Source organism: Sycon ciliatum, chromosome 3 (assembly GCF_964019385.1).
Source record: "Sycon ciliatum chromosome 3, ocSycCili1.1, whole genome shotgun sequence".
Taxonomy (NCBI): domain Eukaryota; kingdom Metazoa; phylum Porifera; class Calcarea; order Leucosolenida; family Sycettidae; genus Sycon; species Sycon ciliatum.
Genome location: NC_088645.1, coordinates 33,503,991 through 33,628,962, shown reverse-complemented (window position 1 = coordinate 33,628,962; position 124,972 = coordinate 33,503,991). Strand labels below are relative to the sequence as shown.

At 46.8% G+C, this 124,972-nt stretch overlaps 5 protein-coding genes and 3 non-coding genes across 8 annotated transcripts in view; 4 read left to right on the top strand and 4 right to left on the bottom strand.

The window, feature by feature from the left end:
- Window positions 1-697, bottom strand: part of LOC135812030 (muscle M-line assembly protein unc-89-like) — a 16,127-nt gene extending 15,430 nt beyond the window's left edge. The window contains exon 1 of the mRNA XM_065325331.1: window positions 463-697. Coding sequence (XP_065181403.1) covers window positions 463-578 — 116 coding nt within the window. The 5' untranslated portion in view covers window positions 579-697. The remainder of the gene's footprint in view (window positions 1-462) is intronic.
- Window positions 698-3,671: 2,974 nt separating this feature from the next.
- Window positions 3,672-31,434, top strand: LOC135812029 (transmembrane and coiled-coil domain-containing protein 4-like). Its single transcript, XM_065325330.1, has 24 exons — window positions 3,672-4,011; window positions 5,001-5,059; window positions 5,558-5,673; window positions 6,457-6,484; window positions 6,865-6,997; window positions 8,024-8,121; window positions 8,606-8,749; window positions 9,099-9,227; window positions 9,726-9,801; window positions 13,698-13,795; window positions 14,256-14,392; window positions 15,152-15,236; window positions 18,284-18,404; window positions 18,745-18,862; window positions 19,491-19,701; window positions 23,642-23,751; window positions 24,499-24,686; window positions 25,122-25,215; window positions 25,508-25,564; window positions 26,383-26,493; window positions 27,057-27,167; window positions 27,642-27,735; window positions 29,610-29,708; window positions 30,238-31,434. Exons 1-24 carry the CDS (start codon window positions 3,821-3,823, stop codon window positions 30,390-30,392), a joined length of 2,763 nt encoding a protein of 920 aa, XP_065181402.1. The 5' UTR covers window positions 3,672-3,820; the 3' UTR covers window positions 30,393-31,434.
- On the top strand, window positions 17,278-17,350 carry Trnaf-gaa (transfer RNA phenylalanine (anticodon GAA)). The gene has a single exon. It is a non-coding gene; the product is annotated as a tRNA-Phe (tRNA).
- Window positions 31,435-32,821: 1,387 nt separating the features above from the next.
- On the bottom strand, window positions 32,822-58,104 carry LOC135812028 (uncharacterized). The gene is made up of 28 exons (XM_065325329.1): window positions 57,498-58,104; window positions 55,844-55,904; window positions 55,082-55,186; window positions 53,787-53,893; window positions 52,232-52,278; window positions 50,532-50,646; window positions 49,541-49,624; window positions 49,099-49,182; window positions 48,028-48,123; window positions 46,763-46,825; window positions 46,064-46,225; window positions 45,671-45,748; window positions 45,295-45,363; window positions 44,482-44,589; window positions 44,049-44,104; window positions 43,328-43,664; window positions 42,696-42,791; window positions 42,054-42,139; window positions 40,310-40,377; window positions 39,618-39,795; window positions 39,030-39,127; window positions 38,058-38,134; window positions 37,327-37,372; window positions 36,117-36,202; window positions 35,479-35,532; window positions 34,820-35,146; window positions 34,204-34,281; window positions 32,822-33,813 (listed from the first exon to the last, which is right to left on the bottom strand). The coding sequence occupies exons 1-28, from the start codon at window positions 57,780-57,782 to the stop codon at window positions 33,724-33,726; spliced, it is 3,141 nt and encodes a 1,046-aa protein (XP_065181401.1). The 5' UTR covers window positions 57,783-58,104; the 3' UTR covers window positions 32,822-33,723.
- Trnav-aac (transfer RNA valine (anticodon AAC)) lies at window positions 48,546-48,618 on the bottom strand. The gene has a single exon. It is a non-coding gene; the product is annotated as a tRNA-Val (tRNA).
- Trnal-aag (transfer RNA leucine (anticodon AAG)) lies at window positions 48,708-48,789 on the bottom strand. Its single transcript has one exon. It is a non-coding gene; the product is annotated as a tRNA-Leu (tRNA).
- Window positions 58,105-65,388: 7,284 nt separating the features above from the next.
- LOC135813017 (uncharacterized) lies at window positions 65,389-69,760 on the top strand. The gene is made up of 3 exons (XM_065326236.1): window positions 65,389-66,904; window positions 67,997-68,194; window positions 68,637-69,760. Exons 1-3 carry the CDS (start codon window positions 65,446-65,448, stop codon window positions 69,758-69,760), a joined length of 2,781 nt encoding a protein of 926 aa, XP_065182308.1. The 5' UTR covers window positions 65,389-65,445.
- A 34,194-nt stretch (window positions 69,761-103,954) lies between these two features.
- Window positions 103,955-104,728, top strand: LOC135813016 (uncharacterized). Its single transcript, XM_065326235.1, has one exon. It carries the CDS (start codon window positions 103,955-103,957, stop codon window positions 104,726-104,728), a length of 774 nt encoding a protein of 257 aa, XP_065182307.1.
- Window positions 104,729-124,972: the final 20,244 nt, after the last annotated feature.

The following is a 124,972-nucleotide window of genomic DNA, read 5'->3' as shown; positions in this document are numbered from 1 at the left end:
GTCCAAGATCACCTGTTTAAGAAGACCACTAAACTAGGACCAGGGGTTGTTATATCCAGTAAAAATGGCCCTGGATACGAAGACCACCTGCCCACGCAGGGGCATAGCACCCGCTACGACTGGTACGACCAAGGCCGTACCACTGATATGGTAAGTCCCACCACCAGTGCACAACAGGAGGTGAAACCGTGTTAGCTGCATTCATGTTACCCTCACTCCCAGTTGTGACAACTCAGTTGATCGTGGGACATGTGGTTGCTCTAAAGTTGTTTTCAACTTTTCATAATAAGTTCATGGAATGTTTGTCTCACTGCACAATTCTCACATTACTTTTGTTGTCTCACCTCTGCACTACACGCTCTCACTTTAACACCGTGCAATGAATATCACAAGAATTACGCCCACAGCCACATAAGCCATTGCATTGGTGAACGAATGTTTCACAATGACTGTGTCACTTGCCTCAAATCGCGCACGGACGTGATTTCCAACTTGGACGCGGCGACTTTCTGCGCTTTGGCCGCGTCCTGCCCACTCAACTTTACCACGCGCTTGGCTGAAAGCTCCTGCTTGCCCATTGCTGTCTGCACTACACGATCGGATAAGATGAGCAGCAACCTCAGCCAGCACCCACACGGCTACAGGATAAACAAGGCCAAACAACTTTGCAGAGACGACGCCTACAAGTAATCATTAATTTCCGTTTTTGAATATTTCTGCCATTTGCATTTCTCCGATTTCGCAGCCACCATGCATGTTGCCATATCAACAAGAATGATAGGTTTTTAGTATGGGAAATCCCCCATCGATGCATCCATTTTTTTGGAAAGATCGGAAGCTGAAAAGAAATGCCACGACAAAAATTCTAGCTGCTAAATACTCAGTATCTAGCTATGTCAGTACAGACTCAGTGCTAGCTGCTTGGCCATTTCCTCTGCAGGTTGCGGTACTGTATCTCACCTGAAGCCGGACTCGGAGCTGAAGAAGAGAAGACTGTTCCCAGCTGAGCACTTGGACAGCCACGGACCACCTGTTGGGCGCAACCATTGATGCTAGTGCTGTTGAACCCATCATCTTTCTCAGACTTGGACAGCGACCAGGCTGGGATCATCACTCGAGTCACGCTGTTGGACCTGGTGGAGTGGTGTTGCTCACGAATCGCTATCCTCCTGCGTCCTGGCAATCAAATTATTTATAGTGAATACTGGTTTAGAGATGGCTGGCGTGCTACGACGACTAGTGGCACTGCGCAATGTGCCAGCGCTCGCAAGTTCAGCGACCAGTCGGCTCGAAACCTGCAGTGCACGTAGTGGCGGGGCATGTACACTGGTATGTGTTCGCACTTCGCACGCACCGTGTCCGCCCCGCAGCGAACACGTACGAAGCCCTGCGGTGGCAGCAGCAAAAGCAGCAACGGTATGCCGCGTGATTGCATCATCCGGCCTGAGATCGCGGTCCGTAACTCTGCAGCAGTGCCGTGGTATGACGTCGTCCATCACAGAGCAGGAAACATCAAACCAGCCCGTGCGGTCGACAGACGACCCGGGACCGACGGCACGGAAGCTGACACCAGAGGAGGGTGTACTCTCGTTGCGGATGGCCGTCGAGACTCTTGAGAGCCCGGATCTGGAGGATGCACTGCCTAACTTCCCCGTGGATATCGGTGAACAAGTGCCGTCGGATCTCCGCCGTTTGTTCAGCCTTGTCAACAGCTGGCAGAAAGCACTGTCACTGGCACAGACCGTCCAGATGGAGGCCATCTCGAGATTTGGTATCCCGGCAACAGCCGGTGGTCTCCTTGACTACGAACAACAGCTAGTCAAATTCATGTCAGTACCAGCGGGTAAGCAATCCGGCGTGGGAGATGAGCTCGGGAAGCTGAAGCGACGTAAGTGGCAGGCGATTCTGCGCCGCTGCTTCAGCCTCGAGTGCGAGTTCGAGCCCCTGCATTTGACCGAGGCAACGGCGATCACGAGGCGGATTGCCGATGCGGTCCAGTGCGACACGTTCCGGGCAGGTCTGCTTGGCAAGCTCGACCGACTGGGCTTGGCAGCGACGCAATCGGACCGCCGCGCCCTGGTCGTCGAGCAGCTCCTCGTGTCGCACGCCGCCGTGCTGGCTACGCAGGGCTATGGCGGCGAAGGTGGGTACGTTCGGTTCCAGGCGGCCATCACGGAGCACGTCGTTGACCCGACCGTGGCAGAAAACATAGCCGCCGCATCCAGCTCCGTTCTCAAACTGGCCGATGTAAAATCGACGCGGTGAAACGCGGCCTGCACGTGCGGCGTTTCAGTTGACACCTTGCCGTTTTCGCCAATTCGTTCCACGCACAATCCGATAAACATGGTCGACAGGATCTAGCGACACCTTGACTTGAAGGGATTGATTTCCACTGATACGTGTACTGCAAAACAAACTGAGAAGAAGAGGTTGTAGCTACCTCGGCTATACAGCACGCACTACTCCACACTGACAATACTGCAGTGAGTATTTTCTTCAAGTTTCACGGAGGCACATTGTCGGCTGTTCTTTATAGTCAGTTGCCGTGACGTACGCCGGTCCCGTTTCCCGTGACGTCTTCTGCATTACCGCGGCGGATAGGTCCTTGCTCTGGCTACCGTCAGGCGGGCAACGGGCGCCGGTTGCCACAGCGACACCGGGGGCAACGCGCCGTGACAGGTGGGCAGCCCAGGCCGGCGGGGGCGTTTGCACTGTGTGCATGAATTTATTGAATTACCATGGCATCACAGGCATCGAACTGTACCTGCGAAACTACAGTACTACTCCGATGAAATCCAGTCGCGTCGTCACTCAGCGGGTTTGCGCCTTGCACCATTTCACAGCCCAGTGTTTGCAGGTGTAGGGCTGCGCACCGCGGCCCGGCGTGGCGTGTACTGGATTTCATTGAGCAGCGCTGTATAAGCGAATGATTATTCCAAGTCAAAAACGACGGTTATCTGAAGATTTCTTCGGCGTGAACCTTGGGAGTCCGACAACATTTTTCCACTTGGACCCTCTCTTCCATATGTAACTATAAGCGGAAATATTCACCGGGGATGTATTTCGTCTTTTCGTCCAAGGAGTATTCGGACTAACCGTAGTCAATGTTGTCCGGCTTTTCTATTATGTTGTTGGACCATGGACTGAATCCAACCAGACGAACTCTTTCTTTGGAGTTCGGCGAAATTATCAAGTTTCCGACTCAGTTTTTGGCAGTTTATGGTAGACTATGTTCCATTTTGTCTCGTCTTTTATTTTATATTTTATTACACCTCAACACGGTTTTTCTGGGCCGAACCGTTATGAATTTATGATAGTAGGCTATACCCGAGCCAACAGGATATCAGACTGGAGGAAGCAGTATTTTCATCTATTTAAATTATTTTGTCTGGTCCAAATCACCCCATGGGCCCACTAGGCACTATTGTACACACACGTACATACTCCAAAGCACTGAACAGTTTTATTTGCATTATCTGATTATGCCATGGGATGCATGATTCTGACCGGGACGTTATAAAACAAAATGCCCGTATTTTGCTACTCACTAGCTAGTACGTGCAGTGACCTCATCACCGAGAAAGTAACGTAATGCGTACAAAAGCACTCATTCAAACCAGCATGGTAGTTTTTCTTTGGCAGTCCACAAATCAGAATGAAAATGACCTTGAACGAACTGCTTTCAAATAATAGTTAGTTCTCCATTCCCAGAGCAACATATCCAAACCGACCTTTGAAATCCTCCCTGATTTGGACTGTGCTAGTATTCTTCTGCTCCGAAAATCAATACTGTCCCTACTGTAATGCGTGTCAGTTTAGAATGGCCGAATCCAGCGAAGCTGTGGTTGCAGAGGCTGCTGCGAAACACGATAACGAGGAGAAACGGGAAGCAGAACTAGAAGCTGGCGAGCCCAAGTTCAAATGGGACGACGTGGGAGAGCAGAATCGCTTTGCTATCGTCTCGCTGTGTGCCTGCGACCTCAGCGAGTTGTATACCGTGGGCCGAAACCAGTAAGCCCGAACATCGTGTCCACCATACGATAAGAACAAATTAAAATATTAAAAATTGAAGGGAGGCTCGCAAGCATTCACTCAATTTGCGAGCCTACCTTCGTTTGGAAATTATGATCCGCCTCCGACCTCTGTTTCATTATTTAAAAAATGATATTTTTCTCACCCCAATACTTCAGGTGCTTACCCTAAATTTCAGCTCTGGAAGTAATTACTAGTACCCCCACCTCAATTCGGCAATAGAATAGGGGGCTGCATTGTAGCCAATTTGTAGGGAGCATGCGGTTTGCCTAGTGACAATCTCAGAAGCAACGCACTGTCCTAACTCTTTCACATTCCGAGTACAGTGTGGATGAGGCGTAAGCATTAGATAACTCGTGAGGTAATAATATTATAATATGACTGCTACTTACTGGCGTGAATGATGATGAGGTGATCCTAAAGAGTGGTAAAAGCCTACCGCACCAATAGGGGTTATGCGATTGCATTATTGCATCAGTTGAGATGCTTTGGTGAAGTCCAGTTGTCACGCACTGTGGTAACTCAGAATGAAGTAGCCGATGATTCATCGAATCGAGGGCGAACAGGGCATAATTGCTGGAACAGGGTGTTTTGTTCTGTGCAGTTCAGAGGCGTGTGTTAGTCACATAGCCAGAACTGTGCTAGTTTCATCACCTCCGATCAGTCATGAGCAAGAACCATTGCCTTTGATCTCTTTTCGTGAGTTGGCGTCCTCAGTGCACACATGTGTGCGTGTGTGTGTGTGTTTTAGGTTTTCTTGTGTTTGTTTTTTCCTATTCGTAGTTGTCTTGTTTCATTCATGCCTTGCGTTGTTTTGATCTAGTTTTTGGAAGTTGGAAAGTGAAAGGTCTGGAGAAACTTTTCCTGTTACCACCAGACCCAAGGACCTTCAGCGATGCTCCAGCACTATGCCGGGAGGCTGTTTTGATTCTTGTTCCTTTTGTTGTTCTTCTGCCTGTGGTGACCAGATCTTGGAGCGATGGCTATTTGGCCAGTCTGGTCAAAACTGTCGGGTTGCCCAAGCGAGGTGAGTTGTGTGTGTGTGTGTTTTTAGAGTTGCCTGGATAGCATTGAGCTGGTGCCTGACTTTACGTATGTCGGCAGTTGTATTTCTTCAGATGGCCAGATGACTGCTGAGATCTCGGCTCGCTTGGCGAAAGCTTCCCAAGCATTAGGCTTTGTTTGCACTTGTGGAAAGAGCTGTAGGGGGTGTAGGCCTTCATATGCATGCGTACTTGTTTGTATTTGACTTGTCAGTTTGAGCACTCTGGCAAGGTACGTTCGGGCCTGGTTTATCTGGCTTTGGAAAATTTATTTTTCATTGCTACCAGGTCCGGCCTCATTTCCTCTGTGCTGCGCTGAGGATTCCGCAAAGGACGAAACGGTTCTGTCCGCAGATTGAGTTTGTTTGTATTTGTGGAAAATTGTGCGTCTGGGTCTGGGTCTGGGTCTGTGCATGTGCATGTGTGCGTGCATGTGTGTCTGTGCATGAATGTCTGTGTGTGCATGCGTATTTCTGATCAAGTGGAGACCAACATTCGTAAGATCATTGCCGGTCACATGGGACTTGACAGGCAGTTCTACATTGAGATGATCAACGAAGACCAACGCTATAGCAAACACCCACAACTCCTCATACACGTATGTATTCTTCACTGGCCCTATTGTTGTGGTTTTAGTGCTGCATGTTTACCATACTACAGTAGTCGCTGAAGCTCCACAGAGGAGCCTGTGCCCACTTTTTTCCATGTAACAGTTTTTTTCCTTGGCTCATCATCTAAGTTGTGTATTCTTGGTGTTTGCTCAGCAGGACTATTTAGGCAAGCCTCCTTTTTTGATTGGCTTTTAACGCTGCACACGTCACTTCTGGCGTAATGTGTTGTCTCCATCTGACGTCTGCGTATTTGGAGCGCCCCTTTTGTCCGCTGTGTGAGCTCGTATTTTTTTCTTCTGAAACTCCCTTACAGTGTTAACAAGAAACTCTTGCACTGTGTGGGGGGGTCGGGGAGAAGTGAAAGAACAGGCATACAAGAGCGATGCGGCAAGTCTCGTTCGCGACGACGATGGGCACCCAACTTGGGGCTCGGTCTGACCACCCTCAGCTTCGCAGTCTCCTGCTCTAATGACTCAGCCCGTTGGCAATGGGCAAGGGAACGTATACGGGACATGTCAGTCTGGAAGTCTGAAGAGCAACATTGGCGCTGGCCAGAAGGAGCGAAGTTTCTGCCACTCCACAACAGTACACATCTACGTAGAAGTTCAGTGATGGGTGTTCTCACGACACCGCGCTATGCGTAGGAGGACCTACGCTGTACCTAGCCAGGGATACGGGTTGCACGGAAAGGTGTTCGTATGAGGGGTGGTCATCGCTCTCTTGTGATTGTGTTCTGTGTTTCCTTGTGTGTGTTGACTGTGTTCTTGCAGGACTTGTTGTTGGCTAGTATGGAGCAAGGTAAGAGGAGGACGCGGTGCTTGGAGAAATCACGGTTGCCCCCCACCCCCATCCTTCCTTCGCTTCCCTTCCCTCTTCCACTGTTCTCAGCCGTTTGGATGCCCTTGACATTGTTACAGGTCTATCCTCGTTAAAAATCTGGGTGCGGCTTATCCGTGTGGTGTATTTCCCGGATAATTATCACTAATAGTACACATTACTCGTTTTAAGCAAACCTGTTGACCCAAGTTGTCTGCTAACCAGAGTAGACCTTTATGTCTTACTCTACTATTCCTACCCCGTTGCACACCGCCGTGTGATTTGCTGACTTGCTTCACCTTTTGTGCCGGTTTTTAAGGAGTACTTAAGGTTTGTAAATCACTCTTTTTTCCCGCCTGCAGGTTCATACGATGCCAGGTGCCGGGCATTTCTCAAGCGTCTTTCCAGCACCTTGGCATTTGACGCCGATACCATGACTGTCATGGAGGAGACTGCACTGTCCTGGCTGCGAGCTCTGCATGAGTGTGAGACTGAGTGCGTGCACATCGGGTGTCTCGATGAGTTGCAATCTACCGTCTTTATCTTGATTTGATTTTCACCCTTGGCATTCTTACATGTACCGTGAAGTCGTGTATAAAAGCCGCGGCTTCTATGACTTTCTTGGGGAAATTTTGCAGGCTTCTATATGAGACAGGCTTACAAGACCGGTATTTCTATGTCTGTCAACACTAAAACCAGGCTTATGTGCCGACAGTGTATCTTGGAAATCAGGCTTCTATTCAAGACAGGCTTCTGTTTGAGATAGGCTTTAATACAAGACACTACGGTATGCAGGTGTTCATGCTCCAGTTCGTGTGGTGTGGTGAGCCCATAAGTGAGATCATTTCCTAATCCACCCAGAGTCTGGGGATTTCAGGGGGCGTTGGCCGTTAAGCGATTCAATAGCCAATCCAGTCATCTTTCCGAGATTCCCTGCCGTCTTCCGGGGAGACCAACATGCCCAGTTTTGGCGGTGAATAAGTACAATTGCGTGAATGTGTGTGTGTGTGTATGTGTGCATTCGTGTGTGCGTGCATGTATGTTAATGTTGACCCCCCCCCCCCCCCAACATATACCGTATTCGGCAATACTGGCCAAGGCGCTTAGCAGTTTGCGAAACCGAAAAATCCCCCCAATTTGAAGCCCTGAAATGAAGTGGTGCTTATTTCAGACAGGCGGTAATATAAGACCGGCCCCTATTCCAGAAAATACGGTATACACAACTGAACTTGGCTGCCGACTTGTGTTCTTACTTTGTATATCTTCTGCGGCATTGATTATGTCATGTTTCTTCATCCTGTCTGTGCACCCCATCATCTGATTCATACTACCTTCATAAGCCCATTGTGCATTGCCAAATATGGAATGTATGAGTAATGCATGTGAGTACACTGCACTGGGATCAGGAATGCACTGTTCAACACCCCAGACGACCATGCCCAGGTGGCTGTGTGGGGTGTTTATGGTACAAATTGCGTCATTGCGCAATGGGCTTATTGGACTTGTGTGTGATGTCACCAGGGAAGTGAAGGCGGCACGTGAAGCTGAGAAGAAGAAGCAGCGGCGCAAGAAGGCTGTGCTGATTGGCGTATCGGCCGTGATTGGTGCCACTGTTATCGGTCAGTTTGGAACGTCATTGCTCTCAGGAGATGTCATGCTGTGCCCTGTCCTGTCCTGTTTTACCCTGCCTGCCCTGTTTTGCCCTGCCCTGTTTTGCCCTGCCCTGCCCTTCCCTGCCCTGTCCTGTTCTATCCTGCTTTACCCTGCTCTCCTCCCTGTCTTGCCTTTTCCTGTCCCGTCTTCTGTCCCGTCACATCCTGCAGTGTTGTCGTCGTTGTCGTCGTCGTCATCGTTGTCGTCGTTGTTGATGCTCTTGTTGCTCTTGTTCTAGTTCTAGTTTTTGAATTCTTTCTTCTCACGGTGGCACCATCGCCAATGAGAGATACGTTTATGAGAAGGTGGGATGCTGTGGGTGGGGCTGTGGGTGGGGCTGTGGGTGGAATGCTGTGGGTGGGGCTGTGGGTGGGGCTGTGGGTGGGGCTGTGGGTTTTGCAGTTTGAAAGTTAGTCTTCTGGTTGTCTCTTGTTCTTGTTGTTGATGCAGGCGTTACTGGAGGTTTGGCGGCACCGTTTGTTGCGGCCGGTGCTGGCTTGTTGATTGGCGGTGGCAGTGCAGCTATCCTGGGCAGTGCGGTCGGCGTTGCCTTGATCACGACTATATTTACCGGTGCTGGTGCTGGATTTGCTGGTAAGGGAATCACTCGTATTTGAGATTTTGACATTTGTGTGCGTGGGGAGGGGGAGGGGGCTGTCAGTTTGTGTTTCTGTCTATTTGTCTGTTTTGTTGAAGACTGGATGGAAGCCATTGCTGAATTTTTTTCTGTTGTTTTTTTCTTCGTATACCTGCGTCTATGTTCCTTTGTCTGCGTGTGTGAGTGTGTATGTACATACGAATAATTATGTGTGTGTGTGTGTGTGTGTGTGTGTGTGTGTCTGTGTGTGTCTGTGTACATGTCTGTGTGTGTGTGTACATGTGTGTGTGTGTGTGTACATGTGTGTGTGTGTGTGTGCGCGCGCGCATGCACTCTCGTGTTTAGGGTACAAGATGAAGAAGCGTCTGGGCGATGTCAAGGAGTTTGAAATCCGCACAGTCGGCGAGAAGCGTCCATCGCTAAGATCTGTGATAGCCGTGACTGGCTGGTTACCCGGAGAAGACCTGGAGAAAGGTAGGAACAGAGCACGTCATGGTGTTCTCCAGAAAGAATGTGAGCCACCGGTAGAAGCTTGTGATAATCATACTTCAGTGCTGGTAACTGAAATCAGACCCCCTGAGCGGTGCGCTCAAATCGCAAAGACCCGGCATGGGATTATAGCACTACAAAATAGAGGGCACTAGAAAGTGAACGCACCGCCCAGGAGGTCGGATTTCAGTTACCACCAGTTTATTTCAGTTCATGCAGTACAATTTGTTCCTTAGGACTTCTGGTGCACTACCACATTACTATGTTTTTATGTTGTGCGTGTGCGTGTGTGTGTGTGTGTGTGTGCGTTTGTGTGTGTGTGTGTGTGTGTGCATGTGTGTGTGTGTGTGTGTGTGTGTGTGTGTGTGTGTGTGTGTGTGTGTGTGTGTGCGAGCACGCGTGTTTGTGTGTGTTTGTTTGCTTGTGTGTGTGTGTGGTACGTGGTTATTTGTGTATGCCATTTTCTTTCTTTACGTTGAAAAGATGTGGCTGATTTTACCGCACAGTGGGCATGCTTGGATGAAGGAGACGAGGTTTACGGAGTACGCTGGGAGAGCGAGTAAGCACTGGTGCTTGTCTTTTCTTTTTTCAAGCGTACCCTTTTCGATGGCCGTGCAAGCATGCGTGTGTTTGTTTGTACTTGGCCATGTATCTTTAGGGTGAGCCGTCACGGGTAGCATAAGTAGCGGAAAGAGTTGTAGGAAAGTCAAAAAAATTGACTGTCGCCACCGGGTCACGAACCAGGGACTTTAAGGCCGATTCATACTTCGTTTCGCGTACGGGAAAGTTTGCGCGACCGTCGCGCGATTACTTTCCCGTGCGCGAAATAGTTCAGCTCAGGTCAACTTTTTCGCGACGCGACGCCTTTCCCCGTATGCGAAATGAATTATGAATCAGGCTCAAGGCTAGCGATCCTCTGCCACAGGGCTCCATATCATTACATTAGGGAGGTTTCTCTCCACGTAATTATGAAAATCCGCATGTTGTACGCGGTTGGGAGCGAGGGCAACTTTCATACGTAAATCTCTTTTCGGATTTCCGTAGGCAAGGGCTTTCCTACGTTCGGTCCTCCGTAGGACTTTTTGAAATATTTTTCGCAGTTTCCGGATTTATCAGTGGCAAAGTTCAAGCCGCGTGAAATACAAAGTGCACAGCACGCGGAAAACTACCGTAAATGGCGAAAGTTGTCTAGGTTCGCGGAGCATGCGGTGGGCGCATGCAGCCGGCGCGTCTTCAACGTAACAAGGCATGCTGCAGATCATGGAGAAATCACGTAGAGCGAAACCCAACAGCGCGGATTTTCGCGTATGAAAATTACGTGCATTTCCTACGTTATTTTCATACACCATTACGTACAGGGAAACTGCCCGAATATTGCCAGATTTGACCTTGCCACACTCGTGACTAGTCCAGTTCTTGAATGTTTGGCTTGTTCTTCAGTTGCAAACAAGCCATATGGAACATTCAAATGCCGTATTTTCCCGAATATAAGTCGGCCTTTTACGACCTAAAAACGAAACTAAAAAAGGGGTAATCGACTTTCAATCGGGTTTTAACTGACATTAAACCGGGAAATTGAGGTCCTAAGTATGGTGTTTCAACTTATAAATGAGAAAATACGGTGCTACAGTATGTGTTGTAATATCGCAGTACCACGTTAGCCTTCATGGACTTGCAGTAGCACCACTGCGTAGGGCCTTCTTGAGCCGCAGTAGATGTTGTACTGGCAGCACCAAGTGGTTCTCCGGCTGATGAAGCTGCTGAAGATGCACCTGCAGGAGGAGTGGAGAAGGTCTTAGTGAGCCGTTTCCCAACACGCTCCGCGAGAACAACACACGCTGGAAGAATCTCCTGGCATCTGCTAGCGCTTCTCGGGTGAATTCCGTATGTGCAGAGAGATACTTGGCTCCACAGCCAGCTGACCTTCATTGCACACACTACACAAGTCACCGTACTGTATTCGTTACTCAGAGCTTGAGACTTGTAGAGCTTGCAATAGAGATTACACAGTAAGCCAGGAATGGAGGGTCTCTGCACCAAACTGCCATACTGGGTGAATAACCTAGTAATGACTGCGTAACGGATCTACCGTCTTACGATTCCATATGAGGTTGAAGTCGGCGGAAACATGGGACACATGCTGCGACCAGTTTTTTTTATCACCGTTACGGGAGTACCGGGTTCAAAATGGTTATCCAGGATGAACAGCTAGTCTGATATAGATTAACTAGCGGAGTACTTTTGGGAATGAAGATTCATGCCTCGCGCCTTATAGCAGACATCCTTGACAGATGGTCAGAGACCGACGAAACTTGGCTGCTCAAAGATGAGATTTGTCGGGAAGTCTGCGTGTGGTCATAAGTTAGTGTTGTTGTTTGCTGTTCAAGCCATTGGTTTGAAACCGGGATCATGGGAGAGCAAAGATGGCTTTAGCAGACATCCTTGACAGCTGGTCAGAAACCGACGAAACTTGGTCACTCAATGATGAGAATTGTCGCAAAGTCTGTGTGTGGTCTTAAGTTAGTGTTGTTGTTTGCTGTTCAAGCCATTGGTTTGAAGTCGGGATCTCGGGAGAGCAAAGATGGCTTTAGCAGACATCCTTGAAAGCTGGTCAGAGACCGACGAAACTTGGTCACTCAATGATGAGATTTGTCGGAAAGTCTGCGTGTGGTCCTAAGTTAGTGTTTTTGTTTGCTGTTCAAGCCATTGGTTTGAAGTCGGGAACAAGGGAGAGCAAAGATGGCTTTAGCAGACATCCTTGACAGCTGGTCAGAGACCGACGAAACTTAGCCGCTCAATGATGTGATTTGTCGGTAACTCTGCGTGTGGTCCTAAGTTAGTGTTTTTGTTTGCTGTTCAAGCCATTGGTTTGAAGTCGGGATCTCGGGAGAGCAAAGATGGCTTTAGCAGACATCCTTGAAAGCTGGTCAGAGACCGACGAAACTTGGTCACTCAATGATGAGATTTGTCGGAAAGTCTGCGTGTGGTCCTAAGTTAGTGTTTTTGTTTGCTGTTCAAGCCATTGGTTTGAAGTCGGGAACAAGGGAGAGCAAAGATGGCTTTAGCAGACATCCTTGACAGCTGGTCAGAGACCGACGAAACTTAGCCGCTCAATGATGTGATTTGTCGGTAACTCTGCGTGTGGTCCTAAGTTAGTGTTGTTGTTTGCTGTTCAAGCCATTGGTTTGAAGTCGGGATCATGGGAGAACAAAGATGGCTTTAGCAGACATCCTTGAAAGCTGGTCAGAGACCGACGAAACTTGGTCGCTCAATGATGTGATTTGTCGGTAACTCTGCGTGTGGTCCTAAGTTAGTGTTGTTGTTTGCTGTTCAAGCCATTGGTTTGAAGTCGGGAACAAGGGAGAGCTAAGATGGCTTTCCGGCTTGACGCAGTTCGCAGTTTTCCATACAGTTTTCCCAGCTAAGCACTTGAATGTTGTTCGATGTCAACACTGGCCTTCTCATCCGACCTACGGCGCTTGCTACCATGCTGTTTAGTAACAGGTGCTGTGAAGTCAATGTGCTGTTTGATATCGAGTGCAGTGAAGTTAATATCCCGTATCCTAGCATACTCCACCTCCTTCATGGATGGAGTAGACCGTTGGCACGGCAATGGAATGCTTCCGGCGTTCTGAATGGTGAATATCTCTCGGGCTTGGAGGATACATACTTGTCGCAGAAATCGGGAGCAAGAGAGTTTTCCTGCTTGACACGATTTTCACCCATATGAGAATACAGGCTGAACAACTATGCTGCAACGTGGCAACAAGACTCTCCACGGCCAGCCATGCAAGTGCAGTGCGCCCAAATCAGGCTTTCGTCTGTTTGTGCATCAATCCAGGGTTGCAAATGGGTGCCGGAAAGTGACTGGGAATGACGGACTTTGGCGATGACAAACTTGTTTTCAGAAGTGTGAGACTTGGACACTGGGAACACACAAACATCGCCGACCCAACCACTGACAAGGTACTAGTATTTGTGCCCCTCCAAGCTCCTGTAGGCCTTGAGCTGCTCCTTGATGTTGGGATTGGGCACATTTATCAAGAAATTGTAAATATCAGGATAGTCCACACGTGGAAATTTGTCTTCCTCTCGAAACAATACTACTGGGCAGGTACAACTCTCTTGAGTCTGCTGCAATGCGCTCCATTTCATGTGTGTGTGTGTGTGTGTGTGTGTGTGTGTGTGTGTGTGTGTGTGTGTGTGTGTGTGTGTGCGTGCGTGTATGTGTGTGCGTGCGTGTGTGTGTGTGTGTGTATGTGTGTGTGCGTGTGTGTACGTGTATGTGCGTGTATGTGTACGTGTATGTGTACGTGTATGTGTACGTGTATGTGTGCGTGTACGTGTGTGTGTACGTGTGTGTGTGTACGTGTGTGTATGTGTGTGTATGTGTGTGTGTATGTGTACGTGTACGTGTGTGTATATGTATATGTGTGTGTATGTGTACCGGTACAGAGAACTGCATGAGCTGGGCTCAGCACTGTCAAAATTCCTAACCGAGACAGCTGTCAGCTACGTTGTTACGGAGACCTTGAAGCAGACAATAATCAAGTGTAAGTGTGGAGCGTTTTACCTGTGCATGTACCGTATTTCAAGGGTCTGTTACATCATATCAAGGGTCCGTTACATCATATCAAGGGTTCGTTACATCATATCAGGGCACTTTTGTGAACATCGAAGCAAGATAGTGAAGCAGATGTTCGGTTGCGTTGTCGGCACAACTTGTAAAATCAGAGCATTTCCGAAAAATCGTAACAAGTATCGGCCCTGATGTTGTTTGTCTGTGAACACAGCACTGCTTTCAACCATTGCTGACAGTGTTTGTTTGTAAGCACAGCACTGCTTTCAGCCATTGCTGATGTTGTTTGTTTGTGAACACAGCGCTGCTTTCAGCCATTGCTGATGTTGTTTGTTTGTGAACACGGCTCTGCTTTCAGCCATTGCTGATGTTGTTTGTTTGTGAACATAGCACTGCTTTCAGCCATTGCTGACGTTGTTTGTTTGTGAACACAGCTCTGCTTTCAGCCATTGCCTGGCCCGTCACCCTGCTGCAGCTGGCCAGTGTCATAGACAACCCGTGGCAGATCTGCTTGAATCGTGCGGAGGACGCCGGGCGCCTGCTGGCGGATGCCCTGCGCACATCCAAAGACGTGAGTATTGTTAAAAGTTTTAATCCTCTTCGCAGTCGTTATGCTCGCGCTGCCCCAGGACCACCGCCACACTGTCTGGTGGCTGTAGGCTACGAACATGACTGGTGTGCCATACCGGTATTTGGTGCAGATATGTACGCGTCAAGCCGGCAGGAAGCGACGTAGTGCGTACAACTGAGCTGCAGTTGCTCAGAAAGAGACCTGTTTGAATCCTGCTTGTACATATTAAATTACTAAAATGATGTAATCCCGTAATTTTGCCGTAACAGCAACCCATCCGAGCTGCACACTCTGCGTTTCATGTACTCTTGCTTATCCTAGCAGTGGGGCACTTTCGGGTACTCTAATTTCAGAAATTTTCGGTGCTCAATAATTTCAGTATGATGGCAAAAGGCCAGGTTAGGTGAACAGAAATTTTCGGTACAGAGAAGCAGTTCCCTATTGGATTATGTGTGTTAGTGTTTGTTCGGTGTATTGAAATTTTAGGTATGAAACAGATGCACCGAAAGTACCGAAAATAAAAGTACACCGAACATTTGGGAAATTACAGCATCTGCGACTGGCCTTTCCCTGCAGTGTCCGATATCTCTTTGTTGCCCAATATTTCTTTGATTCGAATTGAACTGATTCTTGCATTTCAGCTTAGGGCTCAACGTTTTGTGTTGTGGTATCTTTATGCGTGCGCGCACGTGTGTGTGCGTGTGTGCGTGCGTGTGTGTGTGCATGTTTGTGTACATGTGGGATCGTGTGACTTGTCAGGCTCGTCGTCCGGTTACTCTGATTGGGTATAGCATGGGAGCTCGACTCATCTTCTACGCTCTTCAGGAGCTTGCCAAGTACAAAGGTAGTACTGCACGCTGCAATTGGGTCTTCCCTTGGGTTGGGCTCAGTGTTTCCCTGGCGACATGTGGGGAAAACAGGAAATTAGTAGTAGTACCAAGAGTATATACGCCCCCAAGAGTGTGCAACTCCCGATACCCTTTCTATGGGGCACGCCGATGGCGAAAACGGCGAAGCACTCTCTGACAGAAACTCATTGCGTGTATGCAAATCCCCAGCATGATCATGACAGATATTTGGATTGTGCGCACGCTATCCTTCGTTTGCACTTAGTACGAACGTACCTGAGACACGTGATGTGAGTTTTCGCCATCGGAGACCCCATATGCGGAGTTGCACCAGGGTTCGCACCACTCCTTGAATTCCTTGAAAGTCCTTAAATGTCAAAGCCGGATTTGAAAGTGCTTGAATATCCTTGAATTTTCGTGTGGGTGCTTGAATTTTTGAAAAAAAGTGTGTTTTTCCTTGAATTGGGGTTTGAATGCGGTAGATCTACTCACGTTCATGCAGTAGGTCTACGCGCACTGCTGGGTACCCGTAACCGGTACCGTAGTCCGTAGATCTAGTACCAAGAGTGGATCCAGTCTTGGTAGTACTGAGTAGCAGCTAGTACATGTGCAGAGAACGTGTGTCGCAACGGCGAACTAAACCAACTTTTCGCTACAAAAGTGGGAGTCGAGTCGGACTTTGACCGTCGATCATCGCCACTTTCTTCTTCATCATTTCATTCTCGGAGGACTTTGTGGGGCGCATGGTTTTGCCTGTCATAATAGTAAGTAGTGCCGTAGTGAAGCATTTTGCAATCATGCCAGGTGTCAAGTGTGTTTTTCAGGAGCAATGGCTACAGAAGACCGAGTTTCGTACTTCAAAGTAGATGGTTGGCGTCTGTCCCCGGCAACAAGCGACAAGCCAAATGCACTCTGTGCAAAAAGGTGGTCGATATTGCCGCGATGGGCGAGTCAGCCCTTCGAAGCCACGCGAAAGGCGGCAAGCACAAAGACCTGGCGGAGCAGAACGTGGTCTCCGTGAACCAGTTCTTCGTTTCCACCCAGCCGTCTCCGTCAGACTCAGCAACGATAGCAGCATCTGTTCCAGTCGCCACGTCGACATCGTCGGCTAGTAGTACATGACTACTGCGGGACCTGCAATAACATGTAGTGCCACCGAATCTGCTGCTGCGTCGACACTCGGAGTGACCCGGAATGATTGCCTCCAAGCGGAGATTCTTTGGATATTGAAAGTAGTGACATGCCACTACTCGTACCGTTCCAGCGTGGGAGTTTCAAAACTGTTCTGCAGGATGTTTCCGGACAGCGACATAGCGAAAAGCTTTGCCTGCAGCGAGCGCAAGTGCGGAAATAAGGACTAGTTATTTTGGATCCAGATTCCTGTATTTTATGAATATTGTTGATAGATACGTTAACGCTGCTCGATTGGGTAATAATTATGAGTCAAGTTTTTGTCTCCCGGACCTTGGGTGTCCTTGAACTTTGCAACATGAGAGTGGCCAACCAACGGTTAGCCCACCAACTAATGTCCTTGAATGTCCTTGAAAAAATGGGGTTTGGGGCCCTTGAAAACCCTTGAATAATATTTTCATGACTTGGTGCGAACCCTGTGCACACTCTTTGGGGGTTATAATTGGTAATGCGCTCTCTCTCTCTCTCTCTCTCTCTCTCTCTCTCTCTCTCTCTCTCTCTCTCTCTCTCTCTCTCTCTCTCTCTCTCTCTCTCTCTCTCTCTCTCTCTCTCTCTTTTTGTTCGACCTGATAGACCATTCGACGCTTGCAGACACCAGTACAAACAGCCCACCAGTAGCAACTACTTGCTGTCTTTGAGTGTTGCTGGTGAACTGTTCGTGCTGGTGTCTGTGACCGTCGTGTGGTCCTCTCTAGCTCTGGCCAAAAAAGTACCTTCCACTACAGATATGACTGGACGAACGAAAAGAAGATGGCGCCGACAAACTCTGCAAGTGCACTCGCATGCGCAACAGATGCCGGTATATCTTTCAGAAAGTGCAATGGAGAGTCACTCAGCCATGTGCAGGCCGAAATAGCTCAGTTGGGAGAGCGTTAGACTGAAGATCTAAAGGTCCCTGGTTCAATCCCGGGTTTCGGCACTTCTTTTTTTCTTTTTTTCTTTGAGCTGTTCTCTTGTGTCACCCTTTCCGGCAGTGCAGATATTAGACACCCTTAGCAAACAACGGTAACGCTATTTTTTACGGTACTCGTACCTTGATCACCCAAATAGCGTTGAAGCTGCAGCGTAAAAACGTTATGGGGGCTGATTTATCGTTGTGACGAACGGTACGAGTTTTGGCCAAATATTGCATAGTCCGTACGCATTTCACCTTGTATCGTGTCACCCTTTCCGGCAGTGCAGATATTAGACACCCTTAGCAAACAACGGTAACGCTATTTTTTACGGTACTCGTGCCTTGATCACCCAAATAGCGTTGAAGCTGCAGCGTAAAAACGTTATGGGGGCTGATTTATCGTTGTGACGAACGGTACGAGTTTTGGCCAAATATTGCATAGTCCGTACGCATTTCACCTTGTATCGCGTATATGGTGACATAAATAGTTGTACCGCTTGAAATAAAAGCTCTTCTCGTGGCACCAGCATACTATAAATAGCGTGCATCTTGCTAAAGGTCGAACCCAAATCACGGTATTTTCCTCCCTTACAGTAATACCTGTACAACATAACGTTTTTTGCTAAGGGGTCGTGGCAAAAGTTTTCTGTCATCCCTGAAACAAACATAGTTCATTTCGTACTTGGACCCCCTCCCCTCCCTCTGAAACGAACACAGCTTGCCATGCTGGACGACAAAAATCGCATGCATGTACATGTCATTATATACAGTGTCGGTCGACTTGCGATCTTGGCTTGCACCCCATCCCCCCCAAATGAATCATGTTTGTTTCAGGGACGACAAAAAACTTTTGCGACAACCCCTAAGGGTGCCTATTAGTGAGGTTTCGTCCCACGTAATCCATGTGTACTGTACGTGTGCGCGTGCGTGCGTGTGTGTGCGTGGCATAATTTGCAGACTCCGCCGGTATCGTGGAGAATGTGTATCTGCTAGGTGCGCCCATCACCGCCAAGCCAGCACATTTCAAGACACTGCTAGCCGATGTTATTGCTGGAGATTGTGTGGTGGCCTACAGCCGGTGAGAACATCAAGTCTTGTTTTCTTTGGTAATTACACAGCTTTAATCTCAATTCACAAACTCCATCCCAATCAGTTTGAGTAGCGGTGGCTTGGCTCTGGTACAATACTCCCCAGAGTGGCAATAAAAAAGTCGTGAATTTTTTTGGGGGAATTTTAGCATCATAACATTCATAGAGGATTGTGTGTTTCTCCCTACATGGGAGCTCGCGGTTTTCCTGCCGACTTGAATTCTCACTTGACTGACTCACGACTGCCATCCAGAGCACACGAGAAGTCATAGCTGTGTTTAGCATCCGTTGATAAACTCGGTCATGTGTACTTACTTTTCTGTGTTTCAGGTCAGACTGGGTGCTGAAGTTCCTGCATCGCACAGCAACGGCCAGTACGTCCGTAGCTGGTGTATCACCCATCGAACTGGATCATCCCCGACTGATCAACATCGACCTATCCAAGCTGGTGAGTTAGCAACGTGCACACATGCACACACACACACACACACACACACACACACACACACACACACACACACACACACACACGCACGCACGCACACGCACACATGCATGCACGCACTCACACACACACACACACACACACACACACACACACACACACACACACTCACACACAAGCAGCGTCATGTGTTTGTAGTCCTGACCTCATTCCCTTGCTTGTAATTGGAGTCCGTTTTGATGTGCGAATCAAAAACAAAAACAAAAACAAACACTGTGTTCATGAGATTAGGTTTCATGTGAAGAACTGAGATGCAAAACAAGATAACCCCTAAATTTGAGAAAATGTGATTTACAGCTCAGTGTAACCAAAAGGCCGAGAGGCACCAGCAGGCAAAATTTCATATTCAAAATCTGACTGGAACCATTTCAAAACTGGAACCCAAATTCGGATTTAGACACCAATCGCACATAAAATAAAACGTGTTTTGGCCATTTCCGAAAAGTGATGAAATGGATGTAACGGGTTTTGCCTCTCAGCTCTTCATATGCACGCTTGCTCTTTCGTGTGTTGGTAAGATCTCTAGTCTAAGCACTCCTGCTGTACCCGCATGCCCTGCGTATGCTTACAGGTAACGCGACATCACGATTACGTCACCAAGCTGCCGCGCGTACTGAGTGCGGTCGGTGTGCGTGTGGACGCGGACAGCTGGACGATGGCCGATGCAGACGCTGACGACTCTCCCCCGTCGCCTGTTCCGGCGGCGGACGGTGTTATCGACATGGATGACGAGGTCCCACCACCACCGGACAAAACAGCACCATCTGAACAGCGGGTAGAGGGTGAGTTCTTCTTCTCACGATCCAGGTTGACTTCACGTGGATTGTTGAGTTTAGGCAGGGTAATTGTAGCATATTGCGTGGCCCGTGCGTACATCTCCGATGGATACTCAAATCTGTGGACAGCAACTGTTTCGCTCTGTTGGAGCTCCTCAGCACAGCTCAGAGGACCGAAGCGCAGCCAAGGACAAATTTATAGAAAAGAAAGGGACCAAAGAACTACAAGTTATGTTATAATGTCCACTAACACCACCAGTTACTAAACAATCAGCTCATGCGATAACATTGCACGACACTGACCGACGGTAATGTCGGTCAGTGTCGTGCAATGTTATCGCATGACCTGATTGTTTAGTAACTGGTGGTGTTAGTGGACATTATGGCATAACTTGTAGTTCCGTGGTCCTTTTCTTTTCTATAAATGAGCCAGCACAAGCGAAATCCCAGATAATGGACTTGGAGGGCGGTTTTGAGATATCAATACGAGAGCTTTCAGAATTTCATGCAGAAACCAATAAAAAAAAACAGACCCAAAAATCTCAAGAAACACCATAGATACAGTCACTTGTCTGCACCTATGTCCTTGCCAAACATACGGAAAATCCAATAAAGCGCAAACATTCCAGCGGTGTTGAACAAATAATTGATGGCCCAAACAAAGCTGTTCCAATGAAGCAGATGGAGAGTATTATCAAATCAAGTGAAAATACTGTACATATAGGTAACATGATATTGAGTCTTCTATACATCATAGCATCAAGAGACTCTTTAGAGTACATGAGGGCATCTACGCAAATAGGCGTAATCAAGAGCAATGTTGCGCAAGTGTGTAACTGAGCAATGGCACAAGCATGTACACGAAAATAGAAACGAATATGAAATGATCAAAGTGCCATATCAGGCTGGTCGACGTTGTCTCACTCTGCAGATGCAGTAGGTGGCGGGCAAACTTCGTCTTGAAACTCTGATGGAACATGCTCGCGAATGTGAGAAAAGAGGTACTGCTGCCTCTCTGCAGTCAGTCCTGCAGGACTGAGGACTTTCGGTAGACCAGCACGAAGCAAATCTTCTGCAGGCACTTTCAGCAAGGCAAGCCTCTGCTCAGCAGCATGAACATTCTCTTTGCAATACACTACACCAGGCTCAGCACTGGAAAAGCGCATGTAGTGAAGCTTGGAAATGCCGACCAAGGGCTTAAAGAACTGCATAAAGAACTTATCCCACTCACGCCACTCCAGATTGGAGCCAGGAATAAGCTGCGCCTGATTGCATGCAGCACTACCATTCACTACATCAGCTAACGGGGCCATGCTATGGATAATATTGCGCCTATAGCTGCGCTTCAGCAAACCAAAGCAGCCATCGACCAAACATCTGGTGTGGCCTGTGATCATGAAATGCAGCTCAATACACTTATGCAAGCCAGACATACAGCGCCATGCAAGGTAGGAAACAACAATTTTATTCTTTTTCTCGCCACAGCAATTATCGGCAGAGAGGCTACACTGTTCTTCACCATAACCATGGTGTGCCAAGAAATGGTGGAGGAGACTTACAACACTGTTGGGACCATGGCTCTTAGAGCCATTTGTGCCGATGGTGTCCATCTCGTCAATCAAGTAGTTCACTTGGTGCGGAACAGCTTCGTTGTTTACCCCAAACACCTGCACTTTCCTTGGAACTTTAAAGGAGAGAGGACCTACTTGTCGCGATTCCTGAGGTATGCTGACGTTTTGCGCAAAATCGAATGTATAATGCGTTTTGAACGTGGCTTGCGAGCATGGAGCACATGGTGGCGTACACTGGGCACTGGCTTGTAGGTGTTCGGCAGCAGAGATAGTAGCTCCACGATAATAGTCTCTCTCATGTTGTGCTGCTGCAATGTGGTCTTGCAGTGCTGAACAGGCGGCCACCTTATCCTGCTCAGTCAAAGCTGACATGACCCGACGGCGTAGTTTCTCGCACAGATCACACACGTCAGTCCGTGGAGACATAAATTTCAAATGCGGCGTGCATTGGTGCCAGATGCTGCGGAAGGAAGATTCTCCCATGACACGAATGCCAGCCGAGTTCCCTGCAGTAACATACAGTTTGTGCACAGCCTTGTATGTCTGGCTTGCAGGCAAAACACGGGAGGAACGCCATCTCGACCATGTAGCGGTGCAGGGTGTGGGATGCCATACTGTTCGCCGTGAGACTTTATGAAAGTAACCGCGTATTTGACTTCCTCAAACGTGAAAGCGTTTGATGGTCGTCGACCAGCATTGCCGTGTCGCCGCGCCGTTGCACCGTCGCTTTCCACGTGCTTACACAAACTCCACAGTTTATCTTTCTTGATGTTAAAGATGTAGCGGAACGCACCGGCACACACTCGCTTGCTCTGGAAAGCGTACTTGAAAGCTGAGCGTTTACGCTTTTTCTGGTGGACAGGGAGCTTGTCTCCACAATGCATAGCCTCCAGCACACCACTCAGCAGTAAATCAAAATCAGGTCGCTCCAACTCTGCCATGTTCAGCCGATTCTGATCGACATCCTCAATAGAAAATAGTGCCAAACAATTTTTCGAACATCCACATCTTGGCAAAACTGTGGCTGCAGTTGCAGCATGTTGGGGAACGTCCATACCAGCATCTTATTCTAGGTCCTCAAATACATCGTCAGTATCGCTTGTCTCTTCTTCTGCATCACCGTCGTCGGTGCTGCTCAGTTCATCATGCCGATGGGCAGCAATATCGATGTCGAGCTCCTTGTCGAGGAAATGGCTGTCACTACTGTCATCATCGTCGTCAGATTCCTCCAAAACATTTTGGACAGGTGGCCCGTCAAGAGCAACGGAGCGTACAAATTCTTCCTCGTCTTCAAGGAGCAGAGCAGCGAGGGCATCGAATCCATGGTGAACGTAGCTCGTCTGCTCATGCTGTCAAAGAATCATCGACTAACTTCAAAGTCCAAACTATTTTCAAATTTCAGAGCGAAGAGCGCAAGCACAATCCTCCAGAGTAAAATCGACTTCAGTCAAGCGACCGAAACTCAGCCGTCCCTTGACGGATATCCTTCAAATAAAAAGCACAAGAAAGCTGCGGAACTCAGCTGCGCGATGGTCCGCGCCATAGAACACTACGTCACATACTTGTGACGTAGCGAAGCATTGAACTCGCGAAACGCTTCCCTGAATGGGGATTTCCCGTATTCAAACTTCTCAAGCCGTTTCTCAGTTCATGACGTAGCTCCGTTATCCGGTTTTTTCGCTTGCGCTGGCTCGAATAATGATAATAATTTTTGCATGACCGGTTTGATATTTTGGATATCAAGAAAACGTGACCACGTTTTGCATCAGGAAAACGGCAAGGCAACGGTTTGGAATAATTGTAGGATTATTCACAGCATTCACCCCCTAAAGCTACTGTAAAACCGGGGATTTTCGGTGGTGTAATATTTTCCGTGTTTCCCAAAATCAACAGTTCGGTAGCGCAAAAATTTCGGTAAACCAGTGTTCCAGGTCCAAAAGATGCGTTTAGCACAGTGTGTGGCACGGCATGGTCGCATTTTATTTCAGGTAAAAATTACTTGTACCGAAGTTTAATACCGAAAATAAATCTCCACCGAATTTTTCCGGTTTTACAGTACTGCGAAGCTGTGTGTTGTAGGCCTGGCTATGTAGTGACATTCGATTGTCCAGTGTAGGTTTCTAAGACGTCTACCGAAGTATCGCTATCGTCACCTTTGGTGATGGGCGCCAAAAATTAACGTGCTTGTCTGTTTGTGTGTGTGTGTGTGCGTGCGTGCGTGCGTGCGTGCGTGCGTGCGTGCGTGTGTGTGTGTGTGTGTGTGTGTGTGTGTGTGTGTGTGTGTGTGTGTGTGAGTGGATGATGTGTGTGCACGTGTGCGTGCATGCATATGTGCGTGCGCGTGTACATTTGCTATGTGTCTTCCTTCCTACCAGGTGTAGCAGTAGCAGCAGCAGTTGAAGCTCAAGGAGCCAGCATAGCGCCTCTAAGTACTAACAATGAATCATCATCATCTTCATGGCATCCCACGTCATCTGTCAAGCTGGTATGTTCCAACTCTAAGAGGTCGTCCGTATAATAATTAATATCGAACTTTTTTCACAAAATGAAGTCATTAATTTATACAAAAGAGAAAGGACCAAGGAACTACAAGTTACGCTATACTGTCCACTAACACCACCAGTTACTAAACAATCAGCTCATGCGATAACATTGTACGACACTGACCGACTAAATTAATTTTTTGTTATGGGGTGGGACCAATTTCGTTTCAGAAAACTTTGATACAATGTACATGGCCATAGGAGGCTAGGAGCAGTCACACTCTTGCGACTTTTGTTGTATAGGCATGTACTTCAGTTCATGTCAACTTGTTTTCTCGTTCTGACGGGAGGCAGGGAGGAGTTGGGCTGAAGCGAAATTAATTAATTTTGTGGTAAAATTTTCGATATTTACGGCCGGGCCCTGAAGCAGACCTAGTGATCCATCTCAGGGTGAGGTTTAGATTCATTTTATACAAGGAGGTGTGAAGTTCTCATGCAATAGCATGCCTTTGGAGATCTGCCTGCCTCGGGTGCTGACGAACTGGAGCAGTTTGTATGCGGGTATGCACTGTGCGTGCTTGTGTGTGCGTTTGTGTGTGTGTGTGTGTGTGCGTGTGTGTGTGCGTGTGTTTGGGCGTGTGTGCGTGTGTTTGGGCGTGTGTGTGTGTGTGTGTGTGTGTGTGTGTGTGCGCGTGTGTGTCTGTGTGCGTGCGCGTACGTGTGTTGTTGTGCCCATCCTTCTGTCACAGTCTTCCGGTCACAGTTTACCGATGCTGGGCTTTGGCACGTACTCCGCCACACTCACACATCCGCAACTCAAAGATGTCGTTGTGGAGGCACTGCATCAAGGGTACCGACATTTCGACTGCGCTCCGATCTACGGCACTCAGTCTACACTGGGAGAGGTGTTCAACGATCTGCAATCAGCTGTGCCTAGGTAATTTCATGCCAATGCAGTCTGTTCTGGCCAAAGAGATCCGACCCGAAACCAGCAGCAGTACAGGACGAACATTTGATGCATCCGAAATGGGTGTTAGCCCTGGCGGGCCGAAATTTGAATGGGCCGAAAATTTGTAGACTTACTGTACCCATGCAGTCCAGATGTTCATCATGATTGAGTGTATTATGGTGATGGAGAGAGAGAGAGAGAGAGAGAGAGAGAGAGAGAGAGAGAGAGAGAGAGAGAGAGAGAGAGAGAGAGAGAGAGAGAGAGAGAGAGAGAGAGAGAGAGAGAGAGAGAGAGAGAGAGAGAGAGAGAGAGAGAGAGAGAGAGAGAGAGAGAGAGAGAGAGAGAGAGAGAGGGTGACTGGGAAGGGCTACACATCATGTTGACGACATTATTCCGTTTGTTTCTCTCTCGATTTGGCTCCAGTGTTCATCGGCGTGATTTGTTCATCACCAGTAAGTTATGGAATACGCTGCATCATCCGTCTCACGTACGACAGAGCTGCCTGGACTGTATTGATGTGAGTCATGGTGCATCTCTGCCACATGTGTGTGTGTGTGTGTGTGTGTGTGTGTGTGTGTGTGTGTGTGTGTGTGTGTGTGTGTGTGTGTGTGTGTGTGTATGTGTGTGTGTGTGTGTGTGTTTGTGTGTGGGGGGGGGGGGGGGGGGGGGAGTGTATGTGTGTGTGTATGTGTGTGCGTGTGCGTGTGTGTGTGTGTGTGTGTGTGTGTGTATATTAATAAGCTAAATTGATGTTTGCTTCGCTTCTTGCATGCTCATTGTTTTGATTTGTGATATTTTGTGTCTTGCAGGCTCTTCAGTGTGACTATCTGGATTTGTTCCTCATTCATTCACCATGTGCCATGAAGGTATGGCATATTGGCCTCATCTGCCTTGTTATGCTCTCACACACACGCATGCATGTATGCATGTATGCATGTATGCATGCACGTATGGACACATACATGCACACATGCACACACACACACGCACACGCACACCTTGACCTTTGCCGCCCATCGCCGGAGGCGATGATAGCAATGCTACGTCAGAAGCCATGGCAACTTGTGCTGGGATTGCACCATTCAACACACACACACGCACGCACACACATGCACACACACACACACACACACACACACACACACACACACACACACACACACACGTACACACACGCCTGGGGGGGGGGAGTCATTATCATTGTGAAGGAGACAATGGTCAAAACATTAACCTATTAGTATCAATCAGTCTAGTCTTGCTCCTGTTGTGCGGTCTGCCTATCGATTGTTACATTTTCTGACGTCTGAACATACCGCAAACCAAGAAAAAGAAATTAAGAATCCAGACACTGCGTGCCACACGAACCTAGTTTGTGTACTTAATTGCACCCTTAGCCTTTTTGTGTGTACATGTCCTGGTGTACATGTGTGTGTGTTTGTGTGTGTGTGTGTGTGCGCGCGTGTACGTGTGTGTGTGTGTGTGTGTGTGTGTGTGTGTGTGTGTGTGTGTGTGCATGCGTGCGTGTGTGTGTGTGTGCGTGCGTGCGTGCGTGCGTGTGTGTGTGTGTGTGCGCGCGTGCATGTGTGTGTATGCACGCGCGCGAGCGCGTGTGTGTGTGGTGTGTGTGTGAGTGTGTGCGTGTGCCCGTGTATGCGCGCACACTTTCTACATTTTGTTCTTGCAGTTCACAGGTTATGGCGTTGGGATGGAGAACCGCATACCTGTGGATGATGCTGGCAATGCTATCCTGGACACGCAGACGCAACACATCGATACATGGAAGGCTATGGAGCAGGTCAGGCACTCCCCAGTATGCAGGCCATGTCTCCCGTGTGCTGCTGCTGTCGTGGACGTTGAAATCCGATGGGATGACCGTGCCAGCGCCATACAGCGTGTACAGTTAACTTTGCGTATAACGACACTCGGCGGGGCATCAGAAAAGTGCTCTTTTTCGCGAAGTGTCCTTATACCTGAAGTCTCATTATATTATGTATACAGTTAGATGGGACTTTGCTCTTGGCATGGGAATTCTGTCGTTGTTTGCGAATTGTCGTTATATCCGCAGTCGTTATTTGCGAAGTTGACTGTACACACACTCTAGTTCCGCACACGAAGCACAGAAGCCATTATAGTTTCAACTAGGCCTTTCGTACCCTTACTTCTCAAGTCGAATACAATGGTGATTCTAAACAAGTCCTTATACCCAGCACTTTAGCGGTCAGAACCTGAGGATCTTGGACACCTGTGTAGTCGTCAGCTAGTTGACTCAGCGCTAGGTGACTCGATAATGTGACCATTTCCATAACCTTTTTTTTTCTCTGTCCTCTGTTTGTGTCTGTGCCTGCCCTTTGTACGCAGCTTGTTGACGAAGGGTTGGTGAGATCGATCGGCGTGTCGAACTTCAACAGAAGCCACCTGGAGGCTCTCCTTCCCCAGTGTCGTATCCGGCCTGCCGTGAACCAGATTGAAGTATGTCAGCCAGTGGCTGCTTGCTTGTTTGCAATGGTGTATAGAAAACGATCCATATGTGATGGGTGGTCTTTCTGAGCAGGTCGGATTGCATGGCAGCAGCATGTTTGGGGTCCTGAGATGACAGGTGCGTCACAACAGGTGGTTTCTAACACAGGTGATCTATAAAACAGGTGGTCTCTAAAACAGGTGGTCTCTAAAACAGGTTATCTTTAGGGAGTGGTGGTCGCTCAAGGCAGGATTATGACAGCATGACTTGGTATATGAGATGACCGGTCTCTCAAAACAGGTAGTTTCCCAAGCCAGGCAGTCTCTCCAAGAAGACTGTCTCTAATCTCCCAAGACAGGTGGTCTCCTCAATGAGTTGTTTCTAATCACAGTGTTGCTGCAGTGGCTTTGTTGCTTGTGTGTCCCATTTGTTCATACGTTTCTCTATTCGCTGCTCTTTGTTTTGCTTCTCTCCCGCGCTGCTAGGTTCATCCTTACTGTGCACAGCCAACACTGGTTGAGTGGTGTCAGTCTCAGGGCATTCACGTCACTGCCTTCTCACCCCTGGGATCTCAGACAGGTACGCTGTGTGTGTGCAGTGGCGGATCCAGGGGGGGTTCCGGGGGTTCCATGGAACCCCCTAAATTTTGCAAAGTGTGCGGCTGAGAAATATCGAAAAATATCATGTCACGTGTTCACAAAAGGACGTCCGTCCGATCACAGACTCAGTCAGTGGCAGTCACCTGGTCACCGAGTCAAGGAGCACAGACTGTCAGTCAGTGCACTGCATGCGCGTGCGGTAGATCGACACTGTACGGATAGTAGTCTGTACTGGTGTTCACGTCCGTGATTTACAAACGGACACTGCAGACAACATTGGGTGGTTGTTTCCTTTTTGATCTTTCGAAACGATCCAAACTTACCTCCATTGGCGCTGTCATTCACTGCTGCTCAGGATCGGTGTGGTGTGGTCAGTATTCCTTGGACAAGTGTTTTGCAGAAGAGAAAGGACGTTCCGAGTACTGACACTCTTCAACGAACTTCGAACCGTGCACGTAGAGTTCAAGCTCCTCAGAATATAATAATCTTTATTTCAGGATTACCCAAAGGCTGACGCCTATCAAGATGAGGGCTCCGACATCCAAGCAAAGTCAGTAATCTCTACTTGCTGCAGCATGCAGTAGTGACTAGTTGTTCCTCCGCAGGAACGGAGTGCTGCGCCAGATGTGTTTCAGATGACATTGGAAGGATTGTACAATTGTCGACACTGTTCCGCTATTGTTGTTTCTGTCACTGAAGTGAAGACGATGCTCTTGTCCTGTGGCTATAGAGCATTTCGCATTGTAAAAAATGCCAAAAATTTCCGAAAGCACAAATGGACAGGGAAAGTAACTTGGTTGTCATTTCGGCATTCCTGGCTCTCAACGTACCCATATCCCCATGGCTTGCATATTCGATCTTTACAAGAAGTTGAAAGGGTCTTCCGTACTAAATAATATACAATGTAGGGTAAGCAGCAGCATTTGGCCCTGTACAGGTTTTCCATCGTCCACCACACCACAACTGCGCTCCGACTCAGTCTCCAGCGATGGTGCAGTGGTGGTGTGCTGTGGCAACGTGTCGAGGCCGGCTGGAGAGCGCAGTTGTGGTGTGGTCGATGATGGAAAAATATAATATTATTATGTCCGTAGTGTGTTTTAAAAGCATGCGATTCCCACTAACACAATCGGATTGTCGTCAAGTGCCAACCGCACATCTGATTCCATAATATTTTGGCTGTTCAATTTTGGTTCAACCGGAACCCCCCTGTAGAGATCTCTGGATCCGCCCCTGGTGTGTGTGCGCGTGTGTACGTGTGTGTGTGTGTGTGTGTGTGTGTGTGCGTGCGTGTGTGCATGTGTGTGCAATTGTGTGTGTTTTTTTCGTTTTTTTTACAAAATATCCACACACCATCATGGTGCAAGCACCGGCAAAAACGCACAGGGATACACATAGCGAAGGCAGCCGAAGCAGTGGAGGCGGGGCAAGAGCAGCTCAACCGACCAAGGGTCTCGGTTTCAGCACTGCTCATGCGCGCCATGCGTGCAGCCCGTAGTGTTAGACTCGGCATCCGTCCATGCCTTGAGGCCTCCTCGCCAGATGAACAGTACACAGTTGATGATGGTGCAGTTGCATACTCAATACAATTGTGTTTTGGTATTTTTTCATTTGCTGCTCAGTGAGAAGTCAAGTTTGCGCCCGGCACCAGTCCATATCCCAGTATTCGCACATCTATGGGTGCTCAGCGCGTACTTGACTCTCGCGATCGGGTTTCATTGAGCCGTACTGTAGAATGTGTGTTGCTTCTTCCGTGTATATGTGTGTGTGGGTGCCTGTGTGTGTGTGTGTGTGTGTGTGTGTGTGTGTGTGTGTGTGTGTGTTTGTGTGTGCGCGCGTGTGTGTGCTTCTTGCCAGGCATTGTTGACGTCCTGGGTGATACGACAATTGTGGAGATGGCAAGCATGGTGGGTGTGTCACCAGCTCAGCTGTGTCTGCGCTGGGCTGTACAGCGAGGTAGGTATACATGTGGACCAGCACCTGGAACATTACCTGGAACATTACCTGGAACATTGCCTGGAACATTACCTGGAACATTGCAATCAGCAAGTAACTCATGATTGGCTCTCAGCCTTCATTGCAACTGATTCACAGGGCGTCATTTGACGTGCCAGGAGATGTCTAAATCGATAAATGAATTTTAAAAAACTTGAGCGACCGTGCGGTGATGTTTCAGGAGTTGTATCTGCTTGCTACCTTTGGTTGCCCTGAAAGAGGAGAAGGGTGCTGAGATGCAAACATATACATAGACTGTGTGAGCGTGAATGTTTTGCGACCCTTTCGGCATTTCCCCAGATTGGCCGCTTTTTTTAATCTCCCCCCCCCCCCCCCCTCCCCGCGCGCCTTCACATAGAGCCTTTTTTTGTGGTCCTTTTGCACGTGAGAAATCCTGTCAAAAAAGCATATGGTGTTCCTAATTTCATTCGCCTGTGTTCTCTCTCTCTCTCTCTCTCTCTCTCTCTCTCTCTCTCCCTCTCTCTCGCAGGTATCAGTGTTGTTCCACACAGCGCTCAAGTACAATTCCTGACGGAGAACAAGGCCATCTTCAACTTCACGCTCACTAGTGACCAGATGCAAGTTCTCTCTATTCTGGACGAGGAAAAGAGAACATTGGTATTTGACTGGTTGTCATGGGAATAGTTTGAAGTTCGCATCGTTGTCATGGAAATTGTTTAAAAAATCTCCCGGCGATGAACTTAGCAGCAGAGTTCAGCTCAGTTTGCCGTGCTTTCGCGTCGAAGGCTACTGAGTGACTGTATTCAAGATCAGCTGCTCTCTGACTTGCACATGTAGCATGGTTTTGGTTACTTGGCCCTCTGCTTTGCTCCACAAAATGCGAACAAAATATTATGACCACGTGAACATGAGCTGTGGTGTCTTCTTTGCCGTTCACCACTAGGCAAGCAGAACACACACACAAAACGACTATGTCCTGCTATCTGGCCAGAGTACTCGAGTGCATATGCACGGCATTGAAAAACATCGTTTAGTCTCTCTAGTCTTCATTTATCCCCAACATTTTAAAATTATTTTACGTTCTTTTTTACGTTCTCTCTATGTTACTTCAAAGTATGTGGGTGATGGCGATTGCCTGTTGTTCCTTTTGTAATTTTCTACTCAAGCATGCATTGGGACAGGCTATTTTGGCTTGTTCCGCTTCTTGCCCGTGCATTATCTCGACAGTTCTCAGCAGGCTGAATTGAACTGGTACTAGCCGCACACTGCTCTGGAGAAGTGGTGCGGCAATTGTCGCAGAGCGCTGCTTTGGCTACGTCCATACTACTCGAAACACACAGCCGATCATTCTATTTTAACCGTCGTTCACGTTGAGTTTGAGGTCCAGACCGTTTTTGCCTTATTCCCGCTGCCCCTTTTTCTCCTTCTTCTTTCCAGTAGCGATATACTTCGAATGTCTTGTTGAATTTTCCATACAACGTATACTTCTGCTTATCCTGAGTTTTATTTTACCCCCCCCCCCCCCCCCTCCATGCACCCTGAGATTACATGACATTGTACAAGTGTCCTGGTACCCCAGGTGCAGGTAGTGTCCATTCTGTTGTATGTTTCTACATGTTCTCAGTGAGCTATTGCCGAGGCTTGAGCTACTGTTGGTCTTTTGTTTTTTTCTAGGTGAGCAACTTTTGCTTTTTCTATGTAGAAACTATGAGTGTCAGTGCAACAACTCCCGGGTGTGGGGGTGAGAGCTGCAGGGGAAATCTCCCTGCTTTTGTGATTTGAAACCCAGCCAGGGTTGCCGTGAATATCACCAATGATTGCACGAAGGCATCAGACCTGCTGCAACGTAATCCTGGTGTTGTCGAAATCTGCACGGAAAGTGAGAAGTTCTGGAGCCAAGCATGGTGCGAGAACTGTCTCCCTATCACGTGACAACATGACATGTACTTATGGGTGAAAGGTTTGTCACCATGGCAATCCGATCTAGGAAGTGACGACTCCCTGGCTAATACCTCTACATATTGCAAGTGTTGCATCGCCCTTGAAAAGGTGAGACCTTCATGGGAAGCGAGAACATCATCACCAGCTGGGCATGAGCAGCATTTTCAGGTACTGCATGCCCAGCTGGTGATCATTTTCTTTACCGGTATATCTTTCGCACAAGGGTTTCGCACTGTGCGCCTTAAATTTGCACCTTAAACCGGTAAGAAAGTTATCTCCAGGGAGTCGTAAATACCGTGGTATCTTACGACTCCCTGGTAATCACCACACGGTTCGACACGCCAAACAGGAAAAGAACACCCCTGGCGGTTGAACGCGAGCGGCAACCCTGCCGAGTCCTCGAGACGCAAACCGCTCCCACCCATTCACACATGCATGCACACCATGCACACACACACACACACGCCTGCAGCACTTCCCCGCAGCACGTTTTCATGCAGCTAGGATCACCGGCCAGGGGCCGCGTGTACTGTAGTGTGTTCACATACACACAGTCAGGACATGAAAGCCACGATACAAAACAATAGCATGATAGACGGGGTGCGACTGGCCCTCGCCATCGTGGACGACACAGAATCCTTCAATTATCCATAGCAATATCTACCTTTCCAAAAGTGACCAAGTCCAAAATTATTATTTCTATTCTAATTCTATTCAAAAGACAAACAATGAATTTAAAAACTGTTCAGCGAAGACCGCTCAAGTACAATCGAGAAACTAAAGTAAGAAAACCAAAGCAGGAAACAGGTTTCTAAAGCAATGAAGACCAGTGCTGTTGGGAATGGATGACATTATCAGTTTCTAACCGTTACAACATACACATTGAAAAGAACATCCAGAAACGATCCATTACGACTTAATTGTGGTGACGAGTAGAAAGCTAGGACTCGACCCCCGCAATCTTATGAAGATAGAGATTAGAGCGACGTTGCACAGACTCACGAGTCATCACTTTGAAGACGGAGAGCAAACCGTTACTGTACTTTCGAAGAAGATACGGACCTTTTGCTGCAATCCTGTTCTACACGAACATAGCTTGATGGCGAGCAGTAAATCCAATGTTTTTCATCAACACCCAGAGTTCAGTCACTCCATTTTCAACAAGACTAGTCTTAGTGTTTGATATTCAATATTCAACATTATCTGATAAGCATACCGGTATATCAAAAGTTTAAAAACGTGTTGTATTGGAACAAGACGGCAGGAAAGGTACTCTCTATGGTGATGGTGGGTCCCAGGGAATTATGTTTTCGGGACCAGAAGTAGCAGTAAACAGCTAACTGGCCTGTACCATGCACTATGACTACTATTAATGTGAAAAGACGGGATTCCATTATTCTCGATATTGCAAGACGGACAGGTCATAAAACCGCCTTAGAAAGACATGAATGCAGTATTATTCCACGGTGCCATGAGCAGTATTAGCTCCTCAGCGTCTCCAAAACAAGCACTGTGTGTCTTTCAGGTCGGTTGCTGCTGTGCAGGCTAAATACTTCAAGCATACCTACAATTACGTTTGTCCAGTGCAGCTGGAATCCCCGCCAAGTCAAGTTCATTATCTTAGTCAACCGGCTACTACAGTCACGTGTAAACCAGCACGCCATCGTTGCGCTGACAGAAGCAGCAAACCCGAATCTTCAAACCATGCACACGCGAATCGTTGCAGGGAGTCGAGCGCGTATGAACCAACCACAGGATATCCGCTAGCAGCACCTCATACTGTCCCATGCACAATGCAGATGAGTGACGTGTGGCTGTCCGAGCAGACACCAAACCGCGTCAGCATATCATCTCAAGGCAGACAACAGCCATGTTGTGACGGCCACTAGCCCATAGGAACATTCCACGCAGTACATAGTGGCTTAGCCGATTGGGTGGCAGGAGAAACATTCACGCCGTGCAGTACATACTGGTAAAGCTGATGTGGAGAGCCACAGGAGAAAAGCTCACACCATGCAACTCAATACGTACACCTCCACACTCGGCTCCTCCTATGCATGCACGTAGCACTTGATCAAATGGATCGCAGAGTAGAGGTCGGCGCTGGCTTAGCCTTGATGATTGCACCGGGCTTGTGGCCCGTCTTGCGTAGGATTTGATTCTCCTGCACACGCACAACAAGAAGACAACTCGGTGCTTAGTGCAAGTCACCTTGCATGGAGAACCACCGGTGTTTCTCGAGGCAGTAATCACTTTTAGATAATGGCCTTTGCTCTGCCTTTGCATGAATAAGACACATTGGGTGGGCCGAGGTATTGCCATAGACCTGAGATGATAGCTCTCTAGCGTGGACAGGCGGCCTTTATGCTCAGCCGTCTCGTAGCACACGTTTCACTCTGCGGTGAAATCCCATACATTACAATTTCTGGGTCACATGCAGTGTATGCTGTAAATCAGTAACCAACGATTTGTTTCCGGATGACGAGGGATCCGGATAAAAGAGGACCGGATAAGCGAGGTCTGACTGCAACATGGATGCCATAATATCACTCACCCGCTTTCTGGCACGAACCCGCGCATTGTCGAATGCAGCGCGGGCGTTCTCTCTGGGATCCGTGCTCATGTTTGCAAACTGCAGTAATACATGTAAGCAGAGTGAAACACCACAACATCACTCAGCACCAATGTGTATCACATGCTCCGGAGCATGTGCCGCACTGGCGTATAAGCCGCACCCAGACTTTTCAAGAGATACAGGCATCTTCCCTATTTTATCACTGTTAATTACAACATCGTAGTACTATAAGCCGCAGCAGTGGTGGAAGAAGTTTTCCATTGGTCCGGCCATACCATCGTCTTTCATACTCCTTGTGTAGGAAATAGCGGGTGCACATAACTTTCTCCTCCGTATACATGCGTTGATGGCCAACAAGTTTGTGCGGTGATGACCTGACCAACGGGGCTGGTTCCGGTGTTCCTCGGCAGTACTGACTATTTTTTTAGGATGAGTTACTGGTTTTTACCCCCACCGTTAGGCGCTGCATCTGCCGCTAGGGTTTATCGGGTGTTAGCGGCCGTCGTGAGTTCCCTTCGGGAACGGATACGATAATTTAATTTTTTTTTACTGGTTTTTAAAGTGCGGCTTTCACTCTGCAAAATACAGTACTCACCGTCGGAGCTTTGGAGCCGGTCAAGTGTCCCACCATGGTATCCAAGGCTACATTGTCGGCGACGCCAAAGCCCTCCGTCTGGGTCAGATCCTCCACGTCGTCGTCCTCGTCCTCGCGATCTTTATCCTCGTCGGCTTCCAGGATGGTGGCGCAGCTGTTTTCGCCGCTGAGGCTGCACAGGCTGCCCGGGGCCATTGCCCCGGAAGCCTGCGCCTTCGCTGCAGCAAGGAGAAGCTGCGACTCCTCGTTGCATTCAGCGTCTATTGCTTCGAACGCGCTCAGCAGCGTTCTGCGCTTGTCCTGCACCGTCTCCTTGAGCTGGTTCAGCTGCAGTGCATATTGCGCGGGAAACGCAATCACGACACACAGATGGACAATAATGTAGGAAAAATGAATTTGATAAAAAGACTATTCATATTCAGACTACAGCCAAAGTCATGTCTGAACGCATATTCCCATGACGATGCAGTCGTGTTTCAACTGACGAGGGTACAATCGGCTCTCAAACATGTCTGAGTCGTAGCAATGTGGTCACAGTTGACTGTAGTCTTAAAATACCGCATAAGCAACCAAGTCAACAGTCAATTGTGCACAAACAGTCTTAGAAAGTAAGCCATTTGACAGGTTGTCGGCAATTTGCGGACATCCGTTGTACTCACATCGGCCCGTTCCATGGCTAGCTTCCCGAGTTCAGTCTTGTACACTGCTGTGATCTGTATGTTGTAGTGGTAAATGTAACAAAACACGGATGCGCACACAAAGAATTGTGCACGCATACACACACATATATACACACACATAATTATATCCACACGTGCATACGCACCCGCACACAGACACGCAAACACACAGACACACACACACAAACACACACGCAGATGCACGCACACACAAACACACACACACACGCACACACACACACACACACACACACACACACACACACACACACACACGGACTTAATACCGTAAGTGGTGTCCCACACAACATAGGCGTGACCTTTGTTGCAGCAACGTAAGACAAACCATGCAAGACTGTAGGCGAAAGCACCTACGTGCATACCAATACAGCTGTAGTAGAATCAGGTGCGTAGCTCGCACATCTGTGGTGTGATGACTTTGTGCCACCGACAACCTCTTAGCTGCCATTTTTGCCTATTTTGTCTATGTACAGGTGTACCCATGACAGGTATTGGCTGGTGTGGTGACCGCACTGCGCTGACTCTACACGAGCTATGTGCCTGAGACCCTCAGAGGGGGGGGGGGGGGGGGGGCAAGCAAAGGGTCCTGATCTCACCTGTTCCACGCATTGGGCATGTGGAAGAGAGCTGATCATCTTGGACAGACCTTTGATGTGCTGTAGTTGTGGAATGCCTGTTGCAGCTACACAATGCAGGAACAAACAGACGCACAAACGGACAAGAACGTAGACAGGCACAGACACACACACCGATAAACACAGACAGCCACACAGGCAGACGCACGGACAAACGGATAATCCCTTGGTGCCTGTGAAGAAGAGGACAAACCAACAACTGACTCTCGTTCGGCTAGCCGACAACTAACGCTGAAGGGCTGTCATCCAATTTTTATCATACTCAACAGCAATTCTAATGTCATGTATGGACAGGTATAATTATGAGAATGTGATGGGTATTGTAGTGTTTTAGTCCGTGACTCACAACACCCAAAACAAAGCACAACCGTAGTTCACTTGTCCAGTACGCAACTGTTTGAATATTACAGAGTAGAGCACGTGACAAAAGGAAGATAATGGAGGTAGTCCAAACACACGAGATAGCTAGCATGCAGGAATGGATGAATGCCAAGTGCGGTCATTCGACACTTCCAAAAGGTCTAGCATTACCAACAATAGTCTGGCCGTCAGGTGATTCACAATGTCTGTGGTTACAAACACCACAACTATGGTTATATGTATAGGGATATTTAATGATCTACAGTTCCAATATCATCACAGTACCACAACAGTGACAGAGAAAGAGTATAATTCACAAACACAAGTCAATGATGACATACTGTAACTGTCCTGGACATGGAAATCCAGTCCAATGACCGAGGCCGGCGCCCTCAGAGCGTACAGAACGTTACATGCAGTGCACAATTACGCTGATCCGATGCGACCAGCGCGTTGCAATGCTGCGCATAAATGAATATGTGTGCCGACCCATATGCTTAGTCATTGGTCCTTGGCCCTGGCCGCCAGACGAGCAACCGGATTACCATGACCATGGCATCAGCACAACGAATGCTGCATTTGTAGTGGTAGCAGAAGCGCTTGCTAGCAACATGGTTACAGCTACTATGCACTGACAACGCTTCAAGGGTTCTCTGGTCTCCATTTCTAGGCACACCAGTGTATGCTTCGCAGCACAAAAGGCACACAATCCCCTGAACAGTTTCACCTTCAAATCACGTAGAGAGGAGTGGAGATTAGCCATTGGACATGCATCTTAGCAGGGGAAATAACCGACTGGGCGATAGCTTACTTTCAAGCGCCTCTTTTGCTGTTCCCGCTGCGAGAAGTTGCTGAATCTAGGCAATACGGGCACACGGAAAAGACAAAAGTGTATTGTTCTGCTTCCCAGCCAGTCCCAGTAGGTGCAAGTTTGCAGACATTACTACGCAATCAGTCCTACGCAAGATGAGATAGACACCAACATGAGTGTGTGTATCTCCTGTACCAAGCAATCGGGTGGTGACAGTGCTGCAAGAGGTGCCCGCTTGAATCATGAAGCTGAGGGGTTGGTTGTAACGGTAGACCATCAGACGGCAAAATACATAAGCAACGAGATGCTGTATTTAGAGGTTTCCACTCCAGGCAGGCATACTGGTCTTAAGACCATGATTGAGAAACAGAGGGCGCTAGCTTCAAGTCCTGCTTGAAAGCGTAGGTTTGACTTTTCTGATCCGTGCTATACTGTAAATATACAAAATTCCGGCGCTGCAAAATTTCGGCACTTCACAATTTTTGACATTTTGGCGGCGATCTATTTTCGGCGTGGGGTAGATCAGAGGGCATGGTATAGTGCGACAGATGCTGTGAAAAATTTCATCGGCGTTTTAATTTAGGCGTTTTGGGTCGGTGCCGAATATAGCCGAAATTAAATAGCTGCCGAAAACTTGTATATTTACAGTACTAGTGATCCATAGCTAGTGAGGAGCACCTGACCCGACGCAAATAAAATGCAGTGCTTGCTCACTGCCGCCCTGTTCTTACTTCTCCAATGGCGTCCTTGAACTTAGACAAGTCCAGCGCATGGTTCCTGACCAGAATGGCTTGATCATGCTGTTGCTCTGCAGCCGAAAGGACAACAGACAAAGACACGAGCTCCTCTACCACAATCCTCGTTGGCAAAAGGCAAGACAAGTAGTAGAGTTGTCATAGCGGCTAGCGGATGTAGAAGGAAAGCTTTTAAAGCAAATTCAAATTTACAAGCCGCCAGTGGCTGTTATGGCATGGCCTCCACGCTATTGCCGTACGAAACAATTGCACAGCCTACCTGCAACTACCGTACACAACAAACCATGCAGCAAGTGTATGCCTCGGTATGCATGCAGGGACCTGTCACATACGCAGCACCCACCACTGTCCTCACCCCCACTAGCTCATGACCATGTCCAAGTATTTCTTTAAAACCCAGCATCGTAGTTACCCCTTCGGAGTTGTCTACAAACGGAATTAATTTTGGCAAGACATTTTTGTATTTTGGTAATTGGAGGGTTTGGACTGCTGCACCATTTTTTTGGGGCAAATTAGCTTATACTACGGAAAAAGCGGTAGTCTGCAAAAGATCAACACAATGGTTGGCTTGGTGTGTGCATTCATCAGGGTGACGAATGGGGCATAACGTTACATGTATGGAGACATAACAAAATGTTCTTTTCATAAAATCACTACCTCCAGAAAAAATAGAACTCAGATGGTGAGCCAAGGATAAAATTGTAACATGGAAAAATTTGGGCACACGTTATGCGATCGAGTCCACCAACTAAACCAGATTTTGAACAACAGTCAGATGTGCACAATCTGGCACAAAACTGACAAGGAGTACTGAGACATTGCACGGCACGAACGTTTTGTTCACGTCTGATTGTTCAAAATCTGGTTTAGTTGGTGGACTCCATTGCATAACTTGTGCCCACATTTTTCCATGTTACAATTTCCAGACAAATTCTTAGTCTAGCTTACTCTTGGCTAGTATGAACGCTCCGTTTAGTTCCTTTCCCTCGGCATTGTGTTGTTTGTACCACTCAAAATAGTCCTCTTTAGTCGGCTTAGTGTCGGAACTGTGAACACATGCACACACACACACACACACACACACACACACACACACACACACACACACACACACACACACACACACACACACACACACACACACATACACATGTACAAACACACGTACGCAAACACACAGATGCACACAGATGCACACCCATGTATTCACGCACACACATACATACACACACACAATGACGAAAATGAAGGCGCAGAACTAATTCAACTCAAATGCAAGAAAACACAAAATCCCAATTTGTACCCTCAGATGTGCAGAGCAATATCAGATCAATTCAACCCCCCCCCCCCAACTCACACTTCCTCAAGCACCCCCTCCCCCCCCCCCCCCCCCCCCCCGCCAACTCACACTTCCTCAAGCCCCCCCCCCCCCACACACACTCTGACACATGAACGTCTTCATGCAACACGCACAGACAGACAGACAGACACAACACGGCCCAGCAGAGCGCTGACCCAGCAGACGATCACGCTTACTCCTGCATGAAGCGGCCAAGCACGGACGCCATTTTCTTTCCTGCGGCGTCAAGAGAACCACTGGTGTTCGTCTGCGCCAAGCTGCTCTGTGACCCGTCCTGTAGCAGTGCACTGGACATAGCTACGCCACTACCCACATTATCCATGGAATGTGTTGGTGCAATAGTGGCGCCCGGTGCTATGCAAGAAACGCACAGACAACAGAGGAGACAACAAACACAAACACAGGGATGTTTGCACAGCCTTGCGCTGCATAGACTGGTGTTCACATCATTGCCGTGTGACGGGATTCGTGTAGAAATGGGGTCGTGGAATGTGGACGGTGGGACCAGCATAGCTGACATCATAATGACCCATGGATGCAGGAGTTGACTACAGAGTAGTGGTGGAACCAACATGGCTGTCCCGTATGGCTATGTGATCAATGTTAAACTATTCTGTACCAGGACAATCCTCTGCGAATATATTCCCTCATATTCATGCTCCGACTGAGCAGTGGAGAAACATACAACCCGACCAACCAAATGTAGGGGTCTTCTATGAATTTGGCTCCAGCCTATGTACAAGCCTGAACAAGCAACATCTTTTATCGAGAGTGTAACCATAATTATGGTGAGACGAGATGGCAGAAATGCCTCTGCATCTGGTGAAGTAAAATAAAACATAACAACACCGTGACCATGGAGACTTACTATCCATAGCAACGGGTATCTGAGCAAGGTTGCCCGTCTCCGCTGAGCCCGCAGGTCGCTGGCCATCACTGCAAGGTGGGGGCAAACACAAGCATTTGATATACACACATACATGCATGGACAGGCATAAACACACACACTCTCTCTCTCTCTCCATGGTGCATCTGGTTTGCTGTGCGGCCGAGACTCTGGGTCGGCGAAGCTCACCAGACCTCACCACCACGTCAACCATGGTTCATGTATGTGTTAGGTACCTCCTCCCGTACCTTTTCTAGCTGGCCTGCATGCACTTACGTACTCACCTTTTGTCTCCTTTTGTTCCGTTGGCCTGGGTAGCTACTTGCGCGCCCATATTTGCCATAGCTACCCAGGCCCTTTATCTTGCCATTCAGACTTGATCTCTCTCTCTCTCTCTTTTCTCACTCGTCAATAATCACCATGTAGTCGTTTCGTTCGTCTTGGTCTCTTGTCTCGTCGTCTATAATAAATGTCGTTCCCACAAACTTGTTCCCGTTGTCAGTCGTCCTGTTTCGAACTCAACATTGGCGCCCGATTATTGATCGACCCACGACCCTGAGATCATCCCATGCCCAGCCGTCCTCAACCACCATTCGTCTCGTCTATGTCAACCTCGTCTCGTCCATGTCAGTCTCGTCTCTCCTACGCCAACCTCGTCTCGTCTCTATCAACCTCGTCTCTCCTACGCCAACCTCGTCTCGTCTATATCAACCTCGTGTCGTTCAAGCCATGCAGGTCAGCTACCTTTCTCTCTTTCTTTTTTTTGTATGCGTTCCTTCTTCGTCAAATTTATTTTCGTGAATTTTTTTGTAGTGTGTGTGCGCGCGGGTGTCCTTCATTAATATTAGGGGTCCGATCATGGTGAGCCACGCTCTCTTATTTATGTCGTATATTAAAGTGTAACTAGGCTCTATTAGCCGTGCAAAATACTAGTCATCAGAATACAATTCAAGTCCCTCGTTGAACTCCTTTAGTTATTTTTTGGGCCATGTTTTGAAGGGGCGTTTGGGCCCGTTGTTATTGGCAATGTACACACTATAGTATGAGTAGTACAGGAACATTGACGGTTGTAATGATCTGTAGTGCATTTTTTAGTCCACACTTTTGTGAGGCCCGTGCGTTGTGTGTGTGTGTGTGTGTGTGTGTGTTTTCTCCATCAGTCATTTTTTTTAAATCTTTTTCTCTCTTTTTTTTCTCTCCGCGAGGACGCGGGATTTTTTTTCATGGAGGGGTTGTATGTTAGGTACCTCCTCCCGTACCTTTTCTAGCTGGCCTGCATGCACTTACGTACTCACCTTTTGTCTCCTTTTGTTCCGTTGGCCTGGGTAGCTACTTGCGCGCCCATATTTGCCATAGCTACCCAGGCCCTTTATCTTGCCATTCAGACTTGATCTCTCTCTCTCTCTCTTTTCTCACTCGTCAATAATCACCATGTAGTCGTTTCGTTCGTCTTGGTCTCTTGTCTCGTCGTCTATAATAAATGTCGTTCCCACAAACTTGTTCCCGTTGTCAGTCGTCCTGTTTCGAACTCAACATATGTATGGTTTTTATGTATGCTTCTTATGTAGTACTTGATGTTTGCTATCTTCTGTGGTCTTTGTAAAACGATATGCATGTCCTGAAAGTAAGATTCTTTGGTTTCAAACGTGCTTAGGAGATGTGCATCAGCTAACACACATATGTCCGACGATTCACATTTCATTCTGCACAAGATAACTGTCCTTACCCGACAACCTTCTTGCCAGGTTTGCCATCGGCCTGCAACTTGGTGGCGAACGCGAAATCCTGTCCTGCAGCAGGCAAAGACTTTTTCTGCAGTCGCACACAACACACAACACACACCGCACGCCCAGTCAGTTGGCGAAGGACAAGATTACTTTTTGTACATTCTGGCCGTATATGCGCAGGAGATTTCTTGTTTCAGTAACCTGCACATAGTCCTTGTAGTTCCCATGTGCTGTCCCTTGTCACCATAGCCTCCTCATGCAGTAGCACATAGAGTGCACTGCTAGCCCTCATGCCCATACAGGATTACAAGAGTACATTATGCAAGCACACATACCCATATACTCATACCACTCCAAGAACATGACTATCTAGTTTTGTAAATTATTGCAGCTGCATAAGTAACAGCTTGCGACAGCCCTTTGAACGTACGTGTACTCGTGTGTTGCCCATTATCAATGTAAATGCGTCTTGCCACGAGTGTCAATGTTTCTGTGGTGTTCGTCACGGCTAGTTGTCCTTTCCAGCTACACTCAGCAGCAAAGACCATTCCAATTTCTGAAATTCAGTCCAGATAGTCAATAAACCCAGGTGGTTGTCGGGGGAGGGTTCTCTGGGTATCTATGGCAACACGAGTACTCACAGCCCTGATTGCAATGCCATCCCTGGTAGGATTGAGGTCTCCTACTCCAGTTTCCTGCGGCTCTTCCTTTGCCACTACATCCGATGCCTTCTTGCCCTGAACAGACAATCGGACAAATAGACCAGCGGACGTACACAGGTGGACAGATAAAACCAGACGGACAGGTTGACAGATGGACGGTCAAGCGGAGGAAGAAAGACAGGCGAACACACTAGCAGACACACACACACACACACACACACACACACACACCACTGACCATTTTGACACCCATGGCCAGAGGCAATGATAGCGATGGTACTGCAGAAGCCATAGCAGCTTGTGCTGGGATTGCACCATTCAACAGCTTGCAAGGCTTAAGAATTGACTGCCACTATTCAGCCTGGTCTACACCACACAGCTATGAAGTGGCTTTTTCTGGCCTGTGAATCCCTACTTTTGGTCTTTTTTAATTTTTTTCCCGCACACACATCACACCACATACTTTGGCATGCACTGGCTGTTGGTAACCACTCAGCACACACACACACACACACACACACGCACACACACACACACACACACACACACACACACACACACACACACACGCACACACTCACACACAAACCTCCAACGCTCACTATACACACCTTCAAGCTAGTCACGGCTGTCTTGAAACTTTTCTTGCCCATAGGCGCAGCGCCGGCTGCGGCACCGGCGGCACCAGCAGCCGCCACGCCGGCTCCCCGAACAGGCTTGGTATCCAAGGCGACCGTGACCTGCTTGCCGCCTTCCTTCGTCTTGGCCTGACGGTGTGGCGTCTTGTCGATCATTGCCGTGGCAACGCCGCCTCCACCTCCGCCCTCAGTTCCGCTAAGACCGCCAACGCCTGCGCCGTCGGGCCCAGCCAGAGTGGCAGCGGTGTAAGATGCAGCAAAGGCATTCTCAGCGGCTGATAGCTGACTGGAAAACGTCTCAGCTTGCTCCCTGACAGGGTGAGGAAAACAGCAGAATCATCCACCCATAACTCACATTTCAAGTAGAACACGAACGGCCAAGCTTGGCCACATCAAACACTACATTTTACTTGATCAATTTCAACGTAATAATACTGTCCTTCCGTATGCATAAATATGGAATGTTCTTGGTGAATATTCTTTGCTGTTTGTACTAGCACCTTGTCCTACATAATTCACACATGCTCTTGTCCGGGTGGAGTGACCAACCAGCTAGGCCACACAGACCCCACGACATCTCCAACGTCAGATCACTGTCAACATCAGCTTGATCATCCACACACGATCACAACACCCAGTGAGGTCCAGCTACAAGGCTCACACAGCACCCAAGTTTGTGTGTGTGCCTGCCTACCTGTACAGTTGGCGAAACTGCTGGAATATCTCCCTGGTTTGGCGGACACTCTCAATCTGCGATAGGTGACAAAACAGTATGGGACCACACAAATAGAGGCATACTAACTTATTACTAAGCCAGTGGTAAGATCACAAAGCGGGAACGGAAAGTGACTAAAAAACAGCAAAGTTGTACTCACTGACCCTCACAAACTCAGGACGACCGCCACTGGTCAACACACAGATGCAGGTGCGGCAGAGCGGCAGGATCTCTCAAATATTACTCCATCTGCAAGGGAATATCGCTAGCTAGCAAACTGGATAAACCACAGACTATGGGCACCAAGCAACACCCACTGCCAGGTTGAACTGAAAAAGGACTGAAAGTCAAGCACATGTTTCAGATAATTCTAAGCAGAGTAATGTCACATTGCCATGAATGGATATCGTACCTTCAAGCCACTAATGTCACCGGACTCCAGAAAGTCGGTAACCTTCTCGCGAATGCGCTCCACCTCCGGCTGTGAGAACGGCTCATGGTGGATGTCAACGCCTCCAAACTGTAGCAGTAACAGCAGCAGCAGCAGTGCACAGTAAACAACACAGGTGTTATATCTGCTCGACACAGGGTACATGGTTTGTTTGTTTGTTTATTTGGCACATCAAACGGGCACTGGGCCCAATCACCTAAAGGCAAATATCGAAGGAAAGAAGCAAAGGGGGAAAGGAAAGAAAGTGACAGGAACAAAGAAGAAAATCACAAAGCAGAATAGCACATCAATGGAGTGCGAATGAAAGGACACAAGGGGGACTATGATCCGGGTACTCATCATGCAGAGCTAATGTAAACATGAAGTGCTGTGCAGTGAGAACACGCTACGGGTGTATGGCCTGCACCCAAATTCCAGCAGCCCCATCATACCCTGCAGCTGTGCAAGAAAAAAATGTATGGAGCAACCGTGCCACTCGCGGTGCATGTCTCGAGTGAGGGGTCAGATTCCAGTGACTAGTGTTGCTCACCATGTCATATCTATGGGACTTGCAATGGCGTTTCACCGTATTCACAGATGTTGCCAAAGAAATTTGACCCGTGAGTCGAAAGCAGCACCAAGGCTTATGCGCCCCTGCGGCCTCGGATCGATTTTCAGACAGAGCATGATGTGCGATTGAAATGGGAAAGCATGGCGTTGCGTGTGACACGTGGGTCAGATTTCTTTGGCCTGGACTGCAGTAATGCACGAACAGGGCTGATAAAATGCACATACCACAATGGACTGCGCTGCAAGCTCTTCACGAAGCAGCTCGATCTCCAGCTGCTGCTTCCGCACAACTAACTGCAGAACCGACATAGGAACAAAAAGCATGATGACATACACAACATCAGGTGAAATAGCTAATAGGGCAGGGGGGGGGAGGGAAGAGGGAGGGGTGAAGGAGAGAGAAGGGGATGGGGGATGGGAGAGGGGAAGGGGAAAGGAGAAAGGGGAAGGGGGAAGAGGGGGAGGGGAAGGTCGGAAGGGGGAACGGGCTTACTCATTTCCTTACACATACTTGCACACAGCCAAAGCAAAGGTGTCGTCTAGACCCAGCTCACTACTAGTGCTGACCTAGTGACGTGGTGTGTGCACTTGTGCTACTCACGTTGGCTGGTTCCCGTGCTGTGGTCTGCATGGCAATCGGTATAGACACAGCTTTCTCAGAAAACTGAAGACTGGAGAGCTGGCGAGACAAACACACGGCGATACGACAGTACACGGCAAAGCCTTCAGTGGATGGTTTCAATGTGACAAATATCTTTCTCATGACACCGAGTTTCGTGCTTAAAAATCATGTGACAATGAACCCAGGTCGCCCTACCCATGCAGTTTTCTCCATGCACTCCAATTCAAACCGCCCCGGAAATGGACCTTTGTATTTTGTATTTATTCAACATTTCCTGGCTCGTCAAACGACTGCCATTGACGAATGAATGTGAAGTGAAGGGTGATAGCCAACCAACGGACCTGCCCCAAACCCGGGCCGTCCTGCGCTTACAGTTTCCTCCACGTGCTCCACTTCGGTGCGTATGTTGGTGAGGAACGCGGTCTGACAATTCCCTCCGATACAGTGCTTGAGAACGTGCGAGAGCTTGTCCTGGCGAAATGCTGCCAGCGACGGCTTATCCACTGGTGATGATGTGGACAATGCTCTCAGCGTCTATGGCAACACAGAAGCAACTGAGATTTAGATTTTCATGACGAGACGTATTTTAGAATGCTACCTCCTGCCACTGAAGCAGCATATGGAAATAGAATGGTAATAGGAATCATCTTAGAAAAAAAACATGAAGGAACATCGATGATAGCTCAAACCCGGCAGTACATGAAGACTTTTTTCTAAAGTCTTTGTGTTGGAGGAAGAGCTCTTTTTCCTTCAGCCCATGCTCATCTCAAACACTTTTCCGTTGGGCATAGAAGCGCATACATGGACACATACAAAACATACCAACACACACAGGACTGTCGGGTGGCAAAGAACTGGGGGGGGGGGGGGGGGGGGGGTCAGCCTTCTAGTCTAGGCTGTTCTTAATTTCATGCATCACAGTCTGTGCACGGTTGAGTAACCGTGTATACATTGGTGTGCTGTGCTTGGTGAAATCCTAGCCTGGTTGTTCTCCGGTGCCTGACAGTACTGTACACACACTAGTAGGAGCGTTCCATTATCTTTCGTTCCCTCTTCCCATCCGTAGCTCACCTGTTCTAAGAACGACAATGAGCGGTTAATGTGCAGTGCCTCTTGCTGTGTCTTGCCAGTGGGCTAGGGGTTACAAACAACAGCAAAAGAATAGGAACCAAAATCTAACAATTCAAGAAATGCTTGACTGTACAGCATGGTTGAACAAGGACTTTGGCAGCCTGGTTCATGTGTTGCCTTTTCTTAAACTGACATGTGTAGTACTGCTGGATTACTGATCACCATGGCAACCAGACTGCATGCAACATACCATGCTGCGCTGCAAGTTGGCACAACACCCAACTTGTTCCGGGACGGAAGCTGGACAGCTAGAAGAGATGTATTTGGAAAAAAAAATTATCCTTTCTTCAAATGAATGCAGTCAGGCCCGCCAGAACCTGTCCGGTTGATCAGGCCATTGCTGAGGACCACCCCTGGGCCAGAAACGTGTGTAAACTACTGAGGAGGTCATGCATGTATGTACACACGCAAGCCATACCACACACACACAAAGTGTACAATTTCCTGTCCGTCTACATACGGCATACCTGGTAGCTGCTCACAATAGCACCGTATTTCCCCGATTATAAGGTGCACTTGATTGCAAGTCGCACCCCCGTTATCAGGTTTGAGCCAGTTTTGGATACATTCGCGTCAGTACATAGCAAATCATGCTCGATTGTAAGGCGCATCCCCCTTTTTACCCTTGAATTTTAGTGTAAAAAGGTGCGACTTACCGTATTTTTCGGAGTATAGTGCGCACCTTTGTATAACGCGCACCCCCAATCTTCGTTGGGGGTGCGCACTTCAATCTTCATTGAAGTACATGCATTTCATATTCGGAGCATAGTGCGCACCTTCGATTTAGGGCCTAAAATAGCACATCTAAAGTGCGCACTATACTCCGAAAAATACGGTATATTCGGGGAAGTACGGTAAACCACAGTCCCCATGGCAACACTGACTGTATGGCTTTATCGACTGATGGTGTTGCTCAGAACAGGCACCGTCTGGAAGACATGCTACGTTTGTTACTCCGCGTCCCTTTTGATCTGAGAAACAAACTCTTTACTGCATTACCTGGTTGCCGGGCATGGTATGACCCGGTCTGCCTGCAACACAGCAATGAGATCTTTGGGGGTAGTGGTCGTGAGTGTGCATTCCCGTATTTTTTTATTTTTTTACAAAGAACAGAAACCCGGCTCGAGACAAAAAATAATAGCAAGAAAGATAAAAAAAGTTGAGGGTTGACAGAACAAACAACAACTACATGTATTGAGTCTTACTTGCGTTTTGCTAGGTCGCTCCATGCCTGCAAGATCCACAAAGTCAATGCGGCTAAACATGGTCTCCTTACTGTCAGTGTCGACCAGTGAGTTCCGCTACGGGTAAGAACACAATGCACACACATACACACAGACACATACACACACATACACACACATACACACAGACACATACACACAGACAAATAAATAACAAATACAAGGTTTATAGGAAAGAAAAGGACCAAAGAACTACAAGCTACGCTATAATGTCCACTAACACCACCAATTACTAAACAATCAGCTCATGCGATAACATTGCACGACACTGACCGACGGTCCTTGGTCCTTTTTTCTTATCCTTGGCTCTCCATCCGAGTCCATTCTTAAATTATAGGTGTTAAATTTAACTCGGATACTAAAATGAGAACTGACCCCACCCGGCCAATCAAATTCCTGAAACTACACAAAGGAATGAATGACCTTTGTACAAAGTCAGAGAAGTTTGCCACAAAAAGAGACAAAAAAAAAGAAATGACTGTTTCCACCCGGGATCGAACCGGGGACCTTTCGCGTGTTAGGCGAACGTGATAACCGCTACACTATGGAAACCGGCTGATGTCAGTAGGCTCAATACACTGCTTTTGATGACGAGATCAATCTTCAACTACGATAAAAGAAAAAGGAAAAAAAGAAATGTCTGGCAGCGGTGGGATTCGAACCCACGCCTCCGGAGAGACTGGAGCCTTAATCCAGCGCCTTAGACCACTCGGCCACGCTACCTTGCACATTAAAAGTTATTGACATTGCTGGGAATGAGTCGCGTACTATATAGTAAACCACTACAAAAACGCCAAACGCAGAGGAAGTCTGTCCATCAAAGTAACTAACTTTGCTGCAATGTCTTCATTCAATGCTCTGAAGTCTAGTTGCCATCATTCCTACTTCTCCTTCAGCCTACTTCTTGCACTGATATACATGTAATTCTTACCGATACATGTACATAGAAAAACGCTCTCGGACTCCACCTGAAGCAGTAGGATCCCAAAAGAACACACCTGAAGCCAGTTGACGGGTACGCCGTGTACTTACTTGTATGTAGAAAGTCAGGAGGGTGTGTGAACGTGACGAGACCGGATTGAGAACGTGCTGGGATTTGGCACGGTAGACATCGCCCTGTGCGGTACGTGCACATATCACAGAGAACACAAACACACGGCACGCATAGACTCGCACTTGTACTTGTACTTGCTCACTGCAAAAACTGGTCACAGAAGTCTCTCCAGCACAGGGGAGAGGGACACAAAGGAATCTTGGACACACACACACACACATATTATGCAGAACTCATAGAACTCATAAAACATAGACAATGAAGGTCAGTCTAGATGAGACAGAGGTGAAGTATCACTCATGCAATTGAAGGCAAAGAAACGAGAAAATCATTATATTGACGTAAAGGCGCATTTCAACTGTCTGATTATCAAAGGTTGCTTCCACGCAAACCCTTGGTTCTTTCAGCTAGTAAACGAACCTCAAAGAGGCAATTGAGAGCATCGTCCAGTGAGAAAACCTCCTTAATTCTGAGACCACCCACTGCTACAACGCCTTCCTTGGACTGTGGGGAGTGGACAAGAAAGACACAAAAACAGTAACTTGTACAGGTGGACAGATGCAAAGACGGACAGGTGGCAACGGATATGTGAATGGTTGAGTGGGTGGACAGATGAATGGACAGACAAATAACATTAGATCAGTGGATAGACAGACTGCCGAACAGCTAGACAGACCAGCCTCAGGAGAGGACGTTCAGGTTCATTGTAACTCCGAGCTTCTCTCTACTAAGCAATCACAGCACAGTCCTCTCATGTTTGCCTTGTGGCATGAAGCTCAGAGTTACAGCAAACCTGAACATCCTCTTCTGAGTCTGCCTATGTTCTAAGGACCCCCTATGACATTGAGCACTTACCGCAACTGTCGGATCAACAGATTAGTAAACACTTGGTTGGGTTGAAGAAACAATAAAAAGTAAAAAGTAAATTATTGTGTCCGTTCCCGAAGGGTACTCACGACGGCCGTTAATACCCGATAACCCTAGCGGCAGATGCAGCGCCTAATGGTGGGGTGAGTGGATAAGTCTCACAACCACTGGCACAAGTGCCGAGAAACCCCATTAGCCACATTCATGTACCCCTTGTGCCTGGTCACTAGTTCCCAGTTGACTGTGGGTAGCAGCACGGGTTGAAGAATCAATAGACAGCAATAATCACGTACAAACAATAATGGTGCTGCGAGGTAACGAGAGAGAGAGAGAGAGAGAGAGAGAGAGAGAGAGAGGCCATTCTGTCTTCGCAATCATCGTACATGTTGTTACTCACAGGACACTTCTGTCTCTTCTCCATTCCTTTCTTTTTCCTCGTTTTACCATTCAAATATTCCCTCCTCGCATTCGCTGTCAGGTAATTGGGCTTGTAACCCGTTTTTACTTACGAATTCAAATGAAAAGATTACACACGAGTACATACCTCCGTTACGGGCAGCTTTCTCAGTGGCGGCTGTGCAATATCGGCGTAGGTTGTGCTGGGTAGTCCCGACAGCAGGTCGTGAACGTCATCGTTATACAACTCCATGTACGATATACTGTACATGACATAACACAATACACAGCGTAGGACAGTCAACTAAGGGGTGGATCCAGACGGGGGTTCCACACGGGGGTTCCACACGGGGGTTCCACACGGGGGTTCCACACGGGGGTTCCAGTTACTGCGTAAGTACAAAGTTTCGTTTGGAATTAACTTTCGCTATACAATCGTCCCTCTCTAATCCGGCACTTGTTTATCCAGCACCCTTGCAAACCAGCACACTTTCTGGCAAAACGGATTTTTTCAGTTCATTTCGTACGCTTTAATCCGGCACTTGAATTCCGTCTCCAGCAGCGATTTTCTGCAACAAATCGCTCAAACTGTACATAATTCGGTTTTCTAATCCAGCAGTTGTACATCGCGTACCAAACTGGAACACAGCTATGTCAGTTTGGTCAGTGCATGAACTTATCAGGGAGCATTCTACACATGAAACAGACACTTGGGAATATCCTATGCACTGTATAGACATGCATTCCACAAAGTACTTGGATTGACACAGGAAATCCCTGCGTTTTGACGTACGACACAAAGATGTATGTTAGTAGGTGGGCCGGGTTGGAGGACAGGATTTGATAATCCAGCACCCTTGTTTATCCAGCAGAAAATGCCGTTGCAAAAGGTGCCGGATTAGAGAGGGACGACTGTATTCGTTTGGGGCACGAAATAAATCAAGTTTGTACCAAACTTAAGTTTTTTTCTAAACGTTCCGGGTGACAGACCTCGACCGAAAACGAAATTTGGTACGTAACGGACCTGCTGGTGGAGTGATCTAACGAAAGATTTCGTGAACAAAAATTTGTACTTCTACAGTAAAAAACATTTCACGGTTCGCGTCAGACTCGGTTGCTCTATATAGAGGCCGAGTTTTCCGCATCCGTAGGAACGCCACCACCCTTCAAGGATCAAGGCGCAGATGCAGCTCCTAAAGCGGTGGGAGGCGAGTAAATCAGCTCACCAGCATGTGGTCAAAGACCGAAAATCCCATTCACTGGCAGCCATGTTTTCCTCGTGCCAGGCCACGAGTTCCCAATTAACTGTGGGTCGCAGCACGGCTGGAAAAAAATCCTTCCGCTTCCAAGCAGGACTTGAACCTGGTACCCTCTGTTTCTCAATCATGGTCTTAGACCCTTATACAGTAAGCCAAAACTGAATAGCTGATACATGTACACGTGTATGGATATGGTTTGCAGTAGAACATTCGCGAAATTGAGAGGTCCCGCGGAACCACATGAACCCCCCTGGATCCACCCGTGGAACTGACTTCAGTATTGTTGCTACAAGGATTGTCTGCAGTAGAGAATCTACAATATATCCCACGACCAGCAGTGCATATTGATAACCCCTAATGGATTGTCCAAGCCCATAGGGTAGCATGTCATCAAAATTCCCAATCTACATCATCAGGTTTGTATGGCCATGGGCGGACCAACCTTTTGGCCACCAACATGTGTCTACTGCTGAGCAGGCCATGCCTACCCGGTGCATCCTCACAAAGGATGAAAGGCTGGGGTATGGCCGGTCCTATCCAAAACCGCTTCCACCGGTCCTTATACATCAAGGCAAAACGTTGAACTTACTGGAAGCGGAACTCATTCTCCGGTACATCGTGCTGCTCACCAAATGCCTGTATGGAACACAAAAACAGCAGCCGTGGATAGGTGATCTACAGTGATGCGAAGACACCAAACAAAGTCATTTCGGCCACCACCATAGCAAGGGCCCTTCCTTCGGTGATGCTGTTACAGGCAGTTATTACCACCTTTCGGACACAGCTTGTATGAGGAAGACAACCGGACACCGGCTGTTTCTAAATTAATGAATGGCCGAGCGATTCCACAGCATATCAAATACCCGCCGCGATTTGGAATCCGACAACAATACAGATGATCATCAGTAGTCGAAAACAGAACTTCCTGTCGAGGCATTTGCTCAAGTTACATGAGGGTCTAAAACAGCTGGGCTCGGTTCAGAAGCAAATGCTGCAACTTCCGTGCACCAATCTAGTCTGCTCAGTCATGACAGAAAAAGGGCCAAGCAAATATAATCACATTTATGGGTGAAGGAGATGCTAAGCAGAGGTGCTATTCCATGCGTATATCGGTTTTCTTTCACACACTGACGAGCCAGTATCTAAGAGCAATAGGATAACACATTTCACGGCACAACAGTGGTCAATGTGCTATTGCACGGTGCTAATCGGGGATTGTGTTTCCGCACTGTTCTTAGTCCCATAGCACTTGAAAAGTGAAAGAAAGCGACGAGAGGTGCCAAGGTGCTATGAACAGTCGCTGTTAGAATTGAGCTTCACACTACACGAATGTGATTGGTCCTGAATACAAGGCCCTGTATGAATATCCGTCCAGCACTCGCAAACTACAGTCCACACATCCCATAGTTTCGCGCTAAACTTTAGTGTGTTTCACATACAGTGACAGATGTGGTGACAACAAACGTACATGTTCTGCATCGTGTCACCCATGCTACGTGCCACATTGGATGCAGAAAAAGTAAAAGCATAGGGAACTAGAAATTCGCCCAGTTTTTTTACAAAATGAGCAGCCACACCATGGCAAACTAAATGAAGAGGCAGATCCAAATATCATGTTGAATATCTACCTGTAGTGTGTGTGTGTGTGTATTTTGCCTGTAAAAAAAATAACACTGTACCATCCAGACATCAACCCTGTACTATCCAGCCATCATCCCTGTACTATCCAGACATCTACCCTGTACTATCCAGACATCTACCCTGTACTATCCAGACATCAACCCTGTACTATCCAGACATCAACCCTGTACTATCCAGACATCTACCCTGTACTATCCGTCCAGACATCAACCTTGTACTATCCAGGCATCAACACTGTACTATCCAGACATCTACCCTGTACTATCCAGACATCTACCCTGTACTATCCAGACATCAACCCTGTACTATCCAGACATCAACCCTGTACTATCCACACATCAACCCTGTACTATCCAGGCATCAACCCTGTTCTATCCAGACATCAACCCTGTTCTATCCAGACATCAACCCTGTACTATCCAGACATCTACCCTGTACTATCCAGACATCTACCCTGTACTATCCAGACATCAGCACTGAACTGTAGTAGAAATGTAACATACGTGTGATAGTGCTCTGGGTACGAGGCCGCGTTCGTCAAAGTTCTCCACCGAGCCGGTTATGGTGTGCGTCTTGCCACTACCCACCTGGCCATTGCAGATCACGGCACCTATTACAGCGCACAGAACACAGACAGGAGAAAGAATTATGCACTGTCGGTCGCCGAAGAACTGGGGGTCGGCTTCCTAGCCTAGACCGTTCTTACTTCATGTATGCACATTTGAGTCACCGTGTATACATTGGTATGCTGTGCTTGGTAAAATTCTAGCCTGGTCATTATTCGGCGCTCTGTTCTTCAGCGCCCGACAGTAATGGAAGTCCAGTGCGCAATAACGTAATTTGTAGCGTCAACACCCCAAATAGCCACGTGGACATTTTTTGTTGTTTTTTTCTTCTGCAAAATCCACATATCTCCTGACACTGGGGTGAATAATGGAGCGTGGTGGTGGGGCCCATTAAGCTCAGCCGACCAGAGGTATCGGCTTCATAGCTCCATGGACGCACCAAAGGCACATTCGGTAGGAAGGATTAAATTGAAAAAGAAAACAGAAGAAAGAAAATGGAAAGATTGTAATGCTCAGTGAGCAAAAGAATAAGTTGAGTATTGATGTGAACGCTGTTAGACTTTAAAATAGAAGAGGAGACTGTCTGCGAGGAGAGATTATGTCCAAGCAGGGTAGGACACTGTACTCTCTTACTCGCATATGCTATGAGTGACCCAGTGCCAGTTAGTTCTGAGGAGATGGTGATAAGCTGCTGTCTTGAACTTTCGGATGTTCTTTGGGTGAAATGGGGGGGGGGGGATGATAGAGGCAGGCAGCTGTCTGGGGGTGTTTATCAGTGCACTGTCTGGGGGTGTTTATCAGTGCACTGTCTGGGGGTGTTTATCAGCGCACCCTCTGGGGGTGTTTATCAGTGCACTGTCTGGGGGTGTTTATCAGTGCACTGTCTGGGGGTGTTTATCAGTACACTGTCTGGGGGTGTTTATCAGTGCACTGTCTGGGGGTGTTTATCAGTACACTGTTGATCCAAGTGTACTCACATGCATTATTCATGCATGATGCAATCCACATCAAATTTTGGCAAAGCACAACGGGCTTATTCCAAACGAATTTCATGCTCTGTGCATGACTAGATCATTTCGAGATTCTCCTCATCCCTTGAAATGCAACTACGCCTCTACAATCCATCAATACATGGAGCTGGCAAAAACAGTACATCCCATCGCCCACACAGACACGGTCACACGCCAAAAACGTGAACCAGCACAATAGATCGGGCCAGGCAGATCTCTTACCATTGTACCCATCAAGAACGTTTTTCATGATTGGCTCGCACACCGTCTTGTACACCTCTTCCTGGGACGCATTGTGCAATACACCGTCCATTCCATAAGTATGCGCTACACGAAACAAACACAACATGTTGATGCTGACGACATCAGGCAGCATGCACCATTTCTTATAGCATGCCTTGTTATACAGTGCTGATCAGTGAAATGCAGTCGCATCGCTCAAGTTTACGCCTTGCATCATTTCCCAGCCCAGTGTTTGCAAGTGTAGGACTGAGCAACACCCAGTGCGTACTTGTGTGAAGCGACTGGATTTCATTGAGCAACACTGCACTCATATTCCTCATCCTTTATCGAGAGTGTAGCTATTCGGTTAGACGAGAAGGCAGGAATGCCGGTGTGTCTGGTGAAGTAAAAAACAACAAAAACAACAACAGGGCATTGAAGCAAAGGAAGCCTTAAGGTGAAGTGGTATATCAACTGCTTTCGAAGACGTTTGTTTGCGTGTCTGAACCCCGCATCACATCAACACTGTCCCGGATAGGGCCTAAAGCATACCGTATCTTTCGGAGTATAAGCCCCACTCTAAACACCAGTAATTCACCCAAAAAAGCCGGTTCGGCTCATGCCACAATGGTCTAATTACCAGTGATAAACAGGGGATACGTCTGCATTCCGTGGCAAAAAGAACTGGATGCGGCATATACTCCAATGCAGCTTTTACTCCGGAGAATTCCATGTTTTATTTGTGCATTGCTGCTAACTCACCTATGGTATGATCCCTCAGGAAGTGTGCAGCATCCGGGTTGCGTGGCTTCAAGATAGTGATCTGCAACATGTTGTGTTTGCATGTGTGTGTATGCGTATACGATTGTCATTAGTTTGTGGCCAGCACAATCATAACATCCATGCAGATGTACATACACACCACGCACATACGCACAAACACATGCACAAATACATGTGCACGCATATTGCGCACATGTGCAAATACGCGAGTTCACATACACACACACATACCAACAGGCAGACAGAAAAACAGACAAAAACAAACAGACAACAATGGATGCACCAGAGGAGAGATCGAATCATAGCTCCGTGTGTCAATCTTGCAACCTTGTTTTCGTATTATCATGTCTGATGGTAAAACAAGACCAGCGGAAGCAGTGTTTGATCAGCCTGGCCATACCATAGTCTTTCACATGTTGTACAGTCCACTTCGCTTATAACGACACTCGCTGGGGAATCCAAAAAGTGTCCTTATTCGCGAAGTGTCGTTATACCCGAAGTCTCATTATATGTATTACAGTTGGAAGGGACTTTGCTCTGGGCATGGAAATTCTGTCGTTATTCGCGAATTGTCGTTATATCCGCAGTCGTTATTAGCGAAGTTGACTGTACATGACATGGCAGGTATGTATGACCTGGCTAACAGAAAACACGCTCTGGTGGCCAAAGAGGTGATCCCGTCATACCCTGACCAACCGGACCGGTTCCCCCGGGGCTGTGACGTCATTTGGCCAAACATAGCCTGCAGGACCTTTTTCTGACCTACATGTACAGTCAACTTTGCTTATAACGACACTCGACGGGGCATCAGAAAAGTGTCCTTATTCGCGAAGTGTCGTTATATCCGAAGTCTCATTATATGTATCACAGTTGGATGGGACTTTGCTCCGGGCATGAAAATTATGTCGTTATTCGCGAATTGTCGTTATATCCGCAGTCGTTATTAGCGAAGTTGACTGTATGTCTCTTTATGTCTTGGCACGGTGAGCTGTGGACCATTGAAGCATTAACTGATTACAGTACTGCCGAGCGCCAGAGAACTGTGGGGGGGGGGGTCAGGGTTGTAGCCTAGCCCGTTCTTATTCTTAGCAAACACAGCAGTTTCGTTCTCATTCGATGGTACAGTCTTACATGTACATGTATGCAGAGTTATACGTCTGAGTGTACATTATGGTGTATATTGCGGTTTCCGTACTTATCTGCAAACCATCCAGACTACACCGTTCTTAAAAATTGGTGAAATTCTAGCCTGGAAGTTTTTCGCCGGTCCGACAGTACTGCACCGGTAAGCTGTTGTTGTGGACTTTGAGATCCGTTGAGAAGTCAAGCGGCCACGTGGCGCTGGCCTTGTGGCCGTAAACACGGCTCGTCACTTTTCACAGTGGGAACGTGAACTTCGGAACGTGTAAGCGATAAGGGGCCATAAGGGCGCCGGCCTCGATCTTTCTACCCGATTTCCATGTCCATAGCAGTACTTGCGCCCCGTCGCAATGCTAACTTATAGCATCTGAAGAAATTTGCCAACAGCTGCACTCAGCAGCACGCCAAGACGGGGATAGTTTTTTCACGCAGTCAACAACAGTGGATAAAATAATTTAATGTTCTTCACTATTAATTTACATTACACGCTCACCGCTTCTTGTCCCAGCTCTTTCTGGATGAGGATGCGATCGTTGGCAAATCGCTGACTCGGCCTAGTCCGCACGTACGCCTTCGCCGTGCGCATCACGGATGGCGGCGCTGCAGCGGCGGTGGTCGTAGAACGTGCACCGCTCGCCAGATTCTTGCCAGCGCTGGCGTTAGAACGAGCGCTGGACTGCTGCGCTATGGTCGGGCCATCGACGACCACTTCGCATCGACGATTGCGGTCCTCTGCGGAGCCTGGCGGGGCGTAGTGAGACGCTGAAGACGCAGACATGATCACTACCCCACCTCCAAATCACCCCTTATTCCTTTACTGATTTTGATACGAGATGCCGGTGCACCTCTCCGTTCAGAGAAACCTATCCGAGGCAAAATTTTCTCCGCAGCACATGCAAAATACTAGTATTCCTCTCCGTAGCGGAATGACACACGGGTCTGCAGAAATGGTCCAACCGTCTCGGTAGATCGATAGACGTTGAGATGTGCAAGACACAGCCACCTAGTACCTACAGCTAGCGGGACCAGAGACTGAAAGAAGGAGTTGGATGAATGACCGTTGTTGGAATGGGCGTCTGCGTTGATGATAGAGTTTTTCTTCAAACAAGTGAAGTGATACCATTTTCATTAGTCAAGTTTGTTTCATTTTCAAGTCAAAACGTCTGACACAGGATCACCATGGTTTGGTCACCATGGTCACTGCGTTAGATCTGATCATGCGGAAACTGTACTGTCCGTAGTCTTTACTACAAAAATTATTTTACTCAGTGCAATCATGTAGACTGGTAGCACAGTGTACATCTGGTACATGGTGTACGTCTGACATTATGTGACGACATGGTGTGACATTTGTATGTGTCTATGACAAAATAATTGACAATGTCAACGATGACTGAGGACTGATGACTGATGTACGTGATCTGAAAAGTGAATTGCTCATGTTTGTCTTCGCTTTCTCCCTGTTTTTGTTGTGTATTGTTTTACTGTTAGGGAAAACAGCCCCATGCTGTGTGATCAGCCTACATACCTTCGTACCCTCAAACTGAAGGCCTACCATTACCACTGTACCCTTTCCTCAGACGCAAACTTGAAAGACTGCGTTTTCGGCAACTGATCTCTGCTCGGTTCTTGATCTCCTGTCCGTCACTCTTCCACTCTCGCCCTCCGAATTTTAAACCTTCTCGCAACCTGATGGTCAACGGAACGTTCCCTCGTTGTCTCTCCCTGGCTATACAACAGTACTGATAGTTGTCTCTCCCTGGCTATACAACAGTACTGACCCGGACTTGCCTTACCCCGCCCCATGTACTTATCCTGTCATTCGCTTATTATCTCAATTCCTCGGCGTACGTCTGCGGACCGTCAAATCCTAGTTCTCATGATCTTTTTTTCTTTCCCTCTTCTCCTCTTTTCTCATCACTCGGTGCACTGGGCAATATTGGGCATACATGGCGGCAGAGACCTCAGGTTGACTAAGTGTGCTTAGCGGCTCAGCCCCACCACTGTGACACTCCTCTATTCATCATAATTATCACAAGGTGACTGATTGCCTGATTGGAGCATGGAAGTAACAAAAAATATTCATATTATAATATTGAGGCAACCGACTTCATCTTCCAACGCCTCCGAAGACACAACGACGTCTAAGTTCGTACTGCTGTCTCTCACGCGAACGTGCGACCAGTTGTTTGTTGTGACAGAGTTGTGAATGGCTACTGGCTCTTGGCGCCTGTTTAGCACAGCTGCCGTGACTAGATTATGCGGACAACGCCGGCAGAAAAATTGGCAGAATTCGGTACCTTTTCTGGTAAGTTTCACGCATGTTTGGTATGTGGATAAAGAAATGGAGCAGAATTCGAGGAATTACCCGCCATAAGATTTGTATGGTTCTGCCAATTTCACTGCTTTCCGAGCAGAATCGGCCACCTTTTCGAGCATTATCCGCACACCCCTAGCCGTGAATCACTCCGCTACCTAACGATGTACCGACGTGCTCATTGCGCTGGAAGCTTAGCGCTACTCTAAGTGTGTATCCCTGGTCATGTCTGGGCCAGGGAGCCGTATAAACCCGGGTTTATGGCTTAATGAGACTCCCTGGTTTGGGCTGCTTGAGCGCTAAAAGGCAGTGCTCCAGGACCACCAATTTCTTAAGCATGCTCAAGCTGAACTCATGAAGGGTTAATTTTCTCCAAACACTGGGCATTGAGAATAGGGAATGGTGCTTTCTTGCAGGTTTGCCTAACGAGCGGTTCAATGGACATCTTGTGTGCTCCAGATGGCAGTCATGAGTCAGTCAAGGGTCACATCCGGCAGGAAGTGTGTGTGTGTGTGTGTGTGTGTGTGTGTGTGTGTGTGTGTGTGTGTGTGTGTGTGTGTGTGTGTGTGTGTGTGTGTGTGTGTGTGTGTGTGTGTGTGTGTGTGTGTGTGCCACCAAGGAGCAACTAACTGTTACTTCAGGCTCAGCTAAACAACAATCCTGCTCCATTCCGGAGGAGAACAAGCCAACACAGTTTTCAACACGGCTGCGTACGTATCGGTAACTGGTGTCTTTAGCTGCAATATCAGCAATACAGTCGCTATGATAACATACTTTCTTAGCTCATGGTGCCCGACTTTGACTTAGTATAGATTTCAAGAATGCAAAAAGTATTATGTTGCAAGTACATGTAAATCCTACAGAACCTGATAACTACCCTAACTAAACTCTGGTGAAACCTCATCGGAATGGATCAAAACAGCGGAAAAAGGAAAAGAAAAAGAGAAAAAAGTTAGCTAGGATCCGAGATGACTCCAGCAATGATCTAGAAAGCGCCACGTTCGTACACAACGTCGTCTTGATCGGCGGCACCTTCTTCAATCCCCTTCCCTGCATTCCTACGCTTCCTGCTTCTTGTTTCTTCCTCTGTGTGCTTCCTCTTTGCTTTTTTCGTGCGGATGGCGTCCATGGATACAACACCATGCATGGCCTCAGCGATCGCAGAGCGGCCCATCTCCAATGCTTGGTAATAGAACATCAGGCAGCTTCGACGAAACTGGTTTAATTGAATTTGATCACAGACAAGCTAGCAGCTACAATGTACAGTAGCTGACGTGGATCAGCGCAACATTACCCCAATATACCGTATATTGTATACGGTGAACGAAGAATTCGATCGGACGGTCCACGGGTCTACAAGCGTTCGATCGAGCTCTTTGTTTGCCGTATACGGTATACGTTATAATTATTGTGACTTTTTCATTATTTTTTGATGCACGGCTAGACTGCGCAGTACGTTACCGTACCGTACGTGTGTACGCACACGCTTACCGTAGCTACGAGTACATGCAGAGTGTAGGCATTTTATTCAGTCTCGCGAAACTTTACTACTCCCGACCCGTTGCGCGCGATCCGACGGAGCTGAGCGAAGGGCGAGCTAACTGATGTTCGGTGGTTCGTGCTGGAGGCGATTCTCGTAAGGACAAGCACCTGGGAAAACAAGCGACGGTGTGCAAGTGAGAGCCGAAAACTGGCTGGCGGACCAACGTGACTGGAAAGGGGACCAAAGCGTTGCAGAAGCCCTGGAGTGGAGGCTGGACATTCTCCATTCCAGTCTGGAAGGGAGCGGACCACATGCTACCTAGCCAAACTGGACAGGGTCGACGAATTTGATGCACCAGGTTAGTTGTTGTTTGTGTGTTATTTTTTTTACAGTGATCACAGCTTTATACACGCAAGTACGAAAAAATTACCTGGAAAACCTTACACGCACCATCTTCAATCCAAGTGGTCTCTTCGCTGCAAATTACATGTACAATAACTATCTCAATCAAATTTTTGGCCAGGAAGCCAACATCAGGATCTCAGCGTGTAAGGTTTTCCAGGTAATGGAGTGGCTGCAGTGGTGCTTGCGCATATACGAAAAAATGCATAATTATGGGAGCATAGTGATGGTGAGGCTTGTTGTCCTCAGTCGACCTGAGGTCTTGGCATCATGGGACATCAAATGCACCAAAAAGAGGGAAAAAAGGAGAAGTGACAGGTCCATGAAAATAATGAAATGCTATAGAAGGAGAGACAATACATTAAAATGAGGGGGGGGGGGTGGGGTGGGGGGTAGGACAGACAGTGTTAGGAGGTGAAGGAGAGCAAACTGAGAAGAACAGACAGAGATTGTTAGGAGTACGTGGAGCGGGATTTGAAAGTTGGGGAGTGGGGCCGTTGTGATGTCTTTGTTTTATTCTAGCTACACGATTCGGCATTGCTGCCTCCCTGTCCTTGTGATAAACACCTGCCTGGACTGAGTGAGCGCACGTGCTTGTGTGCGATGGCTTCCGCCAGCAAGTTTGCTTGTACTTTACTATGCAGGGTAGTTTATCAGTTCAATTACGTTAGGCCTGAGGCCTAATGACTTACGTAACTGGACTGATAAACTGATGATTCCCAGAGCAGTCTGCACGGGGCGGGGGCACATGACCGTAGTTTAGATAATAGATGTAGGCATGGATGGTGGTTCAGGCAGGGGATCCTGGGACTGGCGGACAACCTTTTCACGCCGCCAGCAGCATGTGAAAAGCCTGCTGCTAGTTTCAGTTTATTTTTAAAACTATGTAGGCCTAACGTAACTGGACTGACGAGAGGGCTTGAAAGCCCTATCTTTACTTTGTTTGCCCCATTTCGAATAACACGCATGATGAACTAGGTACAAATCAAAGCGTGGTGAGGGCTCTGGGCTCTTTGGCCAAGGTTGTTCGGTCAGAGTCCTGCTGCTTGGCTTTAAAGAGCACCACTTGCACCTGGCCAGAAAACAAGTTTGGACTGATTTCGTTGCAAGGTCTCGTTCTTGGTGTATACATCGATTACTATACAGTCAGACCTCGCATAACCGCACACATCCGTTTTCAACAATAATATACGGATAGGCGAGGGAACCGGATAATTGAACACACATACTGTATGTAAGCATGGCATATGCTGTAAATTGGTAACCAACGGTTTTCTTCCGGATGGCGAGGGATCCGGATAAACGAGGACCGGATAAGCGAGGTCTGACTGTAGTGCGTTTCAAAAGTCCAGACCTCTGGTTTCAAAAAACCGTTAGGCCAGCATCTGTACCACATAAAATCTGTGATCACTTTGTGCATAATTTTTTCGAAATTGGGCGTCTGTTATCCAATATCGCTTAGAAATTTTAAATTTATATGAGAAAAATTGCGTGAGCTGCCTGAGCAATATTCCGAAGAAAGTTCTCAAAAAGCTCAAACCAAATTTGAATTATTCCAAAAAATCTAGAGGTCTATACTTTTGAATCGCACTATAGGGCGAGTAATGCACTCTGAAACCCCCCAACGTGATTGCATGTAGGCGTCTTTCTTGCCTGAAGGGACGGCGACCCGAAACGACGCACTCTGCAACGAGCATGTGCTAGTGTTCATCTCATCACTGCTTAGCGTATTCACTTATTTAGGCTTGGCAGACAAATCTGTTCTTCCCCTCTGCTTTTGTAGCGGGCCACAGTCTCTCGGAGGCGAAATACACACGGGTCTCCGTGAAGACACTGTTGTTTACTATTACTGAACTGCAATACAGACTGGAACGAAGGTTGAACTGAACTGAAGTGAACTGAATTGTGACAGTGGCTTCTAAAGGGTGAGACTTTGTACTTTAGCTACTATGGCCAGCGGATATGCTACATTGGGAAATGGATCAGTACTTGCAGCCGAATACATGAAAGGAATGCATGGCAGGCTGAGTGGAGTACAGAAGCAGCCTGCACTTAGGCAGTAGTCAATGCGAGCAAAGACTTAAAAGTGCAGTGGTTGTAACAAGCATGCCAATTACATAGAAAGTGAGTGTAGCTGTGTGAGTCACCAGCTTGCCAGCGCTACACTTGGACCCAGGTTGTTCGGTTGGAGTCAACGTCGTTCGTCCTTATGAGGTAGTATTCTGCCCTGCTGATGCTCTGACATTACCAACACCACCCATGTTGGAAGGGTGTGCTCGGATCCTTGCGCGTCCTTTTGGCGGAAAACGGCGACAAGCGTTCCCTGCAGACTGGATTTGTCTGTTGTTATCAATACTTTTATAACTCCCAGAGCGGTCTGCACAGGGCACATAGAACATAACGTAGTTAAGATACCAGATGTAGGTGTAGCGGGCCGCAGTCTCTCGGAGGCAAGAATACACAAGGGTCTCAGTGAACACACTGTAACTGGCAATTGAAATGTAACTATAACTGGCAATGAAATTAACTGGCTCAAAAGAATCGTGAACAGCAGCTTTAATGCACAGGCAGACTCCGTATGCTAATGTACGGGGATACGCTATCGAACGGGGATATGCTATACGCTACACCTCCCCTCTCAAATACAATCACGTCCTCGTGATTAGTAGCGGCTTGGTGGTCGAAACATTTGGAGGTATGCATGGTCGCGTCCGGACAACCTCGACGAAAGAACATAGAGCGTCAACCGGGATATGTATATAATTATAGTAACATCGTCCCAGATTAATTAGATAGACCATGGTTCACCATGATCAGACGCCTACAAAACTAAACTGAATTCACACGCTCGCGTAAAGGAAGACTGAAGAGAACAGGAAGACTGAAGGAAGACAGGAAAGAAAATGCCATATCTGGAATTAGCTTACACTGGCAATGTACATGGAGCTCCATCCTTTGAGACGCTAGCGCTATCTGTCATGGAGCCCAATCCCTAGAGACATGCTGGCTGCCATCATGACTGGCTAGTTGTGGCGGGCGGCGGGAGCAGCGGAGCTGGGGCAGCGGCGGGTGACGGCGGGTGCTCCTTCAGATACACTAACTTGAGCCCTCAGCGAACGTGGATGAAAACTAAAACTAAAATTGACGGCTGTCACAAATGTGTAGCGACCATTACGTCGGAAAGCATGCAACTAGAACAAAACTTTACCCCTGCCACCAATTTTGTAGCGCCATTGCTACCAATGTAAAACAGGTGGGGTCGAATCTGACAAAGTTGACTTTAACCACCGCTGCCACCAATTTTGTAGCGGGCCGAAGTCTCTCGGAGGCAAGAATATACAAGGGTCTCAGTGAACACACTGTAACTGGCAATTGAAATGTAACTATAACTGGCAATGAAATTAACTGGCTCAAAAGAATCGTGAACAGCAGCTTTAATGCACAGGCAGACTCCGTATGCTAATGTACGGGGATACGCTATCGAACGGGGATATGCTATACGCTACATAGGCATGGCGGTCCAGGCAGGGTATCCATGGATTGACGGAAAACCTTTCCTGGCCCCCAGCCGCATGCGGAAAGGCTGCTGCTATCAGTTCATCAACAGGTTCCTAGGGAACAGTTTATTGAGGTTTCTAGGATACAAAGGAAAAGCAGTACATACACACCGGGTGAAATGTGCATTGTCCATGATTTGTAGCATTGCCGATCGCCTGAATTTTCCATGCAGAAAGTATCCGTGGAATCCGACCGTGCCCGAGAGGCCGGCAGTAGATCGTGCGGTCGTATCTGAAACATATGCAACAAAAGCTATGTCCTTGGCTGCACACGAGCCAGGGTTTCTGGCAAGCAGAAACGTGCAGTTGTGGCTCCAGTGCTGCTATGGCAGTCTTGTCGGCCACAGGCTAGAACAACGTATTGTACTCATGTACATGTACTGTAAAACCGGAAAGTCTAACGATCAAAAAGTTTAACGTTTTTTGTAATTGTGGCATGATTACGTGCAGCAAGTTTAACGATGGTTACCTGGCCACCCATCTGTATGCGCATCTTTACACAGACATCTAGCGATAACGTATTTTTCAAATAACGAAAAAGAATTGGTCGTTAAAACATTAGACTTTCTGGTTTTACAGTAGTTGCCTGTCTACTCTTCTCTGCTTTGTCTCTCGATCGGCCTCCGCTCTGTTGTCCGCTGCCCATGTACAGGGTTGCCTTTGCCGACTGCAGGCCAGCGCAATGCTACCACTGCTCCAGCCACTACTGGTGGCGTTGCTCCTCTGCCTCAGTATGCCGGTGCCCGGGGCCGCTTTCAGCCGTTCACACCCAATACCGACACGATCTAATGACATTCAGGAGCAGAATGATGCAGAGAAGCAGGGCGAGGACGATTCATCGGGAATACTCCTCACCAGCAGCACCAAAGGTACGCTCTCTACCCAGGCGAGCAATTCAAGTCCACTTTTGACGGATAGCATTCAGAAGAGCACTGAGAACGAAAATCAGGACGAGGATGATTCGTCGGGCATAGCCCTGAACAGCAGGTCTGAAGGCACGCTCCCCACCCAGACGAGCAATTCGAGGCTGATAACAACACATAACATTCAGAACGACACGGAAAACCATTACCAGAACCAGGATGCGGATGATTCGTCGGGAATTAGTCCAACAAGCACCAGAGACACACTCCCCACCCAGACGAGCAGTTCGAAACTAAACATGACGCATAGCATTCCGAACGACGCAGAGAAGCAGAGCCAGAACGAGGATGATTCATCCGGTATAGCCACCGGCAGCTTCACAGGCACATTCCCCGCCCAGACGACCCCTGCTCTGCTCCGGATGGCACCTGGAAACGTGACGCCTGGCTCCGCGAGCTCAACACCAACCAACCACGCCGACGCAATGGCTACTGAAGGCCAAGACATGATCAGGACAACGACCCAGTCTCCAGTCGTAGCTGCATCGACTAATGATATTGTACCAACCGCAACCCAACCTACACCCTCAATGACCGATGGTGCTGCTGTGCCAACTGAAGACGGAACACCCTCCCGTGCCAGTGTGACCACTAGTCCGCTCACGAGAACACTTCCGGCACAGCCGACAGTGCCGCAGCTGGGAACAGGAAGTGTTAGCCCGTCTCAATCGGACAATGCCCGCAGAACCGGCGTGCCTGGTGGTGCTGCCAATGATGCCACGGCAACTCCCGCTATCACGCCAACACCAGGTGCCATGACAGTACCAGGTACCATGACAACGCGCATTCCAACAATTGATGCCATGACCACTCCCGTTACCACGCCAACACCAGCTGTCATGACCACAAGCATTCCAACAACTGAGGCTTCCACACCGAATCCCACCAAGGTCAGCTCTCACATGAGCACCATGGCAACTACAGTGTCCAATAGTGGTGCTGCAAGCACGCTGCCTAATGGCCTTCCAAGCACCCTGCCGAATGGCGGTGCAACCACTGAATCAATTGGTGCTGCAACTACATTGCCCAGTGACATTGCAAGCAGTCAGCGTATGTCTGGTACACCGGCAGTGAATGCCCCAACCACGAGGGAGGCGGGACCAACGGCGCCCCCGACTGACCGCAGCCACACGTCGTCCGCGATACGTACTGACGGCCCTCTGACTACAGCAGCAGTGGCAACTCTGCCTTCTTCTCCCAATGGAGCGATCACACAAGGTAGGACAGCAGCTGATCAGCTTTAAATCCTCTCAGGGTCGTCGAAACCCATTTGATAGTGGTGTGGCCATGGAGAGGTGTGTGTGTGTGTGTGTGGGGAGGAAATATTTCGAAAATTGGGCCCAAATAGCCCATATTTTATTGTTTCAAAAATAACTAGTACGAAGTAGTGGTTGCGACTTCGGCGATGATTTGTACGAAAGGTTTGCTCCCCACACTGATGAGGGGTGAATTCCCCGAAACACTGTGTATTGAGCAGGGAGTGGTGCTTTCTTGCAGGTTTGCCGAGTCGAAGGTTCGATGGACTTCTCGTGTGCTCTGGATGGCAGTCGTGAGTCAGTCAAGTGTCAAGTAAAGTCGGCGGAATAGCGCGAGCTCCGGTGTGGGGAGCAAACCTTTCTTAAAAATAACTAGATGAAACTATCTGTGCGGCTTTGGTCACATGTGCCGCACCGGCTCCAATGCCTCTGCTTGTCTGAGTGCTTTTCAAAGAACATTCGGTATCATAAGCAGCACAGAATTTCCACTGATCAAACTGTGACCTGTCGATTAGACTTGATATTTTATTGGCACACAGACGCTGAGGTGCTACAAACTTTCTTAACACGATCACTGTAGTCGCTACCACCACGTTCAATACAGTTCTGTGCACACATACTTGGTCTACCACTTCAATACAGTTCTGTGCACACATACTTGCTCTACCATGAGACGAAGGGAGAGCAGCTCAGTGCTCCGCCACCAGAACTAGAGGCGTGTTTGTGTGTGTGTGTGTGTGTGTGTGTGTGTGTGTGTGTGTGTACGTGTGTGCGTGCGAACACGTACGTACTTGTGCATGTGCACATGTGCATGTTATCAGTTCCAGCCTACCACGTTCCTATTTTCCAGGCTAAACATGTACATTGCCATGTTAAACGTTCTTAGAACCACAACTTGATCCACGACACTTTACTCTTGTCAAACTAACCTTAACTCACCCGGTGATGAAAAGTATTCGTCTATCATCCCGCCACATCTACTTATACCTTTCCAGTGTAATGATTTTTGATCTTGAATGTCATGCCGCTCTTTTCTCTGTCATTTCTTTACCAGATATAATGAGCAGTACAAGTGTCACAGAAATACTCACTTCCTCAGCGACTACGGTTCCCGGTTTAATGGACAGTGGCGGTATCTCAGCAAGTGTAATCATAGGTGCGGTTGCTGGTGCAGTTGCTCTCCTCCTTTTGCCGGCAATCGTCCTGCTGATTCGTGCAAGGCGCTCCCATCAAAGGCGCAAGCTGGTCTTACGTAAGCTTTTCCGCTGTGGTTGTGCTTGCTGCTGCTGCTTGTGGTGGTGGTGCTGTTGCTGCTGCTTGCTGCCACCGATGCTGGTGCTGGTGGTGGCGGTGGTGTATATTACAGTCAGCAGACCGTGAGAACAACGATGGGAGGGAACTCTACGCATTCGAACAATTATCATGGGGACTTGTTTTTTTCTGATAGTGGCTGCACATCTGTCTGCCAATGCAGAAGTGTAAATTGAAAAAAGTGAAATTTTACAGTTAATTGAAACATGGTGAACAGCGGGGCACAAGTTATTATGTTTTAGTCTACCCACTAGAGCAGATTAACATGTGTACAGTCAGACGTGCACAGTTCAACACCAGAGTGACAAGAAGTGGTTCTCCTGTGCGTGTAGAACTAGTCCTTGCACCGTTTTGTTGTTTTCATCGTTGTTTCTGACGTCCAGGTATGGGTGGACATGGCCAATCACAGTCTGGTGGCCACTCGAACCAAGTCCAGCACCGGGATAGACACAACCAGCAGAGTCGCAGCAATAGGGCCAACAGACCCCTGCCGCTGCTCAACCGTTACCAGAGCCTTCACTCTCTGGTTAACGATAGCCGTGGTGGTGGTGATGGTGGTGGTGAGGCGGCTGCGAGTGTAGACGCCACCAATGCGTGCGTGTATTCGTCCGTGGGTGAACCGGTGCAAGAAGCGGAAACCAGTGGAGAGTGGGACAGACAGAGCTTCGAGCCGGCCCGGACAAGAAATGACAGCACGTTGGAGTCGAGGGAGTTCATGGATGTCCAGCTGGGACCGTCGCCAGTCATCGTGCTCAGCCCAAGACTGTACGGTAACAACATGGACGAAGATGATGACGACCATGAATACACGCTCGGCTACGCAATGTCGCCGCGCCGACGGCAAGAAAGAGAGTCGAGTGTCACTGCGGTTGATGCGATTGTTCGGCCCTTGCGGCGGTCTCGCACGCAAACGGCCAATAGCGTGCCGACATTTTGTCTTCCAAGCGGCAACACGGCACAGCATGGCGACGCTGGCATGCGAGGCATGAAGTCGGCTCTCGGAATGGACACGGAATCGGAAGGCAGAACTGCTGTGGGTGTGCGTAATGACACCCCGCCACCGGGACATCTGGTCCCTCCGGCTTTACCCGGCGCCGAAGCGTACTCCACAACCTCCAAGTTTGATGGCAGCGCTTTTCCGTCCGGCACTAGTGAACGATCCGTGGCGCAGGCCAACGAAGCCATGACAATGAAGCACACTCCAACCCCCAAGACGGACCTGGATGTGACGGCCGAAAGCCTTTACCTTCAGCCATTGCCGTTCATCACACAGGACGAGACGGACAGGACCAACTACGAGAGCATGTCTTCTTCTGACCCGGAGGAGCACCTCCGAGCGACGGGCGTCCACGCGGCGCAGGTTAGGAACATGATCGCTCTGGTTCCCGCCGGGACGAAGATGGTGAGTGAAGACCTGTTGCCCGGCTGCGCACACTCTGGCGGCATCTCAGCCGACAGCTCCACGCCCAGCATGATATCCACAGGATCGCACACGCTCGGCGACTGAGAGGCAGTCACATGTCGCCTTGGTTACTATAATGCCGCACGTTCGGCACGGTATCCACTGGATCGCACACGCTCGCCGACTAACACGCAATCGCGGTATGTGTGGTCATAGTTACAAAATGCTTCACCCACAGCATGATATGCACACGATCGCCCAAGCTCGTCGACAAAGAGGCAGTCGTGTGTAGTCATGGTTATGCTAATTATGCACCCGTACTCCAACAGCACTGGTCGCTATTCAATCACCACCAATTACAGTGAAAGTACCAGCGAGTTGCATGGTGTAACTCATAAAGGCTCTGATTCCATCTCCATGAACTCGAAAAAATGCTCATTGAAATCATTTTAAGATTGCTCTATTACGAATGCTGAGCTGAAGTGATAACTGAAGGACCACACCCATCTGTCTAATATATGCAATACTCCCCTACCGTATTTCCCCGATTATAGGTCGCAGTCAATTATAATTCGCACCCCCATTTCCAAGTTTGAGCCATAATGTTTTGTTATATTGAGTTTAGTAGTGAGTCATGCTCGATTGTAAGTCGCACCCCGGGCCCCCTTTTTCACCCTTGATTTTTAGTGTAAACAGGTGCGACCTATTATCGGGGAAATACAGTATGTACATGTATTGGAACTCACCTCTCACAATGCCAGGGACTATGTTTGTTATTGCCTTAGCTCTCCTCTCGAAGTTCTAGGGATAGTTTGTATTAAAATTTTGCTCTCCTTCCATAGTTCTACAGTTCTAGGGAAAATGAATTATTTGCTCTCCCCCCACATCTCTATGGGTGATTGTTACTTTGGCTGGTCCCTTCCTGCATTCTAGTCTTCTCGAATTCTCTTCTTTTTCACTCTCCTCTCACAGTATCGAACAATTCGTCGTTTCATTCTCCTTATCATTCTCTGACCGGCACAAGTGAACAATCACTAGTTACTACTAGTATGGGTCGTGTCTCAACACGGATGACCTGGCCAGAAAATGCATTCGTTGCACGTCAAATTATTATAATCTCACAATTCTAGGGTGTGTTCCTCACGTTTTACTCTTGTCTCAAAATCTTACTTTTACGGATTATTGTCCAATTTTCATACTGCTTTACGGGGACGAAAACGCCCCCCCCCCCCCCAGCCCTACCACAAACTGTGAATCGAATGATCCTAATCAATGGGCTGCAACCATATACTGCTACATGTAGTGGATTGTGCGATTGCAACAGCTACGTAAACATTGTAGCTTGAATGCTGATGTCAAAGTAAGAAAAAACACAAAAATTGTAATAGATTTGTTGAGATTCTTTGAGGAAAGTCAGAACAAAAACATCACGGTTTTGTAGCGATTCTTTGCGGATTCTCTCCTGGTTGATCCTAGTAAGGGCACCGATATCCTACTCCTGCAGCTGAAGCCGCATTGACTCTTGGTTTTTGTTTTCAGAGCACCATTCTGGGGTTGGCGGTCCATCGGGAACGGACACGATAATTCCCTTACTTACTAGTCGAGGGAGTCCGAAGCGCCCAAACTCGGGTGTGGGTGAAAATCGACTCCCTGATAATGTACTAGCGCTGTGGCATGTGCCCTACACTGTCCCCGGGGAAAATTGCAATTCCGCGGCCGCGTTTTTTTCCGCGTTTTTTGCGATTTTTTAAAAGACCGCGTTTTCCGCGATTTTCCCGCGTTTTTTGAACTTTTTTGTTGCACTACACGTACACACAGTGCACTGTTCGGTCAGCAACGTCTCATCGTGGCGGCTTTTTACTCAAATATGACGAGTGCGTACACCAGAGACTTGTAACCGATTGATTTCACTACATACTCACTGAAAATTGCCGCACATCAATATTATTCACCGCATATTTACCGCATATTTACCGCAAATTCACCGCAAATTATGCCATATTATGCCGCGTTTTTCCCCGCGTTTTTGCGATTTTTTCCGCAATTTTCCCCGGGGACAGCCTACACACGGGTCGCAAATCAAGCACGGAAATCTGCCACTGCAGATCTACTGGATATGATTTTCACCCACCGGCTTTATCTTTGATAAACAGCTAGGATAGGTAGGATAGGTCGACAAGCACAGTGGGATGGTCTAAGATCATGATTGAGAAACAGAGGGTGCATGCCATGCAGGTTCAAGTCCTGCCTGGAAGCGGAAGGAATTTTTACAGCCGTGTTGCGACCCACAGTTATTGGGAACTCGTGGCCTGACACGAGGGAAGCATGATGGATGCAGCGAAATGGATTTTCGGTCTTTGACCACTTTGGTGAGTCTGATCCAGTCACCTTCCAGCGCTTTATGGAGTTGCATCTGCGCATTGGTCCTTGGGGAGGTGGCGTTCCTACCGATGCGGATCCCGAGACCATTGGTCGGGGGAGCGCACTTCACCTCATCGGCACAGCTCAATAGCCCCTACACGCCCTTTGTAGTCCCCTATGTTCTCTTGATGTTGTTGCTGTTGTTCTTTTCCATTCTATGCAGGCATGTGCACTTTCATAAAAAAAATACCATAATTATACACATCTTGCACTAATTTCCTGGGGTCACTTGAACCAGCATAGGCGGTATGCTGGTAGATGCACTGATACATTGACATGAAACTTGAGTTCAACAGAAAATTAATGACTTTATTCTCGGTACCTAAGCATAGCCATAGGAAACCGGCCAGAGGCAATACCGGTACTTAGAAGAGAGGAAAAGAACTGGAAACTCAGAGCCAAAAGGCAAACAAACAACCTCCGCCATGGAATAGAAAAAAGCATTACCGGGTAACAATTATTACAGATTAGGTGTCAAAATTAACGAATTTGCAGTGGTAGTCGATAACACAATCTTCCAAGTCACAGGTTGGCCACTGGCCGATATCAGCGCAATAGTACAGCGTTTGCGTGTTAGGAATAGGGAGAATACTAACACAAGATACAAAGTTGCAACAAGTGTTAGTTCCTGTAAGCGACGTGCTGCGCTCTACTCTACATTGTTAGGTATCGGATTTGCTAGTTGATTCGTCAACAAGTTTCTTGCCTAACATTACCATGGCGTTCACCAATTCCATTTTCGTGAATTCCTTCCTGGAGTCCGAAGCTGTTGTTGATGACAGGAGAAACGTTCCCAACTTATAGTGAATAAGTGCAAGACTGGGGCGAGTAGACTCCGGCAAATCTTTCCAGATGTTGTTGTACTCAGTGACAGCTTCGAAGTAATCGTTCATCTGGGAGGTCCGAAGCTTTCCCGCGATCATGAGACTCATAACAGAATGATCTAAAAGTCGAGCGGTCACGACAATCCAGCCTCTGGTCCTAGAGATATGTTTGCCATCCTCTGGAGTAGACCTGAATTCGTACACACTTTTCCAATGGAGGTCGTGGTCATGGGTCCACGTACATGGTGGGTACGGATGACCAGTTCTGTTGCTAGTATCCCGTTCCATCGCTGAGAACAATGTTGGGTCTCTGGCTACAGCGTTATAAAAGCAGTGTGCAAGCTCGATAAGTCTGCTGTAGCGGTAGGCCATGGGCAAGTAAGGGAGCAGCTTTGGAATACCTTGCTTCAGACTATCTAAAAGAGCTTGCTGGTACCGCTCATGCGAGTCGAAGCGTTCGTGTAGCAGTTTCGTCACATTTTCTATTGTTCCACCGAGAACAGACTTCATTTGAGTCGGAAGCCAGGCGCTAACTTCTTCTGCGGTGAGCTCCTGACTATGGACAAATAATCCGGCCCTGTTCCATTGAGTGGCGAGACCCGACGTTTTATGTACCGTTAACGCTAAGCTCGATAGTTGTACAAGTGGTCGAGGTCTGTTTAGGAAGAGATGCCATTGGAATTGACCTGATAGAAGACCTTCGCCACCAAAATCAATGGGAGCAACCCAGTAGATGCCCCAAAGAAGGTTTGAATCCAGACCAACTACGGAAATGGAGACGTAGAGGGTCTTCGCAGCATTGATGTAGGACGTGTTCACAGAAGGACTGAGTTGATAACGTTGCTGTATGCATGGACAAAAACAGCCAGACAACGGAAAATAACCTTTTAAATTATTCATGTTGAAACGATCGTGGTGTGAAAATGCTACTTGTTACTGATGTTTATTTTCCATTTAAATTCTCAAAGTCCAAGAACAGTACTGTAAGGTGTTCCACTTTGCATCGTTCATCTTCGCTTAGCTTTTCCTCCGATTCATCTTTGAATCTTCGGAGGCACACAACTTGTGTGGTAGGGTACTGTGCGTCCTTGAATAGTGGTTTGAACGCATTGTCCAATCGTCTTGCCAGTATCGTTATCGATACTCATGTATATCCGCCAACCTGCTTCACAGCTGAGACTTTCAGCTTGCTATTATCTTGGTTGCGCTCACCTTCCCCTCCTATGTAATCACTTTAACTTAGCACCTTATAAGTTTGTATGCTGTTGGAGTACGCATCCAAGAAGTGCTAGAGTTGATAGCAAGTTTGTTAGAGAACGTGAGTACTGTCCGTCCGTGTAGGGCAATGTTATCACATGAGATGAGTGTCAAGTATCTGGTTGTGTTAGTGTACATCATGGTGTAATTTGTAGTTTCTTGGTCATTATGTTTACTACAGCATTCATTTTACCAGTAAAAACATCATTGGGAATTGTGTGTCGCGGCCCTACATAGAAACTCGCATTTTTCCTGCAAACTGGGCGACACAAACTTCCAGTGATGTGTGGAGTTCACGAGATGTTTGTTAACCTTAATACGGAGTGTTGCTGAAGTAAGCATCGCTAGAGATGTTTGTTAACCTTGATAAGGAGTGTTGCCGAAGTTAGCATTTCTAGAGATGTTTGTTAACCTTGATGCGGAGTGTTGCTGAAGTTCGCATCGCTAGAGATGTTTGTTAAACTTGATACGGAGTGTTGCCTAAGTTAGCATCGCTAGAGATGTTTGTTAATCTTGATACGGAGTGTTGCTGAAGTTAGCATTGCTAGAGATGTTTGTTAACCTTGATACGGAGTGTTGCTGAAGTTAGCATCGCTAGAGATGTTTGTTAACCTTGATACGGAGTGTTGCTGAAGTTCGCATTGCTAGAGATGTGTGGTAACCTTGATACGGAGTGTTGCTGAAGTTAGCACCGCTAGAGATGTTTGTTAACCTTGATACGGAGTGTTGCTGAAGTTAGCATCGCTAGAGATGTTTGTTAAGATTGACACGGAGTGTTGCTGAAGTTAGCATCGCTAGAGATGATTGCTAACCTTGATACGGAGTGTTGCTGAAGTTCGCATTGCTAGAGATGTTTGTTAACCTTGGTACGGAGTGTTGCTGAAGTTAGCATCGCTAGAGAAGCTTGTTAACCTTGATACGGAGTGTTGCTGAAGTTAGCATCGCTAGAGATGATTGCTAACCTTGATACGGAGTGTTGCTGAAGTTCGCATTGCTAGAGATGTTTGTTAACCTTGATACGGAGTGTTGCTGAAGTTAGCATTGCTAAAGATGTTTCGGTGCAGAAACAATTACATAATTCAGTGCTGACGAAGCACAAATTTCATAAGCCTACTCAAGCTCAGCTGATGAGGGGTGAACTCCCCCATACACTGTGTATTGAGCAAGGACGGTAGTGCGTTCTTGCAGGTTTTCCGAATGGACTGTTCGATGGACGTCTTGTGTGCTCTGGATGGCAGTAGTAAGTCAGTATAGTGCAAGTCAAGTCTGCAGGATGCGTGCCAGCTACCATGTAGGGAGCCACGCATTATTCAAAGTATCTCGGAAGTTGGAACAACCTCTTCCTTCGAAAAATATAGCCGATGATCGGCTGAAGTCGGAAATTTATTGGATTTTGTGATGGCATACCAGAATCAGAGAATACCACCTCTGCTCTGCTTGGGTCGGCAGCTTGCCAAGGTAAGATCTCGGATTTGTAATGTTTTGGGGTGAGTGTTGGAGTTCTTTCGGTCCTATTTTACTCCAAACCCTCTCGTGTTTCCTATGATCGGTATTTTAGGAGTTTTTTTTTACTGTTTCTCTCCGTTGTTTACCAATCCTCACATTTAACATACATAATTATGATTCATGGCCCCATTTTTGGCTACTGGATCCTAGCCTGATGGAGGCTAATCACTGGCCTTCCGTCTAGTGCGGTGGACAACTGTTAGAGATACGGGGCAAGTAGGTGAATGATTGTGTGTTGTTTGATTGTTTGAAGTTTTATATTACATCGCCAACCAAACGGGCATTGATGCCCAATATTATGATGGCGATAGAATAAAATATGGATATTGTCCATGAAAGAAATTGCATTTCAACAGAACACGGCACAGTACAGTGAAATTTGCAAGCAAACAAACTGCATGTAGACTCTTCATAATGTATACCTGGTCGAATTGCACTGATAAACTATGTCGTATTAAGGGTCCCCAAAAGTAAATATTAGTGCTTGTCATATCTTTAGTTGCAAGTTTTGTTACAAGACAATTATAATTATCATCATAATATTGCTTTTATAGTAAATTTACTATGGCCCAGAGAGTTTGTTTCTAACATGTGAAGACCTTAGCTTGTACAGGTATATGGGCATGTGATCTCGCTTGTAGCGATAAATCGAATTACATAATTATAAAAAGGGTACGCTTTAGAGGATACTGACTCTACTTGAAACCAAATTTCTCCAAACACACGAACACACGAATCCTGTACATTACTACTCACCTGACATAAACGTCTAAATGTGCACTCCTTCAGCAACAGCTCTCGAATGCGCCTGTTTACAGCACAGAGCTGAAAGATGTCGCGAATTGATAGCAAAGGTAACAGAACTTCAATCCATACATCCTCTAGAACACAATCCAGTTCGTTCTCGACTGGTTCCGTCGCCATGTTCTCTTTCAGATAAACAATGTCTCGGAGGAAGAAAACTGAACCCGGCCGCAGATTTGGCGAGTCAACTGGCTGTTTGTAAATTTTGAGAGCTCTGACTTATACCTCAGTAGTATTGGTAGGAGACTACTTGATGGAAGCGTTGTAGCTGTGGGACGTGAAAGTACTATGCTGGTTACTTTGATGTATGTACAATCATAGTGTTGTCGACATGGCTTCATGTTCAGTTCTACTTTGAAGTCCATGTACATGTACGTAAGTTCGTATTGTGTGAAGTATACTGACAGCGCCGCTGATCCGTAGGATAAGTGGGCTCGCTGGGTAAGCGACTTGGTCGTAGCACCACACGCTACTATCGCTTGTGCATACATGGCACGTGCTTGTTGCCAGGTGACGGCCAATGAGAGGCCAGAATAAGCGGTCAAGATCAGTCGATCTTGACCCCTTAATTCTTTGTGCCATCTTCAATGGGTCCGTAAAATACAGTAGTAGTAGGTTTTTCATTTTGACCCGACGAGACCATACGGCGCTTGCAGATCACAGCACGAACAGTTCACCAGCCACACTCCACGAAAGCAAGTAGTAGTACTCCTGACATGTCTTGTTTCGTTCCATAGAGATAATAACGGGGAACTCATCAGAGGAGAAGCAGTTGTTGAATGAAGGGGTTTAGCTGAATAATGCTATTTTATAGACAAGATATTGGTGCACTGAGGTGTAAACACTCAACTAACTCACATATGTGACATATCAACACAAAAGGAATAGTGCAGAATGGAGGTGTTCTGAACCCTACCAGACACCACTATCACAAGTGCTAAATCATTCACAATGAGAACTTCACCCCATTTTTTGAAATCGCGTTTTTTCCAGGTTTATCATCGGTAATCGATGGTGATGGGTATCACAAGGTCACACAGAAAATTTTATTGAAATACACAGTGATACCACTCAGATATGAAGGGTTGAAGATAGGCAGTTGCATAAGGCGAAATCAATACAATTTGTGGCACCAACAGCATCTCCGAAGTATTCTCAGTGGATATAGTCACAAAACATCAGAGTGTTTTTTTTCAAGCACACATCACTCACTTACACCAACAACCATGTATGGATCGAAACAATACAGATCAAAGTTCAGAATAGTCAAGAATACGGCAATTGTGACCGCAATCACTATAGCAACTCCATAGCAACCCATAGCAACGCCATAGGAACCCATAGTAACAGCTTCAGTTTGCTGTGAAATGAACTGATAACGACATACTGGCAGGCTCCTGCGGGTACTAAAGCGTAAGAGCTATAAATACATTCTTCTGGCACAAAAACAACAGAGAACTTCCACGTTGTACGCCCTACACAGCAAAGTGGAGGGTAAGTACGCGCGCACGCGAATTACTGCACAGGACATTCGTGCCCACAGTCATGCCACTTCAAGTGATTCCAAGTTGGCAAGAAGTTCTTCAGGACCTCTGTTGGTAGCTTCTTTCCATGGTGTGATATCTGCCTCCCTCTCTTTCAACTGCTCCATGCAGCAGTCATGAATTGCCTGCTGGTGAGCTTTGAAATTTCGGTGAAGCGTGCCTGGCTGCGTATATCAAAGCATCCCCTCATCGGAGGGTTTCTCCGGCAGCCACTGTGCCTTTTGATTGTTCGTAAACATAGGCCTTCCAGCGCAACCGTGTCAAAATTTGGCTCTCAGTACGCTTTGAGAATTTGCCCAGGTAGGACGACGCATCGTCGTTCTCCTCCGCCTAAAGCGCATACTTCTCAGTGCCTACGTCCATAATGTCTCCTTGCGCAGCGATGCGCAAACCCTGGTAAACAAGAACTCTACTGTTTCCGAATGGAAAGACGACGCTGATGACGATAAGCAACGTTTCAAACGCGAGCAAACAACAGTTCTTTGTGAAAAAACACTTTGCTGGAAGTGTACGTGATCTACAACTCGCAAAAATGTACGCACTATGACGTATGCGGGATCTACCGAAAGCTGAACGTCAGAGCAACACGATGCGCCCAACTATCAGCCCGTACAACGAAGCATAGCGCTAGCGCGTACCTGTGCAGTTTTGCGCATGCACTTGACTGGTGCCACGTAAGTACGCACTCTCACCTTAGCAAATTTTGACAGGTCCTGTCACGTGACTGAAGTGCCTTTCAAACTAATTACTTACTACAATGTAGTAGGTTTTTCATTTTGACCCGACGAGACCATACGGCGCTTGCAGATCACAGCACGAACAGTTCACCAGCCACACTCCACGAAAGCAAGTAGTAGTACTCCTGACATGTCTTGTTTCGTTCCATAGAGATAATAACGGGGAACTCATCAGAGGAGAAGCAGTTGTTGAATGAAGGGGTTTAGCTGAATAATGCTATTTTATAGACAAGATATTGGCGCACTGAGGTGTAAACACTCAACTAACTCACATATGTGACATATCAACACAAAAGGAATAGTGCAGAATGGAGGTGTTCTGAACCCTACCAGACACAACTATCACAAGTGCTAAATCATTCACAATGAGAAGGAGAGGTACACAGGAATAGGTTGCGCTAGTTTACACGTCACAAATGGTACTGAGGTAGTGACAAAGATAGGTGAAAAGTAGACGCCAAGTGAAAGCCAACAAATCATCACGAACGTCTAACGTCACATCTGAAGATTGCTAGCGGCACAAGACAAATACTTCACAAACCTCGATAATTGAAATTCAACCAGCGGTATAGTGAAAGGAAGGCTGCTGGGTGTGACATAGAACCGTGGGCTGCTGAGGCGACGTATCCATCCTGATCTTGACTGCGAGGTTGGCGTCTAACGCTAAAATCCGAGCAGCAGATCAAATCCTTACTTTTGTCAATGGCAGATTTCCTGGTCCAGGAGAAGTCATAATTCTTTCTGCCATCTTCAATAGGTCCGTCAAATACAGTAGTAGTAGGTTTTTCATTTTGACCCGACGAGACCATACGGCGCTTGCAGATCACAGCACGAACAGTTCACCAGCCACACTCCACGAAAGCAAGTAGTAGTAGTTTTCCTGACAAGTCTTGTTTCGTTCCATAGAGATAATAACGGGGAACTCATCAGAGGAGAAGCAGTTGTTGAATGAAGGGGTTTGGCTGAATAATGCTATTTTATAGACAAGATATTGGCGCACTGAGGTGTAAACACTCAACTAACTCACATATGTGACATATCAACACAAAAGGAATAGTGCAGAATGGAGGTGTTCTGAACCCTACCAGACACAACTATCACAAGTGCTAAATCATTCACAATGAGAAGGAGAGGTACACAGGAATAGGTTGCGCTAGTTTACACGTCACAAATGGTATTGAGGTAGTGACAAAGATAGGTGAAAAGTAGACGCCAAGTGAAAGCCAACAAATCATCACGAACGTCTAACGTCACATCTGAAGATTGCTAGCGGCACAAGACAAATACTTCACAAACCTCGATAATTGAAATTCAGCCAGCGGTATAGTGAAAGGAAGGCTGCTGGGTGTGACATAGAACCGTGGGCTGCTGAGGCGACGTATCCATCCTGATCTTGACTGCAAGGTTGGCGTCTAACGCTAAAATCCGAGCAGCAGATCAAATCCTTCCTTTGGTCAATGGCAGATTTCCTGGTCCAGGAGAAGTCATAATTCTTTGTGCCATCTTCAATAGGTCCGTCAAATACAGTAGTAGTACCTCTCCTTCTCATTGTGAATGATTTAGCACTTGTGATAGTTGTGTCTGGTAGGGTTCAGAACACCTCCATTCTGCACTATTCCTTTTGTGTTGATATGTCACATCTGTGAGTTAGTTGAGTGTTTACACCTCAGTGCGCCAATATATTGTCTATAAAATAGCATTATTCAGCCAAACCCCTTCATTCAACAACTGCTTCTCCTCTGATGAGTTCCCCGTTATTATCTCTATGGAACGAAACAAGACTTGTCAGGAGTACTACTACTTGCTTTCGTGGAGTGTGGCTGGTGAACTGTTCGTGCTGTGATCTGCAAGCGTCGTATGGTCTCGTCGCGTCAAAATGAAAAACCTACTACTACTTGACCCCTTAGCCGGTCAAGAACAGCAGTCGTACAGCATCATGCGCATTTACCATTTTTCAAAGTCCTTGCGTTGGACAACATCTCCGGCGTGGACTAAAAATAATAATTTGTCTCCCTTCTCCAAAATCATTTCTCACTGCTGCCTTGAACGTATGCAGGGAGACCAGAAACGCCAACCGACCTTGCGGCTCGTCCTGTTTCTCGCGGCGAAACATACACAAGGGGAGCTGACCTCAGCAAGTACTTTTCGTACCTGCATGCCCTACATCGTAAGGCTGCAACTTCTCAGCACTCGCATTTGGACCTTACTCTTACGATCATTTTGAAGCGCAAGGGAAACACAGCTAACTTGTTAGTTCTCCACAAGTGCTGAGAAGTGATACGATCAGCTATGTTGATATCTGCTCTGAAGCAAGCCGAAATAAGTTGCAATCACCGGGTTCAGTTTTCCCTGTTCGTTCTACATTGTACTAAACAAAAACAAGTAGTTGACGCGTTGCCGAACTTCTCTGATTCTTTTGAATAAGCTAAAGACCATTGTCCTGCTCTGTAGCAAGGACCATTCCATTCATGAGAAACGCACGGAGCTGAAACTCACAAGCACAGTCCACCACGTTCCCGATCACCACCCCTAGCCGTATAGTTACATGTATACGTGCCTTGCTTTTGGGAGAATGAAGTTGAAGACACCACTGCAGCTGTACTTATGGTTGATAAATATGGTGGTAAAGACACACCTGGCAGTATGGCGGTAAACACACGCCTGCCCACACACGCTCCCTAGGCTGCAAAGTTCTGGCACAGAGCTCTCCTTCTCACCACCACCACCACCATCAGTTCGCGCCTAACGTTAGCGCCTGGTCGATGCATGGCTGGCGGTATCCGGCATAGCAGGCTGGTACGTCAAGTAGCGCATGGCACAAGATGACACAGCAACGACATAGCTCGATTGCGACGTAATCTTCTTCTTGGATGTCTTCATGCGGAGCTTGACTCGGGAGAATGAAGTTGAAGACACCACTGCAGCTGTACTTATGGTTGATAAATATGGTGGTAAAGACACACCTGGCAGTATGGCGGTAAACACACGCCTGCCCACACACGCTCCCTAGGCTGCAAAGTTCTGGCACAGAGCTCTCCTTCTCACCACCACCACCACCATCAGTTCGCGCCTAACGTTAGCGCCTGGCCGATGCATGGCTGGCGGTATCCGGCATAGCAGGCTGGTACGTCAAGTAGTAGGCCTCCGCGGAATATGCTCGTATTTTTACCGATAATTCTTTTGAGCATTGCTCAAAATTTCGACCGATTATTCCCGTAATTCCACCAATAATTCTCACAGCAATTCTTTTTTCCTTCCCTTTTTTTGAAGATACCGTACCGCGTACGGGGTTTTTACCACTTGTACGGACAAAAAAATCACGGTTCGCGTGAAACTCGGCTGGAAGCTTTTTTTTCTTTCTTTTTTGTAATACCAGGCGATCAACTTCAGGGTCATGAGCTTTTTGGTACAAATCAGGGTGTCATAAATGGAAAAAAATTGAAAAAAGGGGGGCATTGCTCAAAATTTACCGATTATTATTATTATTAGACATCCTTAGCAAAAGAACGATAACGCTAATTTTTACGGTACTCACTCCCAGCCGTGACAAAAGACGTTATCGGATAACGGAAAAACGTTACAGAGCTCAAAATAACGGGCCGACGTTCGTTATGGAAATTCTGCAAAAAGTGCAAAAACTCGCATTGTTTTGTAACTGGCGGGAGATAAAAAGCACGTCGTGCAGATCGAGATGAGATCAAGAGTCGAGATTGCTTCCTCTTGTGACATTTAGCTTTTTTGGCGAGTTTTGCCTTTCAGTTGACAATTTCTGCGTTTTCTGCTTCGTGCCTTTCTCCCTCTATCCCATCTGGAAAACAAAGGACCAGTTCCACGGCACTCCTGAGGAAGAAATTCATCGGCCTCTCCCAGACGTGCTGGAGCTGGTGAACCCTTACAGTCTTCGGTGCTGCGTTTAGGAAAGGGTTTCCCAGGACTTGGGAACAGCGAAAACTCATTTTCCCCGTGCTTTTGCTATTCCAGAGTAAAAGACCTCGCCAAGGTATTCTTTCGGAACGACAGCAAACTAATCCCTGGTTCAAAATTTTGAATTTCCCGCACCTGTCTTCACGAAAATTCATATCGCCATGGTTGTCACGACTACTTCGTCTCAACTATAACGTACTTTGTGCTAAGGGAAAAGTCAGCTTGAACGATCTGAAGTACGGAAAGGTTTGCGTTTACGTTAGCGTTTTTTTAGCTAAGGATATCTATTATACGCATTCCCGCGGCAGCGTCAACCAAGCAGTTATGCTTGATCCACACGTTCGCTTATGCTGGACATTGAAACAAAGCAGATGTAGACAGCTCCTAGAGAATGGGGCTCTACAAAACCAATGATCGAAGTTAGTCCTTCAGTAACATGGAGCGTCATAAAATTGGTCTCATTGGAAAAATGTCATCACTATTGTCTCCTCATGTAGCATCATGGTCAATGGGTGGCCAGATAATTATACGTATGAGGTTGAGTTGCCAGATAATTATTAAAAGATTCAAATAGTAATATTATTATAGCATGGTTGTTATGAGTTTTTAAGGGTGCCATGGCACAAAAATTGCCAATAATTCCCGTTTTAAAAATCACACCGATAATTCCCGAAATTATGCCGGCACATTCCGCGGAGGCCTATCAAGTAGCGCATGGCACATAGATGATGACACAGCAACGACATAGCTCGATTGCGACGTAATCTTCTTCTTGGATGTCTTCATACGGAGCTTGACTCGGGAGAATGAAGTTGAAGACATCACTGCAGCTGTACTTATGGTTGATAAAATATGGTGGTAAAGACACACCTGGCAGTATGGCGGTAAACACACGCCTGCCCACACACGCTCTCTAGGCTGCAAAGTTCTGGTACAGAGCTCTCCTTCTCACCACCACCATTTTTTTGCTTGCTTTTATACCTTCATGTCGGCTGATGCTGTGCGTGTATGTATAGGATATTGCACGGTTCGGAGGGGATTATTTTTCAAATACCCAAGGCGCGCAGCGCCGCGGGGATTATGAAAAATAAGCCTCGCGGACACTATGCAATATCCTGTATAGACCACACTTTTCGGGTGATGAGCAGCGCTGCATGAACTAGTACATGTGCAGTGCGAACAGAACACTGAAGTAAGTATTAGTTCTGACAGAGTCATTCGCTCGTCGCCTCTCCGGGTTTACATGTAGATCCACTTGTTGGTTTGACTGAGGCGAGTGCGGAATGTCACACACTTTCTTTGGTTTGTCTCCCAAGACGAAGCTTCATGAAGTCCGCTGCTTGTTGGTAGCTGACTAGACCGTGAGAAAAGGCGGTGCTGATTGTGATCAAGTCAAGACGACAAAATAGTAGAATTGTAATCATTTGAAAATAATTTGAGGTGCTTTGTTCGTCTTATACCAACAACATAGCTGCGTGGAGGCGATTTATTCCCGGTACAAATCAAAGACTACAATGAAGAATTGTCAGACACTGACGTCCGTCCTATGGCTTAGTCTAATGTTGTGAGAGTACCCGAAATAAGATGGATTGTTTGTGATCGTGTGGAACAAATTTGACAAGACCAGTAAAGCGTGTAGACCCAATGACATTGAGTTAGTAGTAGGCTACAGTAACTGCTGCAACGGTTTGTCTTTCAGGTCTGTGAAAGAAGGAAATTTCCAAATACTGTACTAGAAACGAATTTTGCATTGAACGCCGATGCTCATTACTATGGGTCTTTGTCATTTCGTGCAATGTTTCTATGACAACTCGTGTGCTGGACGAGCATTTTTGTTGTGATTGGTTCAATTTCTTTTACTCTTCATAGGCTATCGGATTATTTTCCTTATCCGATCTATTTATGACCAGTGTCACCAGTATGTATATGCGAGTGTGGTCTGTCTCTATGGTTACCGGTGTTCGGCACATCCGGTTCATGTAGTATGTTGTAAATTAAGATGCTCTTGTTTGTTGCTGATAGAAAGATTGCCACTTCCCTAGTTTTGTTTCACCAATATGCTTTTCTTTTGACAACTATAGCCACTTCCCCTTTTTAGACCTTATCTGGAAGGCCCATTCTTGCATATTCAAACAGCAGCCAAGGGAGCTAGCTCTCTTGGTTATGCTGGTAGAAGGACTGGGTCCGACCCACCGTCCGAGGGGATCCACAGGATTTCCTGTGGATATGATATCCCCTCGTTTGAAGGGATTATGAGCCATAATCCCCTCAAACTAGGGGAGATATCCGTAGATCACCTGAAAAGGGTGGTCTATATGTAACATACACGTAACTAGAGCAAAAATAGATGTTTATTGAGTAGTAGTACTAGACACTAGGCAGGGATACATGTACAGTCGTCCCTCTCTAATCCGGCACTTTATAATCCAGCACCCTCGATAAACCAGCACAATTTTCAGTAGCCAAAATGTCCTCTTCATGCACATTGCAGCAGTAAATCAGATTTGTTAATCCAGCACCCTCCCTAATCCAGCAGATTTTCGAGGCACAAATGGTGCCGGATTATAGAGGGACCACTGTACTACTAGTTGTTCGGGAGGTGGTCCTTGTATGAACCACAGTCCTACACAGTTGCGTCGGGCATGCCGCTCTGATCAGGCCCTTGGTCATGTGAGTGATTTTGCGGTTACGCCCCTCGGGCTTCGCGACCTAGGGCAAGATCACTCACAGACCTCGGACTAATCAGAGCGTCTTGCCTTAGCAACTGTGTAGGATTGTGTATTTCGCCTTGCTCTCTGTGTTGTTCGCTGTCGTGCACAGATGTGCATGGCCAAAACACGCCGTGCGCAAGGACGAATTCTATCAGTGGCTCACTGCCATTGACCGTGGACACAAACCAAGCGTGGCGCTAGCGGCGGACAGAAATGGGAGTCCCAACTGGGGGAAGTAGCCCGCTGTCACCACCGCTCCTCTCTCGATTCGTCACCAAAGGTATTTTTTGCTTCGCCAAGCTCCTCCTAGCGGGTGCTGGAAGTCAGTCCTCCGTGAGCGTGATGTAACAGCCTCTGTCATGTGATGTAACAGCCTCTGTCACGTGACGACAGATGTACAGTGCGGATCGGCTATAGTATAGGGTTGTCGGCTATAGTAATATACCTCTTATACTTATAGTGATCGTATTCTCAAATTCATTTTCGTTAACCACCCCTTTCTATACATATCGGATCTGCTATAGTAATAATCGGCTATGGTAATATATCGGCTATAATGATACGATTTCTTTGTCAAAAGGATTTTATTGCATACATTTTTCATCGGCTATAGTGATGATCCAAAAAAATTATACATCGTACACGGCGAGATCTGATCGCGGCAGTCAGGAAGCGCTGGTACGACTATGATATCCCTCGGAAATGTTTGGCGTTGGCTGTGCTTGTTGTTCCGGAGCATCCTCGAGCGAGAGCGGAGGCAGCAATGAGTACCATCGCTGAAGCGCTACCGTGGTCTCTGCCGATATGTTGGAGAAGGCATTTAGGTAACAGCGAAGACGATCAGGTACGCAGAGAAGCTTCTCCGTGACATACGACATCACGTGTCGATGGACCTGCCACTTGGAACGGTTTTCAGCGGTGATGAGTCGAGCGATGGCGACCCAGACTGAGACTCTACTCCCACTAATCGATCCTGCAGATATTGTTGATATGTCGGTTGAATGTGTTGAAGTGTTTCTCTTCCAAAAGAACACATTTTGTTGAGCACAGCAACTCCTTGAAAGCTCATGTCAAAAAGTCGCGAAGTTTTTGTTTCCGCAGGAAGTACATGTAGCTCTGCACTGCGCGTACTGCACAGTCACATGCACAGTATGCACGCTTCTGCAAGCTGCACTGATTCGAATGACACCATACATGCATGTGTCAGGCATACCTAAGTATGCATATCGCCTATTATATCGCCTTTAGTGATATTTTCACGAAAATCAAACACCAACGCTATAGCCGATCCGTACTGTAACAGCGTCTGTCAAATGTGTCAAGCCTCTTGTCCTGGCAAAAATACAATGCTGATCGGCGGTCAGTCGCTAGAGGGAACTCTGCAGTTACTGTCGTCGTGGGCCGTGCATGATATGTTATAATTATTATGACTGTTCTGTCAAGCTGAGGGCGTTCAGTATTCAATTACATTGTATTAATATTCTTGTTTCGCCTACTGCTTCGATCACTCCACAGAGGATGTCCTTTCACTGGCTATATCAAAGTGACAACAACGCTTGGATGACGGTCACGTACACCGGAATATTATTTTTGGATATGAGCAAGTCTTTCGACCGGGTCAAGCACCAGCCACTCATGAACGAACTACACTCCTGCCGCATTTGTGGCACAGCACAATCTTGGTTCGCTTCCTATCTAAGCGCTCGTCGGCACACATTCTGTTCCCATATTTCCTTTTCATCTGTGTCTGCTGCCGAGTTTCCCATTCCTGGGTTACTTGGACTTCATTCGCTTCCTTGTCATTGGACATGTTCAGTCCGTTTGGTTTGCGAATTAAAATAAACACAACCAAACCGCCACACAGTGGCAAATCCATCCACTAAAGCTTCTGGCGACCCGTGACCTGTAGTGGAGGGGGGGGGGGGGAGGGGTACCTCAAGGCTCTGTCCTGGAACCCGTTATTTCACGATCTACACAAGACACGTAATAGACTTCACACCAACTCACACATCTATCAAACTCTTTCCCAGCTGATAGGACTCTACACATCGAGCAGCTGCATCAACACGATACAGAACCGACTATCAGAGAGCTTCGATGCGTTTAAATCACATCTCACGGAACTGAACTTCCTAATGAACCCCGACAAAACGCAATCATTAATCGTCCATCGCATAGCAACCCCAGTTCCACCTACCTTCACCGTCCTCTGTGGTAACTTTCTAGTGTCCCCTTCCCAGTGTCTCCTTCCCAGTGTGTCCGTTACCTTGGAGTGTTAGTCGACCAGCATCTCGCCTTCATTGAGCTGGTCGGGAAAGTTGTTGCTGACGTCAACCGTAATCTGGCCGCATGCCGCAGAACACTCGCAGTTGCCTGTTATGGAACCATATACCTGACACGGTGCGAGCCATAGGCAACATCACAGTATTCCGCCGAGCTGCCATTCCCTACACGTTGTAGACTGCTACACAGTTGGCCATACCATGGTATTCAGTACCCACGAACTTTGCAAAGCCGATAATATGATAATGACGTACCGTGGTGCATGCACCGATGGTACCACCACTTCGTAGACTGCCTCCCGTTCATTTCTGTACTCCTGTCTTTATTCTCGTCGGCTGTGTACTTCAGCAGTTCAATTCTGCGCTCCAGTCCTCTTTATTCTCGTGAGCTGTGTACTTGTTTTGCTGTTTGTTTGGTTTATTTGAATTCGCACAGTAACCGTGTACTTCAGCTATTCTCTCCTCCCTCTTCTGAATTTGACTCTCCGCTGGCCTTCTCTCCTCCCATCCCCTTACATTGTATTGGGCCTCCGCAGCTCTCCCTCCCCCCCACCACCACCACCCAACGCACACACTACATTGTCACATAGCACAACTCAACCATTCGCTACCCTGTTATTGAGCACTCCTGCTCGTTTGGTCTCGCGAATCCAAATAAAATCAATCAATCAATCAACACGACATCACATCACTACCCAGGCACAACGTTCCTTTAAGGTGGCAGATTACCCCGAAATTCCCTAAAACATCGAAATTGTAAATTGTTAACCAGTGCTACATCAATTGAAAAAGCATAAATAACTGCAAAATCTCTGAAACTTCTGTGTCGATCTGAAAAAAAAGTTATGGCCGAAAATGTGCCCTTGCTAGGAAAGATTTTTTTGTTGCACGCTGGCATTTTTTTGGCAGCACTTTATTTGAATAACGTTTTTTAGCCATGTACTAGGCTGCCCGGCGGCGAGCTTCGCCCATACTTGCCAAACTTTTTTGTACTTACATCAAATAGAGACCATACGTATACCTTGATAAGGGGACAGTCCACCCTTGCTTTAGCCCAGCCTAATGCTTCGTCACGGTACGGTTTCTACGCTTTGCCATACCTGGCTGCTGACATGTGGAATTGGCTTCCAACAGCATGCCGCCAGGCAGCCTTGACGTCTGTGATGTTTGCTGTCGTTCACGGTCAGATGTGAACGGGCAGCACACGCGGTGACCTCCTTGCCAGGGAGTCGTTAAATACCTGTAATTTACCACTCCCCCGCTTCTTACGTATAATCGTATCCGTTTGAACAAAGTAGTTTTGGCATTGACTTTCCAAAATGCTAAACCTACGAAACAGAGTCTGCAACAAGTGCACATTAGGTTGTTCAAATACTACTGCAGTGAACCCTGTCTGAGACGACGGAGCCAGGGACTTTCAAAATGTGGTCGACATCTCAATAAGTTCTGTTTCCTTACACCACACCCTGCTACTTTCTCATTTCCATTTTTCCGCTCTACTAAATATGTATGTGGTGCTTGATTCTGCCGCTGATTCCGAGACCCATGGTCGGGAGAGGTAGGCCCAATTCACCAGTACGCTGCTCCGGCTTAAGCTGTATTGTCATGTCTTCTCTCTTGTTCTGTCTTACCATTCCGTTCTCTGCTGGACTTTGTATAAGTATAACCGAATACAAATTAATTAAAAATAGAAATGTGGTCTCTGTTACCATGGGGTTTCCTTATTTACTTTATAATTAATTAAGGGTCATTTGACTGGACGTACTTCAAGTAGCAACCCTTGGTCATGGTTTCAGTGATCATCCAGGACAGATGGTCGCAGTATCCGAGTTGTCGTCTTATACAGGCTTCACTCTTGGTTTTGTTAACACAATTCAACGGCAGGCACATGTGGCTAGAAGGTCGTGATAAGGTCCACCACCGCATCCTCAAATAAGCTATCCTGTGGAACCAGCTCCCAGACACAGCACGCCTCGAAAGAAAGCGCTCCACTTTCAAATCGCAAAACCTAGCATATCTGTTAGGCAGTACCCTCAACCAGGATGAACTCATCTGTCCAGCTACCTCCCTTTCTCTCTCTCTCTCTCTCCATCTCTCTCTCTATCTATCTATCTATCTATCTATCTATCTATCTATCTATCTATCTATCTATCTATCTATCTATCTATCTATCTATCTATCTATCTATCTATCTATCTATCTATCTATCTATCTATCTATCTATCTATCTATCTATCTATCTATCTATCTATCTATCTATCTATCTATCTATCTATCTATCTATCTATCTATCTATCTATCTATCTATCTATCTATCTATCTATCTATCTATCTATCTATCTATCTATCTATCTATCTATCTATCTATCTATCTATCTATCTGTCTATCTATCTATCTATCTATCTATCTATCTATCTATCTATCTATCTATCTATCTATCTATCTATCTATCTATCTATCTATCTATCTATCTATCTATCTATCTATCTATCTATCTATCTATCTATCTATCTATCTATCTATCTATCTATCTATCTCTCTCTCTCTTTGTCTCTTTGTCTCTCCCTCTCTCTCTCCCTCTCTCGTTCTCTCTTGTTCTCCCTCTCTCTCTCTCTCTCTCTCTCTCTCTCTCTCTCTCTCTCTCTCTCTCTCTCTCTCTCTCTCTCTCTCTCTCTCTCTCTCTCTCTCTCTCTCTCTCTCTCTCTCTCTCTCTCTCTCTTTCTCTCACTCCTTTCTTCCCGGTTGCCGTGCTTGTGACATTTTTCCCTGCTGCCGTGCTCATAATCTAGCTACCGGTAATCTTCTTCTCTGTTCTGTTTGTCCGCTTATTTTTTATATATTTTTCTTTTCTCTTATTATCAGTGGGACCATTTTATTTGGTTTAGGCTTGTTTTGGAACTCCACTCTAAATAAAGCCAAACAACAACAACAACAACACCACCAACAACAACAACAACAATGCGCTTGCTAAATGATCCCTTGATGGCACCATGCGATTCATCAGCTGAACATTTCTCAGGACGGATATGTGGTAGGCCATTAAACATATCCATTTCCTCATCATGACTCTCAGGTGATCGGGTTGGTGAAGAAGTAGAGTACAGAGGTCTAGGCCAGAATTCTCTTGAATTTTCTAGTCCTGACCTCTTGGCATCCACAACAAGGCGTGCTGAGGATGACCGGTCCTTTTTGAAAATTTTGCATTCCTATCGATGCCTGGTTGTAGGCTATGGTTCTCGTACCTTCGGTCGTATGATCCTTGCCGATCACATTGGCACATTGCCCCTACTCCCCTTTGTCGTGTTGTCCAGGGTCACTTCAGTTGCCCATTTTACCTGATTATTAGTAGGGATGTGTTTGCTAGTAAAAAAAACTAAAAACTGGGCCCCAGCAGGATAGATTTTTATCGCGGTAACGGACTCTTTTACCGTAAAAGAGTCCGTTACCCGATAAAATCTCCCGTAATACGGGAAGATAAAGTCATGTAGGTGTCAGCAAAAACAGAGGTACCATGAATTTAAAACAGACGTAATGCCCAGACATGAACTGAGTAATGGGAGCTAGCATGAGAATATGGTAGGCAGGCATGTTTGTGATGGTGGTACTCGGTTATAGCATACATACACGTAGGATGGCAGAGTGATCCATGAAATAAGCCGCGGGAGATTGGACGGTCAGGGCCGTACCGGATTTGTGAGTTGTTTCGTCAACCAGTTTCTTGCCCATCATTACCATGGCGTTCACCAATTCAATTTTCGTAAATTCCTTCCTAGAGTCCGAAGCTGATGTTGATGACAGGAGAAACGTTCCCAATTCCTGGTGTATAGCTGCAAGACTGGGGCGAGTGGACTCCGGCAAATACTTCCAGATTTGTTTGTACTCAGTGACAGCCTTGAAGTAATCGTCCATCTGCGATGTCCGAAGCTTTCCCGTGATCAGGAGCCTAATAAATGAACGATCTCTTGCAAGTCGAGCAATGATATCAATACAGATCCTGGTCCATAGTATACCGTCAGCTGGTGCAGCAGACGTGAGTTCATCCGCATCTTTCCAATGAAGGTCGTACAGGGCCTGCTGATGGGCCCACGTGGACGTTTGAACTGGACGGCTAGGTAAGTTGCATATGATCTGTTGAATCCGTGAGGTCATGGTTGGGTCTCTGGCTACAATGCTGTGAAGGCAGTGTGCAAGCTCTTTAAGTCTCCATGAGCGGTACGCCAGGGGCAAGTAAATCACCAGCGTTGGAACATCTTGCTCCAGCTTTTCTAAAAAAGCTTGCTGGTACCCTTCATGCGAATCGAAACGTTCATGTAGGATTTCGCCCACTTTTTCTAGTGTCCCACCAACAACATATGTCCATTGGGCGCTAACTTCTTCTAAGGTCAGCTTCTGACCTTGAACAAGTAATCTCTGACTGGAATCCGACGTATCAAGTAGAGTCCGAGCTAAGAACCTTTCTTGGGCAGGCCTTCGAGATCTCCACCGGAGGATTTTCCTTTTGGACGCATACCATAGAAGGTCTTGTTCGGATAAATCACTGGTAGCAAGCCTGTAGTTATCCCAAATCAGGTTTGAATCCATGCTAACTATGCAAATGGAGATGTAGATATTTTTCGCAGCACTGATGTAGGACGTGTTCAAAGAAGGACTTAGCTGATAGCGTTGCTGCATGCATGGACAAACGAACAAGACAACGGAAAATCACTTTTAAAGTATACGATTACCTTGTGCGTTTTCGCAGACCTGCATCAGAACAGTAGAGTACCTCTTACTTCCCTTCCTCTAATCATAAGAACTATTCAATATTTTAAGTGTAGTTCGCGTTAACTTGAAAGGGAAGTAAGTTCAAGTAACATGTTTTTGCCTATTACAAGAGAAAGTAGCCTCAAGAGAAGAACTTAGAATTGGCCAGCACAAAAGAGTTCATTTTGAATCCATTGGGGCGATGTAGAGTGCGTCTCGGCTATAGAGTGACCCGGTGGAAGGATAATATCGACCAAAGTGGTATAAAAAGCAAAACACATGTTCACCAGGTGCTTAATGGTGGTAGACTACCCACAAATTCGCTGAAAAATTGGATTTGTAAATTCATATCGAGTGCTACGTCAGTTGAAAGAGCATGAATAGCTGCAAAATCTCTGATAATTTTGTCTCCATCTGACCAGCCGTCCAAGAGCTAGGGCCGAAAATGTTCCCTTACTAGGAAAGAATTTTTTGTTGCACGCTGTCATTTTTTTACAGCACTGTATTTTAATGTGAGCAGACCGTGCGCAACTTGACGTATCATGGAAACACGCGAAAGTGTGCAGAATTTTGCTCCAAGTCCAAAAAATCACGTTTTTAGCCACGTATTGGGCTGCACGGCGACTTCGCCCGTCGCCGTGCAGCAGGACGTTTGCCAGCACCCTCGTGACGTTGCAGATATGTGGCTTGATTACTGTAGTTGACGTTGATTTAGTGACTTTGGCAAGTTTGAGTCGTGTCAAGAAGTAAGGTAGGAGTCAGTACTAGGCAGAAGTGGAACGTGAGTGGTAGTCTTTGCCGATTTTAAAGGATAACCTAGATTTGGTGTGAAGAGCTGTGGAATTGGCTTGTTGTGGAGGGCCCAGCACTGGATGTTGTATCAAAGGTACGATTTCGTAGCATACCTTAAACCTAAAAAAATTCAAAATATGACTTGGGTCTGTGGGAGTCTGTAAGAGAACGCCCACTCGTGCTGTAGTGACAGATCCCAGGGCCATGTTGAGGGGCCCTATCCCACCACCCATGGCTGCGTCTGGACTTTTTTTAGGTTTGGGTCCCGCGCACCGACAGAATGAGTGAGAAGATGTGAAAAAATTGTGAATGCATTTTGTTGGCGCCTGGGTGGCTCGCACACCGTGGCACTATACCGGGTTTTTGAGTTTTTCCGGCCTGGAAATCCTGTCAGTGAGGCGCAAGAACTTTTAAATCATGTCCAGAGGGCCAACATAGTGGCAGGAGTGTGTGGTGAAAATGTCACTCAAATCCATTGAGAGACACCAAAGTTACGGTCAATTGGATGCTATATGAAATTAATGGGTAGGCTGCTACCTGCTTAAGATTAGATTCGGGTGGAGAGCCAAGCTGATATGCCGTCCATATAAGTATATGTGTCGAAACAATCGTCGTGTGAAAATGCTACTTTTTACTGCTGTTTATTTTCCATCTAAATTCTCATTGTCGAAAAACAGTGCTGGGAAGTGTTCGACTTTGCAACGTTCTTGTTCACTTAGCTCTCCCTCCAATTGATCTTTGAATCTTCAGAGCCACACCACTTCTGTGTTACGGTACTATGCGTGGTTGAGTAGTTGTTTGAACGTAGTGATAATGATGATAATGGCTATTACCCTAATGCAGCTAAGACAGTTCTGCTGATGAAACCCACCCTGGAGTCTGAAGCCCAAGAGCTGTTCGACTCTACGGGTATACGTGTGCTGACCAGTGGTGTTCGCTATCTTGGTGGGGCCATTGGTGAGAGGGAATTCGTACAGGAGAGCTTATGTCGTCATGTTTCCGTATGGTGCAGGGAGGTCGATACTCTCTACACTCTGGCGGAAACCCTGCCACACGAAGGGCATGGTAACTGGTACGACCAAAGGACGGAGCGGGCTGAGAAGAGGATCCTTTGTCCTCCCCTTTGACAATTTTGTGAAAAAAGACACAAAATTCTGTGTTCTGAGACTCTGGATACTTTTGGAACATTTTTTACTCACTTTTTTTCACGGAATTTATGGTTCACGCGCAGAAAACTATGTTTCCGCAAACCAAGTGCACCTAATAGCCGTGTTGAGTCAAACTCAAACAAAAGTAAAAGATCTCATGGGCGCCAGGGCCAATTTTTAGTTATGGTTTTGCACGTTCCGAAGAAAGCTTTCTTCACTAATCACCTCCGACATCGCAACCATCGTACTGTTGTCCCTAGCGCGCGAATGCGACTAAATGGTCGGAGGGGACAGCGTTGCGTATGGTAAATGCCCCTAAACGTCAGTTCTCACAACTCCATGTGTGACACTGCCTCACGCTGCTCACGACGTGTTTATTACGCTGGAAGCGGAGCGTCACTGTAAGTTGGTATCGCTAGTGATGTTTTAGCTTGGAGAACACTACATAAAGCAGTGCTCTCGGAGCAGCAATTTCATTAGCCTACTCCAGCTCCACAAATGGGGCTGAATTCCCCGAAACACTGTATATTGCGCAGGGAATGGTGCTTTCTCGCAGGTTTGTCAATGGAAGGTTCGACGGGCTTCTCTTGTGCTCCAGACGTAGTCGTGAGTCAGTCAACTGTCATGTCAGTCTGCAGGAAGCGCGAGCTCCAACGTTCGGAGCAGACTCTTTCTTTTAACATTGGTTAGTATTTACTCAAAATTTTGAAGGACGCTTCGCGCAGCTTCATTATACTTGAATCGTTTGCAGGCAACCTGCCTACACTCAAGAAAGAGAGCACTGCATTTCACACAAATCCATTAGAGGTATCGTTACAACGTTTTGGTCTTTATGACCATCATCAGGAATGAAGTGTACATGGAAAGAACAGCAGTATAAAAATTAATAGAGAGGCAAGTAGGCAAAGCGCGGTAGATAGTGACAGCACGCGTAGAGGAGTGCAAAGCACGTCATGTCGGGTGTGCATTGCCACGTCATGTACATGACAACACAAGCACAAACGGCATTGAAAGTAGATACTGCGCTACAGCAGTGATACAAGCACAGTTCCAGTCTCACACCACCAGTGAGGTGTGTAGAGCCCCGCGCCACTCGCAGTAAATAACAGCTGTATTCAATGCCGGTGTACGATAGTAGAATGACCCCCCAGCAGATGGACCTCCGGGCATTGTACTATATAGTAGAGTGACCCCGGGGGCAATCTATTATAGTACAATGACCGGGGGTCGTTCTACTATATAGTAGATTGCCCCCCTTTTTTTTAATGTTTATTTAAATTCGGATAGCTCAACAGTACAGAAGTACAACTACAAAGAGTACCGAATAGAAGGCCCCGAGAACGGGAAACCAAAAAAACCAACAAAAACCCTGTCATTCTACTACAGAGTCCACCAGACTTGTCGTTTCGCACGTGCAGGTAGAAAGGGATGGAGTTTACACCACAGATTCCACGTGGACATTATGGATTGTGGCAAGAGTCCGGGGTTATGTACTCTTGATTGTGGGAATATGTGGTGAAAAGTCCACAACATTTGTACATAGGTCGGGCACTTTTCCTCTTTAGGAGACATGAACATCCCACCTTGTGTTGGATTGTTTTTGTTTTGGAGTTGGAAGAAAGTTTGCAAGTTCAGTGTTCCTTTGCGTTTTCTGTGTGCTCCTTGCTCCTTTTGGATTATTGTGTGTGTGATAGGTGCATTGATATTAAAACAGAGAGGTTCCAGGCTGTCCAAGAGAGTGCTCAATAATTCCCAACACACGTACACCCCGAGCACTTTGAGCGAGTTTGGTTGGTTGGTTGGTTGGTTTTTATTTTACTTCGCATGAACCAAACGTGCAGAGTTGCCCAATGACATGGGAGCGAAACCAATAAGAGTTTTGTTTCTGATCCTTGAAAGAGGAGAATGACAATCCCCAGGTTTGATTAAATTTTAACCAATGTGTGCATCTGTCAGAGAGAAAGAGTATGACCTCGGGGTCGATCTACACGTCTATACGTATATGGTGTAGTACTAGCAAGAGTTCAGGAGTTCACGGACCTCTACTAAAATAGCGGCCGAGGGGGTCGTTGTACTATAATAGAGTGACCCCAAGGTCAATCTACTATATAGTACAATGACCGGGGGGCCTTCCACTACGGGGGTCATTCTACTATATGACACCGGCAAAGCGCACAGGTGAGTACAACAACATCCCATGCATGATGCTAAAGGTAGCTGCTGTTCAAGAAAGATGATTATACCATGGTAGAATGTGGAAGAGCATACTCCATAAAAGCCGGTAGCCAAGGTACGTGAAGGCATGCATTGTCCACACACATGTGCCGAGTGTATCACCCAGAACGCATGCTAGAAGCCAATAAAGCCGCCCAGGTGGTGTTATAGCAGGTCCCAGCCACTGTTGTTGTTGATTTCCGGGGTCCGCTCCCTGATGTTGATGGCCTCTCCGAGTATGCTCTTCCATATTCTACCATAGTCTACAATCATCTTTCTTGCTCAGCTACCTTTAGCATCATGCATGGGATGTTGTTTTACTCACCGGTGCGCTTTACAGCATTGAATACAGCTGTTATTTACTGCGAGTGGCGCTGGGCTCTACACACCTCACTGGTGGTGAGAGACTGGAACTGTGCTTGTATCACTACTGTAGCGCAGTATCTACTTTCCTCGCCGTTTGTGCTCGTGTTATCATGTACATGTAGCAATGCACACCCGCCATGACATGCTTTGCACTCCTCTACGAGCGCTGTCACGATGTACCGCGCTTTGTTTGCTTGCCTCCCTCTTTTATACTGCTGTTCTTGCCATGTACACTTCATTCCTGATGATGGTCATAAAGACGGAAACGTTGTAACGATACCTCTAATAGTATTTACTATTAAATAGTAAATACTATTTTATTATTATCTATTTTTAACTAGAGCAACGTAAACCCGTCATCCGTGAGCCATGAATAAGGGCAGTGCGTATCGAGCACCGCTTTATTGCATGTTTGCGAGTGGACGGTTCGATGGACTTTTCGTGTGCTATGGATGGCAGTCGTGAGTCAGTCAAGTGAGAATTCAAGTCGGCTGTAAAGCCGTGAACTCCTATGTAGGGAGCAACCCACAATTCCCCAAATGTCGCCGAAGTCACACCAACCTTTTCTTCACATGGTTAGCATCTTTACTATAAACTTCATAAATTATGTACAATATTGACAGCCAAGATATCATTGGGAATTTTGTGACGCGGGCCTACGTGGCAGCTCGCGTTTTTCCTGCTGACTGAGCGACACTGACTTACGCTGAGGTCTGGAGTTAGCGAGGTGTTTGTTAACCTTGACATGGAGTGCTAAGTTAGCATCACTAGAAATGTTAGGGAAGGTGGCTGGGGCTGTACAACATTTTCGGGAAATATTTGACTGCGTTTTTGAGTTAATCGTCAAGTGGAGATGAAATTTGAAAATATTTTTCTCTATCTTAGTTGTACTTTTGAACAAAATTTGGAAACGTTTTATAAAAGATCCGTGGAAAAATAACCACGGACCTTTCATAAAACGTTTTCAAATTTCATCTCCACTTTGCTGGGAAACTCAAAAAGTATGTCAAATTGTTGTCAAAGTTACCCCTAAAAGGTTGTACCGCCCAGCCACCTTAATTCAGTGCTATTGAAGCAAAAATTGAGTGCTAATTCTCATCATGAGATTACTGTTTCTATGGGCCAGAGAATTTGCTCAAATGAGTGAGGATCTTATCATGTAAATGCATACACTCGTGTGGTATCGCTTGTAGTCCATCGAATTACACGTATATACACAAAGTAATAAAATCGGTACGCCTTAGAAGATACTGATTCAAATAAATGAAACCAAGCTTTTCCGAACACACAAACGCATGAACTCTGCACATTACTACTCACCTGACATAGACGTCTAAATATGCACTCCTTCAGCAACAGATCTCGGATGCGCCCGTTTACTGCACAGAGCTGAAAGATGTCGCGAATTGACAGCATAGGTAACAGAACATCAATCCATATATCCTCTAGAACGCAATCCAGTTCGTTCTCGACTGGTTCCGTCGCCATGTTCTCTTTCAGATAAACAATGTCTTCGAGGAAGAAAACTGAACTCAGCGACAGATCTGCAGAGTAAACTGGCTGTTTGTAAGTTTTGAGAGCTCTGACTTATACCTTAGTTGTAGCGGTAGGAGACTACTCGATGTTAGCGTTGTAGCTGTGGGACGTGAAAGCACTACGCCGGTTACTTAGATGTATGTACAATTTAGTTGTCGACATGGCTTCTTGTTCTGCTCAACATGTTCGTGATCCCGTTGTTACACTGATGAGGCCTACTAGTCCGAAACAGTATGCTGCCAAGCAGCAATGTGTCGGTACTGTGCCAGTTCGTGCGTGTGTATTATGATTGTGATGTAATACACATACTTGTACTTTGGACTAATACGCGTGCGAAGTATAATAGGGAGGTTTAGTCCCACGTAACGGAAACGGGAACGTGGGTGATACACTTAAAGTTCATGCAATGGACCCACGTTCGCAATGTTGTTTTGAGTCACACGGAACAAACAAAAGCATATAGCGAAAGGTCCAAACTGAGTCAAAACTGAGGCTTCGTGGCTCATTGAATATTTTGATTTCGTTCATCGAAAACTTCTTCAACTGAGCACGCTCACAGCTTGCACAATGCGTTGCATTCTGATTTTCAACAGGTGCTGCGGGTACTGGGTGAGCCTCCATACGCGGTATGTTGTGAATCAGAAAACGGCTGTACGCGGGTCACTGAGTATCAAGTGGGTTTTTTGAGTGATGACGTGGTAAACACACCCAAAGTGCACACCGACTACGTGGGACTAAACTTCCCTACTGACAGCACCACTAATCCTTAGTATAAGTGGACTCGTTGTGGAGCAGCCATTTTGAATACAATATCGATGCGATCAGTCATACCGGTACATCGTATACAGGAATAACTACGTACATAGAACATCCAGTACAAAATCACATAAAACCTAAAAGGCAACACTTTTCCAAGCCTGCATTCAGACTACACATTTTACATGCAATATACAGGCAACCTTTTACCCTACGCAATTGCGCAATGGGCATGGGATGCATGAAAGCAGAGGACAGTCGTACCCGGGTACAAAGTTTGTCCGACTGCCTGGTGAAAGTACGATAAATGCAGGGAGTCTGCCTTGTACAGGGGTTCGCACCCTGCCTGAAAGGATAGGGCTGATTTTTAGGCTTCCCGCCAGGTTCTTGCCGTTGCCTTGGAAACTTCTATGTAAATGTGACTTATACTTATAGACTGTTTTGTACCTAGTCTAAAGGGGGCCTTGGCTTAGGCCGCGTTTGCTTGGCACAACATAGAACAGGATTCGCCAGAACAGTCCGTTTGGTTGAGACTGGGTCGGCCAGAAACTGAACAATGTTCTGCTTGCTCCTGCCTCCAGGCCAGAGCAGAGCGAGCAGTTTCACCTTTTCACATTGAAACCCGGCTGGAACATCGATTGTGGAATGTGGACCCAAGTGATCACGTGCATACGTGCGTACGCTTTTGGGTTGGACTCGTTCTACCAAACAAAGTGACCAAGTTGACATGTACACATTTTGAAGAATTCCCCAAGTTTGGCAAACGTTTCACAGAAATGTGCTCTGTTCCTGGAGTACCATTTAGTTCGCATGAGGCTCCTCCATGTGCACCAGCTGTTCGATCCTGTTCTAGATTGTTACAGATGTGAACGGGCAGCACCCTCGATGATCTACATACCAAGGAGTCGTAGAATACCTGTATTTTACCACTCCCAGCTTCTTACGTAGTATACTACCGGTGGTGATGGCGAAGCTGAGGAGGACGACAGCAGGCAGGCTGCTGACCAAGACAAGGAGGGTATCCCCCAAGACCAGCAGCGTTTGGTTTTCGCTGGCACGCAGTTGGCAGCCAGCCGAGCACTGAGTGACTACAACATTCAGCAGGAGTCCACTCTTCACTTGGTACTTCGTTTCCGTGGTGGAATGCAGATTTTCAGACCATCACTCTTTACGTCGCGCCAAGCCATGCTATCGACAATGTGAAGACCACGATTCAAGACGAGGAGGGGGGGGGGGGGGATTTGTCTGACGCCGAGCTGGCGGCTCTGAGTGACCGGCTCAACCAAGATGAAGATAAAACCTGGTTCGTCCTCCGCCGTAGCTCCAACCGCCGTGGTGGTTACTTACGCTGATTCCAGCTATGGCATTTTCTTTCCTGTCTTCCTTCAGTCTCCCTGTTCTCTTCAGTCTTTCTTTATGCGAGTGTGTGAATCAAGTTTAGTTTGGTAGGCGTCTGATCATGTTGAGCCACGTTTACATAACTAACCTTGTGAGAGAAGTGTGTGAGAATCCCCTTATACACTCCAGGTGTGTACCGGAGTAAGTTCCCACGACGCAGTGCATTTTTTTTGAAATTGTGAATTTTCTGGCAGTTTGAGCCCCCGATGTGCAGAAATTTGGCTGTCTTTCACGTCCTGTTTGGAGGACCATTCTTTCCCTTTTGACCCCGAGAGACCGTGTGAACCTGGTGTGCTTTTACTTCTATGTTTTGTTATCAGTTCATTTCTTCTGTCTACTCTAAACGTTATCATTTCCGATATAATTTGCCATCTTCCGGTTGACGTTGTATTCATAACTCTTCGCTAATTTTTGAAAATCACGAGGGCGTGATAATCTGTAGGAAAGGAGGGTGTAGTATCCCTGCCTGGTTAATACGGAAGTAATATGAAAATACTTGTAATACGAAACTTTACCTGATGTATATTTAGTGTATCTCCGTATGTAAGCGTACGGCGTCTGTTGCATAAAAGCTGCTGCGCATTTCTGATTTGATGAGATTTTATAGCAACGACAAAGCTGAGAAGAAAAAAGTATTCAACCTCAAGGTGTGCAGCGGAGAGAAAGTTATTTATTTGCCGCTTCTTCTTTTACTTATATTATATCCAAGGTGTTTACCTGAGAGAAGAAGAATTAAAGCTAAGTCGTGTTGATTGCACCGCGCCTCCACTCGGCTTCCTGTTACAACTGTACAACCATTGCACAAATAAATGCGTTCATCCGGAAGTCAAAAATGTTTTGGCCCATTCTAACAATATAATTAGTATATCTTGGGTGGAATGGTGCCTGGAGCAAGACCCTGCGGCCGCGACCGTCATATATTGGTTCACAAAATGTCAAGGACTGGGCTAAAAAATCATACGATTCTCACTATTTAGTTGTAGCTGCTGGAGCTGCTGATCGTGGTGGGCATAGGCAGCTACATAATGCACACCCTACACCAATTTCCTGGGATCACTTGAACAAGTACAGACAGAATGCTGTTATGTGCACTGGTACATTGAAGTGAAATTGGAGTTCACCGAAGGTGACTTTATTGAGGGTTATTCTCCGCACCTAAGAATAGGGAATCAGCCGTAGCCAACAGCTAGACAAACAACCTGGGCCCTCGCATAGAGAACATATCACAGTGTACTATTGTATAATAGCGTACGTGTGAAAATTATAGAGTATGCAGTGGTAGTCGGTAACACAATCATCAAATTCGCAAGGTGGCCACTGGCCAATATTAGCGCAAAAGAACAAATTCTACTTGAGGACAACAGCGAGGGATACTACTATTTGTCAATAACATCTAATTATACAACGTTTCAGCAAGTGTGACGTACTTGGAACTGTGTGTGTGTGTGTGCAGTAACATTTCCTATCTGTACACATACATAAAAGCCAGGGCCAGGACTGCCTATGTGAATGTATCCCTGGCCTCGAACACTTATCTTGAGTTGCAGCTTTCTCAAATTGCTCGCTTGCTGTAGAACACTAAACTACGAGTCCGCATAGACTGTACACCACTTCATATTGAACAACAAAATAATTAATGTCTGCTTGTGTATCGCCGAATTCTTTCATCCTACATCCTGGTTTTGGTCGTCGTCGTAATTACCGTCACAATCCTCACCATGCGCAGCACCATCACCAGCTGTGGTAGATTCCTAGTCTTCTTCATCCAAGTCATTCTCTTCCTCCTCGTGGCGTCCCTTGCTGCTTCTTGGAGGGCTACCCTCGTTGGCCGTGACATGTTGGTCAGTCTGGTCGCATTTGCTGGTGGCTCCGTCAGCAAGATTCTTGCCAAACATTACCATGGCGTTCACCAATTCCATTTTCGTATATTCCTTCCTAGAGTCCGAAGCTGATGTTGATGACAGTAGAAACAGTCCCAACTCATTGTGTATAACTGCAAGACTGGGGCGAGTGGAAACCGGCAAATCCTTCCAGATTTTGTTGTACTCAGTGACAGCTTCGAAGTAATCGTTCATCTGGGAGGATCGAAGATCTCCCGTGATCAGGAGCTTCATAACTGAATGATCTTGTAAAAGTTGAGCGGTCACGATAATCCAGCTCCTGGTCCCAAGTACATGTATGTCATGCTCTGGAGTAAACCTGAATTCATAGACACTTTTCCAATGGAGGTCGTGGTGATGGGTCCAGGTACATGTGCACAATGGGTGCGGAAAGAAAGTTCCGTAACTCGTATCCCGTACCATTGTTGAGTACATTGTTGGGTCTCTGGCTACAGCGCTATGAAAGCAGTGTGCAAGCTCGATAAGTCTGCTGCAGCGGTAGGCCAAATGCAAGTGAGGTAGCAGCTTTTGAACATCTTGCTCCAGCCTATCTAAAAGCGCTTGCTGGAACCGTTCATGCGAGTCGAAACGTTCGTGTAGCAATTTCGTCACATTTTCTAGTGTCCCACCAAGAACAGACTTCATTTCAGCCGGTAGCCAGGCAGTAACGTTATCTGCGGTGAGCTCCTGGCGATGGAGCAATAACCCGGCCTTGTTCCAATGAATGGCATGACCCGACGTTTCATGTAGCGTTAATGCTAAGCTCGATAGTTGGACAAGTAATTGAGATCGGTGTAGGTGGATTTGGAATCGGGATGTACTTGAAAGAAGACCTTTGCCACAAAAATCTCTAGGAGAAAACCAGCAGATATCCCACAGAAGGTTTGTGTCCACACCAACTACGGAAATGGAGATGTAGAGGGTTTTCGCAGCACTGATGTAGGACGTGTTCAAAGAAGGACTGAGTTGATAACGTTGCTGCATGCATGGACAAAAACAACCAAACAACGGAAAATAAGCTTAAAAGTATACGCGTCGGAACGATCGTCGTTTGAGAATGGTGCTTGTTTTTGTTGCTTATTGTTCATCTAAATCAGTCTCATAGTCCAAGAACAATACTGTGAGGTGTTCCACTTTGCTTCGTTCATGTTCGCTTAGCTTTCTCTCCGATTAAATCTTTGAATCTTCAGAGCCACAAAACCTTTGTGGTATGGTACTATGCGTCCTTGAATATTAGTTTGAAGGTGTATTGTCTCGCCAGGATTGTTATCGACAATCATGTACATCCGCCAACCTCCTTCATAGCTGAGACTTTCAGCTCGTGATTATCTCGGTTGCGCTCACCTCCGCCTCCTATGTAATCACTACAACTTAGCACAAGTTTGTGGGCTGTTGGAGTACGCATCCACGAAGTACTGGACCTGATAGCAAGTTAGTTCACTTCAAGCCACGTCAATGTCAGCAGCAGAAGCTCAGCATGTGGCGTCTTTAACTGTGAAGACCTTGCAAGACATGAGGTCTGATCAATCGTGGTCCAGCTTCTATGCTCTCGTTACTGCACTGCAGGGAAAGCTGGATGTTGATGAGCCTGTACTTCCCCGTCGACGGAAGGTGCCCCGAAGGTTTGAGGATGGCCAAGCTGCAGGTACACATCCTGAGCGTGCTGAAGATCTATATCGTGTGGCGTACTTTGAGGCTCTGGATCTTGCTGTGTCCAGTATTCAGGAGAGGTTTGATCAGCCGGGGTATGCAATGTACCGCAACCTCGAAGAGCTACTGCTTCAAGCTCTACGTGATGACGACCACACAGCAGCAATGCAGCAAGTGACAGGTCTCTACCACGAGCTGGATGCAGGTGCTCTTACAGTTCAGCTCAAGGCCCTGGCAAGTCACTTTGCAAGCATCTCATCGGAAGGTACAAGCCTGAAGGACTGCATCCATTACTTACGCAGTTTGTCGGCAGATGCTCGGAAGTTCTACAGTGAAGTTGTCTGTGTTGTCCAGCTACTACTCGTTATGCCTGCTACAAATGCAGTGAGTGAGCGTTCCTTCTCAACAATGCGTCGCATCAAGACGTACTTGAGGAGTACTATGCGGCAAGATCGATTGAACTACACCATGGTGATGTCGATCTACAAGGAGCTAGTAGACCAGCTGGATCTTGTTGCTGTTTCCAATGAGTTTGTCAGCAAGAATGAGCACCGCAGCAGATTCTTTGGAAAGTTCTGAAATGAATGACTTCCGTAGGTGTTACGGAGTCATCCAATGATGTTGCAGATCCCATGTAATTGGACGGAATTTCCCTGTACATACAGAATATTGATCCTTCATAGTTAGGGCTGCAGTATGGTATCATTAGTAATTCATTACATACATGTAGATGTAGATGTACATAATATTCATGATATGCCCACCTGTTATTACATGTATCATTATTATCATTAGAGGGTTGAAAGTACCCTTTCCATGTAAAAAATCAATAATCCATGTACATGTACCGGTATATGTATGAGTATGGGCTTGGGGGGGGGGGGGGGGCATCGAGGTCGGATCTCGCCGGACCAACCAAAATGGGGCTGCTACGGGCCTGAGTTGTAGAACGTCAGAACTATACGGGTCAGTGTCATGCAATTTTATCACATGAGATGGGTGTCAAGTAACGGTGGACATCATGGTGTAATTTGTAGTTTCTGGCTCGCCCTGTGCAACGCTCACTGCTCTTGGAGCATTTCGAGCACTCTTGGCGGGGTTTTCAGCTCTTTATAAAATGCTTTCCTTCACGGAAAGGTATTTTATTGTGAAGAACTGCATTTCGGTCCACTGAACTGTGCTGAAGAGCTCTAACAGAGCGAAACAGTTGCTGTCCACAGATTTGAGTATTATGCTCCCTAGCGTCAGCAATGTCGTTAGGTTGAGAACTCTTTCCTTAGCGCGAACCCTTGCCACTCGCCTTGAGCAACGCTCACTGCTCTTGGAGCATTTCGAGCACTCTCGGCGGGGTTTGCAGCACTTTATAATAATGCTTTGCTGCACGGAAACGTATTTCATTGCGAAGAGCTGCGCTTCGGTCCTCTAAGCTGTGGTGAGGAGATCTAACAGAGCGAAACAGCTGCTGTCCACAGATCTGAGTAGTTTCTTGGTCATTATGTTTACTACAGCATACATTTTACCAGTGCAAATATCATTGGGAATTGTGTGTCGCGGCCCTACATAGAAACTCGCATTTTTCCTGCAAACTGAGTGACACTAACTTACAGTGATGTATGGAGTTCACGAGATGTTTGTTAACCTTGATACGGAGTGTTGCTGAAGTTAGCATTGCTAGAGATGATTGTTAACCTTGATACGGAGTGTTGCTGAAGTTAGCATCGCTAGCGATGTTTGTTAACCTTGATAAGGAGTGTTGCTGAAGTTAGCATTGCTAGAGATGTTTGTTAACCTTGATACGGAGTGTTGCTGAAGTTAGTATCGCTATAGATGTTTGTTAACCTTGATACGGAGTGTTGCTGAAGTTAGCATCGTTAGAGATTTTTGTTAACCTTGATACGGAGTGTTGCTGAAGTTAGCATCGCTAGAGATGTTTGTTAGCCTTGATACGGAGTGTTGCTGAAGTTAGCATCGCTAGCGATGTTTGTTAACCTTGATACGGAGTGTTGCTGAAGTTAGCATCGCTATAGATGTTTGTTAACCTTGGTACGTAGTGTTGCTGAAGTTAGCATCGCTAGATACATGCATGTTTCTGCGCGCAGAAAGCATTATATAATTCATTACATAATTCAGTGCTGACGAAGCACAAATTTCATAAGCCTACTCAAGCTCAACTGATGAGGGGTGAACTCCCCCATACACTGTGTATTGAGCAAGGACAGTAGTGCGTTCTTGCAAATTTTCCGAGTGGACTGTTCGATGGACATCTTGTGTGCTCTGGATGGCAATAGTAAGTCAGTATAGTGCAAGTTTAAGTCTGCAGGATGCGTGCCGGGTACCGTGTAGGTAGCCACGCATAATTTAAACTATCGCAGAAGTCGAAACAACCTCTTCCTCCGAAAGGTATAAACGGTAATCGGCTGTAGTCGTAAAAGTATTGAATAGTACAATGTTATACTAGAATCAGAGCATACCATCTCTGTTCTTCCTCGCTCGGCAGCTATCCAGCCTAAGATCCTTGATTTCTAATGTTTCTCGGGTGTGTGTTGGAGTTCGTTTGGTCCCATTTTCCTCCAAACCCTCTCGTGGTTCCTATGATCGATATTTAAAAAATGTTTTCTGTTTCTCTCTGTTGTTTACCAATCATCACATTTAACGTCCATATGATGCATGGCCCCACGTTTGCCAAATGGATCCTGACTGCAGCGCCACTTGAGACAGACAAAGCGACTAATTGTATGTCATGTGAATAATTTGGTTGTCTTTTCACTTATAGTTTGAATTATGGTGGCTCGTTGCTACTGTCTTCTAATTGCTGCTGCTTTTGAGTACATGAAACAGCCGATGTACTTTTCATCTTGTAGCACCAACACTTAATTTGTATCAGGCACTGAGCGTAACGTTACACAACTCGAAGTTTGACAGCCATGAAGACTAGCATGAAAAATATTTGATTGTAATTTTGTACAGTTGCTCGCACTGCCCTTGCAAGTCCACCTGAATTTTACATTTTGCTTTGTACCGGAGGATGCACCCAGAGTGCCATTGCCTGATGATTGCGTGAGCATGAAACTTGAAGTAGCAGCAACCAAGCCTTGAGTGTCTTTGCTCTTCTGTTGTGCATTTTGCTGTGTATTAGTTTGTTCAATCTATTCAGCTGAATGATGTTTTATTGCCACCAACGAGTCGTACCCGCCGGGACTGCCGCCAACTGGAGTCTAAAACGGACTCTGTAGGCAGAAACCCACTATACCCTGGAATGACTGGGTTTGAGTACAGGTACAATTTCTGTATGCAGCGGAAGATCGCCATATCTAATAAACGGACAACTGTACAGACTTGCCGATACTTTTATTGTCTCCAGCAGCCACAACTTAATCTAAGGCAATCTAAGCTAATCACAGGCCTTCGGTCGAGTGCTGATGGATAACTGCTAGAGATACGCGGCCAGAGATATTTTCAAACGGTTGGGGACCCTATGGTCTACATGTATATGCGCATGTGACACATCGAATTATATACACGAAGTGATCGGTACGCTTTAGAGGATACTGACTCTACTTGAAACCAAATTTCTCCAAACACACGAACACACGACTCCTGTACATTACTACTCACCTGACAGAGACGTCTAAATGTGCGCTCATTCAGCAACAGCTCTTGGATGCGCCTGTTGACAGCACAGAGTTGAAAGATGTCGCGAATTGATAGCAAAGGTAACAGAACTTCAATCCATACATCCTCTAGAACACAATCCAGTTCGTTCTCGACTGGTTCCGTCGCCATGTTCTCTTTCAGATAAACAATGTCTCGGAGGTAGAAAACTGAACTCAGCGACAGATTTACAGAGTCAACTAGGTGTTTGTAAGTACGAGAGCTCTGACTTATAGTATACCTTAGTTGTAGCGGTAGGAGACTACTAGATGTTAGCGTTGTAGCTGTGGGATGTGTAAGCACTACACCGGTTACTTTGATGTATGTACAATTCATAGTGTTGTCGACATGGCTTTCTGTTCACTTCATCCCGTTGTTACACTGAGGAAGCCGACTTGTCCGAAACGGTATGCTGCCTGCAGCGATGGGCAGGTACTGTACCCGTCCGTGCGCTTGCATTATGATTGTGATGTAATAAACGTACTTGTACTGATAAGTGTGTAGCAGGTGTGTGGACTACTACGTTTTACAAGTATAGTACAGAGGTTTTGTCCCACGTAACGGACACGGGAACGTGGGTGATACACGTAAAGTTCATGCATGCAATGGACCCACGTTCGCAATGTTGTTTTGAGTCACACGGAACATACAAAAGTATGTAGCGAAAGGTCCAAACTGAGTCGTATCACGTGGTTTTTGTGTATGATCACGTGGTAAACACACTCAAAGTGCACACGGACTATGTGTAACTAAACTTCCCTGCTGACGTGCACTACTCTTAGGTCCAGACTAGGTAGAAAACCACGTAAACACGCCGTAAACATGCTTGTTGCCAAGGTGAGTGACGAAAAATCGCCGATAACGGGGAACGTGAGTCGAGGACCCATGTACAAAGCAAGTTTCTCATCTACGCGCTGTTTTCGCAGTGTTTGTTGTGTGAGAGTCGATCGGTGTTGTTTTCGGATCGCATTGTTTCTTGTTGTTTCCAGCTGCTGCAGCTTGTTTTTGCTTTGGAGTTTTCATAATGCCACACGTCCGTTTCAGCTACGACTCTGAGGCGACATTGATACAGTCGTGGCTGGACATGCAGAGAAATCTCGGGGTCTGGTGAAGAGGAAGGTGTTGTAGAGAGAGAGAGAGAGAGAGAGAGAGAGAGAGAGAGATAATTCACTGACGAGCGAGTATTTCGAACTGTTTGGATAGGAAGTAGAACCCTGTTCAGTTGTGGTGAACAAAATTGACGACCTGAAGGCCAAAGCCAGGGACTTTTACTGGAAATACCCCGCGGCCACCACCACTAGTTCATCAAGCGATGCTATAACGGGCCTCGACCTTGACGCTGCGCTGTGCAATACTGCAAGTAATGCATCGACGGACAAAAATGAACAGGTACACGTAGTGGTAGAGGCGACGGTTTCAAATAGGACACAGGTTGCAAACCGGAACGGACTCAATATTCACTTTCTCTCTTGGTATTATGATTAGAAAACACATGTCACAGTGAGACTACGATGTGTTGTACTCCCAGCAAAAATTTCATGGCCCTGCGATGACCAGAAGCGCCATACGAAGCAGGTGAGTTTTTGACGTGTTGCTTCCCACTGCGACTTGAGTTTTACGACTTTCGAAAAATCAACTGCTGTGGAACGCTCTCCCTGGTGAGGTCCGCACAATTACCCGGCTACCTGAGTTTAAGCATGCATGTGTACCATACGCCTGTAGGGAGTAGTTCGAGTTGCTGCTGATTGCTCTGCTCTCCCTCCCCGTGCAGTTCAGTAACCCGCACGTAGTATCACAGATACATCGTATTCTCTCTCTCCCCCCGTTTACCCGCAGTTATTAGTATCCTATTCTCTTACTATGTGCTTCCATAGCTTTTACTATGTTCTTCCATAGCCACTTCTAGGCTAAGCCTTCGCCGTCATTTTATTGGGTCGTCATCCCGTTTGAATGTGGGAAGTGAAATAAAAACCAACCAACCAACCAACAACTTCTTGTCGCAGGTAAACAGCTGGCCAATAAAGCACCGCATACCAATCAAAACCAATCAAAGCACACACAAGGCTTATTGTTACTCTGTACTGGACGTCTTGGAGCGATAGCAATTACTTCAGTACCTAATTTCAGACCCAGAGTGAATTGGACGTGCACTCTAAAACATGTCCGGTTTGGAGCCACCTCTGATTTGAACTTTTTTGAAGCGAAAAATTGGGCAACTTGGAGGCAATGGGTCAACACAAAGGAGTGGCTCAGCTCGATTGACTCTGGCACCAGAGCAAACTTCAACATGCCAGTTTCCTTCCACAAACATATTTCGAGTGAAAAATCAACGCTGATGATCGGTTTGGGTCTATACAAATTTGGCTGTCAAAGCGTTCCAGTATCGAACCGCCTACTCTACTGGTAACAGAGCGAAGTGTGAACAGCGCTCCGCGTGTACTCTGAAACGGCACGCCGTTTTTATTACCTACTGACGTGCACTACTCCTTAGTATAAATGGACTCGTTGTGGAGCAGCCGTTTTGAATACAGTATCGATGCGATCAGTCATACCGGTACATCATATACAGAAATAAGTGACTTAGGCCGCGCTTGGTTGGCACAACCTAGAACAGGATTCAACAGAACAGCGCATTTGGTTGGGACTGGGTCGGTCAGAACCTGAACATTGTTCTGCTTGCTCCGGCCTCCAGGCCAGATAAGAGCAGAGCGAGCAGTTTCACCTTTTCACATTGAAACCTGGCTGGAACATCGATTGTGGACCCAAATGATCACGTGCATACCTGCGTACGCTTTTAGGTTGGACTCGTTCTACCGAACAATGTGACCATGTTGACACGTAAAACAGTTTGAAGAATTCCACAAGTTTGGCAAACGTATCACAGAAATGTGCTCTGTTCCTGGAGTACCGTTTAGTTGGCATGAGGCTCCTCCATGTGCACCAGCTGTTCGATCCTGTTCTAGATCATACTAGCCAAACACACCCTTAGTCGCCGAAACACACACTATTTTCCTCTTGCCCTCGTGTTGTTTCCTGTCTTTCACAGTTAGATGTGAACGGGCAGCACCCTCGGTGATCTCCATACCAAGGAGTGGTAAAATACCTGTATTTTACCATTCACCGCTTCTTACGTATAAATCGTGTCCGTTTGCACAAAGCTGTCTTGGTATTGACTTTACAAAATGCTTAACCTACGAAACAGAGCCTGCAACCAGTGCACAAAAACATCAGGTTGTTCTGATACAGTGAAACCTGACTAAGACGACCGCTCAAGGGACTATCAAAATGTGCTCTCTGTCAGAAGTAGCAGCGCTTTTTCATTGTTTCATTGGTCGACCAGGACAGATGGTCGCAGTATCCGAGTTGTCTTAGATATGCTTCAATTCAACGGCAGGCACATGGGGCTAGAATGGCGTGATAAGGTGCTGGTTGAGGTCTGGCATGCTCAACCGACCTGAGGTCTCGGCATCTTCGAATGGATGGCTGTAAACGGAGTTTATCATCTCTTCAAGACTTGGTTGTCTAATGATTGGCCCTTGTCTTGCCCCACAATTTGGAGACACAACAATGATGAAGTGTACTGTTGCCATGGTCACTGCTAACTTGGGAATCTAGTAGGTGTGTGTACGTGTGTGGCCACCTATGCACGCGGGAAAGGAATGGGTGCGCAGCATGCATTTGATCTCTATTTTAAAAGTGCAATCATTGGTTTTAAATTTGAACTCGGAGCTGAATCACGATCTACCTTAAACCGAAATAAATATTTTGAGCTTAGCGTAAGTTGCTCGACATCATAATATTGTTCATCAAAATTAATACTACCATCACTGTACAACAATCGCACAAATAAATGCGTTCATCCGGAAGTCAAAAATGTGTTGGCCCATTCTAACAATAAAATTAGTATATCTTGGGTGGAACGGTGACTGGAGCAAGACCCTGCGGCCGCGACCGTCATAATGGGTTCACAAAATGTCAAGGACTGGGCTAATAAATCATACGATTCTCACTATTTAGTTGTTGCTGCTGGAGCTGCTGATCGTGGTGGGCATAGGCAGCTACATAATGCACACCCTACACCAATTTCCTGGGATCACTTGAACAAGTACAGACAGAATGCTGTTATGTGCACTGGTACATTGAAGTGAAATTGGAGTTCACCGAAGGTGACTTTATTGAGGGTTATTCTCCGCACCTAAGAATAGGGAATCAGCCGTAGCCAACAGCCAGACAAACAACCTGGGCCCTCGCATAGAGAACATATCACAGTGTACTATTGTATAATAGCGTACGTGTGAAAATTATAGAGTATGCAGTGGTAGTCGGTAACACAATCATCAAATTCGCAAGGTGGCCACTGGCCAATATTAGCGCAAAAGAACAAATTCTACTTGAAGACAACAGCGAGGGATACTACTATTTGTCAATAACATCTTTACTTATAAAAGAGAGGCACCTGTGACGTGTGTCTGTGTGTGTGTGTGTCACGCTCCTTATAAAGAAGAGGCACCTGTGACGTGTGTTTTTGTGTCACGCTGAAGCGCTGCGGAGCAGCGCTGCCCTGAGCACGCGAAGCGTGCGAACAGTGTAGCACAGTGTAGCTAGCGGCCGCAGAAGCACTGACTGAGCACGCGAAGCGTGCGAATCGTGTAGCTAGCGGAAGCAGCCACAGCTACAGAAGCACTGAGCACGCGAAGCGTTCGAATCGTGTAGCCACCACCACGTGCTGAGCACGCGAAGCGTGCGAACAGTGTAGGTACTAGGTACGTAGACCCGAGTGCTCGAATCAGAAACGATTTGACAGGTGTGCAATTTCTCATCTGTAAATCTCAACAATGTCAGAATATACTTTTGGAGAGGCGATGGAACAGGGAAGAGAGTCTGGCTTGACCCACCCAGCAGGAATTCAGAACATGGGTGCGCTACAACACAAGCTACAGACGCAGTAAAATTGTCGTATTTCCTTCGGATGTTTTATTTCTACGGTGGTAGCGCTTATACTTATACTATAGCAGACACGATCAGTACGAGTAGCAGTAGCAGCCGCGCGCAGAAGCACTGAGCACGCGAAGCGTGCGAATCATGTAGCCACCTAGCCTAGGCCATAGGTAGCACTAGCAGCCGCACAAGCGCTGCGGACCACGTGAACCGTTCTCTGCAAATAGAAACATCTGCAACAAAAGGATACAAAAGATCTGCACTGACTGCACTCTGCATCTGATCTGCAGTGAAGAGCGCATCGCACTTTTGTTCGTAAGTTTTTGAATTTTTTGAGCCGCTTCATCCGCCACCAGGTGATGGACAACCCTGACCAGCCACGGGTGTTTCGCAGCGGCCACTCGTCAAGATGGCGGCAAATCCGAGAGTACAAATATTTCGACTCTGGCTATGTGCGCGGCGGATGCGAATCTCGCACGTGCATGCAAAATCTAGCCTTCTGGCAGATCTGGGTAGAGCAAGTGTACGTGTGTGAGAACGACGACTTTTCCGAGAGAGAATGTGGCTCTTTTCATCCCAACATTTTACTCGCCACGCTCTCCCTCCCAGCTTATTGATACGAGTATCTGCTACCGAGTAGAAGTCTCCATCTTCACAGTAGGTCAGGCAAAATCGCAACGTTGAAATACTTTGCTCACTTGGTGTTTTTGGTCCTTTGAGATGATGTGGCTGTTGTGTACAACTCGAAGTGACAAACTTGAGACCCCCGCGCCACAAAAAACTAAGGCGCGCCACAAAGTTTCGTTTGGCTATTCAATGAAAGGATGTATGGAAGCAGGGATAAAAACTATCGTGGCTGCCGGCAAAACTCCTGGTAATGTAAGAAACGGGGTGTGACTTTGGTAATTCCAAGGAGAATGTACGCACGGCCATTCCACAACGAAGACGAAACTACGAGCTCAAAAACACTCCGATTTTCAAACAAACGACGCAGGAAAGAAGACATGGCACTGCTGTTCCCGTGTGGTCTTCAAAACACCTAATTTTACTTCGATAGCGGCTGGTTCAGGGCAAATTCAGGCCCAATTCGACAGCGTCGTACCGCTCAGGTTCGCCCAAAACACGAGGAAATGTACGGTAGATCCGAATGCGTACGCATTTTGCGTACGGGGACGACTGGCCAGAGTTCATGCACTGCAAACACCCGTGCAGCCTCCCGAAGGCGTAACATACGTCCCTCCTTCTCCTTCCTACGATGAAGAACCTCCCTCACCAGGACTTCAGCGGTCTGGCCACCACCACGTGCTGAGCACGTGTGCTGTTCATGTACTTGCTTCACCCGCATGCCACATTCGGCCAGGCAACGCTGGCGGGGGTGCTGCTAGTCTAATTATACAACGTTTCAGCAAGTGTGACGTACTTGGAACTGTGTGTGTGTGTGTGCAGTAACATTTCCTATCTGTACACATACATAAAAGCCAGGGCCAGGACCGCCTATGTGAATGTATCCCTGGCCTCGAACACTTATCTTGAGTTGCAGCTTTCTCAAATTGCTCGCTTGCTGTAGAACACTAAACTAGGAGTCCGCATAGACTGTACACCACTTCATATTGAACAACAAAATAATTAATGTCTGCTTGTGTATCGCCGAATTCTTTCATCCTACATCCTGGTTTTGGTCGTCGTCGTAATTACCGTCACAATCATCACCATGCGCAGCACCATCACCAGCTGTGGTAGATTCCTAGTCTTCTTCATCCAAGTCATTCTCTTCCTCCTCGTGGCGTCCCTTGCTGCTTCTTGGAGGGCTACCCTCGTTGGCCGTGACATGTTGGTCAGTCTGGTCGCATTTGCTGGTGGCTCCGTCAGCAAGATTCTTGCCAAACATTACCATGGCGTTCACCAATTCCATTTTCGTATATTCCTTCCTAGAGTCCGAAGCTGATGTTGATGACAGTAGAAACAGTCCCAACTCATTGTGTATAACTGCAAGACTGGGGCGAGTGGAAACCGGCAAATCCTTCCAGATTTTGTTGTACTCAGTGACAGCTTCGAAGTAATCGTTCATCTGGGAGGTTCGAAGATCTCCCGTGATCAGGAGCTTCATAACGGAATGATCTTGTAAAAGTTGACCGGTCACGTTAATCCAGCTCCTGGTCCCAAGTACATGTATGTCATGCTCTGGAGTAAACCTGAATTCATAGACACTTTTCCAATGGAGGTCGTGGTGATGGGTCCAGGTACATGTGCACAATGGGTGCGGAAAGAAAGTTCCGTAACTCGTATCCCGTACCATTGTTGAGTACATTGTTGGGTCTCTGGCTACAGCGCTATGAAAGCAGTGTGCAAGCTCGATAAGTCTGCTGCAGCGGTAGGCCAAATGCAAGTGAGGTAGCAGCTTTTGAACATCTTGCTCCAGCCTACCTAAAAGCGCTTGCTGGAACCGTTCATGCGAGTCGAAACGTTCGTGTAGCAATTTCGTCACATTTTCTAGTGTCCCACCAAGAACAGACTTCATTTCAGCCGGTAGCCAGGCAGTAACGTTATCTGCGGTCAGCTCCTGGCGATGGAGCAATAACCCGGCCTTGTTCCAATGAATGGCATGACCCGACGTTTCATGTAGCGTTAATGCTAAGCTCGATAGTTGGACAAGCAATTGAGATCGGTGTAGGTGGATTTGGAATCGGGATGTACTTGAAAGAAGACCTTTGCCACAAAAATCTCTAGGAGAAAACCAGCAGATATCCCACAGAAGGTTTGTGTCCACACCAACTACGGAAATGGACATGTAGAGGGTTTTCGCAGCACTGATGTAGGACGTGTTCAAAGAAGGACTGAGTTGATAACGTTGCTGCATGCATGGACAAAAACAACCAAACAACGGAAAATAAGCTTAAGTATACGCGTCGGAACGATCGTCGTTTGAGAATGGTGCTTGTTTTTGTTGCTTATTGTTCATCTAAATTCTCATAGTCCAAGAACAATACTGTGAGGTGTTCCACTTTGCATCGTTCATGTTCGCTTAGCTTTCTCTCCGATTAAATCTTTGAATCTTCAGAGCCACAAACCCTTTGTGGTATGGTACTATGCGTCCTTGAATATTAGTTTGAAGGTGTATTGTCTCGCAAGGATTGTTATCGACAATCATGTAGATCCGCCAACCTCCTTCATAGCTGAGACTTTCAGCTCGTGACCATCGCGGTTTCGCTCACCTCCGCCTCCTATGTGATCACTACAACTTAGCACAAGTTTGTAGGCTGTTGGAGTACGCATCCACGAAGTACTGGACCTGATAGCAAGTTATTTGGAGAACGTCAGTACTATACGGGTCAGTGTCATGCAATGTTATCACATGAGATGGGTGTCAAGTAACGGGTAGTGTTAGTGGACATCATGGTGTAATTTGTAGTTTCTGGCTCGCCCTGTGCAACGCTCACTGCTCTTGGAGCATTTTGAGCACTCTTGGCGGGGTTTTCAGCTCTTTATAAAATGCTTTGCTTCACGGAAACGTATTTTATTGTGAAGAGCTGCATTTCGGTCCACTGAACTGTGCTGAGGAGCTCTAACAGAGCGAAACAATTGCTGTCCACAGATTTGAGTATTATGCTCCCCAGCCTCAGCAATGTCGTTAGGTTGAGAACTCTCTCCTTAGCGCGAACCCTTGCCACTCGCCTTGTGCAACGCTCACTGCTCTTGGAGCATTTCGAGCATTCTCGGCGGGGTTTGCAGCTCTTTATAATAATGCTTTGCTTCACGGAAACGTATTTCATTGCGAAGAGCTGCGCTTCGGTCCTCTAATCTGTGCTGAGGAGCTCTAGCAGAGCGAAACAGCTGCTGTCCACAGATTTGAGCAGTTTCTTGGTCATTATGTTTATTACAGCATACATTTTTACCAGTACAAATATCATTGGGAATTGTGTGTCGCGGCCCTACATAGAAACTCGCATTTTTCCTGCAAACTGAGCGACACTAACTTACCGTGATATATGGAGTTCACGAGATGTTTGTTAACCTTGATACGGAGTGTTGCTGAAGTTAGCATCGATAGAGATGTTTGTTAACCTTGATACGGAGTGTTGCTGAAGTTAGCATTGCTAGAGATGATTGTTAACCTTGATACGGAGTGTTGCTAAAGTTAGCATCGCTGGCGATGTTTGTTAACCTTGATACGGAGTGTTGCTGAAGTTAGCATCGCGAGAGATGTTTGTTAACCTTGATACGGAGTGTTGCTGAAGCAAACACCGCTAGAGATGTTTGTTAACCTTGATACGGAGTGTTGCTGAAGTTAGCATCGCTAGAGATGTTTGTTAACCTTGATACGGAGTGTTGCTGATGTTTGCATTGCTAGAGATGTTGGTTAACCTTGATACGGCGTGTTGCTGACGTTCGCATCGCTAGAGATGTTTGTTAACCTTGATACGGAGTGTTGCTGAAGTTAGCATTGCTAGAGATGTTTGTTAACCTTGATACGGAGTGTTGCTGAAGTTAGCATCGCTAGAGAGGTTTGTTAACCTTGATACGGAGTGATGCTGAAGTTAGCATTGCTAGAGATGGTTCGGTGCAGAAAGCATTACATTATTCAGTGCTGACGAAGCACAAATTCCATAAGCCTACTCAAGCTCAGCTGATGAGGTGTGAACTCCCCCATACACTGTGTATTGAGCAAGTACGGTAGTGCATTCTTTTAAGTTCTCTGAGTGGACTGTTTGCTGGACGTCTTGTGTGCTCTGGATGGCAATAGTAAGTCAGTTTAGTGCAAGTCAAGTCTGCAGGATGCGTGCCAGCTACCGTGTAGGTAGCCACGCATAATTTAAACTATCGCAGAAGTCGAAACAACCTCTTCCTCCGAAAGGTATAAATGGTAATCGGCTGTAGTCGCAAAAGTATTGAATAATACAATGTTATACTAGAATCAGAGCATACCATCTCTGTTCTTCCTGGCTCGGCAGCTATCCAGCCTAAGATCCTTGATTTGTAATGTTTCTCGGGTGTGTGTTGGAGTTATTTCGTTCCTATTTTCCTCCAAACCCTCTCGTGGTTCCTATGATCGATATTTAAAAAATGTTTTCTGTTTCTCTCTGTTGTTTACCAATCATCACATTTAACATCCATATGATGCATGGCCCCACGTTGGCCAACTGGATCCGAACTGCTGCGCCACTTGAGACTGACAAAGGGACTAATTGTATGTCATGTGAATAATTTGGTTGTCTTTTCACTTATGATTTTAATTAGGGTGGCTCGTTGCTACTGTATTCAATTTGCTGCTGCTTTTGCGTACATGAAACAGCCAATGTACTTTTCATCTTGTAGCAACAACACTTAATTTGTATCAGGCACTGAGCGTAACATTACAAAACTCGAAGTTTGACAGCCATGAAGACTAGCATGAAAAATATTTGATTGTATTTGTTCAGTTGCTCGCACTGCCCTTGCAAGTCCACCTGAATTTTACATTTTGCTTTGTACCGGAGGATGTACCCAGAGTGCCGGTGCCTGATGATTGCGTGAGCATGAAACTTGAAGTAGCAGCAACCAAGCCTTGAGTGTCCTTGCTCTTCTGTTGTGCATTTTCCTGTGTATTTATTTGTTCAATCCTTTCAGCCGAATGATGTTTTATTGCCACCAACGAGTCGTTCCCACCGGGACTGCCGCCAACTGGAGTCTAAAACGGACTCTGTATAAAGAAACCCCTATGTACCCTGGAATGACTGGGTTTGAGTTCAGGTACAATTTCCGTATGCAGCGGAAGATCGCCATATCTAATAAACGGACAACTGTACATACTTGCCGATACTTTTATTGTCTCCAGCAGCCACAACTTAATCTAAGTCAATCTAAGAAAATTACCGGCCTTCGGTCGAGTGCTGATGGATAGCTGCTAGACATACGCGGCCAGAGATGTTTTCTAACGAGTGAGGACCCTATCTTCTACATGTACAAGCGCATGTGATACATCGAATTATATACACGAAGTGATCGGTATGCTTTAGAGGATACTGACTCTACTTGAAACCAAATTTCTCCAAACACACGAACACACGAATCCTGTACATTACTACTCACCTGACAGAGACGTCTAAACGTTCGCTCGTTCAGCAACAGGTCTTGGATGCGCCTGTTGACAGCACAGAGTTGAAAGATGTCGCGAATGGATAGCAAAGGTAACAGAACTTCAATCCATACATCCTCTAGAACACAATCCAGTTCGTTCTCGACTGGTTCCGTCGCCATGTTCTCTTTCAGATAAACAATGTCTCGGAGGAAGAAAACTGAACCCGGCCGCAGATTTGGCGAGTCAACTGGCTGTTTGTAAATTTTGAGAGCTCTGACTTATACCTCAGTAGTATTGGTAGGAGACTACTTGATGGAAGCGTTGTAGCTGTGGAACGTGAAAGTACTATGCTGGTTACTTTGATGTATGTACAATCATAGTGTTGTCGACATGGCTTCATGTTCAGTTCTACTTTGAAGTCCATGTACATGTACGTAAGTTGGTATTGTGTTAAGTATTATACTGACAGCGACGCTGATCCGTAGGATAAGTGGGCTCGCTGTGTAAGCGACTTGGTCGTAGCACCACACGCTACTATCGCTTGTGCATACATGGCACGTGCTTGTTGCCAGGTGACGGCCAATGAGAGGCCAGAATAAGCGGTCAAGGACAGTCGATCTTGACCCCTTAATTCTTTGTGCCATCTTCAATAGGTCCGTAAAATACAGTAGTAGTAGGTTTTTCATTTTGACCCGACGAGACCATACGGCGCTTGCAGATCACAGCACGAACAGTTCACCAGCCACACTCCACGAAAGCAAGTAGTAGTACTCCTGACATGTCTTGTTTCGTTCCATAGAGATAATAACGGGGAACTCATCAGAGGAGAAGCAGTTGTTGAATGAAGGGGTTTAGCTGAACGAGAGAGCTTGGAAGCTCAGGGCCCTACGCTATGCTTTTATGCTTTTTTGCCTAGCTCATCGTACATGTTATAAGAACTGAGGCAAAAGTATTTGCAGAATTTATTGCGGATTGTTATTTCTCTAATAATCATCTACTTTTGGTTTGCTTATTCTTTTCTTTTTATCTCCTTATACTGTAAATCAACAAATTTTGGCCGATGAGAAATAGAAACCTCTCTATTAAAGAGGTTAAGATGCACGTTATTTCCGACGTGACGCGCAATTTCACGTCAAATTTGAAATCGATCGGTATTTTTGCTCTCACATGCATCCATTGCTCAATCATGCATCATTTGCCTATGACAAACTTTGGCCTGCGATTTACTTTGGCCGGTTGGTACCAAGCGGCGAAATCAGTGAAATTAAATCGCCAGCGAAAATTAGTTGATTTTAATACAGTAATCGGATTTTCTGGCCTTTTTGAAGTAATACATGTACATTGACCTGTTGAGCCAATGACGACGCCTAATGCATGGTTGCCTGTGGAGCACATTACATAAATTAGCAGTCTCCTAAAATACGTATCCTGTCCGACGGCAAAAGAGTCTGCAGATTTAGTTTTTCTGCGCGTCGACCGGATGTCTGCAACGCGAAAGTTCAGCTCGCGTTATTTGGCTCGCACGTCGAAAAATCAACGCGAGTGACCTGCTGCTCACGTGGAAATTTGGACATTACATAACTTTACAGTCTCCTATAATACGTATCCTGTCCGACGGCAAAAGAGGCTGCAGTTTTAGTTTTTCTGCGCGTCGACGGGACGTCTGTCCTGACGTTCACTGGGACCGGCTTAGACTCTGCCGATCACGGGCGTTCTGGACTCGACGGGATGTCTGTCCTGACGTTTCCTGGGACCGGCGAACTGTGCCGATCACGGGGGTTCTGGAGTCGACGGGATCTCTCTTCCGACGTTTCCTGTGACCGGCGCTGAATCGCTCGTTCACGCTTATTTTGGAGACGACAGGATCTCTCTTCCAAAGTATATGTATGTTAATGCGGACGCATCCTATCACCTATTCGGCGTCTATTCTAATTTAATTTCCTCCTCGTCTCCCTATTTCTTTCCAAATCTCCCTCTACATCAGGGAGTCGTATACATAATACGACGAATATTGGTACGGTACAGGACAGATACAGGAGCCCGCAAATATTGTGGACAGCTGTTATGTACAATCCTGTAGAGCCTTTGTAGTCACAGATACGGGACAGATACGGGACAGATACGGGATAGCTCCAGCCGTGACACAAACAAACAAACAAACAAACAAACAAACAAACAAACACACAAACACCAAATTAAAGCGGTGTGGACCCTGGCTAGCGCCAGACGTTACTGAAGTAACGTCTTCTGCATAGCTACGGGAATAATGCTATTTTATAGACAAGATATTGGCACACTGAGGTGTAAACACTCAACTAACTCACATATGTGACATATCAACACAAAAAGGAATAGTGCAGAATGGAGGTGTTCTGAACCCTACCAGACACAACTATCACAAGTGCTAAATAATTCACAATGAGAAGGAGAGGTACACAGGGATAGGTTGCGCTAGTTTACACGTCACAAATGGTACTGAGGTAGTGACAAAGATAGGTGAAAAGTAGACGCCAAGTGAAAGCCAACAAATCATCACGAACGTCTAACGTCACATCTGAAGATTGCTAGCGGCACAAGACAAATACTTCACAAACCTCGATAATTGAAATTCAACCCTGCGGTATAGTGAAAGGAAGGCTGCTGGGTGTGACATAGAACCGTGGGCTGCTGAGGCGACGTATCCATCCTGATCTTGACTGCGAGGTTGGCGTCTAACGCTAAAATCCGAGCAGCAGATCAAATCCTTCCTTTGGTCAATGGCAGATTTCCTGGTCCAGGAGAAGTCATAATTCTTTGTGCCATGTTCAATAGGTCCGTCAAATACAGTAGTAGTAGGTTTTTCATTTTGACCCGACGAGACCATACGGCGCTTGCAGATCACAGCACGAACAGTTCACCAGCCACACTCCACGAAAGCAAGTAGTACTCCTGACAAGTCTTGTTTCGTTCCATAGAGATAATAACGGGGAACTCATCAGAGGAGAAGCAGTTGTTGAATGAAGGGGTTTGGCTGAATAATGCTATTTTATAGACAAGATATTGGCGCACTGAGGTGTAAACACTCAACTAACTCACATATGTGACATGTCAACACAAAAGGAATAGTGCAGAATGGAGGTGTTCTGAACCCTACCAGACACAACTATCACAAGTGCTAAATCATTCACAATGAGAAGGAGAGGTACACAGGAATAGGTTGCGCTAGTTTACACGTCACAAATTGATGGTATTGAGGTAGTGACAAAGATAGGTGAAAAGTAGACGCCCAGTGAAAGCCAACAAATCATCACGAACGCCTAACGTCACATCTGAAGATTGCTAGCGGCACAAGACAAATACTTCACAAACGTCGATAATTGAAATTCAGCCAGCGGTATAGTGAAAGGAAGGCTGCTGGGTGTGACATAGAACCGTGGGCTGCTGAGGCGACGTATCCATCCTGATCTTGACTGCAAGGTTGGCGTCTAACGCTAAAATCCGAGCAGCAGATCAAATCCTTCCTTTGGTCAATGGCAGATTTCCTGGTCCAGGAGAAGTCATAATTCTTTGTGCCATCTTCAATAGGTCCGTCAAATACAGTAGTAGTACCTCTCCTTCTCATTGTGAATGATTTAGCACTTGTGATAGTTGTGTCTGGTAGGGTTCAGAACACCTCCATTCTGCACTACAATGTATTCCTTTTGTGTTGATATGTCACATATGTGAGTTAGTTGAGTGTTTACACCTCAGTGCGCCAATATCTTGTCTATAAAATAGCATTATTCAGCCAAACCCCTTAATTCAACAACTGCTTCTCCTCTGATGAGTTCCCCGTTATTATCTCTATGGAACGAAACAAGACTTGTCAGGAGTACTACTACTTGCTTTCGTGGAGTGTGGCTGGTGAACTGTTCGTGCTGTGATCTGCAAGCGTCGTATGGTCTCGTCGCGTCAAAATGAAAAAACCTACTACTACTTGACCCCTTAGCCGGTCAAGAACAGCAGTCGTACAGCATCATGCGCATTTACCTTTTTCAAAGTCCTTGCGTTGGACAACATCTCCGGCGTGGACTAAAAATAATAATTTGTCTCCCTTCTCCAAAATTATTTTCTCACTGCTGCCTTGAACGTATGCAGGGAGACCAGAAACGCCAACCGACCTTGCGGCTCGTCCTGTTTCTCGCGGCGAAACGTACACAAGGGGAGCTGACCTCAACAAGTTCCTTTCGTACCTGCATGCCCTACATCGTAAGGCTGCAACTTCTCATCACTCGCATTTGGACCTTACTCTTACGATCATCTTGAAGCGCAAGGGAAACACAGCTAACTTGTTAGTTCTCCACAAGTGCTGAGAAGTGATACGATCAGCTATGTGGATATCTGCTCTGAAGCAAGCCGAAATAAGTTGCAATCACCGGGGTCAGTTTTCCCTGTTCGTTCTACACTGTTCGTTCTACATTGTACCGACAAAAACAAGTAGTTGACGAGTTGCCGAACTTCTCTGTTACCTTTGAATAAGCTAAAGACCATTGTCCTGCTCTGTAGCAAGGACCATTCCATTCATGAGAAACGCACGGAGCTGAAACTCACAAGCGCAGTCCACCACGTTCCCGATCACCACCCCTAGCCGTATAGTTACATGTATACGTGCCTTGCTTTTAGGAGAATGAAGTTGAAGACACCACTGCAGCTGTACTTATGGTTGATAACTATGGTGGTAAAGACACACCTGGCAGTATGGCGGTAAACACACGCCTGCCCACACACGCTCCCTAGGCTGCAAAGTTCTGGCACAGAGCTCTCCTTCTCACCACCACCACCACCATCAGTTCGCGCCTAGCGCCTGGTCGATGCATGGCTGGCGGTATCCGGCATAGCAGGCTGGTACGTCAAGTAGCGCATGGCACAAGATGATGACACAGCAACGACATAGCTCGATTTCGACGTAATCTTCTTCTTGGATGTCTTCATACGGAGCTTGACTCGGGAGAATGAAGTAGTTGAAGACATCACTGCAGCTGTACTTATGGTTGATAAAATATGGTGGTAAAGACACACCTGGCAGTATGGCGGTAAACACACGCCTGCCCACACACGCTCTCTAGGCTGCAAAGTTCTGGTACAGAGCTCTCCTTCTCACCACCACCATTTTTTTGCTTGCTTTTATACCTTCATGTCGGCTGATGCTGTGCGTGTATATAGGATATTGCACGGTTCGGAGGGGATTATTTTTGAAATCCCGAAGGCGCGCAGCGCCGCGGGGATTATGAAAAATAAGCCTTGCGGACACTATGCAATATCCTGTATAGACCACACTTTTCGGGTGATGAGCAGCGCTGCATGAACTAGTACATGTGCAGTGCGAGCAGAACACTGAAGTAAGTATTAGTTCTGACATAGTCATTCGCTCGTCGCCTCTCCGGGTTTACATGTAGATCCACTTGTTGGTTTGACTGAGGCGAGTGCGGAATGTCACACACTTTCTTTGGTTTGTCTCCCAAGACGAAGCTTCATGAAGTCCGCTGCTTGCTGGTAGCTGACTAGACCGTGAGAAAAGGCTGTGCTGATTGTGATCAAGTCAAGACGACGAAATAGTAGAATTGTAATCATTTGAAAATAATTTGAGGTGCTTTGTTCGTCTTATACCAACAACATAGCTGCGTGGAGGCGATTTATTCCCGGTACAAATCAAAGACTACAATGAAGAATTGTCAGACACTGACGTCCGTCCTATGGCTTAGTCTAATGTTGTAAAAGTACCCGAAATAAGATGGATTGTTTGTGATTGTGTGGAACAAATTTGACAAGACCAGTAAAGCGTGAATGCCACATGTAGACCCAATGACATTGAGTTAGTAGTAGGCTACAGTAACTGCTGCAACGGTTTGTCTTTCAGGTCTGTGAAAGAAGGAAATTTCCAAATACTGTACTAGAAACCAATTTTGCATTGAACGGCGATGCTCATTACTATGGGTCTTTGTCATTTCGTGCAATGTTTCTATGACAACTCGTGTGCTGGACGAGCATTTTTGTTGTGATTGGTTCAATTTCTTTTACTCTTCATAGGCTATCGGATTATTATTCCTTATCCGGTCTATTTATGACCAGTATCACCAGCATCTATATGCGGGTGTGGTCTGTCTCTATGGTTACCGGTGTTCGGCACATCCGGTTCATGTAGTATGTTCTAAAATAATATG

Coding starts and splice junctions, on each gene's coding strand:
- LOC135813016 (XM_065326235.1), top strand. CDS start 103,955: ATGTCAGCAGCAGAAGCTCAGCATGTGGCGTCTTTAACTGTGAAGACC.
- LOC135813017 (XM_065326236.1), top strand. CDS start 65,446: ATGCTACCACTGCTCCAGCCACTACTGGTGGCGTTGCTCCTCTGCCTC. Junction 66,905..67,996: donor CAATGGAGCGATCACACAAG/GTAGGACAGCAG, acceptor TTTCTTTACCAG/ATATAATGAGCAGTACAAGT. Junction 68,195..68,636: donor AAGGCGCAAGCTGGTCTTAC/GTAAGCTTTTCC, acceptor TCTGACGTCCAG/GTATGGGTGGACATGGCCAA.
- LOC135812028 (XM_065325329.1), bottom strand. CDS start 57,782: ATGTCTGCGTCTTCAGCGTCTCACTACGCCCCGCCAGGCTCCGCAGAG. Junction 48,124..49,098: donor TCCTGACTTTCTACATACAA/GTAAGTACACGG, acceptor TCTTACCCGTAG/CGGAACTCACTGGTCGACAC. Junction 44,590..45,294: donor TTGCAGCGCAGTCCATTGTG/GTATGTGCATTT, acceptor TTACTGCTACAG/TTTGGAGGCGTTGACATCCA.
- LOC135812029 (XM_065325330.1), top strand. CDS start 3,821: ATGGCCGAATCCAGCGAAGCTGTGGTTGCAGAGGCTGCTGCGAAACAC. Junction 8,750..9,098: donor TGCTGGTGCTGGATTTGCTG/GTAAGGGAATCA, acceptor TCTCGTGTTTAG/GGTACAAGATGAAGAAGCGT. Junction 26,494..27,056: donor CATGGAAGGCTATGGAGCAG/GTCAGGCACTCC, acceptor CTTTGTACGCAG/CTTGTTGACGAAGGGTTGGT.